Source organism: Salvelinus namaycush, chromosome 14, assembly GCF_016432855.1.
Source record: "Salvelinus namaycush isolate Seneca chromosome 14, SaNama_1.0, whole genome shotgun sequence".
In the NCBI taxonomy this organism is placed as follows: domain Eukaryota; kingdom Metazoa; phylum Chordata; class Actinopteri; order Salmoniformes; family Salmonidae; genus Salvelinus; species Salvelinus namaycush.
Window position 1 is genome coordinate 34,208,640 of NC_052320.1, and position 144,179 is coordinate 34,352,818.

Here is a 144,179-nt window from a genome sequence, read left to right on the forward strand (position 1 = left end):
TCTGGGGGGAATGGCCCTAGCCCTCACCCTCCGATCCAACAGGTCCCAGACGTGCTCAATGGGATTGAGATCCGAGCTCTTCGCTGGCCATGACAGAACACTGACATTCCTGTCTTGCAGAAAATCACGCACAGAATGAGCAGTATGGCTGGTGGCATTGTCATGCTGGAGGGTCATGTCAGGATGAGCCTGCAGGAAGGGTACCACATGAGGGAGGAGGATGTCTTCCCTGTAACGCACAGCGTTGAGATTGCCTGCAATGACAACAAGCTCAGTCCGATGATGCTGTGACACACCGCCCCAGACCATGACGGACCCTCCCCTTCCAAATCGATCCCGCTCCAGAGTACAGACCTCGGTGTAACGCTCATTCCTTCAACGATAACCGCGAATGCGACCATCACCCCTGGTGAGACAAAACCGCGACTCGTCAGTGAAGAGCACCTTTTGCCACTCCTGTCTGGTCCAGCGACGGTGGGTTTGTGCCCATAGGTGACATTGTTGCCGGTGATGTCTAGTGACAGCAGGCTTGTAGGCCTGCCTTACAACAGGCCTACAAGCCCTCAGTCCAGCCTATTGTGGACAGTCTGAGCACTGATGGAGGGATTGTGCATTCCTGGTGAAACTCGGGCAGTTGTTGCCATCCTGTACCTGTCCTGCATGTGTGATGTTCAGATGTACCGAACCTATGCAGGTGTTACACGTGGTCTGCCACTGCGAAGATGGTCTGCCACTGCGAAGACGATCAGCTGTCCGTCCTGTCTCCCTGTAGTGCTGTCTTAGGCGTCTCACAGTACGGACATTGCAATTTATTGCCTTGGCCACATCTGCAGTCCTCATGCCTATGGCACTTTTACGCAGATGAGCAGGGACCCTGGGCATATTTATTTTGGTGTTTTTGAGTCTGTAGAAAGGCCTCTAGTGTCCTAAGTTTTCATAACTGTCACCTTAATTGCCTACCGTCTGTAAGCTGATAGTGTCTTAATGACCGTTCCACAGGTGCATGTTCATTAATTGTTTATGGGTCATTGAACAAGCATGGGAAACGGTGTTTAAACCCTTTACAATGAAGATCGGTGAAGTTATTTGGATTTTTACGAATAATCTTTGAAAGACAGGGTCCTGAAAAAGGGGCGTTTCTTTTTGCTGAGTTTATATGCTTAATAGTCACAAGTTGCGGAGCTTTCTGTCAGTCAGTTTTTTTTAAATTGTGAGGTAGTTGCATCTGGATTACTTCGCCATTGATAATATACACTGAGTTTACAAAACATAACACCTGCTCTTTCCATGACATAGACTGGTGAATCCAGGTGAAAGTTATGCCCTGACAAATTGAGGCTGTTCTGAGGGCAAAAGGAGGGGGGTGGAACTCAATATTAGGAAAGTGTTCTTATTGTTTTGTACACTCGGTGTATATTTGATTCTTGACTGGAAGTTGGTGTTTGGGGTTTTTTGGTCTAGGTTAACCTGCCTAGGACTATTTTGATTTGTAAGGTTATTAACACCATCCAGTGCACAGGACAGTACCCAATGTTACAGTTCACGCCTTGAATAGGTGGGTTGTGATACTTACTGAAGTATTTTTGTATATAAATTCAACAAAATAGCCTAAAATCATTGCATCCTTTTTATTTCTTGACGTTTTTACAAAACGGGTGTTTTAAGGATTCTAAATTTGAATAATTTTGTTTGCTTTCTTAATTTATTGTCCTGTGTCAATGTTCTTTTTACTTCTGTGAATGCCATTTTCAAAGGGACAAGCCTTAACCATATGTAGTTGTCTGTCAAACTAGCCACCAGGTAGGGTCCCTGGCCTCCAGAAGTCTGGGGTAATGGCAATCGATTACTCTTACAAACTCTAGTGCGGAACTAAGAAAAATCAACTGTCATTCCAAGTTTGTATTATTTTTGTGTGATATACTACTAGGGTTTTAATTGGACAGGAACATGGAGGGACGTTCAGGTTCCCCCACCTATTTTGGGTGAAAAACTTGTGACATTTTAAATCATCTAAATCAATAAATTTTTGGGAACAGCACCATTCCCAATTCCATTTTGTACTCCGTATCATATTGAAGGGATAGTTTACACAATGAAATGCAGATTTTAATAGATAATCACTCAATGGTTTTTTTGGTCATCACTGCAACATGTCCTGCAGGCTTTTTATAGACTTTGAAACCTGCTGTAACCCTCAAACCAAAGTGTCCCCGGCATCATGTTTGTATCTGATGTTTAGGATTAGAAACTCACTTTTCATTCTTCAAGTATTAACCTTGTTGAGTATTTGTATTTATGGAACTAGTTCTCGTATACCACATTTTGTACTCAAAAATAAAACCTTAAAATGGTATGTGTACACTTTTCTGCAGTGATTAAAGACCATACCATTTATTATGAATATACAGTATCTACATCACAACAAAGTGCAGTTGGAAAATATTTTACTTGGTGAATACATTTAATTGAAATATATTTTGAGTGGAGTCTCCTATACAAATAATCAGTCAATGACAGGGGAAGTGAGAGATTAATTAATTAGAACTATTCAACTGGCTGATACAGAAATGTCTTTCACATATGCTTCTCTAGTGCATAGACTGAGATGCCATGACCCCTAACAGTATGTGTATAAAGCTTATTATAATCTGACATGGTGAGAAACCAGCAACTACAGCAATTGACAAATACGAATCTTAGTCCAAACATATTTTGCTTGAAACTGACAAAGAAAATGAAATGGGATGTCGTTTTTTAGAATGGTTGGCAGGTGTCCATTTTAACAGCCAGTACATTTAGCAAATGTGCAGCTCTCACCGGCATGAGGATGGGCAGCCACACCTGCTGTTCACAACCACTACAATTACCACATAATCTTCCCTTAAGTATTTATACAAATGCATACCGACACATGCAAATACTGTACATTTAGAAGCGTGTGCATGCACACACGGTATTTATAGTTTTTCACAATATTACAGAAAGAGTCCACTAATTAGCCAATTGACATAACACTTTATCCATATTTGAAAATAAATGGGAAAATATCAATGTTTTTCAGCCAATCAATCATCGGGTCACTCCTTCCTTTTCAAAATTACAGTTTGGAAGCTCAGTTGCTAATTAGTTCGGTTTCCCAACCCGGTCCTCACCTAGACTCCGGATGCAGTTTTACTCATGAGTGCCCCCTACTGGAAAATGTTATGAAGTGCAGCTTTAACTCACCTAACCTTGCGAAGGATACCCCGGCATCCTTGCTTTGGCACAAAGGCATGAATTCTTCGGGGAGAGAATGGTGTGCACACAAAGCCACTGTGCTGGTCTTGCTTAAACGTCCCTTCACTGTCCAACGTTTCCTCACTGATTCCAGAGAGAATATGACATCTCCTTCCTAGGGAGAGAATAGAAAACAAAAATGGATCATTGCAGCAGCTAGGCACAATGGGTATAATAGTGTCCAGCTCACTCTCTAAGAGGGATATTAGAAAAAATACAACAAAAAACATACGTACTGATTTACAAAGTTAGATAAAACCTATGGGGTGGATGCACCAGGAATCAAATCTCATTCAAGTACATATTCATAAAAGCTCAGTTTTTCCCAAAGTGCTGATTGATACTTACCTTGACAAGAACAGCATTAGACATCTGGCAAAAAGCCACGAGGAGCAGGACAATAGAGAGCAGTCTTCATCTTTTCTGTTTCTCTGTGATACAGTATGTTCTGTTTCTGGGTTTCTCTCTTAACGCTGAAATTACACAATACGGATTGAATAGAGCCTTAACTTTCTATTCCTGTTTAGAGTCACTATAATAGTTGAGACTTAGGTGGACACTATTCCACAATTTCTTACAAACAATAAATTGTGTTTTAAACTTTGACTTTATTATGGAATTTTTAATCGGTTCCCTTAGTAAACCACCAACTCAATAGGGTTTTGTTCTTTTTACAGTGATTCAGTCATAAACTTAACAAAAAAAGAAATGTCCCTTTTTCAGGACCCTGTCTTTCAAAGATTATTTGTAAAAATCCAAATAACTTCACAGATCTTCATTGTAAAGGGTTTAAACACTGTTTCCCATGCTTGTTCAATGAACCATAAACAATTCATGGACATGCACCTGTGGAACGGTCGTTAAGACAATCACAGCTTACAGACGGTAGGCAATTAAGGTCACAGTTATGAAAACTTAGGACACTAAAGAGGCTTTTCTACTGACTCTGAAAAACACCAAAGGAAAGATGCCCAGGGTCCCTGCACATCTGCATGAAAGTGCCTTAGGCATGCTGTAAGGAGGAATGAGGACTGCAGATGTGGCCAGGGCAATAAATTGCAATGCCCGTACTGTGAGACGCCTAAGACAGCGCTACAGGGAGACAGGATGGACAGCTGATCGTCTTCGCAGTGGCAGACCACGTGTAACAACACCTGCACAGGATCGGTACATCCGAACATCACACCTGCGGGACAGGTACAGGATGGGAACAACAACTGCCCGAGTTACACCAGGAACGTACAATCCCTCCATCAATGCTCAGACTATCCGCAATAGGCTGAGAGAGGTTGGACTGAGGGCTTGTAGGCCTGTTGTAAGGCAGGTCCTCACCAGACATCACCGGCAACAACATCGCCTGTGGGCACAAACCCACCGTCGCTGGACCAGACAGGACTGGCAAAAAGTGCTCTTCACTGACTTGTTATGGTTTTGTCTCACCAGGGGTGATGGTCGGATTCGCGTTTATCGTCAAAGGAATGAGCGTTACCCCGAGGCCTGTACTCTGGAGCGGGATCGATTTGGAGGTGGAGGGTCCGTGATGGTCTGGGGCGGTGTGTCACAGGATCATCGGACTGAGCTTGTTTTCATTGCAGGCGATCTCAATGCTGTGCATTACAAGGAAGACCTCCTCCTCCCTCATGTGATACCCTTCCTGCAGGCTCATCCTGACATGACCCTCCAGCATGACAATGCCACCAGCCATACTGCTCGTTCTGTGCGTGATTTCCTGCAAGACAGGAATGTCAGTGTTCTGTCATGGCCAGCAAAGAGCCCGATCTCAATCCCATTGAGCATGTCTGGGACCTGTTGGATCGAAGGGTGAGGGCTAGGGCCATTCCCCCCAGAAATGTCCGGGAACTTGCAGGTGCCTTGCTGGAAGAGTGGGGTAACATCTCACAGCAAGAACTGGCAAATCTGGTGCAGTCCATGAGGAGGAGACGCACTGCAGTGCTTACTGACTGTTACTTTTGATTTTAACCCCCCCCCCCTTTATTCAGGGACACATTATTCCATTTCTGTTAGTCACATGTCTGTGGAACTTGTTCAGTTTTTGTCTCAGTTGTTGAATCTTATGTTCATACAAATATTTACACATGTTAAGTTTGCTGAAAATAAACGCTGTTGACAGTGAGAGGACGTTTCTTTTTTTGCTGAGTTTATTTGTGTTGACAGCATATGGACTCTACTCAATTTTGTATAATTGCATTGTATGAATGCAGTATTATTGTATTTTGAAAGTTACATATCTTGAAACTTGATTTACTGACATGCAAAACATTTTGGGACTATATCAACAATGGACTAATGAAACAAATCCCCAAATATCGTTTTTGGGTGGCGTTTTCCTTTAGGCCAGGTAGCTCTGCACTTGCCTTCTAACCTGTGGAGACAAAACATTTAGACAACAGGATTTTCTTTCCCAAGGTCATTTGAGGCACCTAAATGAATTAAAAGTGAGAAAAGTGGACATTAGGTTACAGAATTGTCACCACAGTCATATTTTGTTGTGAGACAAATAACTATCATAGTGACGACAGTATAACAACAAACAATATAACGCACCCATTTCATTTAACCTTAATGAAACCTTAATGATGGATCATTCAATAAGAATAACTTCATGCAAGAGACCGCATGATATTTGCATGGAAGACAATTGACATTGAAGATAAGATAATTATAAAACGACTTACAATTGCACTACTTTACAGAACACAATAACAAGGCCCTCTGACATTCACTGTAGGAAAACAACAATTTACTCATTCATGTGACGTCATACACATAAAAAATAAGCATTTGAAAGGGTAGAAAAATTTAAATTCCAAAGTCTCTGCACACTGTTCAGGCTCTGAAATGATCCACTTAAAATACAGAATTCCATCTGTGATTCCATACAATAAAAACAGTTCAGGGTTTAACTGTTGAAGATTGGCCGTCGAGCTATCCGGAGCACTTTGTAAGTGTTGAGCCCAGGAGAGTCGAATCCAGGCGACACGCCCTTCTTGTTGAAATAATAGAAGTTAAAGAGTTGCCTGTCCTGGGTCTCCAGAGACACTGACATGCTGTTGACCTTCAGTTTGCAGGGGTACTCCCCCTCGAACACCACCCTGAACACCCTCTCCTGCAGGAAGTCCAGCCTGATAGTCCTGTACTTGGCCAGTATCATGGTGTCCACCTGGGGCCCAAACTGCTGCATGACCAGCACCCCGCCCAAACTCGCCTTTATCTCATAGAAGGTCATGTTCTGGTAGGTGAAGAGGCCCACATAGGGCGTGGGGTCGGGCGGCGGCGAGAGCTTGCGCTGTGCATTCCTGAAAGCGCTCTCCATGGCTGGGATGAGGTGGCTGTAGGCCTGGGTGACCAGATCCCCGTCCATTGTTGGCGGCCTCACCCCGGCCATCAGCACCACCAGGCCCAGCTTCAGTCGGGGAACCAGGGAGAAGGTGGTGGCGTAGCCGTCCAGGTCTCCGTCCTTACGAACCACCTCGTAGCCCAGCTGCTCGTTGACCTCCCAGGGCGTGCCGGTGTAGTTGGCGAAGTAGCCCTGGTGGCAGCGAAACAGAGGGGTCAGCAGGGTCTTCAGGGTGTCATGTTGGAGGAGGGGCCGGCTGTAGGCCCCCAGAAGCACCATGGCCAGTTTGGCCATGTCGGCCGCCGTGGAGTACATCTGGCCAGCGGGCCGATACCAGCCCAGGTCGTAGAGGGGTGCCGATTGGCCGCTGCTGTACACACCCACCGCCATCTGGCTCTGAATGGCTGGGGTTATATCAAAGCCTGTGTCCTCCATCCCCAGCTGCTCCAGGATGTTGTCGGACACCCAGCTCTCGTAGTCGGATTTTGCAAAGTTCTCGGCCAAGACATTAGCCAATAAAGAGAAGGCCACATTGCTGTAGTGACATCTAGAAGAGCAAGAGGAAGTATTGGTGATTTTTACATTTAAGTCATTTTAGCAGACACGCTTATCCAGAGTGACTTACAGGAGCAATTAGGGTTAAGTGCCTTGCTCAAGGACACATCAACAGATTTTCCCCCTAGTCGGCTTCGGGATTCATACCAGCAACTTTTCGGTTATTGGCCCAACGCTCTTAACCACTAGGGTACCTGCAACCCCATGTCACAGTCACATTAAATCACCACCACCCTTTACCAAAATTGACTGGATAAGCTCTTAACAGGAAGGGGAATGAGGTGCATCTTACTTGGTGCCTGGGTCTGCCACTAGGACATCATCCTGTAATAGATCTATAGCAGCCTCTGTGTCACCACCCCAGAGTAGATTTGTTGCCCGAAGCCGCCTGGGTAACCCTGAAGACGAAACAAATTCTGGAGTCAAAAGAATGTCAAACGTTCTGGAGTAAAAGGAATGTACAAGGGAACTTCCTTTATCACGTAGTGCTTTCCTCAGGTTTAATCCAGTGAGAGTACAGTACAGTACATTACATTACAGCACAGTCAGAGGCATCTGGTCAGGAGAAAAGGCTAATAGGCCAGGAGCTTATTACCTCCATCTTTAGGGACAAGTCTCGATCTAAGTATAGCCTCTCTCTCCATTCACGTAATGGCCAGGGTAGGCTAAGGTTAATGTACAGTCATGAAGATGAAGAGTGCCTTCACCAGAGAGCTGACCGGCCATCCTGCGCAGGGTGACAGAGGGAGAGCGTGGCTGGGTATCTCTGTCAGAACCAGCCTTGACATCCACAACTTCCCGCCGCTTCCCCAGCGGGTTCTTGATGGTGAAGTTTGCTGCATACTTCTCAAAAGGGTCATCCAAGGAGGCCACCTTCCCCTCCTCCCATAGCTTGTACAGCATCAGTGTCGGGAAGATCTTTGAGAGACTAGCAATTCTGTTGGGAAAACAATTGTCGAGTGTTATTACTCCTGCAACCATTCACATTTGTGGCAAATCCCCCAAATATTCTCATTGTCAACCTGACCCAGTCTCTGGAAATAGATACAAATCTGTCACAGAAATCATGTAAATCTCATCTAACATGCTTCTAACAAATGTTTTAACAACAGAGGAGAGCAGAGCTCACCTGTACACTGTGTATTCATTGGGTGGAGGCGAGGAGGGATCACTCCCGTTCCTTCTGCCAAAGTTTCCGTTCCACAACACAGAATCGTTGAAGACAACGATGGCAGACAGAGCTGGTAGTGTAGTGTCATGAATACTTAACCTTAGGACAACATCTATCTGTATGGGGAAAAAATGGCATCTTGTGAAGAAAAATGTGCATGTCGTGCATTCTGCCTCAAAAACAACACAGGGCAAATCTGTCATGTTTGAGAAAGTAAAGTAAAGTCAATGCCAAATAGGCAGCTATACATGTCTGTATATCTAGTCTAGTGCTTTTCTAATTCACGTTTGGTTATCAATCGAATTCCATTCATGATCTCACGATTGAAATGTTATTGTTGACCTTTTCTAATGCTTCCTTAAGTGCAGGGATGGGATGTTCCAGGAGTACTGGCTCAGGGAAACGAGGGCACATCTTTTCCTCCTTCACCTCAATGTTCACAACATTGTCTGTGAACAGAAAGAAAGGGGATGTAACAAGTGCAGGTGGTGAATCACACTTCACGTGGTACCAAATTGGGCCATTAAGCCAGTTCACGTCTACCAACGCCAATCATTTTCAGTTGCAACAGAAAAAGACTGTATAAAAATACTTTTTGAGTGATGGAAGTTCACCAATTATCTTTGGCACCATGGTCTCTGTTTGAGTGATGGAAGTTCACCAATTCTCTTTGGCACCATGGTCTCTGTTTGAGTGATGGAAGTTCACCAATTCTCTTTGGCAACATGGTCTCATTATGTTAAAATTGTGGCATTTAAACATTGTGGTTGTTTTATGTCACCTTATCTCACATATTAGTTATGTCATTTACTATCTGATGTGAGGATTTGTATGTGTTACAAATGGTAGACAATGCTCATTCTGTTGCCAGTTTATGTTTCTGTCATTCTGTACCAGGCTATGTACAGCAGGGCCGTGCTCAGACCTTTCACGGGGCAGGTGCTCAAAATGAAAAAAGGGCACCCTCCTGAGCCTACGGCAACAGACGAAGAACCCCTTAAGGTTCTAGATAGCAACTTTTTTTCTAAGAGTTTAGTGAATTTTAAGCACAGATTCAACCACAAAGACTAGGGAGGTTTTTCAATGCCTCACAAAGAAGGGCACCAATTGGTAGATGTGTAAAAAAATTTAAAAGCAGACGCTGAATATACTTTTGAGCATGGTGAAGTTGTTAATTAGGCTTTGGATGGTATATCAATACATCGAGTCACTACAAAGACACATGTGTCCTTCCTATCCCAGTTGCCGGAGAGGAAGGAAACTGCTCAGGGATTTCACCATGAGGCCAATGGGGATTTTAAAACAGTTACAGAGTTTACTGGCTGTGATAGGAAAAAACAGAGGATGGATCAACAACATTGTAGTTACTCCAAGATACTAACCTAAATGACAGAGTGAAAAGAAGGAAGCCTGTACAGAATACAAATATTCCAAAACATGCATCCTGTTTGCAACAAGACACAAATACTGCAGAAAATGTGGCAAATGTTTTACTTTTTGTCCTAAAGACAAAGCGTTATGTTAGGGGCAAATCCAACACAACACATTACTGAGTACCACTCTTCATATTTTAGAGACTTACCCAAAAATACTATGTAACAGCTGTAAACACCACCAAAGGTGCTTCTACAAAGTATTGACTCAGGGGTGTGAATACTTATGTGAATTAGATTCATTTCTAAAAACAAGATTTCACTTTGTCATTATGGGGTATTGTGTGTAACACCACAAAATGTGGAATAAGTCAAGGGGTATGAATACTTTCTGAAGGCACTGTACGGTGGTTAGCTAGAGTGTAGACTACCTGTGTTGCTGCTGCTCTGCTGCCCTGACAGTGCATCCCCTGACTGAAGAAGGGTCGGAGGTCAGAGGCTCGCAGATGCAGCTGCTCCTCTCTAAGTCTTTCTGCTTCGCTCTGCTGCGCATAGGCTGTCAGCCAACCAGACCAAATATTGATAATGATGTAAATCAAGTGTTATCAAGTGTTCCTCAAATCTTATGCTGCAGGGGGTGCTGGGGGTGATGGTATAATTATAATATAAATAATAACTATACCACCAACCAAAAGTACACTTGGTGAGTGAGAGGACAAAGGGGCAGGTACTCATGGCACAGGTAGACCCCTATCTGTGCACATGCCTGATCTACAGTATGTGTCCTGTACAGGAACACCCACTTTTGTACCACTTCATACTCTTCCTCCCTCCCGCCCCCGGTGTTAAAGCCTGCATTAAAGGGCCCGGTAATCCAGCAGCTTTGTGTAATCCCCAGCAGCCCCTGCAAACGAGCAATTAAGCCAAAGAGGATAAGGAAGCCACATGAACAAAAGTGTTTCCATGTTAAAACCCACATCTAAGTATTTTTGTCTGCTTGGGCGAAATGGCTACACTTCAACGGTCCCCCATTAGAACACACTCACAATTCAAGAATGGCTCTTGAATCAGTGGATGTATGGAACCACACATGGGATGGGAAATTCTCCTTTGACTCTTACCTATTTTTAATTTTGGCATCCTGTACTGCCAAATAAAGCATCCCGTCATGACCAAGGATATTAGCAAAAAGACCACCATGCCTAACTTGGTCCATTTCACCTTCATCTTGCTGGTCTGGTGGTCTTGCCCAAGGTTGGACAGGCTGGAAATGACATGAAAGTTAGTTGCACCTCTTACAGTCTTTATCAATGGGATCCTAATTGTCCTCACTCAAATACATTTCCCAATTAAGTATTCTTTGGCATGGATAAATTGGTTAGTGGATAAAAAAACGTCGGATTAACACAACAGTAGTTAATGTCTTTCCAAAAGAAAACATGACATTGAAACAGAAGCTTGTTGCATCAAGCCTATAGTAGCCTATAGCAATACAAGCCTATAGCAATACAAGCCTATAGTAGCCTATAGCAATACAAGCCAGAAAACTGTCAATCCCAAATGCTAATGCAATATGTACTTTCATAGATAGAATCCTGTTGACTGTATAGATACAGCGCAGCGGACTTACCACTCAATATGCTCACTTTTCCAGCTGAGAGCAGTTCCACAAGACCCAAACTTCTCACATCACTGATGTTTCATCTTCAGTAGGATGCTAGCAAAACCCCACCATCCAACCTCTCCAGTTACTTCAGTACTCTTTCGCCGAGACATACAGTACATGTACAGTAACCAATGGCTCCCAATCATTCACTTGCTACCTGCTACTACCTACCCACACTTAATCCTAGTCGGTGATCCCTGAATGGGTGATTCAATTCCCTGTCCGCAAACTAGGGACCGTGACGTCATAATCTCCAGAGATTCTGCTGTAAAGCCATGCTGGAGAAGGCCTAGGAGAGGAGGGAACCCTTAAGCTCTCATCCTCAGCAATATAATCAGTTCAAGCCGAACGGGGGGAGGGCGAATTGATTCACTTCACAAATCACACTCTATACCAGGGTTCCCCTAGCAAATAAAACCCGCTGGTGATTTTATTTGCACCCTCAAGTTTTCTTTTAGAAATAAATATTTTTTATTATAATATAATTTTCCTTGTTTCAGCTCAGCATCATAAACAAATTGGCCAGCTGGTGGTTTTATTTGCAACCTCAAGTTTTCTTTTAAATATATATATATATTTAATTATTATATCATTTTCCTTGTTTCAGGTCAACATCATAAACAAATTGTACATATAGTACCAGTCAAAAGTTTGGACACACCTACTCAATCAAGGGTTTTTCTTTATTTTTACTATTTTCTACATTGTAGAATAATAGTGAAGACATCAAAACTATGAAATACCACATATAGAATCATGTAGTAACCAAAAAAAGTGTTAAACATATATTTATATTTTAGATTCTTCAAAGTACCCACCCTTTGCCTTGATGACAGCTTTGCACACTCTTGGCATTCTCTCAACCAGCTTCATGAGGAATGCTTTCCCGACAGTCTCGAAGGAGTTCCGACATATGCTGAGCAAATGTTGGCTGCTTTTCCTTCACTCTGAGATCCAACTCATCTCAAACCATCTCAATTGGGTTGAGGACGGATGATTGAGGAGGCCAGGTTATCTGATGCAGCACTCCATCACGCTCCTTGGTCAAGTAGCCCTTACACAGCCTGGAGGTGTGTTTTGGGTCATTGTCCTGTTGAAAAACAAATGATAGTCCCACTAAGAGCTGGCATATCGCTGCAGAACGCTGTGGTAGCTATGCTGGTTAAGTGTGCCTTGAATTCTAAATAAATCCCAGTGTCACCAGAAAAGCACCCCCACACCATCACACCTCCTCCTCCATGCTTCACGGTGGGAACCACACATGCGGAGATCATCTGTTCACGTACTCTGTGTCTCAGAAAGACATGGTGGTTGGAACCAAAAATCTAAAATGTGGGCTAATCAGACCAAAGGACAGTTTTCCATCGGTCTAATGTCCATTGCTCGTGTTTCTTGGCCCAAGCAAGTCTCTTCTTATTATTGGTGTCCTTTAGTAGTGGTTTCTTTGCAGCAATCCGACCATGAAGGCCTAATTCACACAGTCTCCTCTGAACAGTTGATGTTGAGATGTGCCTGTAACTTGAACTCTATGAAGTTTTTATTTGGGCTGCAATTTCTGAGGCTGGAAACTCTAATGAACTTATCCTCTGCAGCAGAGTTAACTCTGGGTCTTCCTTTCCTGTGGCGGTCCTCATGAGAGACCGTTTCATCATAGCGCTTGATGGTTTTTGCGACTGCACTTGAAGAAACTTTTAAGGTTTTTAAATTTTCCGCATTGACTGACCTTCATGTCTTAAAGAAGTGATGGACTGTCGTTTCTCTTTGCTTATTTGAGCTGTTCTTGCCATAATATGGACTTGTCTTTTACCAAATAGGGCTATCTTCTGTATACCAACCCTACCTTGTTACACACAACTGATTGGCTCAAATGCATTAAGAAGGAACGAAATTCCACAAATAACTTTTAACAAGGCACACCTGTTAATTGAAATGCATTCCAGGTGACTACCTCATGAAGCTGGTTGAGAGAATGCCAAGCTTGTGCACATCTGTCATCAAGGCAAAGGGTGGCTACTTTGAAGAATCTCAAATATAAAAAATATTTTGATTTGTTTAACACTTTTCTGGTTACTACATGAATCCATTTGTGTTATTTCATGGTTTTGATGTCTTCACTATTATTCTACAATGTAGAAAATAGTACAAATCAAGAAAAACCCTCCAAACTTTTGAATGGTTCTGTATGTACATATATTTGAATTACAAAATAAAACAAGGTGAAATAAACATAACATAACCAACAAATACCAAAACAAAAAAAACATTCAAAAACAATAGGAATTATACATCCCCTTTCAGTTCTCTGCTCTTAATTTTTCATGACTTAAATGTTCATTAATTTATTTTCCTTACATTCCTTACATACCATTAATTTTCCTTACATACCATTAATAATTGGCTGTAGTGTGTAAAATACCTCTAACAGAGTATAGAGTCCTATACAGCAAGATATTTAAAATCAAATCAAATTGTATTTATTTTCTACAACAAAGCGACCAGGGTCCACTTGACCTATAAGTTCATTTAATTTTTATATTGACACTTCTTAGGGTATCTGCAAGTTTAGGGGGAAGAGATAGCAAAAAGTGGTCCCATATTGTATAGATATCTCCTTCCTTGTTCCTAAATATAGCACTCATGTTCTCCAGTGCCAATACTTTAAAGATCTCACAATACCACTGATTTATTGTTAGTGGCTGGTCTTTTATCCAGTTAAGGAGAATGCATTTGCGGGCCACAAAGAGTAATGTTTTAAGAAGATTGAGCTGTGCTAAGGTACGTGAGGGCCTGTTCCCAACTACAACCAGTACAAATAGCCATGTGAACATGCCCCCAGCTCCGTTTTGACATTTTCCCAGAAGTCCAAAACAGATTGCCACGAGGGCCTTTTTCCTTCTTACACTTCAACACGTATCTGAGAATTCTGCTTTCATTTTATTACATACACTACAGGTCAAAAGTTTGGACACACCTGTCACGCCTGCTCCCGCTCCCCCTCCCCCTCCCTGGAGTTCGAGGGCGCCAGGCTGCCCATCATTACGCACAACTGTCACCATCGTTACGCGCATCAAGTCTTTGGACTCACCTGAACTCCATTACTTTGTTGATTGCCCCTCCTATATCTGTCTGTTCCTCCGTTTGATCCCCGTGTCAGCATGAATGTTATTTTGTTTCCCCTGTCCAGACGCTGTTCGTGTTCTGTTTCATGTCCGTCGATTATTAAATATTCACTCCCTGTACTTGTGTCACGCCCTGATCTGTTTCACCTGTCCCTGTGATTGTCTCCACCCCCTCCAGGTGTCCCTTATTTCCCCCAGTGTATTTATCCCTGTGTTTCCTGTCTCTCTGTGCCAGTTCGTCTTGTATTTTTGGTCAAGTCAACCAGTGTGGTTTTCCCCATACTCCTTTTCTATTCTCTTTTGCTAGTCTTCCCAGTTTTGACCACTGCCTGACTCTGGACTACTTTCCCGCCTGCCTGATCATCCTGCCTGCCCTGACCTTGAATCTGCCTGCCCTTCGGTGCCTATTGAACTCTGAACTGGTTTTGACCTTTTGCCTGTACACGACCGTTCTCTTGCCTACCCCTTTGGATGAATAAACATTGTAAGACACCAACCATCTGCCTCCTGTGTCTACATCTGGGTCTCGCCTTGTGCCTTGATAACTTGCTTCTTATCTCCCAGTGTCTGTCCTCACAACACCTACTCAGTCAAGGGTTTTTCTTTATTTTTTTACAATTTTCTCCATTGTAGAATAATAGTGAAGACATCAAAACTCTGAAATAACATATGGAATCATGTAGTAACCAAAAATAGTTTTTTTTTTGGTTACTACAATGTAGAAAATAGTAAAAATAAAGAAAAATCCTGGAATGAGTAGGTGTGTCCAAACTTTTGACTGGTACTGTATAATAGGAATCCTATGAAGCCTTTGCATAATCTTCTTTTGCATTTATTGCACCTTGTTACAGGTGAACAGTTGTCTTGCTTCGAGCATAGCCTTTGTCCAATTTTGAATTTCTGGGCCCAAGTTTTCTGAACACAAAACACACATACTGTAACGATCGTCTACTTCTTCCTCCTCCTCAGACGAGGAGAGGCGAGAAGGATCAGAGGACCAATGCGCAGCGTGATAGTTTTACATAATGAATTTATTAAATTAAAGACGAAACACGAAGAACACTTGAATAACTTACAAAATAACAAAACGAACGTAGACAGACCTGAACTAGAGAACTTACATATACACGAAGAACGCACGAACAGGTACAGACTACACAAACGAAACAGTCCCGTGTGGTGCACATACACAGACACGGAAGACAACCACCCACAAACAAACAGTGTGAACAGCCTACCTTTATATGGTTCTCAATCAGAGGAAACGTCAAACACCTGTCCCTGATTGAGAACCATATAAGGCTAATTACAAATGACCTAAACATAGAAACACAAAACATAGAATGCCCACCCCAACTCACGCCCTGACCAACTAAACACATACAAAAATAACAGAAAACAGGTCAGGAACGTGACACATACACATATATATATGTATTCATTGTTGGACATAAAAGACTGTAAAAACACCTCCAAGTGATTTTAATTTTGGAAAACTGTTATCAAGTATTCCCACGGATAATATACAAACACATGTGATCGTATAATGTAAGCAATGTTTGAAATTATTACGTTTAAGTCAAATATTATATCTGGTTGGGATTCTTGCCGTCAGTTTGCAGTCTACAAATTATTTGTAATTATGTTGCGGCCACCTGACCATCTGCTTAAGAAAAAAAACATCCCTCGGTTGAATCTAGTTGATAATCCTAGCTTTATACCATTCTGTTAATTACACTTTTGATTTAAGAATAGAGACATGGTTGGCATGACCATTAGAGATCTATGATAAAATACTTTTTGATGATTGTAGATGTGGTCTAAACAGAAACTGGCCATGTACATTTGACATGTAATACTGGCTCCGTAACACTAATCTATAACACTTTCTACCTCCACCAAGTCATTAGGTTTGCTGCTAGTTGGAGTGGATCTTCTTGACCCTAATCAGTCCGGCTTCAAGACCGGCCACTCAACCGAGACTGCTCTTCTCTGTGCCACAGAGGCTCGCTGCTCTTCCAAAGCTGACTCTCTCTCCTCTGTTCTCATCCTCCTAGATCTATCCGCTGCCTCGACGCTGTGAACCATCAGATCCTCATCTCCACCCTCTCAGGGCTGGGTGTCTCAGGCTTTGCACACTCTTTGGATGCATCCTACTTGGCAGGTCTCTCCTGCCAGGTGACAGAGAGGATCTGTGTCTGCACCATATACTCTCACTACTGGTGTCCCCCAGGGCTACGTTCTAGGCCTTCTCCTCTTCTCTCTAAACATCAAGTCCCTCGGCTCTATCATATCCTCACATGGTCTCTCCTATCAGTGCTATGCGGATGACACTCAACTACTTTTCTCCTTCCCCCTTCTGACACCCAGGTGGCGACACGCATCTTTGCGTGTCTGGCAGATAACTCATCTTGGATGTCGGCCCACCACCTCAAGCTCAACCTCAACAAGACGGAGCTGCTCTTCCTCACTCCAAGACCTCTCCATCACTGTTGACAACTCCATGGTGTCCCCCTCCCAATGTGCAAAGAACCTTGGCATGACACTGGACAACACCCTGTCGTTCTCTGTAAACATCAAAGCAGTTACTCACTTCTGCAGGTTCATGCTCTACAACATCCGTAGAGTACGACCCTACCTCACACAGGAAGCGGCGCAAGTCCTAATCAAGTCACTTGTCATCTCCCATATGGACTACTGCAACTCGCTGTTGGCTGGAGTCTCCGCTTGTGCCACCAAACCCCTGAAACTTATCCAGAGCGCTGCAGCCCGCCTGGTGTTCAACCTTCCCAATGTCACCCAACTCCTCTGCACACTCCACTGACTTCCAGTTGAAGCTTGCATACACTTCAAGACCATAGTGCTTGCCTACAGAGCAGCAAGAGTAACTGCCCCTTCCTACCTTCAGGCTATGGTCAAACCCTACACCCCAACCCGAGTACTCCGTCTGCCACCTCTGGTCTCTTTGCCCCGTACGGGAGGGCAGCTCCCCCTCAGCCCAGTCCAAGCTCTCCTCTGTCCTGGCTGCCCAATGCTGGAACCAGCTTCCCCCTGAAGCTAGGAAAGCAAAATCCCTGCCCATCTACCGAAAACATCTGAAACCCTACCTCTTCAAAGAGTATCTTAAAGAGTATCTTAAACCCCCCCCCCCCCCAACTTGACTCTTTTCACCCTTACTAGTTCTGACTTTGCTGATGTACTTACTATGACTGTGATATGTGGTTGTCTTAAATAGCTATTTTAAGATGAATGCACTAACTGTAAATTGCTCTGGGTAAGAGTGTCTGCTAAATGACTCAAATGTAAATGTAAAAAAATGTGCTTACGGCATTGAAGATGAGCAATATTACACGAGCCAGGGCCAAATTATAGTTCACCACTGCCTTAGTCTCTTGTGACAGCCCGAGTAGCTGAGAGTTGGTTCTAGGTGCCGAGATTACCACAACCTGTATGTTGCTTCGGATTCTGCTTCTGCCAAATAGACAAGGATTACATGGGTATGACATATGTTTTATGCACTCAGTTACATATATGTCAGCTTTCTTTACCTTCTCACAGTCAAGTGGAAAATGTGTGTGTGTCTGCAAATACTAGTTTCACTCTAACTCAAGTGTAACTTTCATTAGGAACTGATTATGATTTATCCTCAAGACGAAGGTATAAAGCCTAGTAATGGACCACTATAATTTTCAGTAATCTTCCACCATCAAACACTACAGATTCAAACACACTATACACACTGTAGACCAAACACATCACACGTCAAACTTAAATTGGTTCAAGTCACTGCAGTAGAAATGAATGATATTTACTGATGAGATTTATTGATGATGACATTTACACAATTTACAATTTCCATGGCACTTCATATGCTGTCTGCGGAAGGTTTATGAAAGCAATAGATATCATAAGATGAGTACATATGTATGAGGAAAAGTTTGAGTTTTATAAGAACAGGTACTACAGATATCAAATTTGATCACCATGTTTTTGCAGGAAATTTCCTACACAGCAGGAAATCGAGAACTTGGGACTATAAGGATCTATCTGAATTTTTGTCAAAATTAAGTTATTAACATAGTCCTGTTCTGTTCAATGTTCTCTACCTATATAGTACTCTAAATACCCCAATTCATGTTCAAAAGAATACAAGATAAAAATTGCTGACTCAATGAGGGTTCGGGACTTTAAAGGCAATTATCTCAGAATCATATTTTTGCAGATAGACCTTGTAGTCCCAAGCTCTCGAAATGCAAACTTGTAGTGTATTCAAGGTTTAAAAAGGCTTCTTAAGTTTTTTTATTTTGGGCTAACAAAAAATGTATCAACCCCTACAAAAATGTTAATTCATTATATGTGCTGCAGGATCATTTTCCTGCTGTGAGAAACTGGTCAAATTAAGATCCTACATCTGTAGCAAGCAGATGGGCAGGAAGCTGCCCACTGAAGAAGGCGAAAGCTGCATCGTCTGTGTATGTTAGCAACCTGATGTAGTAGAAAAATGAAGAAGGAGCTTGACGTCTTTTTTAGTGCGGACCAATCTCAAATATTTTACTTATCTGAATTCCGGGGTTTTACGCACTACATTTTCTTGGGGAGAGCGCGATGGTCTTCTTTTGATGGGTAGGAAACTCAAATACCTAAGAGAGACAGATACAGTAGCGGCACCCTTAATTAAGTTATGATGCATGATATAACAGTACTGACATACAGTATGAGCTGTGACTGTGATATGGACGTGGGAAGTCAGATCCACCATATGCCCTCATACACTTTATCAGAAATGATAAATGTCTGCCCATATCATAATTATCCTCTGTTGTATGAAGTCTCAATTTATTTATATGCATGAAGCACTTTAGTCTTTACGACCCTTTGATATTTAATCTCTATTTAGTGATGACTTTTACATGCCTTCCATACCAGTACCCAGTTCAGGTATTTGTTGACCCCGTCCTATCCTAGAACCGCTTTACAGGCTGGGATTTAATCAACCCGGCATAGCAATGTTTACCCAGTGTCTTTGTTTAAAAACGTCACCTTGCGCGGGAAGTGCTGCTCACCGGAGCAAAGGTCCTCCAACTTCCTGACTTGACTTCATTAGTATCCGTTTGTATCCCAGGCAGTCGGCTATACAGTACAGACAAAACATAAAGTGAAAGCGGAAACCATCCTCAGAATGGACTACTGCATGTGGGTGGAGGAGGAAATCCTTGCTGCTCCTAAGTTTCAGAGCCTGTCTTATATTCAAAATGTGTGTTAGATGTGCTTTATGTGTCTGATTATGGACTGTACCAAAATGCAAGAGTGAGGGAGAGTGCAAACGAAAGCTTTTCAAGACACCTTTCCACCTTTGCTCATACAAGTGAAAAGAGGAAGCTTCTATTTGCTGTCCATATCTGACCCCTCCCATCTGTGACCTCATCACTGCAGCCAGGCAGGAGAGAGTGGGAGGTCACTGAGCAGTGGACTCACAGACAGACAGACAGACATTAACCCCATCCAGCATGAATAGTCTTCTCTTCACACTGGCATCATACATGAGTCAAAGTGAGATGCTAATTACAATCCAGAGAGACAGCGACAATCCCAAGTATTTATGAATTGTCTAAAATAAAGAGCTGGTGAATTTGCGGAAGAACAATATCTGGCACATGCTCCAGATATTAAATTACTCATTAACTATTTGCTTTTACCTGCAGATGCGTGGCAGTCTTTGTTGTTCACTCAGTGTGTCTCCAGAAATGTCTTCCAGAGCAGGCTTGTGTCACCTCCGCCAGCCATGTCAAAAAATGTTTTGTGCACCCGCACTTCAGTACGCATCATTATCAAAGACAAGTTCACTGGGTGTGTGGGACTGGGAATAGTAATTTCAGGAAATAGTTATGATTTATGGTGGTGAAATATTTTAGTAGTACGACATACATATTAGGACATCTTCAGACATCCACCTTGGACCTCATCACCTCTCCACCTCACGCCACACCCTGTGTAATCTCCCTCAGCCCTGCACTATTCAGGAGACACCCCCGCCTAGGTTCATCTCACCAAGCCACACTGACCATTTTTACCCTATTCTTTGCAATTAATAAGATTTCTATGGCTGCAATAACGCTTCTCCAGTAAAGTCTTATATCCCAAGCACTGGTATTTGCCTGGAGGTCACATTTTCACCATCATTTTCAAAATAATCCCTGATGGCTTTGTTGTGTCTTTACAGACAGGAAACGGTCAAGGGTGCTGTTTGATCATAGTCTGAGTCTGCAGAATTGACCAAATCAGGGAAGCGAGTAGGTGGGCGTCTTTTCCTAATGCATGATGTAAGCCCATAGACTATGGAATTCTATAAAGAATACCTTTATCCAAGACCACATTAGTTGTATAGCTCTTTTGTACACTGTAAAAATGTTTTATATTGTTACCATGGCTGTGCTTATCTGTGTGTGTGTGTATATGTGTGTGCTTTATCCCTTTGTATTTTAGGGTATGAGCTGATATATATATATATATATATATATACAGTGCATTCGGGAAAGAATTCAGACCCCTTTACTTTTTCAACATTTTGTTACGTTACAGCTCTTATTCTAAAATAGATAATTTTTTTATTCATCAGTCTACACACAATACCCCATAATGACAAAGCGAAAACAGTTTTTTCATTCAAATTCATAAAAAATTAAAAAATTAAATACCTTATTTGCATAAGTATTCAGACACTTTGCTATGAGACTCGAAATTGAGCTCAGGTGCATCCTGTTTCCATTGATCATCCTTGAGAAGTTTCTACAACTTGATTGGAGTCCACCTGTGGTAAATTCAATTGATTGGGCATGATTTGGAAAGGCACACACCTGTCTATATAAGGTCCCACAGTTGACAGTGCAGGTCAGAGCAAAAACCAAGCCATAAGGTCAAAGGAATTGTCTGTAGAGCTCAGCGAAAGGATTGTGTCGAGGCACAGATCTGGGGAAGGGTACCAAAAAATGGGTGCCGCATTGAAGGTCCCCAAGAACACAGTGGCCTCCATCCTTAAATGGAAGAAGTTTGGAACCACCAAGACTCATCCTAGCGCTGGCCGCCCGGCCAAACTGAGCAATCCGGGAGAAGGGCCTTGGTCAGGAAGGTGACCAAGAACCCGATGGTCAGAGCTCCAGAGTTCCTCTGTAGAGATGTGAGAACCTTCCAGAAGGACAACCATCTCTGCAGCACTCCACCAATCAGGCCTTTATGGTAGAGTGGCCAGACGGACGGCACTTTGACACACCTACTCATTCGAGGGTTTTTCTTAATTTTAACTATTTTGATTTGTTTAACACTTTTTAGGTTACTACATAATTCCACGTGTGTTATTTCATAGTTTTGATGTCTTCACTATTATTCTACAATGTAGAAAATAGTCAAAATAAAGAAACCCTTGAATGAGTATGTGTCCAAACTTTTGACTGGTACTGTGTGTGTATATACAGAATATACATAACATTCATAAAAAAATGTGTGGCCGACTTAGTTACTTCCCTATCTAGCCTGGTTGCGTAGCTAAATTTGCCTGTGTGACTGAATCTACATTAATAAAGAGATGAGTGTAGTCAGTGAAACAAACCAGCTTTCCTGTTCAATTTATGACCCACAAGTCAAGACAGATTAGACTTGATCAGGTCGTTGGTGCCATGTGTGACCTACAATGTGCTCAGCTCGTATTTGCAGACTAGAGGGTCGCTGATCTCCCTGGGCAAAGGTTTCCATGGGAACGACCCCTGGATCCTCTAATCTGCTATTTTGCAGCCCTCGCTCATCTTGAGGCTGAGTTATGTTGGATTCCTTCATGTCAGTCCCATATCCTTCTGCTCTATTTCCTCACCCTAGACCCACTCCCTATTTGCCTCCCCGCGCCCCCACCTCCCTCTCTCCCTCTCCTGTCGTCAAGCACTCTGCTCTATTTTTTTCCTCCTTACATGTTTGTCTACTATAAGCATTTGCAGTGAATCGGCCTGGTTTTCCCACTGAAATCCAAGTGGCATGTTTCACATTCATTTGCAATGGGATCAGAAAATAAATAAATTGAAACAAACAATTGATGGCATAATCTTTGATATACATTTTTCCACAACATACATGGTATGATTAATTTATATAAATATTCTAGATGTAAATATTGAATACACGTCAACTTGACTGGGATGCTTTGTCCTCATTTTGTCATTCCTTTAAGGGGTCTTGACAGGCAGCACAGGCACACAGATACAGGGCCAGCCTGCTACATACTCTCTGATTCAGGAGCGCAACTTTGGTTTTAGAAGTCGGTGGGACATAATATATATTTATTTCTTTGTTTATCCAGTCGGATACACTCCAAACAGCATACCCGACCGCTCGGGGGCGTCCACATAGTCCTAAAGCACACTGTTGCCTCATTTTGTATCACATTCCAATGATAAAATTGTGAAAGCTGTGCCCCTGCTCTGAGTGCAATGTGACTCCAGAAATGCATATGGTTTTGAACACACCAATGTGTTTGATGTGCATCAAACGTGTCATTCCAACAAATGTGATGTGCTAGATACACCTAGTCACTCAATTACGCTAATACAACTTTACTCAGTGTTTTCCAATGCCAGTGTTCAAGGACCAAATATATATTCACATGTAGGATAATGAACATAGCAACACAGTGGCCAGTGGGTGGATTATTTGTTTTAACTTTTAATATGTTTTTCTTTGATTGTGTGTTATTCTGTCTTAATGCAATGCAGAAACAGATATAGTAACATTTCTTTTCTGGTCATTTTTTGATGCTCAGATCTTAATTAAGGGGTTGTTGGGATATTAACCTACCGTCCTAAGAGTAGGGGGGGTAGCATTGCTTTAAATGCTGTTGATTGGAGTAATGGAGGGTGTTAATCCATGACTAAATGGGGGTTAATTCCAGGACAAATTACTTTGTTGATGTTCTCAGGTTAGGGTCAAAGATCAAGTGTACATTTGACAATGGGCCACTTGTTTCTTACTGATCACACAACATCCTAGCATTACAATTGGATGATCCATCACATTAGGCAGATTTTGTCTGATAGTCTACCCTCTCTATGATTTTAAAGCTCCAATCTGTAATTTCTGTTTCCAGCAGACAACCTATCTGACTCTCATCCTCTCCAGACCCTTATGGCTAAAACACTACTCATATCATGTAGTTTCTGTTTCCTACTCAGGGTGGCGCCATTGTTCTTGAATGACATAGTGAACGTCCAGGAGAAGCACCAAACATGCCTAATCTTTTCATTTGAAAGTAGTTGACATGCCTGAGATTGTTTTGTTTATTTATTCGCCTGCAGAGTTTCATTAGTATAGCTAAATATATACACTGAATTACATTTGCAGTTTATGCATTTGAAAACCCATAATATCTGAGCAGAGAAGTGAAATAATACATGTTCACGCAGCTGCTTCAAAGAACCAGTGACTTGATTGGCCATAAAGTGAAATAAGCTCCATGCAAATTCTATCTCCTCCCAACAGCATGTGTTTCACTTGTTGATGATGCACTGATAAATGATCAAAACATGTCCACGAAGACAGCCTTAGTCAATCAATAAAACAAACCATTTTATCATGCAGCTGCAACTGGTGGTAGGCTATAGTGGTGGTGGCGGAAGTATGGTGCTAGTTAGCGATGCATGAACACAACAATAATGACATCTACAGTATAATAGTGTGCTTTGATGTTATTTAATTACAACATATATTAAATACAACAATTATTACATTCTCAATTCAGAGATATCTTGTAAATGTACATTGCAGCCATCTCCAAACTACAGATACATTGCCTTACCCCTTTGCATGATTCCCTTTTGGTTTCGCCCAAATTTGGCTTCAGATGCGTGTTCTCCCTTCAAAAGCGGTTCGTTCTAATCATTGGCTGTAAGGGTTTGCGCTTCTGTAGATTAATTCGCTGTCAATGGCCCGCTGGTGGACCTGTTTTCTATGAATACCTTGGCTTTTTACAGCCAAAATGCCAAGTATTTCCGTTGTTATGGATATCTTATATTGTTTATGGATATTTCCAATGGTAGGGGCTGTCGAAGGTAAGAGAGAATACTGCTTTTTCTTTTTCTCGTCTGAATGCATAATTAAAACGTGCATGGATGATTGTCATTGTGAATAAGCTCTCACCATAAATCAATTAATTATACACCATCAATTATTCCTTTCGTAAGATATTGGGCAAATATCATGTACATCTAGGAGTAGGGTGGATTGTGATTGGAGTGTAAAAGTAAATAAGTCGTTTTTATAGTTTAAAAAAAAATGTGACAACAGTAAATGCTTTCTGGGGGACTGTCACAATTGTAACGCCGGTATTTTGTATGCATCAAAGTCTGACGAAATGCTGTTGAGAGAAAAAACTAACGTTAGATAAAATATTCCAAGGAAATACAGTCTATCTATAGGTAAGACAGTGCTTCAGTCATTTGAATGGTTCAAACCACAAGTTTTGACTCCTAAACTACCTGTAGTCAGTATACAGTATGTTATAGAAATGTATCTGCTGCATGGCATATAATATTGTAACAAATGTGGTATAGACAACTGCCCGTGTGTATGTGTGTGGGGGGGGGGGGGGTACTTGCAGTGAACATACCATGTAACCCTGTAACCCCATCTCAGTCATATGTGCTATTTCTTTGATAGTAGAATGTAGGTAGGCTATGTTAAATAGTCTGCCAATATGTTAAATGCAATGTTGAATCATCTGTATGAATGGTTTTGCTTGCAATTCAATCATGCACGCACGCACGCACGCACGCACGCACGCACGCACACACACACACACATACACACATACATACATACATACATACATACATACATACATACATACATACATTAAACCAATTGTTTTTATTTATTTAACCTTTATTTAACTATGCAAGTCAGTTAAGAACAAATTCTTATTTACAATGACGGCCTACATACATACATACATACATATATCAATAACATGGTAATATATCTTTATGATATAGGTATATCCTAATATTTGTACTAGTGTCATTTTCATTTTTTGCCTATTATTTGTACTAGTGTCACTTCTGTATTTAATGAAAGATGAATCGGATGTGGGGATGCATAACTGACCCATGATGGCTAAATCCAGCGCAAAAAGGCTTTTTGGATTGAAAAGCTGATCCGGCCTTGTGGTGTGTTTGGCCTGTCTTTTGGATTGAAAAGCTGATCCGGCCCTGTGGTGTGTTTGGCCTGTCTTTTGGATTGAAAAGCTGATCCGGCCCTGTGGTGTGTTTGGCCTGTCTTTTGGATTGAAAAGCTGATCCGGCCCTGTGGTGTGTTTGGCCTGTCTTTTGGATTGAAAAACTGATCTGGCCCTGTGGTGTGTTTGGCCTGTCTTTTGGATTGAAAAGCTGATCCGGCCCTGTGGTGTGTTTGGCCTGTCTTTTGGATTTTGAGGAGTTGAGAGTTAAAGCTACTTATTCTGAGTTTTGAACATTTTATGGCAGAATAACTTAGAGATTCAGGATTTCCTTATTTACTTGCCTGGCTACATAGAGTCCTTGCTCCTGGCCAAACGCTACGTCACACCCACGGATGTTATTTTCTTCTCCGCAATGAGTCTGGATCTGAGTACCTCCCCGACCCTTCACCGAATGCGAACACATTTGGGGCCGCCTGTTTGGTCCAGAAACAGATGGGTTGGGCCAGAGCAAGAACACAAGTGAGTAAAGCGGCGGTTTGAAAATGTGTCATTGGCTTTGTAATCTGATTTGTTAGAGACCATCCAATCTCTGATGACTTTGTTTTGTACAACACCCCTCGTGCCCCTCGTGCCCCCACTACGAACGACTTCAATGATGGCAGTCTCAGATTAAAGTATGTTGCGAACAAAGAATTTAGCGTGAGTGGTCAGGCTACTGCTTTGGTAACAACAGTGTAACAAATTGTAATGACATATTAACTAAACCTGTAATTAACATTGAAAGGACATTTTAAGTTATTAAGAATAATTGTTACTTATCTCTCTCTGCAGTCACTGAAGTAGTTACAGTATAGAGTAACTACTAGGCCTTCATGTGAAATTTTACCTTAGTTACATGGTTCATGCATAGCAAGATATGTGATAAAAATCACAGAAAATTACTTAACAAATGTGTTACTGGTTAACAGTACGGCTGCCTAACTGTGACTGTTGTGCTTATGTCCATAACATCATGCATGTCCAAGGCCTATTACGATGTCACCAACCTTCTGAATAAAACGAAAGAAAAAAATCTATAGGGTTAGATGCCTTTTAATAATTCCCCTCAATTGCTTCAGTCAGTCAAAAATATCTGAGTTGTGTGGGATCATGTGATGTCTGTCTGTCAGCTCTGGGCCCATGTGACGTCTGCTTGCTCTGCTCTGCTCTCCCAGCCTGCTGTCCCCTCCTGTCCCTCTGTTTCAGCTGTGAGACCTCCCTCCCTCCCCCTTGTTGGGCTGCACAGCGTCCATGTTCCCAAGCCTTTATGTAAGCTGGGCAGACCTGACTGATTTCAGCCACGTCAAGAGCTATTGGCTCAGCATTGGCTTGCATAGTCTGGCTGAGAAATCATATAGGATCTCTCTCTCACTCTATCTCTCTCTCCCCATTATGTTCTGTCACACCACAGACATTTTTTTTTTTTTTTTACCTGACTGGGTTCTTTGTAGTGGTTGGTTAGTTACACATGCCAATTGGATGCAGATGGTACCCATGCATGTGAATGTAGGTATTTTTTATCCAGAGAAGAGGAGTGCAACTGGAAATGTTTGACACGTAATGGCTGAATGGCTGTACTTAGGTGGCTCTGCAGTTCCAACCTTGAACACTACTCTTCTTTTTTTTCACGAATGGTTTTTGCTTTTATGAAACATACAGAAGGCTCTCTTCCTATCCATGCCTACTGGCGAGGACTGTGTGATACAGAATGTCTTGTTCACAGCAGCGGTAGGCTACTGTTTGATGGTTCTCCTTTCCATCCACCTCTTTGGTCTATCTATACACTTTTTACTATGGTAAAATATCACAACAACTCTGCCGCAAATAGTCATGCCATGCATTAGTTAGCTGTTTTTTTTTGGGGGGGGGGGGGTGGATGATTATACATTATGGTCGTTAACTATTTGTTATGATGATCTATTTCTATTTCCTCTTTACTGACGTTTTTTAGCAATGTCTTGCGACTTGCGACTGACTGAGTCCATTTTGGTCCACCTTAAGCCCTTACCTGTCCATTTGTTCCAGACAAAACAAACCACTTATTTTAAACATAAGTTCAATAAAAGTCACTGAATCATATTTTCTTCACTTATATTTTCAGTATGAACCAAAGTGTTGACATTACACCTTTGCCTTTTGCTTCCAAAAGACGCAGAGCCTTTCTGCTCTTTGGAAGTCAATCAATATTCAGCGTAACGCTGCTCTTCGGTGCAGTGCTCTTTCCCCTCTGGGAGCAGTGACAGAAAATATTTAGCATCAAAACAGCCAATGACCTACTTCTCCTTCTTCCCTATGGTGGGGTTGCAAAACGTGGTTACACTTACATGACTGGGACACTTAACAGTGTAACATGTAAATGTTACAATCTATATATACCGTAGTTATGGTCATAGATTTATTATGAGTCTATCCTTGTTTCCAGGTTGGATTATGGCCAGACAACCGTTCGCCAGACAAGATGGACATTGGGTACAGTGAATGAACCCATTCTGGAACTGCAAGCACATGTGCCAAAGAAACAAATCTAAAACAGATTTGTTAAGGTTTTGCACCTGTGGAACATTGACACCTTTGAATGTAAAATGCTTCCTTTTATAAATTTTGCTCCCTCTGACAACAGGTGCAACTTTTCACTGTGGCAAAGGCTTAGTAAATCATTGTCATTATACAAGGCTTGGCACTCATTTTTTAATTGGAACAGAATCAGGATGTGGTCCATTTGGGACTTGATATGATCACCAGTGGGTGAAAAGCTTTCGTCCTTGAAAAGTCATTGAAAAGTAATTGACATTGGAGAGTGGGAAACCCTGATGAATGACGCTGTTCTGAGGTTTACTGAGGTGAGCACTCCAGTGACAGAGGCAGGATCCACCCTGGTCGCCGTCACACCCGTGCCCCAAATAACCATGGGGAGGGAAATCAAATCAAATTTGATTTGTCACATGTGCCGAATACAACAGGTGTAGTAGACTTTACAGTGAAATGCTTACTTACAAGCCCTTAACCAACAATGCAGTTTTAAGAAAATACAAAAAAAGTAAGAGATAAGAATAACAAATGATTAAAAATCAGCAGTAAATAACAATAGCGGCGCTATATACAGGGTGTACCTGTACAGAGTCAATGTGCGGGGGCACCGGTGTCAAGGTAATTGAGGTAATATGTACGTGTAGGTAGAGTTATTAAAGTGACTATACATAGATAATAACAGAGAGTAGCAGCAGCATTCCAGAGGGGGGGGGGGGGGGGGGGCAATGCAAATAGTCTGGGTAGCCATTTGATTAGCTGTTCAGAAGCCTTATGGCTTGGGGGTGGAAGCTATTTAGGAGCCTCTTGGACCTAGACCTGGTGCTCCGGTACCGCTTGCCGTGCAGTAGCAGAGAGAACAGTCTATGACTAGGGTGGCTGGAGTCTTTGACAATTTTTAGGGCCTTCCTCTGACAGGAAGCTTGGCCCCGGTGATGTACTGGGCCGTACGCACTACCCTCTGTAGTGCCTTGCAGGCAGAGGCCGAGCAGTTGCCATACAAGGCAGTGAAGCAACCCGTCAGGATGCTCTCGATGGTGCAGCTGTAAAACCTTTTGAGGATCTGAGGACCCATGCTGAATCTTTTCAGTCTCCTGAGGGGGAATAGGTTTTGTTGTGCCCTCTTCACAACTGTCTTGGTGTGCTTGTACCATGTTAGTTTGTTGGTAATGTGGACGCCAAGGAACTTGAAGCTCTCAACCTGCTCCATTATAGCCCCGTTTATGAGAATGGAGGCGTGCTCGTTCCTCCTTTTCCTGTAGTCCACAATCATCTCCACAATCATCTCGACGTGAGTGCTATGGGTCAGTAGTCTTTTAGGCAGGTTACATTAGTGTTCTTGGGCACAGGGACTATGGTGGTCTGTTTGAAACATGTTAGTATTACAGATTCAGACAGGGAGAGGTTTAAAATGTCAGTGAAGACACTTGCCAGTTGGTCAGCGCATGCTCGGAGTACACGTCCTGGTAATCCGTCTGGCCCTGCGGCCTTGTGAATGTTGACCTGTTTAAAGGTCTTACTCACTTCGGCTGCGAAGAGCGTGATCACACAGTTGTCCAGAACAGCTGATGCTCTCATGCATGTTTCAGTGTTACTTGCCTCGAAGCGAGCAAAGAAGTTATTCAGCTTGTCTGGTAGGTCGTGTCACTGGGCAGCTCTCGGCTCGCGGCTGGGCTTCCCTTTGTAGTCTGTAATAGGCCCTGCCACATTGGAGCCGGTGTATTACGATTCAATCTTAGTCCTGTATTGACTCTTTGCCTGTTTGAGGGTTCGTCGGAGGGCATAGCGGGATTTCTTATATGCTTCCGGTTAGAGTCCCGCTCCTTGAAAGCGGCAGCTCTACCCTTTAGCTCAGTGCGAATGTTGCCTGTAATCCATGGCTTCTGGGTGGGGTATGTACTAGAGGTCAACCGATTAATCGGAATGGCCGATTAATTAGGGCAGATTTCAAGTTTTCATAACAATCGGAAATCGGTATTTTTGGACACCGATTTGGCCAATTTAAAAAAAAAAATGTACACCTTTATTTAACTAGGCAAGTCAGTTAAGAACACATTCTTATTTTCAATGACGGCCTAGGAACGGTGGGTTAACTGCCTCGTTCAGGGGCAGAACAACAGATTTTTACCTTTTCAGCTCGGGGATTCAATCTTGCAACCTTACGGTTAACTAGTCCAACGCTCTAACCACCTGATTACATTGCACTCCACGAGGAGCCTGCCTGTTACGCGAATGCAGTAAGAAGCCAAGGTAAGTTGCTAGCTAGCATTACACTTATCTTATAAAAAACAATCAATCAATCAATCATAATCACTAGTTAACTACACATGGTTGATGATATTATGGCATTTGCGAAAAAGGATTGTCGTTGCTCCAACGTGTACCTAACCATAAACATCAATGCCTTTCTTAAAATCAATACACAGAAGTATATATTTTTAAACCTGCATATTTAGCTAAAAGAAATCCAGGTTAGGAGGCAATATTAACCAGGTGAAATTGTGTCACTTATTTTGCGTTCATTGCACGCAGAGTTTGGGTATATGCAACAGTTTGGGCCGCCTGGCTCGTTGCGAACTAATTTGCCAGAATTTTACGTAAATATGACATAACATTGAAGGTTGTGCAATGTAACAGGAATATTTAGGCTTATGGATGCCACCCGTTAGATAAAATACGGAACGGTTCCGTATTTCACTGAAAGAATAAACGTTTTGTTTTCGAGATGATAGTTTCCGGATTCGACCATATTAATGACCTAAGGCTCGTATTTCTGTGTGTTATTATATTATAATTAAGTCTATGATTTGATAGAGCAGTCTGACTGAGCAATGGTAGGCACCAGCATGCTCATAAGCATTCATTCAAACAGAACTTTCGTGCGTTTTGCCAGCAGCTCGTCGCTGTGCTTCAAGCATTGCGCTGTTTATGACTTCAAGCCTATCAACCCGAGATTAGGCTGGTGTAACCGATGTAAAATGGCTAGCTAGTTAGCGGGGTGCGCACTAATAGCGTTTCAAACGTCACTCGCTCTGAGACTTGGAGTAGTTGTTCCCCTTGCTCTGCATGGGTAACGCTGCTTCGAGGGTGGCTGTTGTCGATGTGTTCCTGGTTCGAGCCCAGTATCAGGCCACCATAGACATACAAATCACCTAGACCTACAAAAACCCTAGACATACAAAAACCCTAGACAATACAAAAACGAATGTACCCACCCTAGTCACACCCTGACCTAACCAAAATATAAAGAAAACAGAGATATCTCAGGTCAGGGCGTGACAGAGCAAGGAACTTAAACGTTAGCTTTCTTACATGGCACATTTTGCACTTTTACTTTCTTCTCCAACACTTTGTTTTTGCATTATTTAAACCAAATTGAACATGTTTCATTATTTATTTGAGGCTAAATTGATTTTATTGATGTATTATATTAAGTTAGTGTTCATTCAGTATTGTTGTAATTGTCATTATTACAAATAAAATAAAAAAATCGTCCGATTAATCGGTATCGACTTTTTTGGTCCTCCAATAATCGGTATCGGCGTTGAAAAATCATAATCGGTCGACTTCTAGTATGTACGTACAGTCACTGTGGGGACGATGTCTTTGATGCACTTATTGATAAATCCAGTGACTGATGTGGTGTAGTCCTCAATGCCATCGAAAGAATCCCAGAACATATTCCAGTCTGTGCTAGCAAAACAGTCCTGTAGTTTAGCATCTGCTTCATCTGACCACTTTTTTATAGACCGAGTCACTGGTGCTTCCTACTTAAATTTTAGCTTGTAAGCAGGAATCAGGAGGATAGAATTAGATTTGACAAATGGAGGGCGGGCTTTGTACGGGTCTCTGTGTATGGAGTAAAGGTGGTCTAGAATTTTTTTCCCTCTGGTTGCACATTTAACATGCTGATAGAAATGAGGTAAAACTGATTTAAGTTTCCCTGCATTAAAGTCCCCGGCCACTAGGAGTGCCGCCTCTGGATGAGCATTTTCCTGTCACGATTTCCGCCGAAGTCGGTCCCTCTCCTTGTTCGGGCGGCGTTCGGTGGTCGACGTCACCGGTCTTCTAGCCATCGCCGCTCCACCTTTTATTTTCCATTTGTTTTGTCTTGTTTTCCCGCACACCTGGTTCACATTCCCTCATCAGACAAAATGTATAGTACCCTCTTTTTCCCCCATGTCTGTGTGTGGAATTGTTCTTTGTGGAGGGTGTTACGCTACAGGCTGGCCTGCGCTAGGTTTGTTTCAAACCTAGGTTTGTTTGTTTTCTTTAATCCGGTTCATGTTACCGTGGTTGTGCTTTGTGCTGCCTCGCCTCTGTCTTTGTGCCAGGGTGTATATTAAAGATCTCCTGTTATCACTCATCTCTGCTCTCCTGCGCCTGACTTCCCGGCAACCAGTCACTCACCCCGTTATATTTCCTGTTTTCTTATGGCCGTATACAGGTCATTGAGTGAGGTCCTGTAGCACAAACTCAAAAAAGTTCTGGGACACTGTAAAGTCCATGGAGAATAAGAGCACCTCCTCCCAGCTGCCCACTGCACTGAGGCTAGGAAACACTGTCACCACCGATAAATCCACTATAATTGAGAATTTCAATAAGCATATTTCTGAGGCTGGCCATGCTTTCCACCTGGCTACCCCTACCCCGGTCAACAGCCCTGCACTCCCCACAGCAATTCGCCCAAGCCTCCCCCATTTCTCATTCACCCAAATCCAGATAGCTGATGTTCTTAAAGAACTGCAAAACCTGGACCCCTACAAATCAGCCGGGCTAGACAATCTGGACCCTCTCTTTTTTTTTCAATTTAAAGTTTTATTAAGTTTTCTTGTTTTTCAATCAACCAGCAAAACACATTCCACATTCACAGATGTGACAGACTTAAAAAATTAATAATAATAATAATATATAAAAAAAATAAAAATAAAATAATAATAATAAAATTAAATAATAATATATATATATATATACACATATCATACATACATACACATACACATATACACATATATACATATATATACATACACACATACATACATACACACAAAGAATAATTATTTTAAAAAATATATATATATATATATATAAAACTTGCAGCAGCACTATCAAGGTTCTTATTAGCTATTTCCAGCCTTATGTCACGTTCCTGACCTGTTTTCCTTGTTTTTGTATGTGTTTAGTTGGTCAGGGCGTGAGTTGGGGTGGGCATTCTATGTTATGTGTTTCTATGTTGGGTTAAATGTGTTGCCTGATATGGTTCTCAATTAGAGGCAGGTGTTTGACGTTTCCTCTGATTGAGAACCATATTAAGGTATGCTGTTCTCACTGTTTGTTGGTGGGTGATTGTTCCTGTGTCTGTGTCTGTCGCACCACACGGGACTGTTTCGTGTTCGTTCGTTTGGTTAGTCTGTTCCTGTTCTTCGTGTTAATTTGTAATTTCTCAAGTTCAGGTCTGTCTATGTCGTTTTGTTGTTTTGTAATTTTCCAAGTGTTTTTCGTGTTCGTCTTGTCTTTAAATAAATTCATTCATGTATTCATCTACCGCTGCGTTTTGGTCCGATCCCTACTCCTTCTCCTCATCCGAGGAGGAGGAATTAGACAGCCGTTACACCTTAGCTGAGACGACGAGCAAAATAATTCGTTTTTAGATTACCTACAGCACCTTACACTCTGTCCAATTTGAAATATAGTTGAGTAGTGGAGACCAGAGTCTATCAAACTTGGGCTGTCTCTTGCGGAGGTCATAAGTGAGCTTTTCAAGAGGGAGAAAGTCAACAATCTGGTCAATCCACATTTTAAATGTAGTAGAGGTATTAAAGGCCCACAATAGAATAATACATTTCTTAGCAAAGTATGTAATAGTCATAAGCAAATTTTCTCTGTCAGGATTAAGAACAAAGTCCTGCTGTGCATTAAGAAGATAGATACACGGGGTCATATCAAACTGTACATCTAGTATTTTCTGTGCAGCAGTGTGTATAGATTGCCAAAATCTGGCAATCTCTCTACAGCTACAAAATACATGCATATAGGTTCCACTTTCAGAGGTACATCTTTTACAGTTAGGAGAAATGTCTGTTTTCATTCTATGGAGTCTCAAAGGAGTGTAATAAAATTTGTACAACAATTTGTAATTAGATTCTTTCATTTTTACATTAGTAGAGGAGCAGTATACCCTGTCGCAAACCTCCGCCCATAACTCATCACTGATAGTCAGACCAAGGTCCTTTTCCCAGATTATTTTCAAAGGAGGAGCCTCCTTTCTCAGAAAGGAGTCTATAGATATAAGATATTTTGCCTTTAATGGATTGTGCTGTGACAAGAAGGGTTTCAACTTCATTTAACTGAGTTCTAAACCTCCTCTTGGAAGTAAATGAGGAAATGACATGTCTAATTTGGAGATATTTTTTAAAAATGGGATCTTGGCACATTGAATTCACTGCAGAGCTCTTGAAAGGATTTCAGTGTCGTGGTTTTCTGATGAAATAGGTCTGAAAAGGTCCTGATTCCTAGAGTATGCCAAAGATTAAAGTTGGCATCCCTCAGGGCTTTTGGCAAGTCTGGGTTGCCTACTATAGGCGAGTGAGAACATATTTGGGAGGAAATGCCCAGGTATTTCTTACAGTCCCTCCACGCTAGTAGGGTGCTGTAAATCACAAAGGTTTTGGCTATGTTGCCCACTTCACTAAAGTTATTAATGAATATAATTGAGCTTAGTGGCAATGAACCACAGGATTGGGCTTCTATCTGAATCCACGTTGACTCTTGTCTGTTTGTGATCCATGTTAGCATGTTGCGGATTTGGGCAGACCAGTAGTACAATTGAAGGGAGGGAAGGGCAAGACCACCCTTAGATTCAGGTTTCGATAGAGTGGAGAACTTGAACCTAGGTTTTTTATTGCCCCATATAAATTTGGTGATGCTTTGGTTAGTTGTTTTGAAAAAGGAAACTGGGAGATAGCATGGGAGCATCTGAAATAAATAGTTCAGTCTAGGGAGGATGTTCATACGGATGACATTAATTCTTCCTACTAAGCTAATTGGGAGGGAGATCCAGGTTTGGAGATCGTTCTTGATTCGATCCAGGAGTGGAAGATAATTTTCCTTGAAAAGGCTATTCAGATCTGGTGTTATGAAGATCCCAAGGTATTGAGACCCCTGTGTCTTCCATTGGAATGGACATAGTGTCTTCATAGAGCTGGTGAGTGTAAGATTGAGAGGGCAGACAGTGGATTTGTTAAAATTTATCTTATAGCCTGAAAACTTCCCATACTGAGCAATTGTGTCTAAAATGGGAGGGAGGGATTTCTCAGGGTTGGATATGTAGAGCAAGACATCATCCGCGTAAAGCAAAATCTTATGCTGCAGGCCGCCTGCAGAAACACCCATAATACTTGGATTGCTCCTTATCAACTCTGCCAGAGGCTTCGCCCCCAACAAGTAGAGCAGGGGTGACAGCGAGCACCCTTGTCTTGTGCCCCGTCCCAAAGGGAATCTGTCAGAGTTCAGTCCGTTAGTAGTCACCATGGCATTTGGATGAGAGTATAGTGATTTGGTCCATTTAATAAAGTTTGGGCCCATATTGAACTTTTCTAAGACTGAGAACAGAAAGCTCCACTCCATCCTGTCGAACGCCTTCTCAGCATCCAGTGAAGCCAGCAGGACATGGGTCTTCTGTGCGTTTACTTGATCAATAATATCAAAAAGACACCGAATGTTATCAGAAGAGTATCTGTCTCTCATAAATCCAGTTTGGTCCGCTTTTATTATTTTGGGAAGAAGAGTGTTTAGTCTATTGGCGAGCAATTTGGTAATTATTTTGTTGTCGAAATCCAACAAGCTTATGGGCCGGAAGGACGAGCAGGATAGAGGGTCCTTGTCTTTTTTGAGCAACACTGTAATGCCGAGCTGTGTGCATTGAGTCTGGGAGAACTCCGTTTTTGAAAAAAATCATCCAACATTGGCATGAAAATAGGGCTAAGCTGGGGCCAAAAAGCTTTGTAGAACTCTCTGGGGAATCCATCTGGGCCTGGGGACTTATTAGGTGGCATGGAGGTAATTGGCTCCAGGATCTCCTCAGGAGTGAAGAGGGAGTTGAGATCTTCTTGGTCGGTATCTGATAGTTTAGGTAGCGAGATTCCCTCTAGGAAGGAGTGGAGTTCTGCCTCCGTGTGTTTTCTCTCAGAGGTATATAGTTTGCAGTAAAAATCATGAAAAATTTTACTTATCTTTTTGGGGTCATGTGACCTCGTCCTCTGCTGTTCGGATAGCCATGATTGTACGCTCTGACTGCTCTTTTTTAAATTGATAAGCAAGCAATCTAATTGGCCTATTGCTATACGCATGTTATTTATGTTTAGTAAAGAAAACTTTTTTTCTATCTGTTGAGTATAGTCCAGATTCAGTTTGGTTTTGGTTGCTTTAAGTTGACTCCAGGAGGCGCTGTCTGGGGATTGTTTATGTACTTTTTCGCAGCGTTCCAGCTCCCTCTCGAGATCTAACCTGTGTGCTTCTATTGCTTTTTTCTTAGAGGAAGCATATGCAATTAGATGACCTCTTGGTGTGGCTTTAGCAGCGTCCCACATTGTGGCCGGAGAAACAGGATAATCTTTGTTGTCTTGTGTGTAGTTGTCTATCCATGTAGTTACCAATGTATGGAACGCTTCGTTTGATAACATGGAGGTGTTGAATTTCCAGCTCTTTACCTCGGGATGTTTTTGCAGAGGTCAAAGCGGAGGTGGACAAAGGCGTGATCAGAAAGTGCTATGGGTCCGATTGTACACGTGGCTGAATTTATGAAACTCTTTGGGATAAAAATGTAATCTATACGGGAGTAGGTGTTATGGACATTAGAGTAGTATGTATAGTCCATAGATGAGCTCTTAGTCTCTCTCCAGATATCTATCAGTCCCATCTCTTTAGTAAGAGAGTTCAACATCTTTGCAGATCTAGGGTTTATGGTGGGGACTTGAGATGATTTGTCTAGGGTTGGGTTAAGGGTACAATTAAAATCTCCGGCCACCACGCCAAAGGAAACACAATGCTCATTGAACAGGGTTATAATTTTTGACATGAAAGCAGGAGTATCTGTGTTAGGGGCGTATATGTTTAAGATAGTAATTGGTTGTCCATACAGTGACCCAGTTATCAAAATAAATCTCCCCTCCGGATCAGATATGTTTTTGTCAATTATGAATGGAACATTCTTATGGATAAGTATGGCTGTACCTCTACTGTTTTATTTGAAAGATGAGAAATACACCTGTCCCACCCAAGCTCTGCGGAGTTTGGCATGTTCTGCATCACAGAGGTGTGTCTCTTGTAATAGCGCGATGTCTGCTTTTTCCTTTTTTAGAGCACATAGTATCTTTTTCCGTTTTATTGTATAACCTAGACCATGGCAGTTCCATGTCAATAGATTTAAGGTACTAGTCATCGTCATCGAACAGTAATCCAACTTTAGTGCAAGTCATCTCTGGGTAAAGGTGGATAATAGTTATAGCTGCGTTCACATAAAAGGAAAATAAATGGTGTACATAAAATAACAATCTCTGAACTCCCCAGCCGAGTTCCCAAACAACTCGATATATCCCGTTGGATCTATTACCCCCCCGCTCAGTCTCAATTCTGTGTTCCAAAAGAAACCACACAAAAAACGGGAACAGTTAGCAACGCACAACGTCTCCCCCTTCCCACCAAAGAAATGCCTCATCCTCTCCTCTCCGCCCCGCATTGAGTAAATGACAACGTAGCCCCCGTCCAGACCACATTAAAAGAGGGAGAAAATAAAATCAATAGCCCAGCCTACATATACCTCCCCCAAGGGACATAGGGAACCACAAGTAATAATAGCAACAAAAAAAGGGAAATAAAAGTAGGCTGAAACGTTAGTAGGTCTAGGTTATGCTATAGAGCCTATCCCTCTCAGCTAAAGGAACATAAATATAGATTAGACGGCTATAATGACATTTAGCGGGGTGGGTGGGTCTTTGGATATCGGCTATATGTTGTTTTACCTCCTTTAGTAATAACAGTAATCGCATTTAGTCATTGGTCCATTTCTCATTGACCAGGATTGTCTTTCAAAAAACGTTTTGCCTCTTCGGGAGTTTTGAAATGTCACAGGGCTCCTTGGTGAAGAATCCTGAGCTTGTTTGGGTATTTGAATCCCCTAAAGATGCCTCGGTCAATGGAGTATTTCTTCACCTCGTCAAACTCTCGGCGCTTTCGGCGTATTCCAGCTGACAGGTCCTGGTGTAAAGTGAGTTTGACGTTTCCCACTGTAATGGTGTTGATTTTCGCCGCCTGTAGGACTCGTTCCTTGTCGGTGAATCTCAGGAAACGTATGGTGATTGGGCGTGGTGGTTGTCTGGCTGCTGGTGGGGCCTCAGTGCTCGGTGAGCTCTCTCGAGTTCTATGGGCCTGTCGGTGGACAGGTGGAGCCACTCGGGAAGTTTGTCTTGCAGGTAGCGGATCAGTGGCATGTTTCCCTCTTCTTTTTCACCCAGAGTTAATAGAACACAATTATTCCTTCGCCCCCTGTTTTCCAGGTCCTCTGTTTTCTCTTCCAGATGCCAGATGCTCTATTTTCTTTTTAGCATATGCTATTGTTTCCATGGTGTCTGTCAATAAGTTTTCCATGGATAGGATTCGCCCTTCTGCCTCGTCCAGGCGCCCCGCGTTTATGGTTATCTTGTTGTTGATGTCAGGCAAAGCATTTTCCAGGATTGTCACCTTGCCCCCTATCGCACTGAGCTGAGAGTTAATGGCATCTAATTTAATTTTGAGTTCTGTACGTTGGGATCTCGACTCAGAAAGGATGTCTTCGACAGAGTGCGAGGTTGGCATTCGTTGGGCCTCAGGGGGGAACGGGTCCTCTTGCTCCTGGCTAATGGCGCTAGCTTTTTCTGAAGCTAGCTGCTTCTTGGAGGATTTTTCCATCGCTAATGCTCGAGTCCGGGTAAAAATGTCACCTGTAATGTTGCCTTTTGTAGCCGCCATGACTTTTTGACTAAAGCTAAAGGAGTTTAAACTTGAAGTGGAGGTAAGATTAGGAATTGGAAACTACTTGTGCGGAGCTCTTAGTTCATGCGGCCATCTCGTTCAAGGGTCACGTGATCCCCTCGGACCCTCTCTTTTTAAAATTATCTGCTGAAATTGTTGCAACCCCTATTACTAGCCTGTTCAACCTCTCTTTCGTATTGTCTGAGATTCCCAAAGATTGGAAAGCTGCCACGGTCATCCCCCTCTTCAAAGGGGGAGACACTCTAGACCCAAATTGTTACAGACCTATATCTATCCTACCCTGCCTTTCTAAGGTCTTCGAAAGCCAAGTCAACAAACAGATTACCGACCACTTCGAATCCCACCGTACCTTCTCCGCTATGCAATCTGGTTTCAGAGCTGGTCATGGGTGCACCTCAGCCACGCTCAAGGTCCTAAACGATATCATAACCGCCATCGATAAGAGACATTACTGTGCAGCCGTATTCATCAACCTGGCCAAGGCTTTCGACTCTGTCAATCACCACATTCTTATTGGCAGACTCAACAGCCTTGGTTTCTCAAATGATTGCCTCGCCTGTTTCACCAACTACTTCTTTGATAGAGTTCAGTGTGTCAAATCGGAGGGCCTGTTGTCCGGACCTCTTGCAGTCTCTATGTGGGTGCCACAGGATTCAATTCTCGGGCCGACTCTCTTTTCTGTACACATGATGTCGCTCTCGCTGCTGGTGATTCTCTGATCCACCTCTACGCAGACGACACCATTCTGTATACTTCTGACCCTTCTTTGTACACTGTGTTAACTAACCTCCAGATGAGCTTCAATGCCATACAACTCTCCTTCCGTGGCCTCCAACTGCTCTTAAATGCAAGTAAAACTAAGTGCACGCTCTTCAACCGATTGTTGCCCGCATCTGCCCGCCTGTCCAGCATCACTACTCTGGACGGTTTTGACTTAGAATATGTGGACAACTACAAATACCTAGGTGTCTGGCTAGACTAAACTCTCCTTCCAGACTCACATTAAGCATCTCCAATCCAAAATTAAATCTAGAATCGGCTTCCTATTTCGCAACAAAGCATCCTTCACTCATGCAGCCAAACATACCCTCGTAAAACTGACCATCCTACCGATCCTCGACTTCGGCGATGTCATCTATAAAATAGCCTCCAACACTCTACTCAACAAATTGGATGCAGTTTATCACAGTGCCATCTGTTTTGTCACCAAAGCCCCATATATTACCCACCACTGCGACCTGTATGCTCTCGTTGGCTGGCCATCGCTTCATACTTGTCGCCAAACCCACTGGCTCCAGGTCATCTACCAGTCTCTGCTAGGTAAAGCCCCGCCTTATCTCAGCTCACTGGTCACCATAGCAGCACCCACCCGTAGCATGCGCTCCAGCAGGTATATCTCACTGGTCACCCCCAAAGCCAATTCCTCCTTTGGCCGCCTCTCCTTCCAGTTCTCTGCTGCCAATAACTGGAACGAACTGCAAAAATCTCTGAATCTGGAGACTCTTACCTCCCTCACTAGCTTTAAGCACCAGCTGTCAGAGCAGCTCACAGATCACTGCACCTGTACATAGCTCATCTGTAATTAGCCCATCCTCATACTGTATGTATTTATTTATCTTCCTCCTTTGCACCCCAGTATCTCTACTTGCACATTCATCTTCTGTACATCCTACCATTCCAGTGTTTAATTGCTATATTGTAATTACTTTGCCACCATGGCCTATTTATTGTCTTACCTCTCTTATCCTACCTCATTTGCACATGCTGTATATACATTTTTCTACTGTATTTTTGATTGTGTGTTTGTTTATTCCATGTGTAACTCTGTGTTGTTGTATGTGTCGAACTGCTTTGCTTTATCTTGGCCAGTCGCAGTTGCAAATGAGAACTTGTTCTCAACTAGCCTACCTGGTTAAATAAAGGTGAAATAAAATAAATAAAATAAAAAGGTTTTAGTGCCAGCATCGGTCTGTGCTGGTATGTAGACAGCTATGAAAAATACAGATGAAAACTCTAGGTAGATAGTGTGGTCTACAGCTTATCATGAGATACTCTACCTCTTGCTTGCAAAACCTCGAGACTGCCTTAGATATCGTATACCAACTGTTGTTTACATAAATGCATAGGCCCCCGCCCTTGTCTTACCAGAGGCTACTGTTCTATCCTGCCGATAGAGTGTATAACCCGCCAGCTGTATGTTCTTAATGTTGTCGTTCAGCCACGACTCGGTGAAACATAAGATATTACAGTTTTGAATGTCCCGTTGGTAGGATAAACGTGCTTTTAGTTCGTCCCATTTATTTTCCAGCAATTGAACATTAGCTAGCAGGAAGGAAGGCAAGGGCAGATTAGCCACTCGTCTTCTGATCCTCACAAGGCACCCTGATCTCTTTCCGCGAAATCTCAGTTTCCTTCTCCAGCGAATAACGGGGATCTGGGCTTGGTCGGATGTCTCTTCGTCCAGTTTGAGGTGAGCAATCGCAGTTCTGATGTCCAGAAGCTCTTTTCAGTCATAAGAGACGGTAGCAGCAACATTATGTACAAAACAAGAAAAAAAAAATAGCTTTGTTGGTTAAGAGCCGTTAGGACGGCAGCCTTCCCCTCCGGTGCCATCATCATATCTTGGTCAAAACAGTGAGGGCTAACTGTAAAGATCAGCAGAAGAGCTGTAAACCTCCTTATTACTTTACTCTTATCAACTTTAGTGAACTCCCATTTTTCCAGAGTGGGCCTACCAGTTTACTTGCCATTTCTTTTATATATTTTTTAACATTATTCTATCAATTCATTCCAAGGACAAGTAGTGTTTATGTGACCTTTCAAGGATAAATCCTAACTTAAAATACTTGTGTGTAAACATTCAGAATAAGAGTAATCTAAGTCAGTTGTGTGAAAAACAGGAGAACATAAGAAATACTATTTAAAGTTTGCACATCTAAACCCTTTATGTTATGCAGTCACTATGTTTTTCTTGACTTGATGAATGTTACTGATTGGAAGGAGAGTGCACACCCACTTGGTTTCTCGGGCAGAAAACTATTTCAGCTTTTGATGGAATTGAGCCCTACATTTTTTTGTTGCAAGTGTAACACAGGTTAGCAGCTTTAACTGCAAGTTCATTTGAGTTCAATGTACTTGATCCAGTGTATTGTGTCAGTGATGTAAGCATCACCAGTCAAGTGTCTTCCCACCCAATATATCATAAACCCTCTAACAGTACAGAGAGAGTGACAGAACTGGAGCTATAGAAAATCAATGGGTCCCAATTCCCCAATTCTCAAAAATGCTCTATGCTGCTCCCATTAGCAGTAGCATACGAAATAAGGTAATTTACTGATACAATCCTAATACATCAGTGTGTGTCAAGGCTCAGGAGAAGACCCAGATGCAGACAGTTTCGAAGTAACAAAAGTGTATTACAACAACAGGGGGGCAGGCAAACAACAGGTCAAGAGCAGGCAGAGGTCAGTAGTTCAGAGCAGAGTCCGAAAGGCACAGAACGGCAGGCAGACTCAGGCAGAGGTCAGTAATCCTGGGTGGTGTGACAAGGTATAGAATGACAGGCAGGGTCAGGGCAGGCAGAATGGTAAAAAAAACAGGAAAGCTAGAAACAGGAACTAGAGACAGAAAGGAGCACGGGAAAAAATGCTGTTACGAAAACAAAATGAACTGGTAGCAGAAAAACAGAGAACACAGGTATAAATACACTGGGGGTAATGAGGAAGATGGGCGACACCTGGAGGGGGGGAGACAAGCACAAAGACAGGTGAAACAGATCAGGGTATGACAGTATGCAGCATTTGTCTGTCCATGGAATGGAAATGGATATACAGTACTTTAGCCTCATTTGAAAAATAATCATAATTTCTCTATTTCTTTTGTATTGTTACAGTATATTGCCTACACATAACAAAAACTTAAAGGACTTGAAAAATACGCAGATAAGCTATGTGCTTGTCACGTGTGCTCCCTCTCCGGCCTCTAGGTCACCAGGCTGCTTGTTATGGCGCACACCTGTCACCATCGTTACACGAATCAGTGCATTATGACACTCACCTGGACTCCACCTCCTTGATTACCTTCCCTATATATGTCAGTCCCTTTGGTTCCTTCCCCAGGCGTCAATGTTTCTGTTTGAGTTTCCTGTCTGTGCGTTGTTCGTGTTTCTTGTTTTGTATTATGTTTCATTTGTTAAAACACTCACTCCCTGAACTTGCTTCCCGACTCTCAGCGCATATCGTTACAGTGCTGTATCCAATTCTAGTTAAGTCTATTTTTGCTGCCTAGATACTTACATCACTTTTACTTACATCACTATGCTTGTTTTGTTTGCAAACTTTGGGATGGCTTGGGTTCATTCATTATGTAGGAGTTATTTCATCAACATTTAACTTGTTCAGCAAAAGTGGGACAAGGAAAATAAATGTTTTGTTGGATGTCCTGTGAGGTTCATCAGGTACATTTAGGGCTGGAGTACGTGTAACAGGGTTGGTTATGGTTCCACTTGACTCTGCAGAAATATGTATTTGATGTTTATGTATTCCTATTGGTTTGTTGAATTTACATATCAATAAGGAGTTATGCTATTGGTCATGCTTGCAGATAGGGGGAGGTCGCGAATGTCAATTCTTCCCAGTATGATATTGACATGCAAGCGGTATGTCACGTTCTGAAATACTGTATTCTATTTTCATATTTACAATGTGTACGAGTTCACTAGATACATGTCCTGGTGTATATATGTGTACGGTGCCTGTTAGATATTGGGGGCATCCTGGAATTTGCTTTTGTATGTTATTGCTGTAAGAGTGAGTTAGCTAGCATGCTCTAATTGTATTGGTCGCATTAGCCCCTGCTAATTCAGTCATTTCCATGCTAACAGACAAATAACAAATCTATTGACAGAATAAACTACAAATCAACTGGGCTCGCTGAACCGTACACGGATCCTCGCTGGCCTTTCTTTAAAAACACAACGCAAGAGAGTTATGATGTACAGTCACAGCTGTTACAATGGTGCAGAGTCCAGTCTTCGCTGGACAAACTGTTATGTACACAAAGACAAAAAAAAAATTGTGAGTAGTGCCTCGTTGATACCTGTTGAGGGCACCTGGTTCTTATTTGACAGGTCAACCAAACCAATTTTCTTTTCCAAAGGAATTGGAGTCCAACATGGGTCCAGAATTACCACATTGATCAAATGCTAATTATTTGGGAAGAAATGACTTTCATCTTCCTATATTCACTGCAATGTAAGCATTCCCACATCTCCTACATATGCTCACAACTCTTTTCCTGACATGGCTTGATATGGGGCAATGGACGTGTCCAATGTGCTTTTTCCCTCAAATGCCAAAACCAGAGACGATTGAAGAAATGTGTCTAGGGCTTGACACAGTGGAACGGTAGCCTACTGTATTCCTTTTAGAGTATGGCCACTTGGGCAGGCAGGCAGGCAGGTGGTGAAGGCTTTTCAACTGGAGCATGTCATGTTGGCTCAAAGCTATGCTGTGAATTAATTAACCCGCCATGAATTATTCAGCAAGTTTTAAGAGCTATCCATGACATTTCCCATTGTTCCTCTTGGGAAAACAGACAATGATTTTAAAGATGTCAAATTGCATAAGACTGTTTTGATTCTTAGCTGACTACCTGCCCGTATAAATTCATAGGCTCTGGTCTTGAGAATGTCTACTCCGAATAATGAAATAACATCTGCTTAGAGATCATTTATTTAGATTATTAGGGGCCCCATTCCTGGGACGGTAAAAATCTCGCAAACTTGTCAAGTGCACAGTTTCACCATTTCTTACCATCATAATCTTTCAGGATGCACCAATATATTGAATGAGCATCATCAGTATTAATAATGTGCTGCTGTTATCAACCTGAGCAAATAGATATTGCACTTTGATTCGATTTGTAGCCTTGGAAGAACATGCATGAGCCAAGATGATTTGAACAATTTAGTCCAAATGTGCCATCTCTCTCTGCATTCTCTAATGCAGGCTGGTCTCTGTGTGTGCTTTAGTGGAACATGCCACAACCCTGGGATGTTCCCCTGCAATGCTAATATAGTGCAATGCTAATACAATACTAATATTGGGCTCCCTAGTGGCGCAGTGATCTAAGGCACTGCATCTCAGTGCAAGAGGCGCCACTACAGTCCCTGGTTTGAATCTAGGCTGTATCACATCCGGCCGTGATTGGGAGCCCCATAGGGCGGCACACAATTGGCCCAGCGTTGTCTGGGTTTGGCTGGGTTAGGCCGTCATTGTAAATAAGAATTTGTTCTTAACTGACTTGCCTAGTTAAATAAAGGTTAAATAAAATAAATAAATAAATATAAAAGCAGCAGAAGAAGCAGGGCCATAAAATGGATAAATAAGAAATGTGGGACTGAGAGTTGCAGTGCGGCGGGAGGCACATTGACATAAAACCCAGCGACGTGTCCCCTGGGTTTAATCCAGTGTGGCGTACAGAGCGTGGCGCAGCCTGCAAGGATTATGTGTGCTGGACTTAGTTACTCTCTCCTCCTCGGTGCCCTACTTTTCATTGAAATATGGAGAGAAAGAGAGTGAGAGAAGGAAAGAGAGAGCTCTATATTGCAGGAATGCAGGGACAGATGGAGTCAGGCAGTGGGGAGGGGGACGTGGAGCCAGAGAGCGGGAGAGAGACCGCTATAACTTTATTCCCCTCTCCCTCTCGCATGTTTAATTCTGGTTTAAGAATACTTATGGGGCAGTAGATAATTGGGGATTTGTCTATCCCTTTGACCATATTCTCAGCCGGCCGGTAGAGCATGTTTTGACAATGGAATTAGAAGTGGCTATGAAAACAATCTTCACTTGAACTTGATTGGTCAACTCCCCACTCCCTCCTGTATCAATTCATATCATTTGGATACTTTTCGGTTGCTGCAGTTGAGCGTTGTGGCACTCTAATTTTAAGAAAACTCTAAATCAGTCACCGAAGATATGGGATAAAAGGCAGGAATTCAGTTGGTGAGGGATTAATATTGCACCATTCCCGTTAGTAGAGATGAGTAGGAATATGAAAATAAATAGTTCAAATGTAAAAAGGCTAAAGCTAGAATTTTGTAACAATGTGCTCAACCAGGCAGTTAATATTCCATTAAAAAGTATGGTGGACTAAGAATATATATATATATATTTTTAAGTATTATTTTGGTGAAAAATATTATTTAATTGTTGACAACACACTATATTAGACAACATAAATTGGATAAACCACACTTCATGACCCATGCGGTCAATTAATCAATATTCAGACTTAAGGTCACCGATAAATATGACTTTAATAGTAATAAAAAACTGCACTCTGTCATATATTATCTCAAAATATACAGTGCCTTCGGGAAGTATTCAGACCCCTTGACTTTTTCCACATTTTGTAACATTACAGCCTTATTCTAAAATGGATTCAATAGTTGTTTCCCCTCATTAATCTACACACAATACCCCATAATGACAAAGCAAAAACAGGTTAGAAATGTTTGAATGTATTAAACATAAAAAACTGAAATATGACATTTACATAAGTATTCTGACCCTCTACTCTACTTTGTTGAAGCACCTTTGTCAGCGATTACAGCCTCGAGTCTTCTTGGGTATGACGCTACAAGCTTGGCACACCTGTATTTGGGGAGTTTATCCCATTCTTCTCTGCAGATCCTCTCAAGCTCTGTCAGGTTGGATGGGGAGTGTTGCTGCACAACTATTTTCAGGTCTCTCCAGAGACGTTCGATCAGGTTGGAAGGTGAACCTTCACCCCAGTCTGAGGTCCTGAGTGCACTGGAGCAGGTTTTCATCAAGGATCTCTCTGTACTTTGCTTCGTTCATCTTTGCATCGATCCTGGCTAGTCCCCCAATCTCTGCCGCTGAAAAACATCCCCACAGCATGATGCTGCCACCACCACCATGCTTCACCGTAAGGATGGTGACAGGTTTCCTCCAGAGGAAGACACTTGGCATTAAGGCCATTGAGTTCAGTCTTGGTTTTATCAGACCAGAGAATCTTGTTTCTCATGGTTTGAGAGCCTTTAGGTGCCTTTTGGCAAACTCCAAGCGGGTTGTCATGTGCCTTTTACTGAGGAGTGGCTTCCGTCTGGTCACTCTTCCACAGTGGTTCCCAATCTTTTTATAGTCCCGTACCCCTTCAAACGTTCAGCTGCGTACCCCCTCTAGCACCAGGGTCAGCGCACTCTCAAATGTTATTTTTTGCCATCATTGTAAGCCTGCCACACACACACACACTATACGATACATTTATTAAACAATAGAATTAGTGTGAATTTTTGTCATAACCCAGCTCGTGAGAAGTGACAAAGAACACAGTGTAATGAGTACGATGGGAGACAGAGTGCTGGATTCAAGCGCGGGGCGCCGCAGGTGTTTCTTAGTAAAAGATAACAAGAGGAGGCAGGTAGCTGGGTCCAGGGGCAGGCAGAAGGTCATACACAGGGACTCCAAAAAGGTACAGGCAGGGAAAAGGCTAATAACGTAGTCCGGGAGATCAGGCAAGAGGTTGATGACAGGAAATCTGATAGGCAAAAGTACAGGCAGGGAAAAGGCAAATATGCGTCGTTAGTGAGGATGGCCAAAACCTATGATACACGGGAGGACTACTACGGAAATAAACAGTGCTCCGACTAGACCGTGTAACAAAACAAACAATACCTCACAATGATGGGGTGCAAAGAACTGAACTAAATAGTGTGTGTAAATGACATACAGTTGTGTGAACAGGTGATCAGAATTCAGGTGATTGGGATCTGGAGAGTGAGCTGCGTTCTGGAGATCTATGTGTTTGAGAGTGTGAGTTGGAAGCAGACGTTACAACCAGGACACAAATAATAATATAATAATCAATCATTTTGCTCTTTATTTAGCCATCTTACATATACATCTTTATCTGTGTAACGGTCGTCTTGTGGTGAATGAGCGGACCAAGGCGCAGCGGGTGATGAAGACATAATGAATATTTATTAACAGAACGACGAAACACGAAAACTCTTAAACAAACTACAAAACAAATAAACGACGTAGACTGACCTAAAACATGAGAACTTACAAATACACGAAGAACGCACGAACAGGTACAGACTACAAACAAACGCTACAGTCCCGTGTGGTACGAACATACATACAGACACGGAAGACAATCACCCACAAACAAACAGTGAGAACAGCCTACCTAAATATGGTTCTCAATCAGAGGAAACGTCAAACACCTGCCTCTAATTGAGAACCATATCAGGCAACACATTAAACCCAACATAGAAACACAATACATAGAATGCCCACCCCAGCTCACGCCCTGACCAACTAAACACATACAAAAACAAGAGAAAACAGGTCAGGAACGTGACAATCTGTTCATTTTAAAATTGTGAATAACTCACCACAGGTTAATGAGAAGGGTGTGCTTGAATGGATGCACGTAACTCTGCAATGTTGGGTTGTATTGGAGAGAGTCTCTGTCTTAAATCATTTTCCACACACAGTCTCTGCCTGTATTTAGTTTTCATGCTAGTGAGGGCCGAGAATCCACTCTCACATAGGTACTTGGTTGCAAAGGGCATCAGTGTCTTAACAGTGCGATTTGCCAATGCAGGATACTCTGAGCGCAGCCCAATCCAGAACTCTGTCAGTAGCTTCTGATTAAATTACATTTTCACAGAACTGCTTGTTGCAATTTCGATGAGGCTCTCTTGTTCAGATATCGGTAAGTGGACTGGAGGCAGGGCATGAAAGGGATAACGAATCCAGTTGTTTGTGTCATCTGTTTCGGGAAATTACCTGCGTAATTGCGCACCCAACTCACTCAGGTGCTTCGCTATATCACATTTGACATTGTCCGTAAGCTTGAGTTCATTTGCACACAAAAAATCATACAATGATGGAAAGACTTGTGTGTTGTCCTTGTTAATGCAGACAGAGAAGCACTCCAACTTCTTAATCATAGCATCAATTTTGTCCCGCACATTGAATATAGTTGCGGAGAGTCCCTGTACTCCTAGATTCAGATCATTCAGGCGAGAAAAAACATCACCCAGATAGGCCAGTCGTGTGAGAAACTCGTCATCATGGTCAGACAAGTGAAAATTATGGTCAGTAAAGAAAACTTTAAGCACGTCTCTCAATTTAAAAAAAAGTGTTAATACTTTGCCCCTTGATAACCAGCGCCCTTCTGTATGTTGTAACAGCGGTACATGGTCGCTGCACATATCTTTGCATAGTGCAGAAAATACACGAGAGTTAAGGGGCCTTGCTTTAACAAAGTTAACAATTTTCACTGTAGTGTCCAAAACGTCTTTCAACAGGTCAGGCATTCCTTTGGCAGCAAGAGCCTCTCAGTGGATAACTGCTTGCACGGGTGTTACCACTCCACTAATTTTATTTTTGGCAGTGAAACGAGGCTACTCAGGCGAGAGAATAACCTCACCCAAATGTATAGCCCCTTTGGAAAATATAAATTAACTGTTTGAAAATGTGAAGAAATTGTTATTTAAAAAAATATATATATATATATGTTTATTTAAAAAAAAATGTGAATCACAAAAATCACAAAAATCATTTTAAAAAAAAATAAACATATATATATATATATTTATTTAATAAAAAAATGTAAATCACATTTTTATTTGGTGTAGCTCCGATGGTACCCCAGTTTGGGTTGTCCTTCTAGAAAGTTCTCCCATCTCCATAGAAGAACTTTAGAGCTCTGTCAGAGTGACTATCGGGTTCTTGGTCACCTCCCTTCACCCCCGATTGCTCAGTTTGGCCGGGCGGCCAGCTCTTGGAAGAGTCTTGGTGGTTCCAAACTTCTTCCATTTAAGAATGATGGAGGCCACTGTGTTCTTGGGGACCTTCAATGCTGCACACATTTTTTCGTACCCTTCCTCAGATCTGTGCCGCGACACAATCATGTCTCTGAGCTCTACGGACAATTCCTTCGACCTCATGACTTGGTTTTTGCTCTGACATGCACTGTCAACTCTGGGACCTTACATAGACAGGTGTGTGCCTTTCCAAAGCATTCAATTGAATGTACCACAGGTGGACTCCAATCATGTTGTAGAAACATCTGAAGGATGACCAATGGAAACAGGATGCACCTGAGCTCAATTTCGAGTCTCATAGCACAGGGTTTTAAGACCTATGTAAATAAGGTCTTTCTGTTTTTTATAAATTTGCAAAACTTCCTAAAACCTTGTTTTTGCTTTGTCATTATGGGGTATTGTGTGTAGATTACTGAGGATTTCTTTTAATTTGATCCATTTTAGAGTAAGGCTGTAACGTAACAAAATGTGGAAATAGTTAAGAGGTCTGTCACGATCGTCATATAAATAATTGGACCAAGGCGCAGCGTGAGTAGAGTTCCACATTTTAATAATAGTGAAACTTCTTAAAACAACAAAGATATAACGATGTGAAATACGTAGCGCACATAAGCACACATACAAAACAAAACAATATCCCACCACGTAGGTTGGAAAAGGAACACACTAAGTATGATCCCCAATTAGAGGCAACGATTATCAGCTGCCTCCAATTGGGAACCATACACATACACCAACATAGTATATTTCTATCTAGAAACGCCCCTAGTCACGCTCTGACCTATTACACCATAGAGAACCCCGAGGGCTCTCTATGGTCAGTGCGTGACAAGGTCTGAGTACTTTTCGAAGGCACTGTAGTCTGAACATGTGGGAAACATGGTGGAAGAGCCTGGAATCATATGAAATGTAAGAAAACCATTTTGAGGGACATTGCAATGTACATGTACACCACCAACATGCATGATAGTCTTTCATGGTTGAGGGTTGATGAGAAATTGACTACTCCTCTTCTAGTCTTTTTAAGAAACGTTTTTGTGTTGGAAATACCTAACCACTTGTATAATCTATTTGCATACACTTCGAACAGACATACATACCCCGGCAGACACTCCACCATGGGTTTCTTCACGGTACTCAAACCAAAAACAGATTCAATGCATCACTCCGTTATGTATAGAGCCATGTCATCGTGGAATGCTCTGCCACCAGAGGTTACTCTGGCAAAAAGCCAGTTTAGCTTTAAAAAACAGATTAAAAAAACATATTGTATCACAGCACCTCTCCTCTTTCTAATGATCTAATTTAACTGTACTGTATCTAAGAATATGAATATGTATATATGAATAGTGTATAAATTAGAGGTCGACCGATTATGATTTTTCAACGCCAATACCGATACCGATTATTGGAGGACCAAAAAAAGCCAATACCGATTAATCGGACGATTTTTATATATATATATTTGTAATAATGACAATTACAACAATACTGAATAGATGCTTTTATTTTAACTTAATACATAAATAAAATCTATTTAGTCTCAAGTAAATAATGTAACATGTTCAATTTGGTTTAAATAATGCAAAAACAAAGTGTTGGAGAAGAAAGTAAAAGTGCAATATTTGCCATGTAAAAAAGCTAATGTTTAAGTTCCTTGCTCAAAACATGAGAACATATGAAAGCTGGTGGTTCCTTTTAACATGAGTCTTCAATATTCCCAGGTAAGAAGTATTAGGTTATAGTTATTATAGGAATTATAGGACTATCTCTCTATACAATTTGTATTTCATATACCTTTGCCTATTGGATGTTCTTATAGGCACTATAGTATTGCCAGCCTAATCTCGGGAGTTGATAGGCATGAAGTCATAAACAGCGCAATGCTTGAAGCACAGCGAAGAGCTGCTGGCAAATGCAGGAACGTGCCGTTTGAATGAATGCTTACGAGCCTGCTGCTACCTGCCACCGCTCAGTCAGACTGCTCTATCAAATATCAAATCATAGACTTAATTATAATGTAACACACAGAAATACATTAATATGGTAAAATCCGGAAACTATAATTTCGAAAACAAAACGTGAAACCGTTCCGTATTGTATCTAACGGGTGGCATCCCTAAGTCTAAATATTGCTGTTACATTGCACAACCTTCAACGTTATGTCATAATTATGTACAATTCCGGCAAATGAATTACGGTCTTTGTTAGGAAGAAATGGTCTTCACACAGTTCGTTACGAGCCAGGCGGCCCAAACTGCTGCATATACCCTGACTCTGCTTGCACAGAATGCAAGAGAAGTGACACAATTTCCATAGTTAAAATAAATTCATGTTAGCAGGCAATATTAACTAAATATGCAGGTTTAAAAATATATACATGTGTATTGATTTTTTGAAAGGCATTGATGTTTATGGTTAGGTACACATTGGTGCAACGACAGTGCTTTTTTCGCAAATGCGCTTGTTAAATCATCACCCGTTTGGCGAAGTAGGCTGTAATTCGATGATAAATTAACAGGTACCGCATCGATTATATGCAACGTAGGACAAGCTAGATAAACTAGTAATATCGTCAACCATGTGTAGTTAACTAGTGATTATGTTAAGATTGATTGTTTTTTATAAGATACGTTTAATGCTAGCTAGAAACTTACCTTGGCTCTTGCTGCACTCGTGGGAAAGGTAGTCAGCCTGCCACGCAGTCTCCTCGTGGAGTGCAATGTAATCGGCCATAATTGGTGTCCAAAAATGCCGATTACCGATTGTTAGGAAACTTTGAAATCGGCCCTAATTAATCGGCCATTCCGATTAATCGGTCGAACTCTAGTATAAATAGTATTTTTGTGGTCTCTTGGTGTCTTTCCTATATATAACTTTTATCTTATTTCTTATTCATTTAAAATCAAATCCAATTTCATTGATCACATACACATATTTAGCAGATGTTATTGCGGGTGTAGTGAAATGCTTCTGTTCCTAACTCCAACAGTGCACCAACAGTGCAGTAGTATCTAACAATTCACAACAATACACACAAATCTAAAAGTAAAATAATGGAATTAAGAAATATATAAATATTAGAAAGAGCAATGTCGGAGTGGCACATATGAGATGAGTAAAGCGGTATGTAAACATGATTTAAACATTATTAAAGTGACTAACTAGTGTTCCATTATTAAAGTGACCAGTGATTCTAAGTCTATGTATATAGGGCAGCAGCCTCTAAGGGGCAGGGTTGCGTAATTTAACATAATATCTTACGTTGTTCTTGTCTATAACTGTTCTGTACTTTGTCATGTATTTGTATGTTTTATGTGGATCCCAGGAAGAGTATCTGCCACATGTGCAGTAGCTAATGAGGAAACTAAACTAAACCTGAAAACACATTCATTTCAATTTAATTGAATATTCATGTGCAAAATGTATATAATTTGTAAAAATGTGACATTAGTCCTCATTTAACAATGCTTACCTACCAATGAACGCCACTGAAGCAGACCTAAAGTCATTTTTGTAATATTGTTGAGATGAGTAAAAATGCTATGCAAAATGCCATTCTAATATGGCATTGCAGTTATGACGCTCTCAACCGCCTGGTAGAGCTCTGTTACATTTTCTAGACAACCTCTTTATCTCTTACAGTATTTATCATACTCAGCTTTAATATAGCCTTCCATGTGTCGTGTGTGACAAGATCTCTGCGACATACTGTGCACACTCGGTTGGGCTCAAGCAGAAACTGAAGTGCTTTGATGACATGTCTAGGCACGAAAGGAGGGCGTCATGCAGTAACTAATGTCACCCCCCTTCCCTTTGTCCCCTGTTGCAGCTACAGTACGTCAGATTGTGCATGCCTTGCACTTTGAGCCTTGTTGTGTGTTAGTTTGAGCCTACTGTATGACTTGGAGAGCTGGAGCTAGTATCCACATAGACCCATTCTTTCCCTTCTCCATGCTTTCCACTCAGACTCGCTCCCCTCCTAATCCCTCTAGGCTCAGTCCATGGGAATTCTTAGCGGGTCACTGCTCCCGGCCTCTTTATTCCCGTTCAGCGGCGGCACCAACACCTGGCTCGCCCTCCCTCACAGCTACTCATTAATCCACACTGATACTAACAGGAACTGATCACCCGAAAAATGGCCCAATTTGGAGACCAATCATTTTGTCTGAACTTGACTATAAAATGCCTACTGTTGTAATGCCGTATACATTATGTCATTCAGCCTTTCTGGTCAGTTGATAATGGCGATGAATCATGTGGTTATTCCACTGTGGTTATTGCCTCTCTACGACAGGTGGCTTACATGAAACTGGAATCATCGGCCATTATGGTTCTGTAATTGGCTCATTATAGCATACTTCCCTAGAGATTGTATATGGCTCAGACTCCCCTAAGTATTTAAGGATTCTTTCAGAGGTGACATGCAATTGACTTGAATTAAATTGAATATTTGTGGTAATGTAATTGACACAGACACATAGTAATGGACACTAGATCCTGGTTCATATTTGTCTAGTTTAATAGAGATTCTTGGTTATTTTCCCAGATGTTTGCTGACATGTTGCTGTCATTTTAATTTCGAGCAGGGAATGGTTTGTGCCAATGCTGGTTATAAAGACTTTCTGGCTATTTCTGGTTATTAGAAGTAGATCTAATAATTTAACATCAATATGTTAGCTCTCGGGGCCTCCTGGGTGGCGCAGTGGTCTAGGGCACTGCATCGCAGTGCTAACTGCGCCACCAGAGTCTCTGGGTTCGCGCCCAGGCTCTGTCGCAGCCGGCCGCGACCGGGAGGTCCGTGGGGCGACGCACAATTGGCATAGCGTCGTCCGGGTTAGGGAGGGTTTGGCCGGTAGGGATATCCTTGTCTCATCGCGCTCCAGCGACTCCTGTGGCGGGCCGGGCGCAGTGCGCGCTAACCAAGGGGGCCAGGTACACGGTGTTTCCTCCGACACATTGGTGCGGCTGGCTTCCGGGTTGGAGGCGCGCTGTGTTAAGAAGCAGTGCGGCTTGGTTGGGTTGTGCTTCGGAGGACGCATGGCTTTCGACCTTCGTCTCTCCCGAGCCCGTACGGGAGTTGTAGCGATGAGACAAGATAGTAATTACTAGCGATTGGATACCACGAAAATTGGGGAGAAAATGGGATAAATTTATAAAAAAATAAATAAAAATAAATAAAAAAATATGTTGAGAGATACGTTCTTTTGGAGAACAATATTGGTCCCAGAGTATTTACATGGTAGTTACATATTGAATGGAATAGTTCATTATGCATACTGTAGTTCAACAAGTGCTCAGGACCTGCTGGCATCACACTTTTGTTATTGTGGGCATTACGATGCAGTTAGCTAGCTGGCTTGTTGTTAAATGTCATGACCGAGCACTCTGAGCTGGCTTTGCTTGGCAGCCAGAAGGTTTGCACCTCACTCTGCCTCTGTGTTTTCACTGTAATCAAATAGGCTAGTACAGTAGGTGGTTAGCTGGGTACATATTGATACACACGTAATGTCTACAGTGAGGGAAAAAAGTATTTGATCCCCTGATGATTTTGTACGTTTGCCCACTGACAAAGAAATGATCAGTCTATAATTTTAATGGTAGGTTTATTTGAACAGTGAGAGACAGAATAACAACAACAAAAAAATCCAGAAAAATGCATGTCAAAAAAGTTATAAATTGATTTGCATTTTAATTACTACACTGGCTCTGACGCTCGTCGGCTCTGGCAGGGCTTGCAAACTATTACGGACTACAAAGGGAAACCCAGCCACGAGCTGACCAGTGATGCGAGCCTACCAAACGTGCTAAATGCCTTTTATGCTTGCTTCGAGGCAAGCAACACTGAAGCATGCATGAGAGCACCAGCTGTTCCGGACGACTGTGTGATCACGCTCTCCGTAGCCGATGTGAGCAAGACCTTTAAACAGGGCAACATTCACAAGGCCGCTGGGCCAGACTGATTACCAGAACGTGTACTCAGAGCATGTGCGGACCAGCAAAGTGTCTTCGCTGACATTTTCAACCTCTCTCTGACCGAGTCTGTAATACCTCTCAAACAGACCACCATAGTCCCTGTGCCCAAGAAAGTGAAGGTAACCTGCCTAAATGACTACCGCCCCGTAGCACTCATGTCGGTAGCCATGAAGTGCTTTGAAAGGCTGGTCATGGCTCACATCAACACCATCATCCCGAAAACACTAGACCCACTCCAATTCGCATACTGCCCCAACAGATCCAAAGATGACACAATCTCAATCGCAATCCACACTGCCCTTTCCCACCTGGACAAAAGGAACACCTATGTGAGAATGCTGTTCATTGACTACAGCTCAGCGTTCAACACTATAGTGCCCACAAAGCTCATCACTAAGGTAAAGACCCTGGGATTAAACACCTCCCTCTGCAACTGGATCCTGGACTTCCTGATAGGCCGCCACGAGGTGGTAAGGGTAGGCAACAAAACATCTGCCACACTGATCCTCAACACGGGGGACCCTCAGGGGCCGTCACTGGGGCCAAGCTTCCTGCCATCCAGGAGCTATATACTAGGCGGAGTCAGAGGAAGGATATCATACTTGAGTAAAAGTAAAGATACCTAAATAGAAAATGACTCAAGTAAAAGTGAAAGTCACCCAGTAAAATACTACTTGAATGAAAGTCTAAAAGCATTCCGAGCTTGCTGCTACGTCACCATGTCTGTGTCAATGACTGATTTCAACTGTATTCCTACACTTTGCACTTCAAAATAACTACACTGAATAACTACACTGCTCAAAAAATAAAGGGAACACTAAAATAACATATCCTAGATCTGAATGAATGAAATATTCTTATTAAATACTTTTTTCTTTACATAGTTGAATGTGCTGACAACAAAATCACACAAAAATGATCAATGGAAATCAAATTTATCAACCCATGGAGGTCTGGATTTGGAGTCACACTCAAAATTAAAGTGGAAAACCACACTACAGGCTGATCCAACTTTGATGTAATCTCCTTAAAACAAGTCAAAATGAGGCTCAGTAGTGTGTGTGGCCTCCACGTGCCTGTATGACCTCCCTACAACGCCTGGGCATGCTCCTGATGAGGTGGCGGATGGTCTCCTGAGGGATCTCCTCCCAGACCTGGACTAAAGCATCCGCCAACTCCTGGACAGTCTGTGGTGCAACGTGGCGTTGGTGGCGAGACATGATGTTCCAGATGTGCTCAATTGGATTCAGGTCTGGGGAACGGGCGGGCCAGTCCATAGCATCAATGCCTTCCTCTTGCAGGAACTGCTGACACACTCCAGCCACATGAGGTCTAGCATTGTCTTGCATTAGGAGGAACCCAGGGCCAACCGCACCAGCATATGGTCTCACAAGGGGTCTGAGGATCTCATCTCGGTACCTAATGGCAGTCAGGCTACCTCTGGCGAGCACATGGAGGGCTGTGCGGCCCCCCAAAGAAATGCCACCCCACACCATGACTGACCCACCGCCAAACCGGTCATGCTGGAGGATGTTGCAGGCAGCAGAACGTTCTCCACGGCGTCTCCAGACTCTGTCACGTCTGTCACATGTGCTCAGTGTGAACCTGCTTTCATCTGTGAAGAGCACAGGGCGCCAGTGGCGAATTTGCCAATCTTGGTGTTCTCTGGCAAATGCCAAACGTCCTGCACGGTGTTGGGCTGTAAGCACAACCCCCACCTGTGGACGTCGGGCCCTCATACCACCCTCATGCAGTCTGTTTCTGACCGTTTGAGCAGACACATGCACATTTGTGGCCTGCTGGAGGTCATTTTGCAGGGCTCTGGCAGTGCTCCTCCTGCTCCTCCTTGCACAAAGGCGGAGGTAGCGGTCCTGCTGCTGGGCTGTTGCCCTCCTACGGCCTCCTCCACGTCTCCTGATGTACTGGTCTGTCTCCTGGTAGCGCCTCCATGCTCTGGACACTACGCTGACAGACACAGCAAACCTTCTTGCCACAGCTCGCATTGATGTGCCATCCTGGATGAGCTGCACTACCTGAGCCACTTGTGTGGGTTGTAGACTCCGTCTCATGCTACCACTAGACTAGAGTGAGAGCACCGCCAGCATTCAAAAGTGACCAAAACATCAGCCAGGAAGCATAGGAACTGAGAAGTGGTCTGTGGTCACCACCTGCAGAACCACTCCTTTATTGGGGGTGTCTTGCTAATTGCCTATAATTTCCACCTGTTGTCTATTCCATTTGCACAACAGCATGTGAAATTTATTGTCAATCAGTGTTGCTTCCTAAGTGGACAGTTTGATTTCACAGAAGTGTGATTGACTTGGAGTTACATTGTGTTGTTTAAGTGTTCCCTTTATTTTTTTGAGCAGTGTATTTTATTTATCATAGTGATTCAGGAGTAACATTAAAACAGAATAATATTCCCCAAAAACATTAGACAACTATACAGAAAACCCTCAAAATACCGAAACAAGTACATGAAGTCAATGATGAGAGAATTTGATATTTGATATTAATATTATGAGATTGAGATGAACTAAAATAGTAGTGCAGATGGTACTCTTTTGCTAAGTGTAGAGATGTATTATAGGTCATGATTATGTAGGGGACTTCTGAGAATGCTACAGACGTATTCAGTACTAAGTAATCATGTCAAATGTAATCATATTGTCATTGATTAAATAGTTTTTACATTATTTTAACTGAACAGCGTCCCACTTACCTTAAAACCCCCATACCAATTAATAACTTTACAAACTTTGGTTTGGGACACCTGGGAACATCACGTGACGTCCTGATGACTGGTGAAACAAATGTCTTGAGATCATCTTACAAATGTCCTAACATGGTCCTCAATGACATGGTCCTGACTACACAAAGGTCCCCCAGAGAAAGTTCCGTTGGGATCATCACGCGACATCCTAATGACTAGTAAAATTGAAGTCCTGAGAACTTCCTATAAAAGTGTTGACATGGTCCTCAGTGACGTCCTGGTAACTTGCAGGGAACTACACAAAGGTCCCCCAGAGAACGTTACATTAGCTCCATCACACGGCGTCCCGATGACAGATTTCTTTATTTTATTGGAAACGTACTGAAAACGTGTTTAGGGTCGTCGCCAGAACAAACTGGAAACAATACAAAAACCTCCAGGGGACCATGAAAGTACATTATAAGAGCATCCTAAAATCGTCCTTGGGGACGTCCCCAGAACAAACCGGTAGCTAGACAAAATCTCCACAGGACCATGTCCATGACACAACTTCCTGAGAGTGTCCTATAAACGTCCCTGGGGACATCCCCGAAACAAACTGGGAACTAACACAACAGGGAAGGGAAAAAGGACGGGGAAAAGGGAAGAAAAATGTCCCTACCATTTAAACCCACACCCATTAAAACCTCACCACTATTCCACTACTTGGCCCTATCTCATCCTACACCAGGCCGACAGCCTGGGAGGACGGGACACTATCGTTCAACACCTTGTAACTCCTCTGCAGCAAAATCTCGTACACTCAGGTACTTCTCTGCACCTGCCACCACAATATTTTTTTTCTGTGATTTACATGCCATTTCTGCTGTACTGAACGTCCTTTTATGTCCCGAGGATAACGTCATGTTTAATGTTCCTAGAACGTTCTCAGAACTGGGAGGGTCAGCCACGTTCTCTTCCCTTTCAGCAACCTATGGTGTGACAAATCAATCCAATAATCAAATTCTATTTATATATAATTCTTACATCGACAATAACACCGCCTAGATCCGAAAGACCAATCAGCAGCAGTGGCAAGGAAAAGCTCCCTAGATGGAAAAAATCTGTAGAGAAAAATCTGATAGTGGATATAGTGGATATCATGATGTACTGAACAGTTGAAGACAGATGTTTGCTAGAGAGAGCATTGGGGGCTGTTTTTTTCCTGACCATGTGACCTGACTGGGGACAAATTGTTAGGGAAATGTAAAAGCAGGAGATTTTCCTGCTCGGGTTGTGTGGTTGCCGGTGGGAAATCATGGCCCTTGCAATGGCGAGTGTTAATTCTCTAGGGTGGAAGACAGTGTTGCAGTGTCCCTGTGGACCAGACATTGATGCTATAGGCTTTCCATAAGTCTTTGTCCTCAACTGCAGATGTGAGGGTACCAGGCAGTGTGTTATCATGAGGAATACACTCGATAAACAACTAACCCTTACTCTAATCCTTTCCCCCAAGTACGGTTTCCATCCAGGTCCATTTTTATATAGACAGAATTGTGCTCAGTCTACATAATCAGGGTTCAACCTATGTTTTACCACTGTATGAGTAGGTTGTGGCCTGTCCCCCTTCCTGTATTCCCTACCAGCATATAAAGCTTAAATATACTTGTTCGTACCATCTCTCCACTCAGCAGCACTTCATTGATAGGACCCTGTGAATAATTTAAAATGTGTCAGTCTACACAGGCAGTGGGGAGACTTACAGCCTACTTGCCCTTCCCCTTCTGGTGGGGGTGGTGAGAGGAGAGATTATGGGCTTCACTGTCTGCGTGCGAATGTGTCCGGATACTGAAGTTTGGTTATTATGGATTGGTTATGGACTGGGGATGCTGTTTGTGTGTTTTGGTGATGACGTGTGTGTATGTGTGTGAGGAAGAGCGAGAGAGACAGAGTGTTTGTGTGTTTTGGTGATGCTGTGTTAGGACTGGGCGGTATACCGTATTTTACTATATACCGGCATTTATGCACCGGACCGGTTTGGGTTTTTACTTTACCTTCTATAACGGTATTTGAATGTTTGGTTTGTTAAATGTGATACGCCGTGTGCAACGTCCATTTTTATAATTTACTCCGCTACTTGAGTCATCCCTCTCCGCTCTCTCTCTCCACGCCGCTTTCCACACAGACCTAGTCCCACCCCATGTCACTCAAGGAGCGCATTTGTTGTTGCTTGACCACTAGACACTTTCGTTCAGTCTGCATGGTCAATGCAGCACATGCAACAATGTTGATGACAACGATGTTGTTTCCACTTTGATCTTAATATAAATCCACAAGCGTTCTATAATTACAATATTAGTTTGTGTTTCTTACATCTGCAAACAGCTAGTTTGTATTTTCTTAGCAAGTTAAGCTAAATCGTGTTAGCTGGCTAGCAATTAGCATTAGTGTGCAACAGTATCTTCTAAATCAAAGAGGCATGAATATGTTGGCTATATGAATAAAGATTTAATGTAGCCTAAGATTATACGGTCCCCTAGGAAACACTGAACATCACTTTGGTTCCTACCCTGTCACAATAACTCCTCCATGGCATTTTCATTCCGTTGTCATGTCAAATAGCACTGTATTAAAAGTGCCCACAATTATTTATATTTTAACTATAGAAGATTTATAATAAACATTCTATTTCCATGATTCCAAAAGTTCACCCAAGTGTTTTGATATAAATCGCAATTGCAACAGTTGGTTAAAAATAAGGCCTAGTATTTTTGCCCATATCATGGCAGTGTGGAAATGAGTGCAGGAAATGCAGAAATTGATGGAAATGCAGGAAATTAGTTTAGGTTGAAGTTGAATTGAACAATATAAAACAATCAGAATGGAGAAATAATTTAGAATATATGTGTTGCCACCCTAGGGTCATGCACTACTCATGAATCAAATGTAGAACTTTTATTAATCAAAAACATAAAATACCGTAAAATACTGGCCATATCGCCCAGCCCTATGTTGTGTGTGTGTGTGTATGTGTGTGAGGAAGAGTGAGAGAGAAGAGGGACGAGTGAAAGAGAGAGAGAGGGAGAGAGAGAGAGAGAGGCAGCAGATGTCACCAGGCAGAGTCATCCAGTACCGTTCCTCCTGTATTAAGTGTGGTTGAGGTGCAGCAGAGTGTCACTGTGCCCCCTTAGCGTGACTGCACACAGACCATCACTGAAACAACACAAAGCAGGGGCACGGGTCATAACACAATACTTCTACGATATCACTCTACGTCAAGTCGCAAAAGTGTGTTATGATCATAATTGTGCCATTCTGTCAGACCATATTAGGAGTATCATGATTAACCAATAGAGCTGTCACGACTGCATCATGGCAACATTTTAAGTGACGGAGTGTACTGATGTGTATAGTGTATGTAGTTTACAGATTAATCATTGATCGCTCATGAACATGTATTTATTGTCTGCATATGCCCATCTCTATGTTTGATTATGTATGCACAGAGCTAACATTTCCCCATGGGGATAATAAAGTCATTATCTTATCTATTTAGAGAGATGTACAGGTACAGACTCCATATATAACGGGGAGAGAAGGCAACATTGGTGCAACCCTCTAGCGATAACGATGAACGTACAAATGTGGCTAGAGAAACACATTTTTCTTTTTTCCCTCGTTTGGACGTTGGCCAGTCATACACAGTTAACACTATTTTCTCACCACAATATTTCACAATGACAGTAACATGCGTCTTGCTGTATTAGTTGCCCTGTTTTGCAGTTGTGATTTTTAATACCACATTAACTTGTTCATCTTGATTTCCCTGTAGAAATACTCATGGACTCTACGACGGCAACAGCAGAGCTGGGGTGGACTATCTATCCAGCATTGGGGGTGAGTAGAACAAAGCATTTCATTATATGACACACCATTTTGTAAACTTTTTAAACTTTTTGTCATTTTGCAGAACCGTCTCTAGCTGCAGCACCATGAGAAGCCCAATTTAGAGCAACAACAACAGCATATATCAGGAATAAATACCCCTATTTGTTTACCATGTTCATACAGCATTGTTGTTAGGAATACAATTAGGGGCAGCAATATATCCGGTCATAGGTTGCAAAAGGCCCCAAAACAGCATGTGTGAAACCCCGCCCCCCCTGATGTAGTTCGTTAGAGTTAATCATGTATTTCATAAAATAAACTTCTAAGCAAAGTGAATTGGGTGAAATTTGCCTACGTATGCCTTTCATGTAAAATGTAAAAGTGGGAACTGTCTGAGGAATTGCGATGTTGTTTTATTAACTCTGCTGAAGGAAGATTGTCCTGTCATACTGAAATCAATAATTCATAAAGTGTGTGATGCCAGGAAGATAAACAGTGTGAAAGCTGTGAGCCAAGTCATACATCAACTGAATCTTATTGCTGAATAGTCTGACTGTCAGCTCGTTGTGGAGCCCAGGAAGACAATTGTCTGACATGGAAATGTACTCTTTTATAACTGTTGTCTATGGACTGTGTTTGTAATCCCTCATGTGTGGTCTCATGCCGACATAGGTCTAAAATACAAAGCAGAAGTATAACAATGTTATTTTGATAACAATGTTATCGGTCAGTGTATTCAATTGGATTTGGTCACTTTGAAGCTTGTTCAATAGTGTCCAATTGGATAACTGATGTGCGCATTTCAATTCTATTTTTTAGTCATATCATATTGTTACCACATTTATTTTGACATTAATCATGATATGGGTTCTTGGGTTTTTTAAGACCAGTAATCAAAGTAATTAAAATAATATGTTGACTTTTCACTGGTCATGGATGTTAAACTGACCTCTTGCTCTCTGTCCCTGGCAGTGGGAGGAGGTGAGTGGCTACGATGAGAATATGAATACCATCCGCACCTACCAGGTGTGCAATGTCTTCGACAACAACCAGAACAACTGGGTCCGCACCAAGTACATCCGCCGGCACGGCGCCCAGCGCATCCACGTGGAGATTAAGTTCTCGGTGCGCGACTGCAGCTCCATCCCCAGCGTCCCCGGCTCCTGTAAAGAGACTTTTAACCTGTACTACTATGAGACAGACTCAGACACGGCCAATAAGGTGTCCCCGGCCTGGATGGAGAACCCCTGGATTAAAGTGGACACCATTGCTGCAGATGAGAGCTTCTCCCAGGTGGACCTGGGCAGCCGGGTGATGAAAATCAACAGGGAGGTACGGAGCTTCGGCCCCGTGTCACGCCAGGGTTTCTACCTGGCATTCCAGGACTACGGCAGCTGCATGTCGCTCATCGCCGTGCGCGTCTTCTACAGGAAGTGCCCCCGCGTGGTCGAGAATGGAGCTGTGTTCCCTGAGACCCTGTCGGGGGCGGAGAGTACCTCCCTGGTGGCGGCGCGGGGTGTGTGTGTGCCCAATGGGGAGGAGGTGGATGTGCCCATCAAGCTCTACTGTAACGGGGACGGGGAGTGGATGGTGCCCATTGGGCGCTGTATGTGCAAGGCTGGGCACGAGGCGGTGGAGAACGGCACGGTGTGTCGAGGTGAGAGCTGCTGATATAATGTTTTTACTACTACTGTGGACGTTTTGCCTTGGGGTCATTTACTTATTGAGACTAGTGATAAGCCAGAGGATAGAGACTTGAACAGATGTAGGCTCTTAATTTGGATTATAATTAATAGACATTTATGTAGCGGCTGATACATTTTTCGGAAGGGAAAATCAAGTCTGAAATTTGGAAATTACAAACTTCAGAAGCTTTTTTAAATGTCAAATGCACTACAAGTTTCAAAGTAAGATCCTACATCTTTAATGCATATACCTTTGGTTTACTAACTACAGTAGAATCACTAAGGGAACGCAATTAGTGCCAGGAAAGATGGGTCAAGAATGTGCTGTAGGGGGAGAGTGTTGAGGGTAATTAGAGGTGTCTTTAAACCGTAGACCTGTGTCCCAGCCTTACATTCAGAGAGATATCACTTTATGCCAAGAAAGCACTATCCTAGTGTCTTTCCTTACCTAATGTATTTCTGTGATGAGTGAAGAAAGGAAGAGACAAGGAACATGTCTGACACACACACACACACACACACACACACACACACACACACACACACACACACACACACACACACACACACTCAAATCCCTGGCTATTTGATTAGAAATATCAAGCACTGCTAATGAAGCCCTCAACGACCTGTTCTGCCGTGTTTCACGGTGTGAAGGTTTCTTTGGGGAGGAGGAACACTTAAATAGCCAGAGGTAGTCAATGATATCACTGAGCTTTATATACTGTCACACAGACCTAACAGTGACTCCTCTATATTGTTAAATTTGGTTTAGTCATCCAGGAAATCATTATTCAAGAGTCCATTTCGATGGTAATTTGACTATCATTCGATGGTAATTTCATATCATCAGGCACCTTCATACTCACCCAGCTTTTATACAGTATATAGCCCATAGCCGACTGATCTATTAATGACCTATGCTTCCTGGTTTATGTAAGCCATGTTAGGACAAGAAATGCCCTATGTTCTGGGGAATAATGACCTGATTAGAGAGTGCATTAGTCCAAAAGACAATAGCACAGCAAAAACTGGGTAACACTTCTACTGATTACTCAACATGCTCTAGGGTCAAGCTCTCTAACCTCGCCCAGTCTCCCTCTCTCCCATGGAGAGCAGTGAATCATGGGAGTGTAGCCCTTTGGATTAATTTCAAGGACTGATAGCCTGCAGGGGAAAGAGGGACCTTATTGCTGTAACAATACAATCAATAGGTACATGCATTTGTCTAGTTGGATGAATGGACATGCAAGGTGGAGAAATTAGCAACGCTCATGCCCAGCCCACCTCAGACCTTCCCCTCTTTCCAGTCATAATTGTTCTATTTGTGAGGAGTAAATTCACTTGCCACATATTGTTGCTGTGTTGGTTTCTTTCATAAGATCGAAGCGAACACTCAAACTCTTGCTTGTACAAGCACCTTTTCCAAACTTCCAAAGTTATGACCCTATCAAACAAATGCAGGTCCCTTAAAAAAAAAAATACCAACATGCTTCAGATGGGTTTGGATTGTGCACATTGTTAACTGATTTTCTTCATAGACAATCTTTTATTGGGTGAACATACACTGCAGGCATTTACTCTGTCCGGTGGGGAAGCCAGAGTTATGTCCTGCAACAGTGGATGTTGTCTTCTGGGTTTCGGCTTCTACTGAGAATTCAATGGTCATTGAACATAATCAGAGAGAGAGAGAGAGAACTCACCTGCTGCCCCCAGTGTATTCAACACCAGATTTACAACTCTTACATTGTAAATTATGATGACAATTCTGTATAAAAAAACAATAACATTTGTAGTGTTATTTGCAAAGAGAGTACACTTAGTTTTGTGTGAGAGATTAGATGTGCATGACTCTGTACATGTAACACAAGCAACCCCCTGTAGTATTTACCCCTCTCTCTCTCTCCACCTCCAACAGACATGGTCCTATGTAATGCTGGGCCACACTCAGATTATTGGGACATCATGGTTGTTGCATGTTAAAGAGTAATTTGAATCAAGCCACTGCAAATGAAGTCTTCTGAGAATAGAATTCTGGGCTATGTTAGGGCAGACCCCCAAGCTCAAGCAATTACTAACGGGTCAGGAGGTCTGGAAACGCATGAGGGGAAAAGACTGTCCTCTCAATTTACCGCCAATCCTACAAACATGGCGCATTAAACTCCCTCATAAACTGAGTCATACACATCCACATCTCTCTCTCTCTCTCCCTTTCCCTCTTCCTCTCTCTCTTTCTCTCTCTCTCTGTCCTCCCCCTCTCTCTCACACACAGTTGATATGTTATTTTTACTTAACCACAGTGTTAAAAGATTCACAGGGCTGTGTAGAGGAGACAGAGTGGTAATGTGGTGGGCAACTTCATATTGGATAATATTGCTTTCAGTCCGACTGCTACTCCTGAACTCAGCCTCTCTTACACAAGTGTCTCTACTTCGTTTCTGACAGAGACTCTTCATGCAGACTATGTGTGCATGCATGTGTGCATGCGTCTATGCGTGTGCGGGGTCCTATTTATAGCCTATATGGTCGGGAAACACAAACAGCTTCTGGCTCTAATTAGGAGAATGGCTCCGCAGAATGTTGGCGATGTTGTCAGTGTCAATACATGGCAGTGGGTTGTCTCTGCCTGCTACTGGATCAAAGGCAGGCACTGTTTACAAATTGACCTTTGCTACGTGTGTACATTTTTGTTAAGCCTTTGATAAGGCCAAAGTTAAATTCTACTGCTCCACATCAGGCTGACTCATTAATTATTTCGTTTTGTCAAGAAGAATTGTCTCAAAGAACATGATTATTTAAGTGTTTTCAGTTTCATACTATTGTAGTACTACTACTGTAGTATCACATAATGTGAGCCAACTCTTGAGAGTGTAAAAGTGCAAACACTTTTAAATCTATAGATAGATATAGATATTTAAAACACTTTTTTAAATTTATAGATATTTTATAGTGCCATGCTTGAATCTAGGGTTGGGCCGTATCCAGATGTTCATATCCTCATACCTTCCTTCTCTCACATCGGGATTTACGGTATTACCGGCTTAGTACAGAAGGGGCTCTATTACCAGAATGGTAACAATATTAGCACTTTGTAATAGACAATTTCCATGGAGGCTGCTAGCTAAATATGCTAACGAGCGGAAACGAAAATACACAAATTGCAAAGACAGGTAATCCAGCTCATAAAGTTATACATGTATAGGTAGGAGCTAGCGAATGTCATTCATGGTGAGTTTGGACTTTTTCAAGCAAATGTGAACGAAAGACATTGTGCAAATTAAATTACCAAGTTTGGACGCATGCATGTCTTAAGGAAGGACAGTACTGTGTACAGACTGTGTCTATGTGGAGTCTGGGAGTCGCTAAGGCAAGGAGCCTGCCTGCTCTGCTCGGAGAAGAAGATAGCGAGAAGCAGACTGCCCAGAACAGAGAGGAGAACAAACGCAAGGAAATCATGTTGCAGTGGCAGCTGTACAGATAACTCATTCAAAGGGCTTTGACCTCTCAAACATGGCAGAAAGCTAACACATTATGATGCCCCGTGACCTTATTAATTTAGCCACTTACTTAGATAACTAGCAAGTTAATCTTAAGGGTCGCCTTAACTCAGAATTCTTCGTTTTTCACACAGATCCTTTTTTTAAACGCAGATCTAAAATACAGATCTTATTGTAATTTTTGCTCAGCATCAAACAAATGTTGTGCTTCATTTGCACTTCTGCACTCGTTTGAGAATTCACAAATTGGCATTCTATCAAAAGACATCGCTTTGACTGATGTGTAGTCACCTTTCTCCAGTACTTTTCTCGGTGTAGCCAGCCTACTTTTCTCTGGTAAAATGCAAGATTAACTTTAAGCGAAACATTAGGAAATGTAGCTGGTTACATTCGTTCTATAATAAACATTAGAAATATAATGGCCTTGCATCTCCCCTCTCGTATCAGTTTCTCGGGCGCCAGTGAATGGCAAACACAGATGAATAGATATTCACAAAAAATTACAGTTTGGATCAACCCAAAAAACTGGTCACAAGTAAATTAGTTAGGTTTTCTCAATTGAAAAATGCTACATTTGTTGAAACTAAATATATGATTAATTGCCAACTGTTTTATTTGATTATTACCAAACCGATATTTCAAGTTGCAACCTATTTCTTTCAACACTCGTTTCCGTTTGGTTAAACCTAATAAATAACAAATACAATACAATATATAATGTAAATTACAACCCTTTTTTTCATCTTGTTCCAAGTTCACTTTTTAATTTGGAGTTAACTATTCACATTTCTTCAATTGCGTTACAAGCTATTCAATAAATTAAGTTGGTTCAATAACTTGAAATAATGTTTCCAAACAAATTCTTTACACAAGTCTTCCACATTTCGTAGCCACAATATCGTAACCAAGCATTGGCTACCTTAATATAGAAACCTTATCTGGCTCTTTAGTATCACATGCCAGTTGTTTTGGTTGCTTTTGTTTTTTACCAGTATTTCCAGCATTATCCACTACTGTAGGTCTGCTACAGGTAGAAAATCCCAGGAAATATTATTTAATTGACACAAGCTGTCTCCAATCAGTCAATCAATGTCTGGTTGTGTGTGAATTTGTGGTGGGGGGGATCGCCGAACAAGTCAGCTACACTACCTGTGTTGCCATCAGCATTGTGTCAATGTGACGTTCTACCTGCTAGACAAGACCCTCATTTCCATTCACAAGATAGAAGATAGAATGTGTCAGCCGTCGAGAATTGAATCTACGATTCTTGAGCTTGGACGCTGTCATTGGACGTGACACAACGCGGGCAGTATAGCAGCTTTCATTGATTTCAAAGGAAGTGTTCCCTCAATGGCTGATGGCATTGCTGGATGCCCGATGGCTGTAGTGTAGCAGTGCCGTAAGCCAGGGGAGGCATAGCTCTATGAATCTTAATTGCGCTATGCTTATTATTTGGCAGGGAATACTTTTTGTAGATCAGTGATTCTACATCTCACTTTGCTCAAGTGAGGTTGTAGCTAAACATTTGTAAATTAGGGGCAGTTTAAAGGGAGTGCACCCTCATTGGGGAAACCCATTCTTATGAATATATTCTATTTTGGTAGGATCCAGGGGCTGGGACGACTACACTGTGGCCTGAAATATTGATATCTGAGGATCACAGATTGTGTAACTATTTATTTATTGAATGACCCCTTATTATAGAATTGTCAAATCCTCTCTCCCCCTTCAATCCTCCTTCCTCTCTGTCTGGGTCCAGCCATGGGTGTTCCCTGGGTCCCTCTGTCAACAGACTTTCTTTTGTCTCGTCACACTGGCTGTCCTTTGACTGCCTGGGATTCCTATAGCTTCTCGTTGTGGCAAGTAGATGATCGGACAGTTAGTCAAAGAAGGATTCGGATCTCTTGGTAAATGAGACAAAAACTAAATGAATTCAATAACAACAAGAGACTAACACTGTTTCAATACAAGAGAACAATGTAAAGTTATCCTCCGAAAAGGGTAAAAAATATACTACTGTATATCAAATCAAATCAAATTTATTTATATAGCCCTTCGTACATCAGCTGATATCTCAAAGTGCTGTACAGAAACCCAGCCTAAAACCCCAAAACAGCAAGCAATGCAGGTGCAGAAGTATATATTTGTTCCCACTGTCATGACACAGACTGGCTAAATGCACTCCAGAGTGGTCGGGGATGGACTGCTACGTGTCTGCCAGTGTCAGACAGTCAGAGCCCACGTCCCAAATAGCACCCCATTCCCTTTGCACCACTTTTGACCAAAGCCTTATGGGCCCTGCCGCCCTGGTCAAAAGTAGGGCACTATATAGGGAATAGGTTACCATTTGGGACGCATCCAGAGAGTTGAGGAAGTGGCAGATAGGCATTTAATTACTTTCACACCATCTTGATTGGATTAGCTTGCAAAGCTGGAGGCTGCAGGAATCTTCACACACATCATTTACCCCTTTAGAAGACACCGTACATGGTTTTGGTAGGATATTGGTTAGCAGCATTTGTTGATTGGAACAAAGGTTTCTACACATAGACATTCTCAATGTCGGCAATCATGGAGGAGAATGAATGATGGAGCATATTAGCCTTTGGTAGTGATATGAGGATTTGGTATAGATGCTCCTCTTTCTCTTTAGCCCTATTTCAACACATACTCCACAGTTGTAGAATATGTGTAACCCCATATATTGTCCCCTACACTCTACCACCTCTCTCTCCCTATCACACACCCTTTGCCTTTTATGGTATAGCCATTCAATTCCAGACCTCCAGATTTCAAAGTCTCTTTGACTATGTCTCACTCTGTTCTCCCAGAGTTTCAAATGCCATGAGACAAAAACCTGAATAGCAAGCCTCAGATTCCTGGAAGTTTTATTTTATTAACCATATGTGGAAGGACATGCCAAAGGTAATGTGTCTGTGTATTTCAAGACCAATATTTTACGATATGTCTGGGAATTTGTCTTTCAATCGACTCTGTATCCTTTTTTCTCTCATGTCGTCATATTGTATAATGTCTGGTATTGAATTTGTCACTCTTAAGTATAATAACTTAATTCATAACCTCTCTCTCCCACTCCCTCTGTCTCTTCATGTCTCTATTGCCATGCTGTGGTGTCATGTGTTGCCTTCTTGCTCTGTTGTTGTCTTAGGTCTCTCTTTATGTAGTGTTGTGTTGTCTCTCTTGTCGTGATGTGTGTTTTGTCCTATATTTTTAATATATATTTTTTTAATCCCAATGCCTTTTGGTAGGCCGTCATTCTAAATCAGAATGTATTCTTAACTGACTTGCCTAGTTAAATAAAGGTTAAATAAAAATACATCTGTCTTTCTCCTCTGCAGCGTGTGGCTCAGGGTTCTTTAAGCCTTCCCAGGGCGACCACCAGTGTCTCCAGTGTCCCATCAACAGTCGCATCACCAACGAGGGGGCCACCAACTGTGTGTGCCGCAACGGTTACTACCGCACCGACTCAGATCCCCCACTGATGCCCTGCACCAGTAGGTTCCTGGTTCTTACAGTACCATTCACTCTCCATAGGGGGTAGCACAGTGTTAAGGAAAGACAGTGGAGATTATCATACTACAGCTTATTTAGTAGGCTTTTTGTGTATTTAAGAATATAACGTTTTGCAGCATGCACATTTACATTTTGACTAATGAATTGACAAATGCTCTCAGGAAATAATGGGCCATTATCAATTTGTGAACTGAGTTTTCATTTGTGATTTTGAATTTACTAACAGAATCGATCACCTCACCTCTAATAATTTAGGCCTAATGTGCCATTAACTATAGATAAAAGCACCTGTCTAGCAAAGACAGAATGAATCTGATATATTTTGTGCATATTGCAATGAGCACAAACAAAACTGCTAACCTATTCAACATCTGCTCTTTTAACAACACTCCAGTTCCACTTGTATATTTTCACATAAGAAATACCAAAGTGATGCATACTTCTAGGTGCCCCGTACCCGAGGGAAAAACACGGGTTATGCTTCATCCTGGTATGTGGTAGCCCTCTTTTGTATATGCACTGAACTGGTGGAATGTCCCTTCCATTCTCTTCCATCGGTGCAACAGTCCGAAAAGGACCTCAGAGAAAATAGAGAGATTTGCATAAGCCTGTCCCTTATGAGGGGGGCAGCTGTTTTAGAATGTGAAAACATGTCCTGCATCCCAAATGGTACCCTATTACCTTTATAGTGGACTACTTTTGACTCTAAGCCCTATGGGTACCCTATTATGGGCCCTGGTAAGAAGTAGTGTACTATCAAGGCAATATGGTTCTATATGGGACGCAACCAGGGCCACAATGGCGAGGTGGCCCTCAGCAGTCTCTTTCTGATTGAAGAGGCAGAAATGAGCGTGCATGGGCATTCTTTGTGTCTCTCAGATTCCGACAGGACGCTAACTAGCTAGCTCACTGCTCTTTTCACTGCTCTCTCTCCCTACTATTGAATATGTTTATCTGAAGCCTGATGGGGTTGAATAGAGCTCATGAAAATACTTTGGAGTCTTTGAATTTAGTGTCCGAATGATCAGCTAAGGTGAATACTTTCTGTTCAGTTGAAGTGTAGAGACTGTAGTTTTGTAACGTACTGTTCACTACTCCAACCACATAGAGGTAATTTATTACAGAGTTAACCAGTAGTCAACAACTCTGATCCTGGAGAGCTATAGTACAGGGTGTGGGTTGGGTTGAAATCAAACACTGCACCCCCTGTTGCTCCTCAGGACCAAGGTTGATGATGACCAGTGTCTGGAGTATAGACCTTATTTATCAGTGACCCTCCCTAAACTCTTCCTCATATCCCCTCTCTTCCCTGACAGCCATCCCATCTGCGCCCCAGAGTGTAATCTCCATCGTGAACGAGACATCCCTGAGGTTGGAGTGGGGCGCGCCGCGCGATGGCGGGGGCCGCGAGGACGTGGTCTACAACATCATCTGTAAGAGCTGTGGAGGAGGCCGGGTAGGCTGTACCCGCTGCGGGGACAACGTCCAGTTCGTCCCCCGCCAACTGGGCCTGACAGAGACCAGGGTCCACATCAGTGACCTGCTGGCCCACACGCAGTACACCTTTGAGATCCAGGCAGTCAACGGGGTCTCCGACCAGAGCCCCTACTCGCCACAGTACTCCTCGGTCAAAATCACCACCAACCAGGCCGGTAAGCAACCAATAGACACAGTTCACTACAGCAATTGATTCACTCTTCTCCAACAGTACCGTGTTCAAGTGTGAAGTTCAGTGGAGAGAAATAGTCTGCAATGTGTCCAGTCTGACAAGGAGTGCCAAAGGAAATATTACACCGAATAGGTTTAGATATTTTGATGGACGAAACAATCAGTCATCCAGGTGTTTTCCAAGGGCAAGATCTGCATAAGTACATATATACTTCATCTGGTACAAACCATGTCTGTGTAAGGATGCTTAAGTAATATTTATGATGTCTGCATGAGATAGAGGATATTCCAGAATAATTCAGTGACAGAATGATTTGGGTCCTTTATTAGTATTGAGTAAGTTGTACTGCATTTAGGGCGCTTGGTATACAGTATTCAGACATGACATTCAATGGACTGGGTGTTAGGCAGTGTTGTTATTGGGGTCAGGCTATCAGTTGAAACTCTCTGCCCTTGACACTGTAGTCTTTTCTCCAGTGCAGTAGCTGTCAGTCCTAATTACTGTCTGGGCTGGGACTGTAAAAATACCAAACTCAGGTTCCCATGAACCCCAGTGTCTCTGGGGCTGCTGGGACCTGCAATTACAGACTGTAAGGAGAAGCACTAATATTACATAAAAAGGCCCTCATTAAGCCCTCATTAACGAAATGCCTGTGTGTGTGCATGTGTGTGGGTGTGTGTGTGTGTGTGTGCACGCACATGCCTGTGTGTCTTTGCCTACTGAGTGAATATTTCACCCCTTTGAAAACAAATACAATATTACTATTAGTATTTTCAGCGCATGGATGACTGTAATAGTACTTAATAAACCGCCTCCGATGTTCCTGGCTCTCAGTTCCTTCAGCACAGTACAGATGTCAGCCTTAGAGACAGGGTGCAGGACCAGGTACAGGTTGCTGCATCATTAGTCTAGTTCTTGATTGGCAGTTGGGATTTTAAAGCTGTCTGCTCCCGAGTGTTGTGGTGTTGTCACTAACCTTAACCCTTCTATCCCTGTCTATCTGAACCTGTATCTCCCTCTCCCCTCCTCTCTTTTCTCTCTCTCTCTCTCTCTCTCTCTCTCTCTCTCTCTCTCTCTCTCTCTCTGTCTCTGTCTCTGTCTCTGTCTCTGTCTCTGTGTGTGTGTGTCAGCGCCATCGGCCGTGTCGATTATGCACCAGGTGAGCCGGACCCCTGACAGCATCACTCTCTCCTGGTCCCAACCTGACCAGCCCAACGGCCTCATACTGGACTATGAGCTGCAGTACTATGAAAAGGTAAAGTCAGTTGACAGGTGTTACTACTGTATTACTGCTGTAATTACTATTACTGTAAGCTTGGGGAGCATTCAGACAGTGAGCAGATCCAGTCTTACACTGTGTGTTCCAGAGCATGGCAGAATGGAACTCATCAGTGGTGCGCAGCCAGACCAACACAGCAGTCATCCGGGGCCTGAAGCCTGGAGCTATATACGTCTTCCAGGTGCGGGCTCGGACCGTGGCTGGATTCGGACGCTTCAGCGGAAAGATGTTCTTTCAGACCATGACCGAAGGTATGCCGTTTGAACCAAACCTCGAACAAGCGAATAGTATTTTTTGTTTTTTTCCCAAACACTTTTGGTGCTCGCCCGCTAAATGGTACGGTCCCAAAAGTGCAACATTACAGAGTAGGCCAACCTAGTAGAAGTTAATATGCCGAATGGGGTTTATTTTGTTGTGTACTTGCAGAAGAGTACCAGTCCAGCTTTCAGGAGAAGCTCCCTCTCATCATTGGCTCCGCCGCTGCAGGCATGGTCTTCATCATCGCTGTCGTCGTATTCGTATTCGTCTGCAATCGAAGAAGCTCTGAGAGACCAGAATCTGAATTCACAGATAAGCTCCAGCACTACACAAGTGGCCACAGTGAGTAACATGTTTTTACAATTTGAATTATCTTTTTTTGAACTAGGATTAATTTAAATTTATATAGATCCACCTTCCAACAGATAAACATCTATCCGTGGCAAATGTGTTGAATGGTGGAGTGAAACATTTGTTTTGGAATAATACTGTCATCCTGGAGACAGTGGGGATATTACGGTTAGATGTGGAATACTGGGAGTTCAGAGTTACTACTGTACCTAACTACCTGTATCAGGTCTTAGCCCAGGCAAGGTTTTAGCTACTGTTGTATGTAGTCCCAATGCGTATCCCCAGGATGTACAGTACCAGTCAAAAGTTTCCACACACCTACTCATTCAAGGGTTTTTATTCATTTTTACTATTTTCTACATTGTAGAATAAATGTGAAGACATCAAAACTATGAAATAACACATATGGAATCATGTAGTAACCAGAAAAGTGTTAAACAAATGAAAATATATTTTATATTTGAGATTCTTCAAAGTAGCCACCCTTTGCCTTGATGACAGCTTTGCACACTCTTGGCATTCTAGTAAAATAGTAAAAATAAAGAAAAACCCTTGAATGAGTAGGTGTGTCCAAACTTTTGACTGGTACTGGATATTATGCATAGCCTCTGTTTTCTTTGTTTCTCCTTCCAAGTGTCTCCAGGAATGAAGATCTATATCGACCCATTCACTTATGAGGACCCCAACGAGGCAGTGAGGGAGTTTGCCAAAGAGATTGACACCTCCTGTGTCAAGATTGAGCAAGTCATTGGCGCAGGTAAAAAATCAACCGGTGAAGGTGAAAACCCTATATACATTACAATATATACATTATAACACATTTAAAGCTAAGTCCTGGACTAAAAAGCATTTCCAATGGAGATTCTTGATTTTAATCACTTTTTAGTCCAGGACTTGACTTAATCTGTGTCTAGGAAACTGGCCCATAAAGTGTGATATTGATATACACGTGTGTATTAAACCCAATAATACATTTTGTAAGATTGTCTTACATTTAATATATCCAAGTTACAGACCCATATCATAGCACTTGGAAGTCTTATACAGATGTAGGATCTTAATTTGATCCAGTTTGCTACAGCAGGAAAATAATCCTGCAGCAACAAGAAATGTGAATTATTATGTGGATTATAATGGATTATAAAAGAATGTTAGGGCAAATTAAGTCTAAAATGTTAAAGTGGAAATGACAAACTATTGAAGCCTTGTTAAACCTTGAATACACTACAAATTTCTGCAACAGGATGGTCAAATTAAGATACGGCATCTGTAGTGATGTATCAGAGCCCTTTGCTGATGTACAGTAAACCTGAACATGTTATTGTTCAGGAGAGTTTGGGGAGGTGTGCAGTGGGAACCTGCGTCTCCCCGGAAAGAGAGAGATCCTGGTGGCCATCAAGACCCTGAAGGTGGGCTACACAGAGCGCCAGCGGCGGGACTTCCTATCTGAGGCGTCCATCATGGGCCAGTTTGACCACCCCAACATCATCCACTTGGAGGGCGTGGTCACCAAGAGTGCCCCCGTCATGATCATCACTGAGTTCATGGAGAATGGATCACTGGACTCCTTCCTCAGGGTCAGTAGGTCAATGGGCCTCAACGTAGGGCATCTCAATACTCTGGAGAGATCTTTTCTCCTTTCCTTCCTTCTTCCAGACACTTCAGGTTCAAACACAGTAGGTTGCTTTCCCCTGTTTGTCTTTTTCAAATAAAAGGAAAGGTGACGAAGTTAGGAGTGGAGAACCTAAGGGCTGGATCTCTGCCTATTCTCCTGAGTGAATTTCGGAGATAATAAATATGACAGCATTTAAATTATACAGTGAACTTCAGAAAGTATTCATACCCCTTGACTTATTCCACATTTTGTTGTTATAGCCTGAATTCAAAATGTATTGTTTTTGTTTTACTCATCTACAAAGAATACTCCATAATGACAAAGTGAAAACTTAATTTTAAGCAAATTTATTGAAAATGAAATGTATGTCATTCACATAAGTCTTCATACCTCTGAGTCAATACTTTGTAGATCCACCTTTGGTGGCGATTACAGCTTTGAGTCATCTTGGGTATGTCTGTATCAGCTTTGCACATATGGATTTGGGGATTTTCTTCCATTCTTCCCTGCAGATTTTCTCAAGCTCTGTTAGGTTGGATGGGAAGCGGCGGTGAACAGCATTCTTCAAGTTTTTTCAAAGAATTTCAATGTGTTTCAAATCTGGGCTTTGGCTGGGCCACTCATTGACTTTCACATCCTTGTTCTGAAGCCTTTCCAGCATTGCTTTGGATGTATGCTTGGGGTCCTTGTCCTGTTGGAACATAAATCTTCGCCCCAGTCTAAGGTCATTTACACTCTGAAGCAGGTTCTCATCAAGGATTTGCCTGTATTTGACTCCATTCATTGTTCCCTCTATCCTTACCAGTCTCCTAGACCCTGCCGCTAAAAAGCATCCCCGTTGCTTCAGGGAAGGGATGGTGTTAGACGGGTGATGAGCTGTGTCTGGTTTTCTCCAGACATAGTGCTTTGCATTCAGGCCAAAGAGTAAAATGTTTGTTTCAACAGACCACAAAATCTTTTGCCTTATGCTCTCACGTGCATTTTTGCAAACTCCAGGTGTGGTGTAATATGCCTTTTACTCAGGAGTGGCTTCCATCTGGCTCCACTCCCATAAAGCCTAAATTGGTTCAGTGCTATAGAGACTGTTGTCCTTCTGGCAGGTTCTCTCGTCTCAGCCAAGGAACTCTGTAGTTATGTCAGAGTGGTCATTGGGTTCTTGGTCACCTCCCTGACCAAGGTCCTTCTTGCCCATTTGCTCAGTTTGGTCGCACGGCCAGCTCTAGGCGGAGTCTGGGTTGTTCCATATTTCTTCCATTTCCCAACAATGGAGACTAACCACTGTGCTCTTGGAAACTTTCAACACTCTATAAATAGTTTTATACCCTTCCCCAGATATATGCCTCATCACAATTCTATCTCGGAGATCTACGGACAGTTTCTTGGATTTCATGCTATAGTTTCTGCTCTGACCTGTGTTGTCAACTGTGGGACCTTATATAGACAGATGTGTTTCTTTCTAAATCATGTCCAAACAATTGAATTGGTCACAGGTGGACTCCAATCAAGTTGTAGTGACATCTCAAGGATGATTAAAGGGGTGTGAATACTTATGTAAATGAGATATTTCTGTATTTAATTTTCTATACATTTGCAAACATTTCTAAAAACACGTTTTCACTTTGTCATTATGGGGCATTGTGTGTAGATGGGGGAGATATTTGTTTTTAATATATTTTGAATTCAGGCTGTAACACACCAAATTGTGGAATAAGTCAAGGGGTACGACTACTTTCTGAAGGCACTGTAACACAGTAACCAGACAGTGGATAAGTATCTCTTATCGACTACAGATTTTTCAACTACAACTATGTTTCTACATCAAGAACACAGTGGCTGTCTCCTCTGCATCAACACTTTATAGCTTTCTTGTTTTTGATTCGCTGTAGTGGGTCCCTACGGGCTGGGCCCAGGTGTGAGGTGTGTAGAGTTGGCTTAGTTAGATCAGGTGAGCTCACAGATCCAGATGAGGATTAACCAGACGCTAAATTTGGTGCGGCTAACAACGCCTGGAAACTAATATGAGAACCAGCATTATTTTTTGAGAATGTGTACCGTACGCCTGAGCACATTTCAGAGAGCATAAAACATAACAAACATAGCATAACATAGCACAGTATAGCATAACATATAGCAATATACCATTTCTGTATTTTTTTAGCAAAATGACGGGCAGTTCACAGTGATCCAACTGGTGGGCATGCTGCGTGGCATAGCAGCGGGCATGAAGTACCTGAATGACATGAACTACGTGCACCGGGACCTGGCCGCCCGCAACATCCTGGTCAATAGCAACCTGGTGTGTAAGGTGTCTGACTTCGGGCTCTCGCGCTTTCTGGAGGATGACACATCAGATCCCACCTACACCAGCGCCCTGGTGAGTGTGGCTCTGTCCCAATATCCATACTTCCATACTGTGTAGTATGAAGCAATGTATTTTGGGCATGTTAGACCCCACAAACACCAGTGTCCTGGTGAGTATGGCTCTGTACCAATCATAGGAATAGATTATATTTCTATGTTTCCAATATACAGACTAGAATACCACTTATTATGAAGCAATGTATTGGGCGTGCTTTGTAAGTGGTATGCTAGTATGGAACTGTATCAGGTTTAAGATTATGCATACAGGATGCATCCTAAGTCTAAAGTGGGTTCTTCTTCTCGTCTCCGTCCTTTCATCGCCACTGATTTTCAAGTATAGGACACAGGAAAGCAATATCACAGTTGCTTGAAGGGGATACTTTGAGATTCTGGCAATGAAGGCCTTTATCTACTTCTCCAGAGTCAAATTAACTTGTGGATACCATTTTTTATGTATCTGCATCCAGTATGAAGGAAGTTAGAGGTAGTTTCACGAGCCAATGCTAACTAGCGTTGCGCTAATGCTAGTTAGCAACTTCCTTCAAACTGCAGAGACATCAAGATGGTATCGACGAGTTCATCTGACTGGGGAAGTAGATAACGGTCAACATTGCCAAAATCCTGAAGTATCCCTTTAACAAAGAATTTGCTTTCACCTGTTCAGTGCAATCAGATCAGTGCAGATGAAGTCAAGGGAGATGAGGAAACAACTATCACTTCTTGAGACTATTAAGATCCACCCACAACCTAGGTTTTATTTGCAGCCTGCAGTCCATTTTTTACCCTACTCCTGAAGTGTGCACTCAAAAAAAAAAAAGCAAGGAGGACCAAGGGAATTAAAAAGCCTTTATTTGTATGCATGTTCAATGAAACAATATTTTTTTAAAGACGCGTTTCGGCAGCATGGCCTTCATCAGGGAGTTCTCCGAAATGTGTCAGAGTTTTAAAATATTTGTTATTTAACCCCTTTTAACCAAAGAGCACCTTTTATTTACAAATACCTACTGTACTAGTGTGTTATCTAGCAGCACTTCCTTCCTCTTTTTTGTACTCCTTCTTATAGTTTTAAAAGAAATGGACAAGTTTAAGAAACATGGTGGAAACTGAAATGAAGTCACTCTGGAATTAGAGTGTCTGCTAAATTACTTGCACCAATCCAATACTTCTAAATGCATGAGGAGAGTGATTGAGTGCACAGTCCTGACAGAAGGGTAGAGAATTGGTACGCAACACTTGTCTGTCTTTCCAGGGAGGGAAGATCCCTATCCGATGGACTGCCCCGGAAGCCATCCAGTACAGGAAGTTCACCTCCTCCAGTGATGGGTGGAGCTACGGCATCGTCATGTGGGAGGTGATGTCATACGGAGAGAGGCCCTACTGGGACATGAGTAATCAAGATGTGAGTATCCAGGAGTCATCATCTCTCTCTCTCTCTCTCTCTCTCTCATGACTTGACATGTTATCTTTCATTCACACTATTTGAGGGGGGAAAAATTCTAGACCACCTTTACTCCACACACATAGTACAAAGCTCTCCCTCGCCCTCCATTTAGCAAATCTGACCATAACTCTATCCTCCTGATTCCTGAGTACAAGCAAGCATTTAAACAGGAAGCACCAGTGACTCGGTCTATAAAAAAGTGGTCAGATGAAGCAGATGCTAAACTAGAGGACTGTTTTGCTAGCACAGACTGGAATATGTTCCTGGATTCTTCCGATGGCATTGAGGAGTACACCACATCAGTCACTAGCTTCAGTAATAAGTGCATCGAGTTCGTCATCCCCACGGTGACGTACATACTTACCCCAACCAGAAGCCATGGATTACAGACAACATTCGCACTAGCTAAATGGTAGAGCTGCCACTTTCAAGGAGCGGGACTCTAACCCGGAAGCTTATAAGAAATCACGCTATGCCCTCCATCAAACAGGCTAAGCGTCAATACAGGACTAAGTTTGAATCGTACTACACCGGCTCTGACACTCGTCGGGGATGTGGCAGGGTTTGCTTCCAACCAGTAGCGCTCACGTCTGTAGCCATGAAATGCTTTGAAAGACTGGTCATGGCTCACATCAACACCATTATCCTAGAAACCCTAGACCCACTCCAATTTGCATACCGCACCAACAGATCCACAGATGATGCAATCTCTATTGCACTCCACACTGCCCTTTCCCACCTGGACAAAATGAACACCTATGTGACAATGCTATTAATTGACTACAGCTCAGTGTTCAAAACCATAGTGCCCTCAAAGCTCATCACTAAGCTAAGGACCCTGGGACTAAACACCTCCCTCTGCAACTGGATCCTGGACTTCCTGATGGGCCACCCCCAGGTGGCAAGGGTAGGTAACAACACATCCGCCACGCTGATCCTCAACACGGGGGCCCCTTAGTGGTGTGTGCTCAGTCCCCTCCTGTACTCCCTGTTCACTCATAACTGCACTGCCAGGCACGACTCCAACACCATCATTAAGTTTGCTGATGACACAACAGTGGTAGGCCTGATCACCGACAACGATGAGACAGCCTATAGGGAGGAGGTCAGAGACCTGACCGTGTGGTGCCAGAATAACAACCTCTCCCTTAACATGATCAAGACAAAGGAGATGATTGTTAACAACAGGAAAAGGAGTACCAAGCATGCCCCCATTCTCATTGACGGGGCTGTAGTGGAGCAGGTTGAGTGTTCCTTGGTGTCCACATCACCAACAAACTAACATGGTCCAAGCACACCAAGACAGTCGTGACAAGGGCACAACAAAACCTATTCTCCCTCAGGAGCTCCCTGTCATCAAGGACCTCTATACCAGGCGGTGTCAGAGGAAGCCCCTAAAAATTGTCAAAGACTCCAGCCACCCTAGTCATAGACTGTTCTCTCTGCTACTGCACGGCAAGCGGTACAGGAGCACCAAGTCTAGGTCCAAGAGGCTTCTAAACAGCTTCTACCCCCAAGCCATAAGACTCCTGAACAGCTAATCAAATGTCTACCCAGACTATTTGCACCCCCCCCCCCCCCACACTGCTGCTACTCTCTGTTATTATCTATGCATAGCCACTTTAATATCTCTATCTACATGTACATTATTACCTCAATTACCTATAGCTCCGCTATTGTTATTTACTGCTGCTCTTTAATTATTTGTTATTCTTATCTCTTACTTTTTTAGGGATTTTCTTAAAACTGCATTGTTGGTTAAGGGCTTGTAAGTAAGCATTTCACTGTAAGGTCTACTACACCTGTTGTATTCGGCGCATGTGACAAAATAAAATTTGATTTGATTTGCAATGTGTGTATGGTAGACTAGCAGCAGAACAAAAACATAAAGTGACCTCCAAAAGTATTGGGACAGTAAAACATTTTTGTTGTTGTTTTGGCTCTGTACTCAAGCACTTTATATTTGAAATGATACAAAGACTATGAAGTTAAACTGCAGATGGTCAGCTTTAATTTGAGGGTATTTTCATCCATTATTCAGTGAACCGTTTAGAAATTACAATACTTTTTGTACATGGTCTCGCCATTTTAGGGGACCAAAAGTATTGGGATAAATTCACTGATATGTGTATTAAAGGAATAAAAGTTTTGTATTTGGTCCCATATTCATAGCACCCAGTGACTACATCACGTTTGTGACTCTACAGCTTTGTTGGATGCATTTTCTGTTTGTTTCGGTTGTGTTTTAGATTATTTTCAGCACAATAGAAATGAGTGGTATCATTTTGGAGTCACTTTTATTGTCAATAAGAATAGAAAATGTTTATGAACACATCTATATTAATGTGGTTGCTACCATGATTACGGATAGTCCTGAATAAATTGTGAATAATGATGACTGAGAAAGTTATAGACGCACAAATATCACACCCCCAAAAAATGCAAACCTCCCCTGTTCTTGTAATGTCTTAGGCCTGTATTTCCATCGTATTTATTTATTTAACTAGGCAACAAGTTCTTATTTACAATGACGGCCTACCCCGGCCAAACCCTCCCTTAACCCAAAAGACGCTGAGCCAATTGTGCCCTATGGGACTCGCGATCACTGCCGGTTGTGATACAGCCCAGGATCGAAACAGGGTCTGTAGTGACACCTCTAGCACTGAGATGCACTGCAAACAAGCACAACAAACAATTGGGGATGAAAACTATAGACATTTTGTTATTTTGAACAAATCGGGAGTTATACATACTATATACATTGTATGGACACAGTTTATTTTACAATAGTTCTATTTTGTTTGTTTTTACTCCTGTCCTTCCTCTACCCTCAACTGCTCCCATCTATCTCTTAACACCATCCATATTGGATTTCTATTTGCCATATATGTTTCAACTGTTTTGTGATGTTTCACCAAAATTCTGAACCTTTCTATTCTCATTGTTTCTACAGATTGTAAATTTAAAATATATTTGCCATGTATTTTTCAACTGTTAGCATGTCTTGGAGGTGTGATATTTGTACGTCTGTTACTTTCTCACGCATCATTATTCACGATTAATTCAGGACTATCCGTAATCTATTCTTATTTACAATAAATGTGTCTCCAAAATGACAAAGTACATTATTTACCATTCATTTCTACTGGGTACAAAATCATCTGAAACACAACCAAAACAAACAGCAAATGCATCCAACCAATTTGTAGAGTCACAAGCTTGATATAGTCATTGAATATGGGACCAAATATTTAACTATTTACGATGTTAATACACATATAAATGAATTTGTCCCAATACTTTTGGTTCCCTAAAAAGAGGGGACTATGTACAAAAAGTACTGTTATTTCTAAACGGTTCACCTGATATAGATGAACATACCCTCATGTTAAAGCTGACAGTCTGCACTTCAACCTCATAGTTATTGTATCACTTCAAATATGTCGCAGTCCCAATACTTTTAGGGGGAGCGATCGAGACACATACAGATAGAGACAGTCTCACTATACTTACTATACATTTGATTCAGGCACTATAAACCACACGGGGAGACCAAAAACTTAGGTCAAGGCCTCTTAGATTTCTAAATCATAATTTTTATTAATTTCCATATCAATCTGTGACAATGCCCTGTAGGTGATCAATGCCATAGAACAGGACTACCGGTTGCCCCCGCCCATGGACTGCCCTAGTGCCCTGCACCAGCTCATGCTGGACTGCTGGCAGAAGGACCGCAACAATCGGCCCAAGTTCAGCCAGATTGTCAATAACCTGGACAAGATGATCCGCAACCCCAACAGTCTGAAGGCCACGACGCCGCTGTCATCAAGGTAAGGCATGTCAGTCATCTTAATTGGAGTCCACCCTTTCCTCATCTCCTTTCCTCAATGACGACCATTCATCTCAGAGGCCTATCCATCACTGTTTATTTATTTTCTCCTTGTCTTTTGAGGTTTGTTTGGGTTCTCACTGGGTTATCATTGGGTTTGTTTGGGTTCTCACTGGGTTATCATTGGGTTTGTTTGAGTTCTCACTGGGTTATCATTGGGTTTGTTTGAGTTCTCACTGGGTTATCATTGGGTTTGTTTGAGTTCTCACTGGGTTGTCATTGGGTTTGTTTGGGTTCTCACTGGGTTGTCATTGAGTTTGTTTGGGTTCTCACTGGGTTGTCATTGGGTTTGTTTGAGTTCTCACTGGGTTGTCATTGGGTTTGTTTGGGTTCTCACTGGGTTGTCATTGGGTTTGTTTGAGTTCTCACTGGGTTGTCATTGAGTTTGTTTGGGTTCTCACTGGGTTGTCATTGGGTTTGTTTGAGTTCTCACTGGGTTGTCATTGGGTTTGTTTGGGTTCTCACTGGGTTGTCATTGGGTTTGTTTGAGTTCTCACTGGGTTGTCATTGGGTTTGTTTGAGTTCTCACTGGGTTGTCATTGGGTTTGTTTGGGTTCTCACTGGGTTGTCATTGGGTTTGTTTGTATTCTCACTGGGTTGTCATTGGGTTTGTTTGGGTTCTCACTGGGTTGTTATTTGGTTTGTGTTCTCACTGGGTTCCTCTCCTGTTCCTAGTGTTCACCTACCTCTGCTGGACCGCAGCACGCCTGACTTCTCCAGCTTCAGCACCGTGGACGAGTGGCTGGATGCCATCAAGATGGGCCAGTACAAGGAGAACTTTGCCAACGAGGAATTCACCAGCTTCGACGTGGTCTCCCAAATGACCATGGAGTAAGTGAACCTCCCCAGACTGCTAAATGTGTCCTAGACTGTTCTATAAATGTGTCCTGGACTGTGCTAAATGTGTCCCAGAATGTGCTAAATGTGTCCCGGAATGTGCTAAATGTGTCCCGGAATGTGCTAAATGTGTCCCGGAATGTGCTAAATGTGTCCTGGACTGTGCTAAATGTGTCCTGGATTCTACTAAATGTGTCCTGGACTGTGCTAAATGTGTCCTGGACTGTACTAAATGTGTCCTGGACTGTGCTAGATGTGTCCTGGACTCTACTAAATGTGTCCTGGACTCTACTAAATGTGTCCTGGACTGTGCTAAATGTGTCCTAGACTGTGCTAAATGTGTCCTGGTGGACTGTGCTAAATGTGTCCTGGAGTGTACTAAATATGTCCTGGACTGTGCTAAATGTGTCATAGACACAGTGTTGTGTCACTGACTGCTCTTTCTCTCCACAGGGACATCCTCCGAGTAGGGGTGACCCTAGTGGGCCACCAGAAGAAGATCCTTAACAGTGTCCAGTCTATGCGGGCCCAGATGAATCAGATCACCTCCGTTGAGGTCTGACCGCTGATGTCTAGACAGGGAGGACACTGGACTGGACCGGACCTCCAGCCTGGTCTCCCTGTCAGACTGTGACCCCCATCCCCATCAGCCTCCCTTCTCTAGACCGCACTCCCATGAGTTCAGTCAACAGTCGGCAGCCTGTACTTTATGGTCAGTCTGCAGCCGTGCTCAGCGTGTCCACAACCACTGCCCCTCCTATGTTCAGTTTGTCTCTAGCTGTGCTGAGTCTACGACTGTCCAGACTCTGTTCAGATTTTGTCCAGTCTCCAACTGCAGTTGGATTGCACGGCTGCAGCCCCTCCTTGTTTTTGTAGTATGACATTGTTTACAGTCTTTTGGTTGGATATGATTTCTACTGGTCCCCAGACTAAAACTCATCAACAGACGGCCCTTTAAAAGGGCTATTAAGAGAAGGTTGGGACAAGACATATAACTTTACTCACATCTTTCACATTGAGATTCTGAGGGTATCAGTGACTTTAACAGTAGGACCAGTACTCTGAATGGAGTGTATGATGTACTGGATAGTGAATAGGACAAGTGTCAAACTCCCATACAGTTCCATGGACTTAATGGATGTGAAATGAAATGACTCATCTTCGGGAAGAGTCTGTCCCGTGAGAACAAACTTACCATCCTTGTGCATAATGCTCTCATTTGACAGTTTGAAAATTGTTGTGATTATATTACTGTTTGCTACCTACCTTCACTTCCGTTCTCTTGAACTTTGAACACACATTACTTCCAATAGCCCAAATGAAACATAATATAAAAGTACTGTACTGTGCATGTCATTGTCTCTTTCTCTTCTGGGAATCACAGGCTGCCATAGCCACTGAACCATGTCGGCCATTTTCACTGTTTTGGAGTTCCGCTCCGTGCAGTCTTTGTTTCGGTGACTCAGTTGGTATTTGTTTTTAAAATATTTGTATGTGCACCTTAATAAAGAAGTAGGATGGGCACTTCCATAAATTCTTCCATTACAAAAGTGTTGTGTGCAAAGTTTAGATTTCACTTTCCTTTTGTCCTCCTCTATGTTTAAAGGATCTCGTGTGAATATATATTTTGGCTCTGTCATGAAAAAGCACTTGTCCTTCCATTTATGGTACATACAAAATGGCTGCAATAGGTTATGCAGCCAGGTGTACTATACTGTACTTGCACAAAATGACAGCCTCTGAAGCTCCAACCAGTTGGGAAAGGATTCCAAAGGGAGCCTGCTGGTATTTAAAAGACTTCACGGAACACTGTTGTTGTTTGGTTTGTTTTTAAATGTGTTTTATAATGATATTTTGTGATTTGTTTTTATATTGCTACCTATGATCACCTTTGATGGAGCTGTGAATTGTCACGTGATCTGGGGTCATACACGGCGTTCATATTGACATATGTATATACCGTTGCCATTCATTTTTCAAAAGTTAGGACACGTGTTTATGATTCGTCACAGAGAAAAGTGGGGACTTTTTAAAGAAATGGATGAAAGGTAATTTCGTTTTTTTTTTTTGTACTGAGAAATAGGGTACAGCTCTTTTTCATATTGTGCCAGCACAAATCACAAGTTTACACATTTATACTCCATCCATAACATACTGTACTTGAGGTTCAGGGATTAGAAACAAAAATGTTAATTCAAATAAATAGACACTAGTCAAACCAGGATGATGCAACCCTCTGTTCTTTGAGTGCGATAGTGTTTGCATGCTTCCATTGTCTCCGCACTTCATGGATAAATCACCATCAGTCATTCCATAGGTCATCTCACATACTGTAGCATTTAATAGGTATGAATATGGTACTAATTAGGATACACCTCAATGAGAAACATTTGACCATTTACCGCTGGTAATGGTGTTATCAACGGTGTTATTAAAGTGTTACACTGTTACTACCCAACCAACAAACTCTACTGCCTCTGGGGGGGAAAAAGTCATTTCCAATTTCGATAAAAAGGAGTATGTTCTTCTGCAGTTCTTCCCAGATACATTGTCCTCATCGTATTATTCTCTATCAATAGCTTCTCAGCTGGGTATAGTGTGCATTATGTGGAATTATGTCCATGTGTGGAAAGCTATGTTAATTGATCATGCAGGATAGCCCCAGACACTATTATTTAACTTTGTTTTATAGGCCTGCCGCAACAAGAGGGGAGGCAATGTACTATACAAGATCTGAATTTCTAAATGAAGGAAGACAATCATACAAATATGATTTGTAACAACAACAAAAAATCATACAAAAACTGTTTTGCTGCTGTCAACAAATACACTCAGAGCCTGCCATCTCTGAGTGCGTGCCATTTGCAAACAAAAGAAACCAAAATGGACGCTTCTACTGTAACTCAATATAGCTGTGACCTCTATATGAGCACATTTACTTTTTTGTCATTTTAGGTGTTTAAAAATAACTCAAACACTGTACACTGTGCTAAGCTCATTCCCTCTGCTGGTCCCATGTTAAACCTGTGCTATTACCATACCTCTATACCTTTATAGTACCTTTATCGTACCTTTTTCACACTCTTTCACTTTTGTCCTCCGTCCTTTTGTCCCCCCCTCCAGTCCTAACCACTGTGATTGCATTGGGACGTTTCATTTTCTGTACAAATGTACATTGACTGTAACCCTGTGAATGATGTAACAATTTTAATTATTTGTAATATTGTTATTTGTCTATTTTATAAAATAAAAAAAAGAACAAACAAAATAAAACAACAATTACGACAACAAACTGGAAGCCGCTAGCAACTGTCTTCTATAAATAAAAAAAGGTTACATTCAAAGAACTTGTATTTTCTTAAAGCACCTTTTCCCTTTATCTTGCATTAAATATACATTTCCTCAACTGTAAACTAACTGTAAAATAACAGCTACAATTTTGTGCCAACACTTTGGAAATCTGGTCCTTAGTCTGTAAAGAACACATTGAACAGAAGGGGGGAGTAGAGACCACTCTAGGGTTTTGTCGAACAATGTTACTTATTTGTTTGTTTTTGCAAAGCTATTTTTCTGAGGGAATTGGTGAGCATTTTCCTGAAGTCTGTTTAGTCTTTTATCAGAACACAATATTATTGTAATTACATTTCCAAATACAAGGCTAAGAACGCTTGATTTCAAGTTGTCCATGAACAGTTTTCTTTCACCCACTAGAACATTCTGGGGTCATGTGTGCTTTCTGAGAGAGGACTTTCATTCTTTACTATCGAATGTAAACAAACTGCTTGGAAATCCGGATATATACGTACATCTGGCAATGTAACAGATGTAGCTGAAATTTATCTCTACTAGATTAGGGATTTCCTCATCTGAGGACACTCAAATACTCCTTTATTTCTGCCACATAATCTGGGTAAGTGTGTCCCATTTCTCAGAAGGCACATTATACTACATCCTCGAAAGCGCAAATGCACTGGTTAGGGTCCTACTGTGTATCATTTTTTATCACACCACCAATCCTCAATATACCCAGTGTCTGCCTGCCTGTCTAACTTTCCACAGTGGCACTCCCCCTATGGGCCCAAGCTTTCTGTCCTTGACAGTGACCCACTCCTGGCCAACAGCCAGCGGGCACAGTCACACCTGCCAACATGCAACTACAGATGTCACAGCTGCTCCCTATGGTGTTGGATGCTTTGGACACTTGGAGAACAGACTGTCGGAAAGTGGGATGACATTTGCAGTGTGTGTCCTGTGTGCCTGCCAGGCTGTCTGCTTTTCCATGGCACCACCCTCCCTCACAGCCCTGTATGTGCCAAACACCATGCTCTGACCCAGGGTGCCAAACACCACGCTACACTGACATTTATCATTTATTTACATGCTCAACCTACACTGTATGGGGGAAACACATTAGCCGATTTTCACTTGATAGGGCTCCAGTGATCCCTGCAGGGAAGTCACCTTGAAAGAACACTGACTTATCAACTTGTCAATAACAATAATAAAATCTATGTTGGTGCTAATGAAATTAGCAATTTATGGTAATGTATGTAGCGGTTGAGAGTTGTTTTGATTGCTAAATATCCTGAGCTACGCTTCTTTGAATTGAAATGAGATGAGATCATACTTCATTGTCTGGTTGCATAGAAATTTGCTCTGCATCTAAAGGATTTTGCTTCATATCTTAAAATAAATGATTGTATTTCATTTTCTAAGATACAACCAACGATCTATCATATTTTCTTGACCAAGGGGACAGGCAAGCAAGACATTAACCAGACAGAAGATACTATGTTAGGGTATTGTGTCGATGTTAAGGCTGGTTGTCAAATATTGTAAAAGCTCTAATGAGCCAGTGTTCACAGAATGGATGATTATGTTGATAAAACATAATCTTATAAAATTATTCTAGACAAAAGCCTATAAAAATAATAGACTCAAAAAATATTTGGGACAATTCTTCCTTTCCTTAAAGGGGCAATCTGTAGTTGCTATAGATGTTGGATCTTAGTTTGAGCCAGTTTGCTACAGCAGGAAAATAAGCCTGCAGCAATTTCTGAGTGGCACAGTGGTCTAAGGCACAGTATCTCAGTGCAAGAGGTGTCACTACAGTCCCTGGTTCGAATCCAGGCTGAATCACATCCAGCCGTGATTGGGAGTCTCATAGGGTGTCGTCCGGGTTTGGCTGGGGTAGGCTGTCATTGTAAATAAGAATTTGTTCTTAACTGACTTGCCTACTTAAAAAATGTGAAAATCAAGTCTGAAATTTAGAAGTGGAAATTAAAAACTTCAGAAGCCTTTTTAAACCTCAAATACACTACAAGTTTTACATTTCCTGCATTTCAGGAAAGTTCTCATGCAACAGGTTGATAAAATTAGTATCCTACATCTGTACATCTATTTTTTTTACTTATAAATTAATGATATGTACCCATTGATTCCTGAAGAATATAGTTTATAGGTGGTGAGGGTAGGTAACAACATCTCCACCCCGCTGATCCTCAACACTGGTGCCCCACAAGGGTGCGTTCTGAGCCCTCTCCTGTACTCCCTGTTCACCCACGACTGCGTGGCCATGCACGCCTCCAACTCAATCATCAAGTTTGCAGACGATACTACAGTGGTAGGCTTGATTACCAACAACGACGAGACGGCCTACAGGGAGGAGGGGAGAGCCCTCGGAGTGTGGTGTCAGGAAAATAACCTCACACTCAACGTCAACAAAACAAAGGAGATGATCGTGGACTTCAGGAAACAGCAGAGGGAGCACCCCCCTATCCACATCGACGGGACAGTAGTGGAGAGGGTAGAAAGTTTTAAGTTCCTCGGCGTACACATCACGGACAAACTGAATTGGTCCACCCACACAGACAGCGTGGTGAAGAAGGCGCAGCAGCGCCTCTTCAACCTCAGGAGGCTGAAGAAACGTGGCTTGTCACCAAAAGCACTCACAAACTTTTACAGATGCACAATCGAGAGCATCCTGTCGGGCTGTATCACCGCCTGGTACGGCAACTGCTCCGCCCACAACCGTAAGACTCTCCAGAGGGTAGTGAGGTCTGCACAACGCATCACCGGGGGAAAACTACCTGCCCTCCAGGACACCTACACCACCCGATGTCACAGGAAGGCCATAAAGATCATCAAGGACAACAACCACCCGAGCCACTGCCTGTTCACCCCGCTATCATCCAGAAGGCGAGGTCAGTACAGGTGCATCAAAGCAGGGACCGAGAGACTGAAAAACAGCTTCTATCTCAAGGCCATCAGACTGTTAAACAGCCACCACTAACATTGAGTGGCTGCTGCCATACATGTAAAAAATGTAGCCAATTTAAACAATGCCACTTAATATAATGTTTACATACCCTACATTACGCATCTCATATGTATATACTGTACTCTATACCACCTATTGCATCTTGCCATCTTTATGTAATACATGTATCACTAGCCACTTTAAATAATGCCACTTAATATAATGTTTACATACCCTACATTACTCATCCCATATGTATATACTGTACTCGATACCATCTACTGCATCTTGCCTATGCCGTTCTGTACCATCACTCATTCATATATCTTTATGTACATATTCTTCATCCCTTTACACTTGTGTATATAAGGTAGCTGTTGTGAAATTGTTAGTTTAGATAACTCGTTGGTTATTACTGCATTGTCGGAACTAGAAGCACAAGCATTTCGCTACACTCGCATTAACATCTGCTAACTATGTGTATGTGACAAATAACATTTGATTTGATTTGATTTATACAAGCCTCATGAGCTTAGTTCAACATTTGTACCCCATCAGAACCCAAAATATAAGCTTGTTTTAATCCAATGTTTGTAATCAAATTAAATGTAAACAAACACTGTATAGCCTCAAAACATGGTTAAAACTATAATTTTGATATAATGGATGCTGCGTCCTTGCATCCATAACTGTGTCTATGGATTTCAGAGTGGTTACATTTCTCCAGTCCCCGGGGTTAGAGAGCAACTGGTTACCCTACTAGCAAAAATATTGTAATCAGATTACAGATACTTATGAAAAACTACATGATTAATTATTGGATTACTTTTAAATTCAGAAAGAATGTTTGTGAAAAAATACATTATGACGTCTTTTTGTTTTCTCAATGACATTCAATTCGGCATTGAAAGAAAGCACACGTTTAAGTTTGTTCCACATGAGTGAGTCTGACCACAAATCAGAGACCACTATGATGACACACCAAATGTGTTTGATGAATCCCTTTTGTCCAATTCTAATGCCTCATAAGGGGAAAGTATTCCAAAATTAACTGAAAGCAATCAGATTACGTTACTGCGTCGGGGTAATCCAAAAATTATGTTACTGATTACAATTTTGGACAGGTAAACTAGTACATATAACAGATTACATTTAGAAAGTAACATACCCAACCCTGCCAGCCCCATCTCTCATCTTTTTATGGAAACAAGGGCGGGGAAGGTACTTTATTATTGTTTCAACTGCAAAGTGGCTCTTTAACGGTACGTACCATGGCAATGAAGTATCATTGTATCATCACTTATTAGAAGAAAAAAAATATCTCCCTATGGACTTGGTTTTTATTATTCATTTTTTGTTTGTTTGTTGTTGGCTATTGTTTTTGTATTTTATTGGTTGTATTGTCTATAGTTTGGTGTATTCTGTGGTTGTTTTGTGTTAAATAGGAAACAATGAAATAACCTGTAAAAAAAGGAACAAGACATTAGGACTAGGCACATACAAAATCCTACTGAATCTGTGCAAGTCCATTCCTGGGATTCATTGGAATTTACCCTTCTTAGTATCCATTTTGATGTGTGAGGCTTTTCAGAGTATTTGCCAACATCTCTGTCATGTTTAGCTCTTTTCCATAGGTCAAAGCTGCCGTGTAAACTGATGGTAATTTCATTGGTCTGCGTTTCATGTACCAGGAAATGCTTTCGGAGGACATACTAGCACACATTCCGTTTCTGTAACTGTGGTCTGGGGACATCATGTCTGACTACTGTAGCATGCAGGTAAATAGCATGGCAACAAAAACAGCTGCCAAATCAGCTGCTGTTGGTAACTGCAATTGGGAACATACTGCTTAGTGTAAGGTCAAGTATTTCTGAGGACCACTGGGCTTTTGCAGTGGATGTGTTAAACTGTAGTGGATGTATAGTGTATTTCTATTTATAGGATATAGTGCATTAAAGGTACTGTGGTGGATGTGTATGGTATGAGACAGCCATTCAGCTTGTTCAGTGAAGGCACGAGACAAATGCATCATGCCGCTGTGGCAAGCTGTCAAGTGATGGCATTCCTCAACATGACACTTTCAGTACATTCGTCTGTGCCGAACAGGCGGCTTCACGCCACGGTGGATGTTTAGAGCATGTTGTTATGGCAACGGAGCTGGGATGGCTGGATCGTGCAGCACAGGGAGGCAGAGGACAGATGAGGAGGAGACGTATATGATGATGATTCCCGAGGTTCACGGTCAGGAGTCGTCAGGATGATTTTCCTCCAGGGATTCTGGGAGCCATTTGACATAATCAAATCAAATCAAATGTATTGGTCACATACACATGGTTAGTAGATGTTATTGCGAGTATAGCGAAATGCGAAATGCAACATGTGAGTTGTGAATGTGATGTCAATTGGACAGCGAGCCACTGACGGTAGCTTCTGAGCACAAGAAGAAGAGGCAAACGGTTGGATACAAACACCCATGTTTTAAGTGAGTCTAGCCTTCCAATGCTAAGATACTCACATGATATTCTTCTTTTGACTCACAGACGGCGTCACTCGTTAACTGTTCTGAGGGGCGACCCTACTGCAAGTTCACACCCCCTCCTGGCTTACCCTACCGCCCTCCGTCCCTCGACCCCCACACACCCCCTCCCCAGCGTGTCTCTGGTTCGCTAGTTGCTATTTACCTCTGTGTTAATCCACACCCCCTCCCTCCCTCTTTCTCACTCAATCCCGCTCTCTCACTCCTCCCCTTATTCCCTCAAAGCCAGCAGGCTGCTATTCGATACAGACCGCTTGCTACATGATCTCCTGGAAAACACTGTTCCGCATCTCTCTTGCCACTCGATGGCCGGGCCTTTGTAGATTATACACCAAGCGGAAGAAAGATGCCAGCGCCAGGACATTGACTCCTTTCCTCCTTCTGCTTCCCCCTCCCCTTCCTTAATCTCCCACCTCTTGATCTCTACCCACCCCCCGTGCCCTCTCCTGTCCTGTGCCCCCTTCCTCCCAACCTCCCCCTCCCCTACCCTACCTAAAGTCCTACTCTCCCTCTTACCCCCTTGACAATGTTACCATGCATTAACTGGCTTCAGCCTTTCCTTGCCTTGCTCTCTTCCACCTTGCTGACTCGGGGCCACAACTGTCCGTCCAGCTGCCTGTGTCCAGACCACCACACCGTGGACTGCCAGGGCCAAGGTCTCACCCGCCTCCCAAGCCCCATCCCCCTGGACGTCCGGCGCCTCCTGCTCTCTGACAACTGGATTCCCTTGATCCCCTCGGATTTCCTGGTTCTGTACAGCGACCTGGTCTACCTGGACCTGAGGAATAACTCTCTGTCTGGGCTGGAGCCTGGCACCCTCAGCACATCGTCCCGCCTGGTCTTCCTGGACCTGGGCAGCAACAACCTGACAGAGATCCAGTCAGAGACCTTTGGAGAGTCCAGGAGCCTGATTAAGTTGCGGCTGGGGAACAACCCCTATCTTAGTCTGGTGGAGGAGGACGCTTTCCTGGGCCTAACCTCGCTGCGTGTGCTAGAGCTGGAGAGAAACGGCCTGCAGGGGCTGGACGTGGGGGTGCTGGAGCCCCTAACCTCACTCCGGGTGCTGCGCCTGGAGGGCAACCCCTGGGTGTGCAACTGTCACTTTGCTAAACTCTTTGTGTGGCTGATGGAGAACCGCCACAAGCTTCCAACGGGTATGTAAGCTGCTTAACAGCACGTATTTGCTTTAACATGCTAGGACATATAAAACCACTATTTTGTCAGCCCACTCGTTTCTGATTCAAACAACTCACTATCATACCATAAGCCAATCGGTTATAGAATTAGAATCCAAAACAGCACAGTACACTGAAAGACAGATAACGTAACGTGCATAACAGTGGTTAGTATGAAATATCTCTACACTGTATGTATACAAATATGGTTCCTCCTCTTTATTTTCAAGTGTCTAATATAGAGTAAACAGCTATTGGCTAACAACCTCATCATCATTTATTTCATGTGCAGTTTGTTGCTCATACTGCTGATAGTTCTGTATGGATATGGACACTTCAATGCTGTCATAAGATCACTCTGAAACATCTTGATAAGCATTAGAAAGAGAGAAGATAATTCTGGAAGGCCAGTGGAGGGTCCCAGATTACAGATACCAGATTGTGTCTGAATAATGAATGAACCATATGCCTCATTAGAGTGTGTTCTCAGATTGTGTGCGTGTGCGTGTGCGTATAGTTTTTGAGTATGAAACCTGGATAGGGTCAATAAACAGTCTCCTTTTTGGGATTTTAGAACATGGGGAGAGAGTGTGTGTGTGTGTGTTTTGTACTTTACTTATTTGTAGTAATATTTTCTTATTTTCTTACACACACACAAGCAGGGTTCTTCAAAGGGTTCTCCTATGGGGACAGCCAATTAAACCTTCTAGAGGTTCTAGATAGCACCTTTTTTTTTTCGAAGAGTGTGTCCACCAAAATATCGAGTGGGTAGATCACATGTAAGATCTTCAAGATGAAAAAGATGTGAGGCCAGGGAATCAAATTCAATAGGATCTGAATCACTTGATAGATCATAATATAGCTGCATTGTTTATGTAATTACAGACAATAAGCATTACATATAGCTTCTGATCCACACTGATCCAACTGCTTCCCAAGAGAGCTAGGCTAGTGCTACTTCACCCTCCTACATGTGTATTAAGGGCCAAACAAATGAGGTACAGCAATGTCAGCTGGAATTAGGGCCTCTATTGAAGTAAGCTATGTGGGTACATTCCAAAATGGTACCCTTTCCCCTTTATAGTGCACTACTTTTGACCAGGGTTCATAAGGAATAGGGTGCCATTTGGGGCACACCCTATGTTATTACAGTACGCTAATCAAAGCAACACGGTGTTCTATGGATCATATCAATTGATCGAATTGGCACATTGGCAATCTTCACAGTGGATTTCATTTCAATAGCTGTGCCCTGGACTCCAGGTTATAGTAACAACATGATTTGGGGGCACATTAACACCTAGTTTTCAGTGAGCACCGACACATATACACACCAAAACTATGGTGCTTCCTACATGCTCTTCTATAGGCCTTAGCAACTGTAGGCTCTGGCCTTATGCCTGGTTTAGCACCTTTAATAGGGCTAACCATAGAAAACCTCTACTGTATGTTGACCTAAAGGACATGTGGGTTGTACAGTATATTTGACACACAGGCAGACTTACTCCTTCCCATTGCCTTTGGGAGAAACTCGTTGAATGCCATGATAATCTTTTCATCATTCTGACAAGGAGGCAGACTAGAAACATGGATCGGAATGTATACACTAGGAAGAAATGGAGCTTTGATGGATTAGGCTAAACGAGACCTTTACTCACTGATTACTCAATTCCTGACTCTCTGAGGCAAATCACAATCAATGTTCTTGTGTGAACTACAGCTCTGAACAAACTGGAGAATGAAGGGCACGGAATAATGGACCACTTGCTGAACTGGACACTTCCACAGAGCCATTCATTCAAGCCCAGTCACTGGGTTTGTGGGATAAGTCAAAAACGTAATTTTCTCTTGGACACTGTAATTTCATTGGACACCGTAATTTCACTGACCCAAACAGTAACATCTTTCTTTTCCCAACTTTGCTGTCAGGGACATTGCTCTGTCAGATCCTGATTGAGATCGTCTTGATCTGTTAAGTATTTGAGAACATGAATAGACACATTGAAGCCTAGTGTACTCTCAGGTACTGTATCAACAAGATGCAACAAAGCTCAGATAAAGAGGCAACTGCAATTGGCACATATGTTTTTTTTAACTTGTAAATGAATATACCCATTGATTCTTGAAGAATATAACTACACTGTTTATGTTTGAACTGCAGAGTGCCCGTTTAAGACACATTCACTGAGGATATTTCACGATGGTGCCTGTAGGTGAATGTGTGTAATCACACTACAGCATAGGTCAAGGATGAACAATCAGCATCTATTATTCACAACTACACTTAATTTGATACTGATGACAGCATGCCATTGACACTGACATTATCTAGATTAATGTTCCATCACTGTAAAAGATACTCCATCGCTCTGCGAGTGACACACAGTGCGTGGGTAAAATCACCAGGGAGGCCAAGCCCCCCCCCCCCCTCACCCTCCAAAATAGCCATATTACAATCTACAGTGCCTCCGGGAAAGTATTCAGACCTCTTGACTTTTTCCACATTTTGTTATGTTACAGCCTTATTCTAAAATCGATTAAATCGTTTTTTTCCCTCATCAATCTACACACAATACCCCACATTGACAAATATTTTACATAAGTATTCAGACCCTTTATTCAGTACTTTGTTGAAGCACCTTTGGCAGCGATTACAGCATCGAGTCTTCTTGGGTATGACGCTACAAGCGTGCCACACCTGTCACGATCGTCGTAATGATGAGACCAAGGCGCAGCATGGTATGCGTACATTCTCTTTACTGAATGAAACACTTAACAAAAACAACAAAACCAACGAACGAAACGTGAAGCTATACGACTAGTGCAGACAGGCAACTAGACATAGACAAGATCCCACAACTGACAATGGGGAAAATGGCTACCTAAATATGATACCCAATCAGAGACAACGATAAACAGCTGTCTCTGATTGGGAACCATATCAGGCCAACATAAACATACAAAAACCCTAGATGACATACAAAAACCCTAGACATACAAAAACGAGAGTACCCACCCTAGTCACACCCTGACCTAACCAAAATATATAGAAAAACAGAGATATCTAAGGTCAGGGCGTGACAGTACCCCCCCAAAGGTGCGGACGGGTGGGCATCTACCCTCGGTGGCGGCTCCGCTTCTGGACGCAGCCCCCCCTCCTTATGCTGATCCCTCCGCTTTTGTGGAACCGGACCGTGGATCATCGCCGGAGGCTCTGGACTGCAGCTCGTCGCTGAAGACTCTAGACTGCAGCTCGTCACTAGAGGCCCCGGACTGGGGATCGTCGCTGAAGACCCCGGACCGGGGACCGTCGCTGGAGACCCCGGACCGGGGACCGTCGATGGAGGCTCCGGACCGTAGCCCGTCTCAGGAGGTTCCGGACCGTAGCCCGTCTCAGGAGGTTCCGGACCGTAGACCGTCTCAGGAGGTTCTGGACCGTAGACTGTCTCAGGAGGTTCCGGACTCTGTCAGAGTGACCATCGGGTTCTTGCTTACCTCCCTGACCAAGGCCCTTCCCCCCCGATTGCCCAGTTTGGCCGGGCGGCCAGCTCTAGAAGAGTCTTTATGGTTACAAACTTCTTCCATTTAAGAATGATGGAGGCCACTGTGTTCTTCGGGAACTTCAAAGCCACAGACATGTTTTGGTACCCTTCCTCAGATCTGTTTTTATTTTTTATAAATTTGCAAAACTCTCTAAAAACTTGTTTTTGCTTTGTCATTGTGGGTTATTGTGTGTAGATCGCTGAGGATTTTTTAAATTTAATCAATTTTAGAATAAGGCTGTAACGTAACAAAATGTTGAAAAAATCAAGTGGTCTGACTACTTTCCAAAGGCACTGTATGTGTTGTGATAATTGCGTTGTTTGCTCTATAACCTGTCAGTTATTTGGCACCGTGGTATACAGTATAGGCTAAGGTCGAGACAACAAGAAGACACAGTAGCAGAATAAATTCAACCACACATTTGTTCCATTACAAAACCAGAGAGCAACATCTGTTCAGGGAAGTCCACAAAACATATTGTATTAAACAAACAATTACATGACCTACAGCATGGTCAAGCAAGGTAATGTTTACAACATTTTCGGACTAATTAACAACTATTGATTTAGAACCACAGAGAGTTACCAGAAGTCCCTAAGAAAACAGAAGCTGCCTCCACTATTCCAGCACCATATCAACTTCAATATTTCAACATCATCAAATCACCTATGCTTAGTCTGAAACAATGACTAAAAAGATACCAAAAACGATTTAGTCCAATCAACGTAAGCTAAACATGATTTGGCTGTCCATGGCACTGATTTCTCTGTGTGTGTGTGTGTGTGTGTGTGTGTGTGTGTGTGTGTGTGTGTGTGTGTGTGTGTGTGTGTGTGTGTGTGTGTGTGTGTGCGCGTGTGTGTGTGTGTGTGCGTGAGTAAACGCGTGCATGCAAATAGAAAAAACATGTTGACTCACCCTACTTGTAGAGAAACGCCAATGCCATCCTTCTCTTTCATGTTGCCTAAACGGTCTATGAGTCTGTCATACCATACACGCTTTTAGTTTTTGTTGTCCTAGGCTACCTGGCTAAAATGTTGCTCGTTAGCCTAACTTCCTTTCATGGGCAATAATGCAGTAGGCCAGCTAGTTAACATTAGCATACATACTTCCATCCTCTCAGGCCAGGGGCACAATGTATGAATTTATGGTTGGATCAGAATCGCTGTTATAATCATTGGCCAGTACGGAGAATTAAGTAAAACCACAAGTCCAAATCCCTATCTCCATTCATGATTAATTTAGGAAAGGAACGATTTTAGCTAGCTAGCTAGCCACTGGAGGACAACAACACAACGAGATGTAACAATAACAAAAGTTTTCTCCTGTCAATGACGTTTGGTTTTGATGTGATTGGTCTGAAGCCAAATCCAAACCGGCTTCTCTTGACACTTTTTTTTTGGTGCGCCAACACTGATTGGATATTATCATTTATTTATTTTTATCAAGGGAGGACAAATGCTCGCTGGCTTCTCTTGCATTCAATGCTACGGGTGGCAACAATGTCGTACTCTTTTTGACCAGACAGCATGAGATAGATTTGCTACACATACTAGGATAGAGGGACGCTGTTTTGTTCGCTTGTATGCTTTCTCCGGTGATATACGGTACATTCAGCCTCTGCAAATTGAAGGAAATTTATGAAACACGGAGAGACGAAAGCAAAATGATTCTTGTATGTTTTGTTTCCTTGTCAATTTTTGGGGGATGTCTGGCTTTCCTTGGCTTCCATGAATACACGCCACTGGACACACACAAACGTATACACAAACAAACATATAATGCCAACTCTATAGCAGCATGGCAACTGTAATCACACTGATATAAGATACTATGCATACTCATGTCAGATATGATGCAGTGTTTTGTTGACATTTTTAGGTTTATATGAGAATGGAGCCGAAGGAGATGGCTGCCGTTTTATGATCCCGTAACCAATTGTGCTAATATGTATGTTTTTTCGCGTTATTTGTAACTTATTTTGTACATAATGTTTCTGCCACTGTGTCTTATGACCGAAAAGAGCTTCTAGATATCAGGACAGCGATTACTCACCCCGTTCTGGTTAGAGACAGTTTGCGCTGTTTTGTAAAGGGATTGGCAATTTCTCGCATGGAATAGCCTTCATTCCTCAGAACAAGAATAGACTGACGAGTTTCAGAAGAAATGTCTTTGTTTCTGGCCATTTTGAGCCTGTAATCGAACCCACTAATGCTGATGCTCCAGATACTCAACTAGTCTAAAGAAGGTCAGTTTTATTGCTTCTTTAATCAGGACAACAGTTTCAGCTGTGCTAACATAATTGCAAAAGGGTTTTCTAATGATTAATTAGCCTTCTAAAATTATAAACCTCGGATTAGCTAACACAACGTGCCATTGGAACACAGGAGTGATGATTGCTGATAATGGGCCTATGTAGATATTCCAGAAAAAATCTGCTGTTTCCAGTTACAATAGTAATTTACAACATTAACAATGTCTACACTGTATTCCTATGTAATAGGTCCTATGTGTAGCTGGTGTAGCGAGTCAGGCGCAGGACAGCAGATATGAGTAATCAACGTACTTTTACTCAAAATGTAAAATATACAAAGTAACAAATACACGCACACCATGACAGACCGAAAATACAATAAATAATCACTCACAAAAAAACATGGGGAAACAGAGGGTTAAATAATGAAACAGTAATTGTGGGATTGAAATCAGGTGTGTAAAACAAAGACAAAACAAATGGAAAATGAAAAGTGGATCGGCGGTGGCTAGAAGGCCGGTGACGTCGACCGCCGAACACTGCCTGAACAAGGAGAGGGACCGACTTCAGCGGAAGTCGTGACATCCTGATCAATTTGATGGACAAAAAATTGACATTTTTTTAAATTTTCTTTCAAAAACAAGGACATTTCTAAGTGACCCCAAACTTTTGAAAGGTAGTGTATATCCTACCAACAGGACATTAAAAACTGTAATATCTTATGTTTCACTGAGTCGTGGCTGAACGATGACATGAATAACATACAGCTGGCAGGTTTTAAGCTTTTTTGGCAGGATAGAACAGCGACCTCTGTTAAGACAAGGGGTGGTGGTCTATGTATACTGTATTTGTAAACAGATGGTGCACAAAGTATCAAGGTTTTGTTCGCCTGAGGTAAAGTATCTTATGATAAGCTGTAGACCACACTATTTACCAAGAGAGTTTTCATCTGTATTTTTCATAGCTGTCTATATACCACCACAAACCGATTCTGTCACTTAAAGCGCACTCAATGAGCTGTATACGGCCGTAAGCAAACAGGAAAACGCTCATTCAGAGGCGGCGCTCCTAGTGGCCGGGGACTTTAATGCAAGCAAACTCAAATCTATTTTACTTAATTTCTACCAGCATGTTACATGTGCAACCAAAGGAGAAAACACTCTAGACCACCTATACTCCACACACAGAGACGTGTACAAAGCTCTCCCTCGCCCTCCATTTGGCAAATCTGACCATAATTCTGTCCTCCTGATTCCTGCTTACAAGCAAAAACTAAAGCAGGAAGCACCAATGACTCGGTCAATAAGAAAGTGGTCATATGAAGCAGATGCTAAGCTACAGGACTGTTTTGCTAGCACAGACTGGAATATGTTCTGGGATTCTTCCGATGGCATTGAGAACTTGTTCTCAACTAGCCTACCTGGTTAAATAAAGGTTAAATAAAAAATTTAAAAATTGAGGAGTACACCACATCAGTCACTGGCTTCATCAACAAGTGCATCGATGACGTTGTCCCCACATTAACCGTACGTACATACCCCAACCAGAAGCCATGGATTACAGGCAACATCCGTGCTGAGCTAAAGGGTAGAGCTGCCGCTTTCAAGGAGCGGGACTCTAACCCGGAAGCTTATAAGAAATCCCGCATACGCTCTGACGAACCATCAAACAGGCAAAGCATCAATACAGGACTAAGATCGTGTCGTACTACACCGGATTCGACGCTCATCAGATATAGCAGGGCTTGCAAACTATTACAGACTACAAATGGAAGCACAGCCGAGAGCTGCTCAGTGACACAAGCCGACCAGACAAACTAAATTACTTCTTTGCTCGCTTCGAGGCAAGTAACACTGAAGCATGCATGAGAGCATCAGCTGTTCTGGACGACTGTGTGATCATGCTCTCCGCAGCCGATGTGAGTAAGACCTTTAAACAGTTCAACATTCACAAGGCCGCAGGGCCAGACGAATTACCAGGACGTGTAATCCGAGCATGCGCAGACCAACTGGCAAGTGTCTTCACATAGTCACTTTAACTCTACCTACATGTATATTACCTCAATTACCTCAACTAACCGGTGCCCCAGCACATTGACTCTGTACCGGTACCCCCTGTATATAGCCTCATTATTGTTATTTTACTGCTGCTGTTTAATTATTTTCTACTTGTCTATTTTTTTCTTAAAACTTCTTAAAGCATTGTTGGTTAAGGGCTTGTAAGTAAGCATTTCGCTGTAAGGTCTACACCTGTTGTATTCGGTGTATGTGACACATACAATTTGATTTTATAGGCAGCGTCAGACAATGTAGGCATTATGTTACTCAACCCTTCCCCACCCCCAAACCCATCACCACCAACACCGAGACCATACAGACTCTCTCCATCTATTTGCAATTTAGCATTCTGGTCCTCTCCACAGATAGAGCCAGAGACAGAGACAGAGAAAGAGAAAGAGAGAGCAGGACAGCCAGTGTCTGGGCTGAGCTTGTTGTGCTGCATGGTGAGATGAGAGGAGAGCCACGTGACTGGAATATCACAGAGCGATGAGGTCACTGAATCTTTCCGCATGTGGAAAACCCCTTCTGGTCTGACTGTGACTCACCACACACACGCACACACACACACACACACACACACACACACACACACACACACACACACACACACACACACACACACACACACACACACACACACACACACACACACACACACACACACACACACACACACACACACACACACACACACACACACACACACACACACACACACAAACACACACACACACACACTTGATAATGATGTATTCTGACTGCTGACCACAGCAGCTACAAACACAGGCATGCCAAAATGGAAGCATCCGAAACTGCCTTTATTATCATCACTGAGGTACACCATATGTGATTTAGATGATTGTTTTATATTGAATTCTTCTTACAAAAACAGCTAATACAGATTGATAAAAAAATATATATAATTCTGATTAGTGCATTAGTGGAATAGATTGAGTTATTTTACTAGGAAACCAGAGCCCCATTGATGCCCCTTATCATTATAAGCTAAATAATCCACAGTATAATCTATTTATCCTCATAATTTCAATTTGATCAGATAATTTGGTTCTGTTCCATTATTATCTGTTTATTATTTGATTTTATTCTGGTATGATATGTAATCCCCAGAGTGCAAATATTAATCACCAGAGTGCAAACATAAGTCTATTTCTTGTTCTGCACACTTCTGTTTTTCTCATGCAATAATTTAAAGTTTAAAGTTTTTATTAGTCGTATATACAGGATACACATGGCATACACCATCCAACGAAATGCTTACTTTCTGGTTCCTTCTTGACAATACAACAACAATAAGAAATAGTAAAAGATAAGAACACGAACATAGTAAATGGCTCAGTAGAATATATATATATATTTTTTGCATAAGTATAATATAGGAAGGCACAATTTATAGTCCAATATTTACACATGTTTTGCGGAAGGGGGGATTGGGTGGAAGGTGTTTAATTGTGCATTATTTAGCAATAATAATAGGAGTCTGGTAGAAGCAGTTGTGATGTGTGTGTAGCATGAATGTATGTGTGTATGTGTGTGTGTGTGTGTGTGTGTGTGTGTGTGTGTGTGTGTGTGTGTGTGTGTGTGTGTGTGTGTGTGTGTGTGTGTGTGTGTGTGCGTGTGCGTGGGTGTGTGAGTGAGTGCATGAGTGCTAAAGTGCGGAGAGTCAGTGCAGGTGGTCAGTCCAGTTCAAGTGTTCAGCAGTCTGATGTATTGTAGATAGAAACTGTCTCTGAGCCTGTTGGTATCAGACCCGATGCTCTGATACCGTCTTCCCGACAGTAAGGGAGTGAACAGCATGTGGCTGGGCTGTTTGGGGTGCTTGATGATGCTGCGGCCCTTCCTCAGGCACAGTTTCGAGTAGATATCCTGGATGGGTGGGAGCACGGTCTTCATCACCCGCTAGAGGGCCTTGCGGTTGTGGATGGAGCAATTCCCTTACCAGGATGTGATACAACCAGTCGAGACACTATCGTTGGTGCGCCGGTAGTATTTGGAGAAGAGATTTCTTCAGCTGCCTTATGAAGTGGAGACGCTGTTACACCCTCTTGTCAAGAGTGGTGTTGTAGTTGGTCCATGTCAAGTCCTCGGTGCTGTGGACGCCGAGGAACTTAAAACTGCTGACTCTTTCTACTGCAGTCCTGTTGATATGGATCGGGCATGTTTCCTCCTCTGCTTCCTGAAGTCAACAATCAACTCTTTTGATTTGCTGACGTTGAGTGAGAGTTGGTGTCCTGACACCACAATGCCATTTCGCTTACCTCCTCCCTAGAGAAGGACTCGTCGTTGTTGGTTATTATGCCTACAATCGTGGTGTCATCAGCAAACTTGATGATGGAGTTGGTGTCGTGCAAAGCCACACAGTCGTGGGGGAACAGGTAGTACAGCAGAGGGCTGAGGACACACCCCTGGGGGGCCCCTGTGTTAGGAGTTAGTGTCGAGGAAGGGTTGCTGCCCATCCTCACAGCTTGTGGTCTGCCAGTCAAAAAGTCCAGGATCCAGATGCAGAGGGTGGTGTCCAGACCCAGGGCTCTGAACCTGGTGTCGAGCTTCGAGGGAACAATAGTGTTGAAGGCTGAACTGTAGTCAATGAACAGCATTCTCACATTCAGTGCCTTCAGAAAGTATTCACATCCCCTGACTTGTTACACATTTTCTTTGGGTTACAGCCGGCATTTAAAATTGATTAAGTGGAGATTTTGTGTCACTGGCAAACAAACAATAATCCATAATGTCAAAGTATAATTATGTTTTTAGAAAGTTTTACAAATGAATAAAACATGAAAACCTTAAATGTCTTGAGTCTATAAGTATTCAACCCCTTTGTTATGCCAAGCCTAAATAAGTTGCATGGACTCACTCTACAGTATTTGCAATAATAGTGTTTTTGAATGACAACCTCATCTCTGTACCCCACACATATAATTATCAGTAAGGTCCCTCGGTCGAGCAGTGAATTTCAAACACAGATTCAATCACAAAGTCCAGGCAGGTTTACCAATGCCTCACAAAGAAGGGCACCTATAGGTAGATGAGTTCAAATAAAAAAAGCAGACATTGAATATCCCTTTGAGCATGGTGAACTTACAGTTGATGTCAGAAGTTACATACACCTTAGCCAAATACATTTAAACTCAGTTTTTCACAATTCCTGACATTTAATCCTAGTAAAAATTCCCTGTTTTAGGTCAGTTAGGATTACCACTTTATTTCAAGAATGTGAAATGTCAGAATAATAGTAGAGAGACTGATTTATTTCAGCTTTTATTTATTTCACCACATTCCCAGTGTGTCAGACGTTTACATACACTCAATTAGTATTTGGTAGAATTGCCTTTAAATTGTTTAACTTGGGTCAAATGTTTCGAGTAGCCTTCCACAAGCTTCCCACAATAAGTTGGGTGAATTTTGGCCCATTCCTCCTGACAGAGCTGGTGTAACTGAATCAGGTTTGTAGGCCTCCTTGCTCGCACACACTTTTCAGTTCTGCCCACAAATGTTCTATAGGATTGAGGTCAGGGCTTTGTAATGGCCACTCCAATACCTTGACTTTGTTGTCCTTAAGCCATTTTGCCACAGCTTTGGAAGTGTGCTTGGGGTCATTGTCCATTTGGAAGACCCATTTGCGACCAAGCTTTAACTTCCTGACTGATGTCTTGAGATGTTGCTTCAATATATCCACATCATTTTCTTGTCTCATGATGCCATATATTTTGTTAAGTGCACCAGTCCCTCTTGCAGCAAAGCACCCCCACAACATGATGCTGCCACCCCTGTGCTTCACGGTTGGGATGGTGTTCTTCAGCTTGCAAGCCTCCCCCTTTTTCCACCAAACATAACGATGGTCATTATGGCCAAACAGTTAGATTTTTGTTTCATCAGACCAGAGGACATTTCTCCAAAAAAGTACAATCTTTGTCCCCATGTGCAATTGCAAACCCGTAGTCTGGCTTTTTTATGGCGGTTTTGGAGCAGTGGCTTCTTCCTTGCTGAGCGGCCTTTCAGGTTATGTCCATATAGGACTCATTTTACTGTGGATATAGATACTTTTGTACCTGTTTCCTCCAGTATCTTCACAAGGTCCTTTGCTGTTGTTCTGGGATTGAGTTGCACTTTTCGCACCAAAGTACGTTCATCTCTAGGAGACAGAACGCATCTCCGCCCTGAGCGGTTTGACGGCTGCGTGGTCCCATAGTGTTTATACTTGCGTACTATTGTTTGTACAGATGAACGTGGTACCTTCAGGCGTTTGGAAATTGCTCCCAAGGATGAACCAGACTTGTGGAGGTCTACAATTTTTTTCTGAGGGCTTGGCTGATTTCTTTAGATTTTCCCATGATGTCAAGCAAAGAGGCACTGAGTTTGAAGGTAGGCCTTGAAATACATCCACAGGTACACCTCCAATTGACTCAAATTATGTCAATTCGCCTATCAGAAGCTTCTAAAGCCATGACATCATTTTCTGGAATTTCCCAAGCTGTTTAAAGGCACAGTCAACTTAGTGTATGTAAACTTCTGACCCACTGGAATTGTGATACAGTGAATTATAAGTGAAATAATCTGTCTGTAAACAATTGTTGGAAAAATTACTTGTGTCATGCACAAAGTAGATGTCCTAACCGACTTGCCAAAACTATAGTTTGAAATTTGTGGAGTGGTTGAAAAACGAGTTTTAATGACTCCAACCTAAGTGTATGTAAACTTCCGACTTCAACTGTATATTAATTACACGTTGGATGGTGTATCAAAACACCCAGTCACTACAAAGATATAGTTATCCTTTCTAACTCAGTAGCTGGACAGGAAGGAAACCGCTTAGGGATTTCACCGAGGCCAATTATGACTTTAAAACAGTTACAGAGTTTAATGGCGGTGATTGGAGAAAACTGAGGATGGATCAACAACATTGTAGTTACTCCACAATACTAATCTAAATGACAGAGTGAAAATAAGAAAATCTGTACAGAACACAAATATTCCAAAACATGCATCTTGTTTGTAATAAGGCACTAAAATAAAACAGCAAAAAATGTGGCAAAGAAATTAACATTATGTCCTGAATACAAAGTGTTATGTTTGGGCCAAATCCAACACATCACTGAGTACCACTCTTCATATTTTCAAGCATGGTAGTGGCTTCATCATGTTATGGGTATGCTTGTCATCGGCAAGGACTAGGGATTTTTTTTTAGGACAAAAATACACAGATAATATAGCTAAGCATAGGACAATTCCTATAGGAAAACCTGGTTCAGTCTGCTTTCCAACAGACACTGGGAGACAAATTCACCTTTCAGCAGGATAATAACCTAAAACACAAGGCCAAATATACACTGGAGTTGCTTACCAAGATGACATTGAATGTTCCTGAGTGGCCTAGTTACAGTTTTGACTTAATAAATCAGCTTGAAAACCTAGGGCAAGACTTGAAAATGGTTGTCTAGCAATGATCAACAGCCAACTTGACAGAGCATGAAGAATTTAAAAAAGAATAATGTGCAAATATTGTACAGTGCAAAGCTCTTAGAAATTTACCCAGAAAGACTCACAGCTGTAATCTCTGCCAAAGATGATTTTAACATATATTGACTCAGGGGTGTGAATACTTATGTAAATGAGATATTTATGTATTTCAGTTTCAATAAATCTGTCTCTGTTCTATTATTACCCAGCGGTTGATCTGGTGTCTGCTAGTAACACACTGGTTGGAGTAAATTACTAGGAATTATGTAATATGAGTTACGTGTGTCTGTGACAGGTGCTTAGTGAAGCTCTTTAAATCACACCAAACGACGACACAGGGAACGCAGCCTGGCACTAAGCACATGTATTTATATGGCTATTAAAAGAAAATCATAAATTCCTGTGGAGTGTTAGGTGTTGATTTATGGCAATGTGGTTCTCTGTTGCAGTGAGTAAATTCAACACTTGATACTTTACACTATTATAAGAGGGAAAACTAAACACAAACATCAAATTAATGGGGTTTTGGGACTTGATGTGATTCGATGGGTGTGGAAAATGATGAGACACGAACACACACAATATAGTAGCTACTACTGTATGCGTACTGGGCTATAGCTCCTGTAAGGCAAAACAATGGCACCCATCTGGTCTCGCAGTGTCCTCACTTACACTGTTACAGTAGGATGATATCACAGACTAGACATTCTTGGTGGATTTCAACCACGGTCAATGCATGCCATTCCAAATTGTATGGTCAGCATGCTATTCAACAGTACTGTGAACAGACAAGACAGCTAATCACCTGTGTGGGCTTTTTATTCAGTCATCAGAGAGAGGTCAGCTCCAACATGCATTTAGATCTGAAAGGAATTAATAGATGCAATATGATGAAAATGCCACTAAACATACAGGGCAGAGTGTAGCTGTTACCTTCACTGTTAAGCTATTACCATACTTACAGTGCATTCAGAGAGTATTCAGACCCTTTGACTTCTCCACATTTTGTTACATTACAGCCTTATTCTAAAATGGATTCAATAGTTGTTTCCCCTCATTAATCTACACACAATACCCCATAATGACAAGGCAAAAACAGGTTAGAAATGTTTGTGAATGTATTAAACATAAAAAACTGAAATATGACATTTACATAAGTATTCTGACCCTGTACTCAGTACTTTGTTGAAGCAGCTTTGTCAGCGATTACAGCCTCGAGTCTTCTTGGGTATGACGCTACAAGCTTGGCACACCTGTATTTGGGGAGTTTCTCCCATTCTTCTCTGCAGATCCTCTCAAGCTCTGTCAGGTTGGATGGGGAGCGTCGCTGCACAGCTATTTTCAGGTCTCTCCAGAGATGTTCAATCAGGTTCAAGTCCGGGCTCTGGCTGGGCCACTCAAGGACATTCAGAGACTTGTCCCGAAGCCACTCCTGCGTTGTCTTGGCTGTGTGCTTAGGGTCGTTGTCCTGTTGAAAGGTGAACCTTCGCCCCAGTCTGAGGTCCTGAGCGCTCTTGAGCAGGTTTTCATCAAGGATCTCTCTGTACATTGCTCTGTTCATCTTTCTCTCGATCCTGACTAGTCTCCTCATGGTCTGAGAGTCCTTTAGGTGCCTTTGGGCAAACTTTGAGTGTGCTGTCATGTGCCTTTTACTGAGGAGTGGCTTCTGTCTGGCCACTCTACCATAAAGTCCTGATTGGTGGAGTGCTGCAGAGATGGTTGTCCTTCTGGAAGGTTCTCCCATCTCCACAGAGGAACTCTGGAGCTCTGTCAGAGTGACCATTGGGTTCTTGGTCACATCCCTGACCAAGGCCCTTCTCCCCCGATTGCCCAGTTTGGCCGGGTGGCCAGCTCTAGGAAGTCTTGGTGGTTCCATTTCAGAATGATGGAGGCCACTGTGTTCTTGGGGACCTTCAATGCTGCAGATTTTTTTTGGGTAGCCCCAGATCTGTGCCTCGACAGAATCCTGTCTCTGAGCTCTACAGACAATTCCTTCGACCTCATGGCTTGGTTTTTGCTCTGACATGCACTGTCAACTGTGGGACCTTATATGGACAGGTGTGTGCCTTTCCAAATCATGTCCAATCAATTGAATTTACCACAGGTAGACTCCAATCAAGTTGTAGAAACATCTCAAGGATGATCAATTTAAACAGGATTCACCTGAGCTCAATTTCGAGTCTCATAGCAAATGGTCTGAATGCTTATGTAAACAAGGTATTTCATTTTCAAAAAATTATAAAACCTGTTTTCACTTTGTCATTATGGGGTATTGTGTGCAGATTATTTTATCAATTTTAGAATAAAGCTGTAACGTAATAAAATGTGGAAGAAGGGAAGGGGTCTGAATACATTCCGAATACACTGTATATATTTAAATTCATTTCAGATCTACAATGTGTATAGGCTGGGGTTTATTTGGGATTGGACCATAGAGTGACTGTGATCCAGACTGTTTTCTGTCTCTCTCTCGCTCCTCTCAGGTATGGAAGGGTTGGAGTGCTCCCTCCCCATGGACGGGAGTCTTATGTCCCTGAGTCTGCTCTCTGAGGCCAGTTTCCGGGAGTGCCGGGGCTACCTCTCCCTCACGGATATCCTCATAGTCATCTTCTCGGGCATCTCCGTCTCTGTGGTAGCCATCATAGCCAGTTTCTTTCTGGCCTCTATGGTCCACTGCTTCCAGCGCCTGGGCAAAGCTGGTCAGGCAGACGAGGAGGAGGGCAACGACTGAGGGAGAGAAAGAGCGTGATCTGGGACCAGATTCAGTGTCACTGCAGACACTGCAGACACCCTGACTACATACCTTGTAAGAGGGCCGTGAAGAAGGGCAGGAAAATGGAAGAGTAAGTCAAGGACAACAAGGGAGTATTTGGCCCAGGAACTGGGCCAAAAGGATCTTACCATGTGAATTCCTGCTCGCCGCATTGGTGGCAGTCAGAGGCACACCAGGAGGGGTGCTAGGGCAGTGGGTTAAACCATACGCTTGAATAATACAAATGTTTTCTTAGCACTGCCTTAGCACTGCCTTAGTGTACACAGCCTTACTACCTTACTTTGGAGAGATCCTCCAGCATTCCCTTGAAATCGTAGTACTATATTTGGGCTGTACTTTGAGTCTAACATGAGGTAAAATTACTTGCACCACCCTTTCAAAGGGGCAAACAGGTTCTTTGAGATCTGGGTTGAGCTGAGAGGTAAAAGAACAGAGAGAAGGACAAGGGACAGGCACACTGCAGTCTAATGCATAACTATGTCCATTGCAGTGATTTGAGTAGCAACCTACTTAACCTTTGTTTACCAAAGAGCAGGCTGAATGAGAAGATTCTATTGTTACAATATAGAACACAGAAATGGGATAGCATGAGCTATCGACAAGGATGTTACACTAAACTGTGACACAAACTCTCAGAAGTAAAATCAAGTAAATATGGAGGATATTGTTACAATATCTGTTTTTGGAGCACAAATGTAGCCTGACTATGTTTGGCGAGACAACGCCCTAAGGAGTTGGCAAGAGAGCACAAACAGTCTGGCACTTAGGCTAGCACAAATGTAATATTGGTTAAAAAACAATCACACATTAGGTACAGTATACAGTATAGAACAATATGCTAAAATAACCTGCCATTTATGACCCACAAATGTAACTATGGAAATAATTATATTATACAGCTTGTACTGTAAGTGGACTGTAAGTATTTTCCTGTTTCAGGCATAATTATTTTATTTATTTTTTACATTTGAACAAAAGGTTTATATTGATACTGAAGCTTTTGTTGATGTTTTGGTTATTTTATTTATTTTTTTGTACAAATTAAGTCTTCTCTTGTTTGTATGGGGATTTCACATAGTAACAGTATTGTCACAAAGACTCTAATTCCAAGCTAGGAGGGCTAAGGTAAAAGTGAATTCAGTGTTTCGTCGTCTTCATCATCCTTGATGTTTGGGCCTTCCAGCCTTTTCCTGTGTCGGCCTTTATATCCTCAATAGACCAGCAGCTAGTAGCAGCCAGGTGAAATTGATGAATGAATGCTATAGGTCAATGATGTCATGTGTATTGTTTGGCTAAGAGAAGAGTGAAACAACTGGTAGATCATAAATTAAAACCAGCATAGTCACAGATGCTTCAAGACCTGAGTTTTGAGCGGGTGTCCATCTGTCTCACTTATGTTTCTTCAGTCAAACTGTATCCGTCTCTGGAACTTGTAACCCACCAATGAGATTTGCTGGCGCTTGTAACCCACCAATGAGATTTGAGATCCCAAAAACAGATGAAAGGGCTATTTTTCTGTCATGATGCACCATAACAAACACCTGGAAAAGATAATCATGGGGTTGCAAAGTGCAATATAAAAAAATGTAAAGAGATAAAATAAAGCGGTAAAATACACACACTAACTTTGCTATTATAACTTTGATTTCACATACCTGTCTTGTTTCTTTGAATGAAGACATATGTAAAATATTTTTATTTTTATTGATTTAACTCTTATATAACAAGGTGTCTTATTCGAGAACCAATTCTAATTCGCAATAATAACCTTTTGGAACAAGAAACATCCTGCTATGCATGTGTAATATAATGTTATTTATCTCTGAAAACAAAACTTTACATGTCAACATGGAGCACTTCTTTCACATGCAACATAACCTATCTATGGAGAAAAATCCCACTTCCATTATATTGTTTGAAATTGTGGCCTATAGAAATGTCCTATTTCTCTAGTCCAGTCTCATGGATGTATACCCACATACCCACATAGTAGCATCTTACAGTGAAGAGCGGATGTCACTGTCCAACCAAAGGATCCCATATGTGGCCAATAGGGTTGACCTTTACCCTCAATGAAATCTGTTTGTTTCGGTCCAATAATCACAGCTCCCATAACGCTACAGCTGGCATCCCACGCCATAGAACAGAGAGGTGAGGATTGAAGGAGACCCTCATTTTTCAAGATTTATTGTTATGTGGCATGTGGTCATCAGATTTGTTGACCCTACGAATATAGAGTATATTCTTATATGTGTTATAATACAGTATAATATGCAGACTATCTGAGATAATACGCAAAAGAGATAATCACTGTCATACCAGCTACATCACTGTCTCGGTTCTGTTTGATAGGATAACACAACACTGTCCTGTTATTGTTCTGATGGTAATATTTTTCTTAAAACGTTTATTTATATAATGTATTTGTATGTCCTTGTGGACCTTAATTATGTAATACACGCTGAAATAGTGCCTCATGCACTGGGAGTCAGCATGCTGTTAGAAAGTGTCGGCGAAGGGAGGTGAACAATACTGTCTCGTGTGCTGTAAAACAACTGGATGGCATACAGTTCAAGCCTGTGGGCACGGACACACAAACAAAGGGAACGGATAAACAGCGGGGTGTTGAGTCAGAACAGAACTCCGACTCCAACACGCCACTGATGAAGATCAGAGTGGAGGGATGGTGAGGCATTCTGCCAGTGCCTCCCTCCTCATCCTTTATGCCGTGCAGTCAGCTGAGCCGCCATACAGAATGGACAGAAGTAGGATGAGAGCGGAGGAGGGGAAGGAGGATTTTCGGGAATGAGGATTTTCCCTCATCCACTGAATTCCTGTTGTCGCCATGGTTACATGGCTGGAGGCCAGTTCGGTTGGAAGTCGAAACTGCCACAGAGGAAGAGATTTCAAAATTGCTACGTCACTGCTCTCTCTTTCTCTCTCCCCTGTCTACTACATTGAGACAGAAATAACAAACAGCTGAATTATACAATAGTATTATAATTCTGATGCCATACACTTATGCAAGTGAGACACAACTTCACTAAATCGAATGCCTCATGTTACACCCTCTGAGGATGGATGAAAACAAATACCATCCCTGTTACGTGTCCAATGTCCCCCATCTACTTAATGTAGCTTCCCTGCAGAGTTAACTGCGGTGGCCTGCAGGGCAAAAATATGTAGAGAACATAGGAAGTAACGCTACACCTTGAGTGAGTTGAACACTATGAATAATTGAACAGCAGTTGAACAGTATGAATAATTTCTCTGTGGTCCACAAAAGGGATTAGAGTGACAGAGGTCCATGACCATGTTGACTGCCACAGCACCAATAAGGGACAAACGACTTGGAACCAGTTCAAATCTAAAATCCAGCGATAAAGATAGTGGCATTATGGTGCCAATGACTGAAATCAGTGGTTAGAACTAGAAGAAACCAAAACACCGGAGTACCACACAACCTACATGAGGTTGCATACAGTAATTGTATGTATGGGGTACAGAGATGAGGTAGTAATTCGAAAATCATGTTTAAAACTATTATTGCACACAGAGTCCATACAACTTATTATGTGGGTTAACAAAGGGGTTGACTACTTATTGACTCAAGACATTTGAGCTTTACATTTTTTATGAATATGTAAAAATTCTGAAAAACGTACAGTACCAGTAAAAGTTTGGACACACCTACTCATTCAAGGGTTTTTCTTTCTTTTTTCTTTTTTTTACTATTTTCTACATTGTAGAATAATAGTGAAGACATTAGAACAAAGAAATAACACATATGGAATCATGTAGTAACCAAAAAAGTGTTAAACAAATCCAAATATATTTTATATTTGAGATTCTTGAAAGTAGCCACCCTTTGCCTTGATAACAGCTTTGCATACTCTTGGCATTCTCTCAACCAGCTTCATGAGGTAGTCACCTGGAATGCATTTCAATTAAGAGGTGTACCTTGTTAAAAGTTAATTTTTGGAATTTCCTTCCTTCTTAGTGAGTTTGAGCCAATCAGTTGTGTTGTGACAACGTAGGGTTGGTATACAGAAGATAGCCCTATTTAGTAAAAGACCAAGTCCATATTATGGCAAGAACAGCTCAAAAAGCAAAGAGAAACGACAGTCCATTACTTTAAGACATGAAGGTCAGTCAATGCGGAAAAGTTCCTTAACTTTGAAAGTTTCTTCAAGTGCAGTCGCAAAAAACATCAAGTGCTGTGATGAAACTGGCTCTCATGAGAACCGCCACAGGAAAGGAAGACCCAGAGTTACCTCTGCTGCAGATAATAAGTTCATTTGAGTTCCCAGCCTCAGAATTCTGCAATTAACTGCACCTCAGATTGCAGCCCAAATAAATGCTTCACAGAGTTCAAGTAACAGACACATATCAACATGAACTATTCAGAGAAGACTGCGTGAATCAGGCCTTCATGGTCGAATTGCTGCAAAGAAACAACTACTAAAGGACACCAACAAGAAGAAGAAACTTGCTTGGGCCAAGAATCACGAGCAATGGACATTAGACCGGTGGAAATCTGTCCTTTGGTCTGATTAGTTCAAATTTGAGATTTTTGGTAGGTGAACTGATGATCTTCGCAAGTGTATTTCCCACCGTGAAGCATGGAAGAGGAGGTGTGATGTTTGGGGGTGCTTTGCTGCTGAAACTGTCTGTGATTTATTTAGAATGAAAGGCATATTTAACCAGCATGGCTATCATGTCACGCTCGTCATCCTCCTCATCTGAGGAGGAGAAGTTTGAAGGATCGGAGGACCAATATGCAGCGTGGTATGTGTTCATCATGAATTTAATAAACAGAGAACACTGAACGAACTATACAAAACAATACAACGAACAACGAACGTGAAGCTATAGTAAGAATAGTGCTGACACAAGCAACTAACATAGACAATCACCCACAACCCACAATGACAAAACAGGCTACCTAAATATGGTTCCCAATCAGAGACAACGACTAACACCTGCCTCTGATTGAGAACCATATCAGGCCAAACACAGAAACAGACAAACTAGACATACAACATAGAATGCCCACTCAGATCACACCCACAGCATGACATACCACAGCATTCTTCAGAGTTACGCCATCCCACCTGGTGTGCGCTTAGCGGAACTATCATTTGTTTCTCAACAGGACAATGACCCAAAACACACCTCTAGGCTGTGTAAAGGCTATTTGACCAAGAAGGAGAGTGGTGGAGTGCCTCATCAGATGACCTGGCCTCCACAATCACCTGACCTCAACCCAAATGGTTTGGGATGAGTTGGACCGCAGAGTGAAGGAAAAGCCGCCGACAACTGCTCAGCATATGTGGAACTCAAGACTTTTGGGAAAGCATTCCAGGTGACTACCTCATGAAGCTGGTTGAGAGAATGCCAAGAGTGAGCTGTCATCAAGGCAAAGGGTGGCTACTTTCAAGAATATATTTTGATTTGTTTAACACTTTTTTGGTTACTACATGATTCCATATGTGTTATTTCATAGTTTTGACGTCTTCATTATTATTATACAATGTAGAAAATAGTACAAATAAAGAAAAACCCTGGAATGAGTAGATGTGTCCAAACTTTTGACTGGTACTGTAAGTCCAATTTAACATTATGGAGTATTGTGTGTATGCCAGTGACACAAAATCTCAATTTAATACATTTTAAATGCAGGCTGTAACACAACAAAATGTGGAAAAAGTCAAGGGGTGTGAATACTTTCTGAAGGTACTGTACATTCAAGCCTGCTGTGTGCTGAAAGGGAGCTGCTGCCTGCTATAAGGGATCTCAAATTCAAATGCTTTAGGCTTTTGTTGCACAGAACTATAATTTAACCATATAATCATCTCAAATATCACATTAAGAAATCAGAGAGCTGCTGTGACAGGACTGGTGTGTGTGTGTGTGTGTGTGTGTGTGTGTGTGTGTGTGTGTGTGTGTGTGTGTGTGTGTGTGTGTGTGTGTGTGTGTGTGTGTGTGTGTGTGAGAGAGAGAGAGAGAGAGAGAGAGAGAGAGAGAGAGAGAGAGAGAGAGAGAGAGAGAGAGAGAGAGAGAGAGAGAGAGAGAGAGAGAGAGAGAGAGAGAGAGAGAGAGAGAGAGAGAGAGAGAGAGAGAGAGAGAGATCAATCCTTTCCCATTAGGGCCCGTGAGGGTGAGGGGCTTCCCATCTCCCCCTTGCCTCGCCCGTGCAGTGTCCAGATGTGGGTTTTACAGATCTGTGAGCTGGAACAGATGGCGATCTTTGCCACTGTGGGCCTGCCTTGGATTATGTGGACCAGTCTGTGGAGCGGATGGGGGTGGAGTTTATGGGGGCAGTGTAGTTGGAAGACTAACATCTGCCAGGACTTAATGCTGCTGGACGTGCTGGGTATTGGAGGTGGGGAAGTATGGAGGCGTTATGCTTACAGCACAGGGGAGACCGAGTGTGGTTATTACCATAAAGATGTAATAATGAATGTGTTTTATGTAATTGTGTGGTTATTACACTGTTTAGTCTTATGTGTACTTTCTCAGCCCCTTTATAACTAATTTAACTCTGTTACACATTATTTGAAACAATACACCAATCCATTTTCAACCTACATCATACAATCAAAATTATAAAGTGGATTATAGTGCGATAAAGTGACTTTTCATATATGTAAAGGAGACAGGCTACAGCAGGCTATAGAAAAGGCATACGGAGGTAATAGGAATGGATTTGGCCTGTTTGTTAAGTGTTTAGATATACTTGCTGACTCAACAAAATAGAACTGAGAAGTACTTAAGTAAAGGAACTATCCTGTCCTGGTGAATTGACTACACCCAAGATAAGTTGAAAATCATTTAGATTTAGGTTTTGAGGTGTGTGTGTGTGTGTGTGTTTGTTTGTTTGTTTGTTTGTTTGTTTGTTTGTGCATGTGAGTGTGTGTGTGTTTGTGCATGTGGCCGTACATGTCTCCGTGTGTGTGCGTGTGTATGTCCGTGTGTGTAGCCTCCTGGTCTGGTGACCATAGCGATTAGGTTTGTGGGGTCTGGCTGGATTAGTGTTCTCAGTATGTTTAGCAGATCTGATGAAGTCTTGGGATCAGGCCAGCCCAGTAATTACAAAAGGGGGTTTAAACCACAGTGGGGCCAGGAACGAGAGTCATTAGTAGATGTTGACAGTAGAGATGGATGGATGGAGGAGGGGTAGTAAATCATGAGAATCTAATGGATGTGGTGTTAGTCCAGATTTAACTACTGCCCTGGGATTAGATTTGGCACCTGGTCGCACGAGATTGCATTTCTGTAAACCAGTATAATTTCATAAATGTTTCCACTGACAGCATTGCACAGGCCATTTTATGGCAGTATGTACTAGTGGAATCAAATCAAACTTTTTTTCCAAGTGCATTTTCACTTCTAGATACAATGTACATTAAAATGGGGAATACATTTTATTTGTACATTTCAATCATAACAATATAGTAAAAAGCTAAACTAAAACAATGAAATTATACCAGTTACATAGGCCATATAGTACAAGTGTGTCTTTAAAACCTCAATGGACGGCACTGAGCTATCTGCTCCTCTTGCTTGTGAGCAGCAGTGTTAAGGATATCTCATTTAAAAGTGTATCAAGCAAATTTGAACAAAACTGTAATCTTGTCCTATAAATACTCCATCACACGTCCATCATGGTCTGCTTTGCTGACTCACTAAGTTATAGCTCCTGGCAAACACACCACCCGCTAAAAATTTCACCCCTCAGCCAAAGATGGGTTTTGTCAACATAGTTTCCTCATTATTTTAACTTGCTTCATCAACATGACTTTGTATCACTGTGGCAATTTGGTTGACTAAACAATTTGTAATTACTTTGACCCATGGAATATGCCACAACTAGGTCACAATGTATTGGCCTAATGTCTGGAGACAAAAGCTTCCTGGTTTCTGACATGTTGAATGCTAGATGGTTGTTTGGTATACCAGCTGAATGGTAGATCAATGAGTGTGCACAGCACCAAGTTATACTGATGGCCAAATTGCACCCCCTTGTGATGAAAGCTAGATAGCAGGATCACAGAAATTAATACATGTATATAGGCAAGCCATAGTATACATTTTGGTCAACTGTTGAGCATGACTGCATTGTTATTTCTGAGGACATTGAAATGGTCTCGAATAAAAAATTCTTCATGAATTTAGTATCCCTTAAGCCCGCCAAAAAGTCACAAAATAACAGATCGATTTCACATCCAGGCATTGGGGCCCTCCTCGGTGCAATGTTTTATTTTAGTGGTTTCAGAGTCCCACAATAATAACTAAGACGCTAATACTTGTGTAAACTCTAACAGTTTTGTTCTGCGAGTGTCACTGAGTAGGCTGATACCCCATTTAATCGGTGTACAATCCATAGGTTAGGCTGAACAGTGAAATATGAATGTCCAATACACACAATAGACTGATTGGAAATGTGGTTTCTCACAATGAAAGTCTTCCAATAATAGCCAATATGCAAATATTTGTGTAAACTCTACATAGTTGTGTTCTGTGGATGTATCTGAGTAGGCTGATACCCCATTTCATGGGTGCACAATCCATAGGTTAGGCTGTACAGCACATACAAGAATGCCCTCAATGCAGTTCTTTAGTTGAATTCATATGACAACATCCAACCTTGTTCAGCATTATTGAGTCAGTCCAATTGTGGCATGATTCGACCATTTTTATCCGTTTGCATCCGTTTCAAATTGGGACTTTTATTTTGAAGGTGAACCGCCGAATCCACTTTTGTTACTCACTCTAACAGTTATTTAAATGTATTTATGTTTATTGCAGAAACACCAGTATACATACAAGAAGTATACAAACAAACAACGATAACATATGCTAGGGGGTACGACAAATTACAGATTACACAAAGACCTTAAAAGATTAACACGTATTGATTGTTTTAACAACTTTCTTATTGAAAAAATGTAGAATAATCTTAATGTACTGCTCGAATTCCTTATAGAAAACATGTTAGTGTTTTTTTATTGGTGAATTTACATTTATGAATATGACATTTTGCCATTACTCACGCGAACTGTTAATGTTGTTTACAACACACTGGTAGACCAACGGGAGTTGGCTAGTTAATAACTAGCTTAAGGTAAATTGTATTTTCAAAACCATTAATGGCAACTGAGCTGTCAATTTATAGTAGCCAAAACTAGCGTGCTAGCTATCTGATTTAGCCAACTTAGACAATAGACTAACGTAGATAGCTAAGTTAGTGACGGTATCGTTGTCAAAACAGAAACGACCTGTCTGTCTCATGATGTCTGTCTGTTCTCATGTGATAACAAGCTAGCTCAAAACTAATGCCAAACTTGAGTTACTGTTTTGCCAAGTTGGCATTGATAAAGACGTTACTTAGACTAGTTAGAGGTACTGTAGCTACTGTTATTTAGTGTTATGATTAGTTGTCAGAGAAACTGCCATCATGACTTTTGTGAAGAGCACCATCAGGTGTTAGTTGCAAAGCAATCTGAACAAGTTAACTTTGTTCTTATACTGTACGTGTAGTCACTTACCAGTTCACTTTAGAATGAGGCCTCCAGCCACTCTGTTTTAATGTTTGGTTGTTTTTATATTTTTATCAAGTTATTCTGGAGAATCCCCGCCACACCTTCCCCTCTAAGCCCCTCCTCACTCCTCCTCCCTGACCCCTCATAATGTTGGAGGGACTTGTTGCCTGGGTATTCACATACCTTAGGAAAATATGGCAGCAGCTTAAATACAGACTAGCTCTCAATCGCCCTCCTCAAAGGTACCCTGTCTGTTTGGTGACTCAGGGTGTCCACTGTCTGTTTCTACGATGACATCATCATCGCTCTTACCCTCATTGAATTTGACAGCTCTTCAACTTGCCAAACATGATATGCTACCAGAATCCCTGCAGTAAACAATATAGCACGATAATTATAATAATGTATCATACATTTGCTGTAGCACTGTAGCTGAAGTCTAGACCCACCCTTGATCCTTGTCTTCCCAGGAGCGGTGGAACTAGAGAACCTCTCCCCTCTTAAGGATCGGACCCTTTTTTTCAATTTTCACCTAAAATGACATACCCAAATCTAACTGCCTGTAGCTCAGGCCCTGAAGCAAGGATATGCATATTCTTGGTACCATTTGAAAGGAAACACGTTTAAGTTTGTGGAAATGTAAAAGGAATGTAGGAGAATATAACACATTAGATCTGGTAAAAGATAATACAAAGAAAAAAACAACCGCTGTTTGTACCATCATCTTTGAAACGCAAGAGAAAGGGCACAATGTATTATTCCAGCCCAGGTTCAATTTAGATTTTGGCCACTAGATGGCAGCAGAGTATGTGCAAAGTTTTAGACTGATCCAATGAACCATTGCGTTTCTGTTCAAAATATTGTATCAAGACTGCCCACATGTGCCTAATTTGTTTATTAATAACTGTTCATGTTCAAAGCTGTGCACTCTCCTCAAACAATAGCATGGTATTCTTTCACTGTAATAGCTAAATTGGACAGTGCAATTAGATTAACAAGAATTTAAGCTTTCTGCCAATATCAGATATGTCTATGTCCTGGGAAATGTTCTTGTTACTTACAACCTCATGCTAATCGCATTAGCCTACATCCCGCAGGGGACCCACCGATTCTGAAGAAGTTTTTAAACAAAGATGCCCTCCGAGAGTTTGATCTGCCCTTTTAGGTCAAAGCAGGTAAGTGATCCATCAAGGTTACCATTGAAAATATTCACAAGAACTATACAAATAATAATATTCAAACTCAATATGCAAAATGAGTTGTTAGAAATTGAGCAGAAGATTGGCAGGAAATCTATAAAATAAAAAATAACTCAGCTGTTGTTGTTCATTTCTGGGCACTCACTACACTTATCTTGAGTTCTTGCTGATCAGTCCCGCTTGCGTGACCTTTTGTTTGCTAAAAGAATGTAAACAAACTATCAGGATTTTTTTGTCTGGCAAAGGAAATCAATTATTCAACATGCCGTTCTTTCAACCAAACCAGTGTTTGGTTTACTCATTAACTTCTTTGGGACTCGGGGGCAGTATTGAGTAGCTTGGATGAATAAGGTGCCCAGAGTAAACTGCCTGCTACGCAGGCCCAAAAGCTAGAATATGCATATAATTAGTAGTTTTAGATAGAAAACACTCCGACGTTTCTAAAACTGTTTGAATGATGTCTGTGAGTATAGTAGGACTCATGTGGCAGGCAAAAACCTGACAAAAAATCCAACCAGGAAGTGGGAAATCTGAGGTTTGTAGTTTTTCAAGTGATTGCCTATCCAATATACAGTGTAAAATGTTGTCCGATTGCACTTCCTACGGCTTCCACTAGATGTCAACAGTCTTTAGAACTTTGTTTCAGGCTTCTACTGTGAAGGGGGAGCGAATAAGAGCTGTTTGAACCAGGGGTCTGGCATAAAGCCATTAGTTTAGTTACGCGTGTGGCCGTGAGCACGAGCTCTGTTCCTTTTCATTTCTAAAGACAAATGAATTGTCCAGTTGAAACATTATTGAAGATGTATGATAAAAACATCCTAAAGATTGATTATATACATCGTTTGACATGTTTCTACGAACTGTAATATAATTTTTATATTTTTTGACTTTTCGTCTGGACCTAGTGCCTGCGCCTTGTGCATTTGGATTACTGGACTAAACGCGTGAACAAAAAGAAGGTTTTGGACATAAATGATGGACTTTATCGAACAAAACTAACATTTATTGTGGAACTGGGATTCCTGGGAGTGCATTCTGATGAAGATCATCAAAGGTAAGTGAATATTTATAATGCTATTCTGACATCTGTTGACTCCACAACATGGCGGATATCTTCATGGCTTGTTTGGGCTCTGAGCGCTGTACTCAGATTATAGCATGGTTTGCTTTTTCCGTAAAGTTTTTTTTAAATCTGACACCGGTTGCATTAAGGAGAGGCTTATCTAAAGTTCCATGTATAATACTTGTATCTTTTATCAATGTTTATTATGAGTATTTCTGTAAATTGATGTGGCTCTCTGCAAAATCACCGGATGTTTTGGAGGCAAAACATTACTGAACATAATGCGCCAATGTAAGCTGAGATTTTTGGATATAAATATGAACTTTATCGAACAAAACATACATGTATTGTGTAACATGAAGTCCTATGAGTGTCATCTGATGATCATCAAAGGTTAGTGATTCATTTTTAGCTCTATTTCTGCTTTTTGTGACTCCTCTCTTTGGCTGGAAAAACAGCTGTGTTTTTCTGTGAATAGGTGCTGACCTAACATAATGATATGTGAAATCGGACACTGTGGTGGGATTAACAACAAGTTTATCTTTAAAATGGTGTAAAATACTTGTATGTCTGAGGAATTTTAATTATGAGATTTCTGTTGTTTTGAATTTGGCGCCCTGCACTTTCACTGGCTGTTGTCATACCGATCCCGTTAACGGGATCCCAGCTATAAGAAGTTTAAAAAAACATAGCTGATATGGCTGACTTGCTTTAACAAATGTGGTTTCTACTGACAGCAGATAAGAGGCAATCCGTAATTTCAATTAAGACATTGATGAGCGAGCTAGGATGGACGTAGTCAATATAACTATTTGTTCAGCACCTTTGAAATGTACAGTGGCAGAATTCAGAACAGTATTGTCCCTGTACACCAAGTCAGGAAAGTACGATAAATAAAGGGGTCATATAAGCAGACAATGAAAGCTCTTACAATATTTGATGATTACATTTCTCTAAAAAGGCTATAGGCTACATGTGCACCACCAAGTCAGAACAGTAGGTGAAATTAAGAGCTGAAAAGGGACCCAATTATTAGGGTGAGGTACATGAGCTACCAACAGCTTACTACACACCATGCACTTAGTATTACTTTCTTAGGTACAGTATACTGTAGATATCTCACTGGCATATTACATCATTTATGCAGCAGCATACAATACATTTTTGGACTCATCTTGTTGTGCTGTGCTCACTTGAACAGGAAGGTGGTGTGGCGGTCCTTCATGGGCAAATTTTGTCATCAAAGTCTAGCATTTTCTGGAGTTATGGTGCTTTCAAGACAACTGGGAACTCTGGGGAAAAAACAAGGTTGAATCATGACGTCAGTGATCTTCAGGTCAGAGCTCTAGAAAGAGGACAGAGTTCCCGACATGCGACTCCAAGTTGGATGACTGTTCAAAGCATATTTTCCCAGATGGGAGCTATTTTTTCCCCCGAGTTCCCAGTTGTCTTGAACTCATTGAAATCAGATTTCCCAGTTCTGAGTTTCAAGTTGTTTTAAGCGTGGCAGAAGTCCTGCTGGATTGACAGCATGGGCAAAGTTGAATATTTAATATTCAAAGCTTGGAAAAGAGACCTTTAAACACAGACTTGGGACCACACACCCACTCCACTGAATAGTAATGTAAAATGCTTAATAAATGCGACCATATTAGTCCAGTAGCAGGGATATGGACGACCGGTTGGCACGCTATCAGGACTCACCAGAGAGGGGAAGAAGGTACACTACCGTTCAAAAGTTTGGGGTCACTTAGAAATGTCCTTGTTTTTGAAAGAAAAGCACACTTTTTGTCCATTAAAATAATATAAAATTGATCAGAAATACAGTGTAGACATTGTTAATGTTGAAAAGACTATTATAGCTGGAAACAGCAGATTTTTAATGGAATATCTACATAGGCGTACAGAGGCCCATTATCAGCAATCATCACTCCTGTGTTCCAATGGCATGTTGTGTGAACTGTCTGCACTCTGCAGATGGTTGTTTTATGGACTTTCATGGTTTACAGTCTTTTGTGTGTTTTCTATCCTGAACCTCTTGAATCAATTGCTTGGTTGTTTATTTATATGTTTGTATGTTTATTCTGTGTTTCCCTGGCCATCTACTTAATCTTAAAGTGATAGTTCAAATCCACTGTTTAGGTTGGGCATAGCAATTGCACCAGTTCCTTCCCACAGTATAATAGGGAAACACTAGCTAAGTTGCTGTGCTTCTTATTGTTTTGTCAGATGTGAAATAATAAGAGAAAGGTCATGTCAATGGGTTTTCCAGATGTTCGTGTATGTTCATTAAGCAGTTAATTTTTCATCACTTTGCTAACGTTTCATCTTGTTCCCAAAGGATTGCGTAAGGGAGAGCCAGTCACGTACTGGACCAGCGACGATTAGTGAGGGGGAGGAGAAAAAGGAGCAGTCGGCTGAGAAGCCCAAAACTTCTTCCACCACCTCCTCCTCTGGTTTCTCCCTGGGCAGGCCCCAGGCCCAGCCCACTGCTGGGAGAATCTCTGGTGTGGAATCTCTGGTGTTAATAATAGTTCTCCCTGTGTTCTGATGACTTGGGAATCCCAAGTGAAAGAAAAATATGATATTTATTGATTGACTAGTGCGCTGAGCCATACGGTGCACTGCTCACTGGACCTGGAGCGCTACTAGCTGATCCGAGGCCTGCTGGACAACAACCTGGGAGAGCCTATCGAGGAGTTAATTTGCCCGTACAACCTACAGGACCCCAGTAACTATGTGAGTAAACACACACTCTACACTGTGGCCGACTGTCAATTATAGACTATTAATTGACTAACAATGTTGAGAGGGATTCTTCTGAGTGACTCCATGTGTCCCCAGACAGTGTTGAGTGGTGACATGTACACCAGCCTTTCCATCCTGGTGGATATGATGAACGTCAGTCTGGAGTTGCTGGGCAGCCCCAAGGCCACTGGACAGAAACCATACTCACTAGCCAGGTTGGTATTAACACTTCATTTTGACCACGGAGATATCAAGTGTTTGCTCTGTAGTTACTTTAGCAAATTACCAGGGTTGGGGACAAATTCTATTTATATTCAGTCAATTCAGGAAGTAAATGGACAGTCCCAATTGCAACGTTCCTCACTGAAGCGCTCTTCTCCTTCTCTGCAGGTTTGATTTCATAAAGTCCAAGCTGCTGTTTGAGAGTTTCTCTAACGGTTCCAAGTCTGTGAATCTGGTGTCTCACTCCATCTTGGCATATGACACCCATTACACCTGGCCTGGCATGGATGCGGGCAGCAGTGCCAGGGGCAAGCACAGTGTTTTCGACTGCATCCTACAGCCAAGACAGGTGTCAATCGGGCCACCCTCCAGCTAGAGCTGCATTACAGGTAAGTGACATGTCTGCAGATAAGATTTCTCTGTGGTAACGTGTATAAAGAAAATAACAGAGGTCCAAGCACAGAGCCTCGTGGAACGCCAAATTCAAAATCTGTACCTGTATGGGCAAATGGGTCTTTCTATAAATTAGGGTACCAGTGAGGATTTCCTATACTGGACAACTTGTTACGATTATTGATAAGTCATTGATAATAATCTGCCACTTTTTTCATTTCATTATATTAAGATATAAGGGGGAACATAGCGATATTCAATAAAATTCAAGAGTCGATTTAAAACTATGTTTAACCGTTTCTCATGGTTGGTGTTTTGACGGATTTGTCCACAATCGTGTGACATAAAACATTACTTTTCTGTACTTGCATGTATGGCAGTGTAAGTTGTCATTATGTCATATACAGATGAAGTCAGAAGTTTACATACACATTAGCCAAATACATTTAAACTCAGTTTTTCACAATTGCTAACATTTAATCCTAGTAAAAATTCACTGTTTGAGGTCAGTTAGGAACACCAATTTATTTTAAGAATGTGAAATGTCAGAATAATAGTAGAGAGAATGATTTACTTCAGCTTTTATTTATTTCATCACATTCCTAGTGGGTCAGAAGTTTACATACACTCAATTAGTATTTGGTAGCATTGCCTTTAAATTATTTAACTTGGGTCAAACATTTCGGGTAGACTTCCACAAGCTTCCCACAATAAGTTGGGTGAATTTTGGCCCATTCCTCCTGACAGAGCTGGTGTAACTGAATCAGGTTTGTAGGCCTCCTTGCTTGCACACACTTTTTCAGTTCTGCCCACACATTTTCTATGGGATTGAGGTCAGGGCTTTGTGATGGCCACTCCAATACCTTGACTTTGTTGTTCTTAAGCCATTTTGCCACAACTTTCGAAGTATGCTTGGGGTCATTGTCCATTTGGAAGACCCATTTGCGACCAAGCTTTAACTTCCTGACTGATGTCTTGAGATGTTGCTTCAATATATCCACATAATTTTCTTTCCTCATGAAGCCATCTATTTTGTGAAGTGAACCAGTCCCTCCTGCAGCAAAGCACCCCCACAACATGATGCTGCCACCCCTGTGCTTCACGGTTGGGATGGTGTTCTTCGGCTTGCAAGCCTCCCGCTTTTTCCTCCAAACATAACGATGGTCATTATCGCCAAACAGTTCTATTTTTGTTTCATCAGACCAGGGGACATTTCTCAAAAAAGTACGGTCTTGTGCAGTTGCAAACCGTAGTCAGCCTTTTTTATGGCGGTTTTGGAGCAGTGGCTTCTTCCTTGCTGAGCGGCCTTTCAGGTTATGTCCATATAGGACTCATTTTACTGTGGATATAGATACTTTTGTACCTGTTTCCTCCAGCATCTTCACAAGGTCCTTTGCTGTTGTTCTGGGATTGATTTGCACTTTTCGCACCAAAGTACGTTCATCTCTAGGAGACAGAACGTGTCTCCTTCCTGAGCGGTTTGATGGCTGCATGGTCCCATGGTGTTTATGCTCGCGTACTATTGCGTACTATTGTTTGTACAGGTGAACGTGGTACCTTTTGGCGTTTGGAAATTGCTCCCAAGGATGAACCAGACTTGTGCAGGTCTACAATTTTTTTTCTCTGAGGTCTTGGCTGATTTCTTTTGATTTTCCCATGATTTCAAGCAAAGAGGCACTGAGTTTGAAGGTAAGCCATCCACAGGTACACCTCCAATTGACTCAAATTATGTCAATTAGCCTATCAGAATTTTCTAAAGCCATGACATCATTTTCTGGAATTTTCCAAGCTGTTCAAAAAACCAAAGCCTTGTTCCGTTCGACAAATTCCAAAAAGTATCCATAATGGTCGTAGAAACATGTCAAATGTTTTTTATAATCAATCCTCAGGTTGTTTTTAACAAACATAATCGATAATATTTCAACCGGACCATAACCTATTCAATAAGAGAGAAAAGCAAAATGGAGAGCTCCCCTCTGGCGCGCAGGCACTATTTAGAGGACACCTGACTACTTTTGAAAAATCTCGTTCATTTTTCTAAATAAAAGCCTGAAACTATGTCTAAAGCCTGGTCACAGCCTGAGGAAGCCATTGGAAAAGGAATCTGGTTGATACCCCTTTAAATGGAAGAAAGACTGGCCAGGAAACACAGAATAAAACAAAAATATATCACTTCCGGGTTATATTTTCTCAGGTTTTCGCCTGCAAAATCAGTTTTGTTATACTCACAGACAATATTTTGACAATTTTGGAAACTTTGGAGTGTTTTCTATCATAATCTGTAAATTATATGCATATTCTACGATCTTGACCTGAGAAATAGTCAGTTTACCTTGGGAACGTTCTTAAAAATAAAATAAAATATGACCCCTAGCGTCAAGAGGTTATTAAGGTAGTCTTCTTATCAACTTTTATAACTCTAATAGTCAATCTGAATGGAGGTTGAGGTGGAATAATAACTGTTGGGTATCCTAACGCTGACTCAATTCCTTTAGGAATTACACATCACTTTGCAAGCCAGCATAATGTGAATTGCAGACCTGATGTGGCCTGTAAACCAGGAGTTTCCTAACAGCAATGTGTTAGGGTGTAAACCTAGGCCATCAAAGTAAGGCCTTATGATATATGTATTGTCATAGTTTAATTTTAATGATAGCATTCACCTAGGTCAGTGGCTCCCAAACTTTTATAGTCCCGTACCCCTTCAAACATTCAACCTCCAGCTGCGTACCCCTTCTAGCACCAGGGTCAGTGCACTCTCAAATGTATTTTTTTGCCTTCATTGTAAGCCTGCCACACACACTATACGATACATTTATTAAACATAAGAATGAGTGTGAGTTTTTGTCACAACCCGGCTCGTGGGAAGTGACAAAGAGCTCTTATAGGACCAGGGCACAAATAATAATATAATAATAATCAATAATTTTACATATACAACTTTATCTGTTCATTTTTAAATTGTGAATAACTCACCACAGGTTAATGAGAAGGGTGTTTGAAAGGATGCACATACCTCTGCAATGTTGGGTTGTATTGGAGAGAGTCTCAGTCTTAAATCATTTTCCACACACAGTCTCTGCCTGTATTTAGTTTTCATGCTAGTGAGGGCCGAGAATCCACTCTAACATAGGTACGTGGTTGCAAAGGGCATCAGTGTCTTAACAGTGCGATTTGCCAAGGCAGGATACTCTGAGCATAGCCCAATCCAGAAATCTGGCTGTGGCTTCTGATGAAATAACATTTCCACAACCGCTTGTTGCAATTTCGATGAGTCTCTCTTGTTCAGATATCGGTAAGTGGACTGGAGGTAGGACATGAAAGGGATAACAAATCCAGTTGTATGTGTCATCTGTTTTGGAAAAGTACCTGCGTAATTGCGCACCCAACTCGCTCAGGTGCTTCGCTATATCACATTTGACATTGTCCTTAAGCTTGAGTTCATTTGCACACAAAATTCATACAATGATGGAAATACCTGTGTATTGACCTTGTTAATGCAGACAGAGAAGAGCTCCAACTGCTTAATCATAGCCTCAATTTGACTGAAAGTAGTGTACATTTAACACTTTCAGAGTTAAATATACACCATTGATTTTGCTGTGTGCTTAGAGGATGTATAGTCCTAGGCCTATTTTGTTGTATACTGTAGGTGAAGTTGTGGGCCAATTTGCATATATTCTTAAGTACACATGTGGAACTGCATAAAAATCTTTTTTATTTTTGTTTCAAACCATTTAGAAATGTTGATCCCAATGTCACATATTGGCCCCATTATTTATAGAGTACCAGTCAAAAGTTTGGCTACACCTACTCATTCAAGGGTTTTTCTTTATTTTTATTATTTTCTACATTGTAAAATAATAGTGAAGACATCAAAACTATGAAATAACACATATGGTATCATGTAGTAACCAAAAAAGTGTTAGACAAATCAAAATATATTTTTTACTTGAGATTCTTGAAAGTAGCCACCCTTTGCCTTGATGACAGCTTTGCACTCTAAAATGGCACCCTTTTCCCTTTTAGCCAGGGCTTTGGGCTGTAATGATGGGCTCTGGCCAAAAGTAGTGAACTACATAAGGAATAAGGTGCCATTTTAGACATTACTCTTTAGGCTTCATGTTTTGCCTTTGAGCTCTTCCTAGTGGAAGGTAGCAGTATTTCTACAGAATGCCTGCCTGCACAGCGCACACCACATCCATGGCCTGACAATAGAAAATAATCATCATAATAATAATTGTATTTATTGATAATTTTGTATTTGCTTTATGATCTGCTGAACTTCCCATACTTACTAATCATTCGCTTCTCCTCCCTCCTTCTTTCTCTCCTGTCAGGTCCACTAGGGACTCTTCCTGTTTCACGGTTGTCCTCAACAACCTGTGTGTGTTTCTCACCTTTGATTGGCTCCAGTTGGTTCGGGACTTCCTACGCATGCCCTTGAGAAGGGGTGGGTGGTCCACCTCGCCAGCGCTGGCCCAGCGGCAGCAGTAACCCAGGCACCACCGGTGCTGTCATGCACTAGACAGTCAAGGGCGGCGTGTTCACCAAGAGGTCCACTGTGCCTGTCATGCAGGATCGGTACCCGGAGGTCAAGATCAACGTGACGGGTGATAAGGAGCTACAACACACACACCGTTATATGTCTTTGTTTATTTTTCTTAATTTAAAAAAAATTAAAATTGAAAAGGACTGTGATTGGTCAAACTCTTAAACTCTCATTTTAATACATGTACAAAATTACCCTTTTTCCCTAAAAACATGATGGTCATGACTTTTTGTACATGAAAGGGGAGGTTAACTTGGCCCCACAGACAAACAATCTGAGATCGACTTACGTTTTTTGCTTTAACCCCTGTGTTGTACAACAGAGATGTAGATATTGTCAGGCACACATCAAGATACAGTATCATTTGAATTGTCTCTCATAATCATGATTTTTCTAGCTGTATTTTATGCTACAATGTCACCACTAGTTAATAGCATTAATCGTAATAATAGCCATAATGATTATATAATGTATAATAAACGTTTTGCTGTTCCCCAGGCACTGAGTTTGTGGTGGTGAAGGATTCGGCTTGTCTGGACACCAATGCCATCATTCTGAAGGGCACCACTGTACTCACCTACAAACCCCGTCTGCTTGACAGACCGTTCTCTGGCAGCCTGGCCGGCATCGAGGTAACTGACCAATACTTTTCAGAACTGTCCTGAAATCACTGGACTTCTAACTCAATACAGAGTCCTTTGTCAATTTGAGTCTGTGTGTGTCAATATGGGTGTAAGTAACATACAGTTGGATAGTGGGCACAGAAGCGATCACAGAAGTGATAATGGAAAAGATAGGGTTGGGCCCTCTTTCCAACTCTATGGTATACACAAGGCTGTTTGAAGCTGTGTTGTCATGTTTGTGTCCTCCTTTCCATATCAAAGTGTTTTCCTGTCGGCTCGGCAGCGAGCAGCAGACAGCCTTGTCCATCATCGACCCAGTCAACATGCAGGTGGAGCTGTGTGGCAGTCCCACCTACCAGAGCAGCTTTGGCCTTCTAGATGTCTTCAACATGGCGGACTTCCCATCACTACTGGAGGTCAGGGTTCCGTCAATGGTGGGGATTGCAGAAAGGCCATATAAAGCACCTGTTCATTTTCTGTTTCGACACATTTTGTCCCATTTCATGCCTACTGAACTGAACATCACAGGAAGGCCAAAAAGATCATCAAAGACAACAACCACCCGAGCCACTGCCTGTTCACCCTGCTATCATCGAGAAGGAGAGGTCAGTACAGGTGCATCAAAGCTGGGACCGAGAGACTGAAAAACAGCTTCTATCTCAAGGCCATCAGACTGTTAAACAGCAATCACTAACACAGAGAGGCGGCTGCCAACATACAGACTCAAATCTCTGGCCACTTAAATAAATGGACTTAATAAAGGTATCACTAGTCACTTTAAATAACGGCACTTTAATAATGTTTACATATCCTACATTACTCATCTCATATATACTGTATTCTATACCATCTACTGCATCTTGCCTATGCCGCACGGCCATCGCTCATCCATATATTTATATGTACATATTCTTATTCATCCTTTTACATTTGTGTGTGTGTATAAGGTAGTTGTTGTGAATTTGTTAGACTACTTGTTAGATATTACTGCATTGTCGGAACTAGAAGCACAAGCATTTTGCTACACTCGCATTAACATCTGCTAACCATGTGTAAGTGACCAATAAATTTGATTTGATTTTGATTTGAAAACTATTTTGCGATTAGAACACTATTTGTAACCACTTCATTTATGTAAAACATCAATGGGTCTCTGTTGCCCTCACAGATCCAGTTCCCTGCTTTGGACATCTGGCTTTCTTACAACGACGTTCAGCTCTTCCTGTCTATCGCCAAATCCATCCCCACCACCGGTTCTCCCGGGCCCAGCAACACTGCCGATGACACCCTGGTAGCACCATCCACGGCCAGCCCCAACCCCTCCACCTCTGAGAAAGACACCTTCAGGCACAAGACAGAGGCCCTGCTAGGTATATCACCTCAGAGGCCTACAGGGTTGTCGTAAAGTTATATGGTGAATAGTGTTCCATGATGCCCCCCCCCCACACACACACACTTTTAAAAAAGTACAACAAATTGGCTTTTCCTACTAGCACTGACTTTGCTGATAACTACACTGAGCAAATATAAACACAACATGTGTTGGTCCCATGTTTCATGAGCTGAAATAAAAGTTTCTAGAAATTGTCCATACACACAAAAAACTTATTTCTATCAAATTGTGTACACAAATTTGTTTACATCCCTGTTAGTGAGCATGTATCCTTTGCCAAGATAATCCATCCACCTGAGAAGTGTAGCATATTAAAAAGCTGATTAAAGAGCATGATCATTACACAGGTGCACCTTGTGTTGGGGACAATAAAAGGCCACTCTAAAATGTGCAGTTTTGTCATATAACATAATGTCACAGGTGTTTCAAGTTTTGAGGGAGCGTGAAATTGGCATGCTGACTGCAGGAATCTCCACCAGAGCTGTTGCCAGGGAATTGAATGTTCATTTCTCTACCATAATCCGTCTCCAATGTTGTTTTAGAGAACTTGGCAGTACGTCCAATCGACCTCACAACCGCAGACCCTGTGTATAATGATGTCGTGTGGGCAAGCGGTTTGCTGATATCAACATTGTGAACAGAGTGCCCCATGGTGGCAGTGGGGTTATGGTATGGCATTTTATCGACGGCAATTTGAATGCACAGAGATACCGTGACAAGATCCTGAGACCCATTGTCGTGCCATTCATCCGCCGCCATCACCTCATGTTTCAGCATGATAATGTCACAGGCCACAATCAACAGCCTGATCAACTCTATGCGAAGGAGATATGTCATACTGCATGTGGCAAATGGTGGTCACACCAGATACTGACTGGTTTTCTGATCCACGCCCCTACAGGTATGTGACCAACAGATGCATATCTGTATTCCCAGTCATGTGCAATCCATAGATTAGGACCTAATGAATTTATTTCAATTGACTGGTTTCCTTGTATGAACTGTAACTCAGTCAAATCTAAAAATTATATTTTTGTTCAATATACTTTATTGAGGGAAAATGTACTTTCTACGACTCTATTAGTTGTCTCACCTAGCTATCCTAAGATGAATGCAGTAATTGTAAGTCGCTCTAGATAAGAGCATCTGCTATAGCTATTATGCATAAATATTCATGTTAGCATTTCTATTTTCTTACCACTACCTCCCTAGAAGCCTCTTTCTGTTTTTGTTCCTCGCCACATCCTGACCCATGAGTGTTCAAATAACACCGTTATAACTCACAAGCAGATATACATTACAGCTTGTTACCATAACCCTGGTATGATGTGATATGTTTTGTCCTCAGAGGGTCAGCTGACTCGGTTACAGGATCTAGGCTTCAGGAAGCAGGATTGCAAATGAGCCCTGATCCACTGCAAAGGTGATGAGGCTCTAGCTACCATCCTCTAACAATCTCCTCTCAGTAGGAATCAACGTGTGTATCTGCTTCTGTTACATCCCACTGGCCGAGTTCACCTTTTCGTGTCAGTTTGAGTCCCTTGCCCTTTATATATGCGGAAGGAACTCACCTTTTCATGTCATTTTCAGTGTGTATTTTTGGAGTTTGGATGAAAGCAACAGAAAATCTGAAAACGCTGTCTGTTTTATAGCTACATTCAAATACCATGTAGTCGTGGCCAAAAGTTTTGAGAATGACACAAATATTAATTTTCACAAAGTCTGCTGCCTCAGTTTGTATGATGGCAATTTGCATATACTCCAGAATGTTATGAAGAGTGATCAGATGAATTGCAATGAATTGCAAAGTCCCTCTCTGCCATGCAAATGAACTGAATCCCCCAAAAACATTTCCACTGCATTTCAGCCCTGCCACAAAAGGACCAGCTGACATGTCAGTGATTCTCTCGTTAACACAGGTGTGAGTGTTGACGAGGACAAGGCTGGAGATCACTCTGTCATGCTGATTGAGTTCGAATAACAGACTAGAAGCTTCAAAAGGAGGGTGGTGCTTGGAATCATTGTTCTTCCTCTGTCATCCATGGTTACCTGCAAGGAAACACGTGCCGTCATCATTGCTTTGCACAAAAAGGGCTTCACAGGCAAGGATATTGCTGCAGTAAGATTGCACCTAAATCAACCATTTATCGGCTCATCAAGAACTTCAAGGAGAGTGGTTCAATTGTGAAGAAGGCTTCAGGGCGCCCAAGAAAGTCCAGCAAGTGCCAGGACCGTCTCCTAAAGTTGATTCAGCTGCGGGATTGGGGCACCACCAGTACAGAGCTTGCTCAGGAATGGCAGCAGGCAGGTGTGAGTGCATCTGCACGCACAGTGAAGCGAAGACTTTTGGAGGATGGCCTGGTGTCAAGAAGGGCAGCAAAGAAGCCACTTCTCTCCAGGAAAAACATCAGGGACAGACTGATACTCTGCAAAAGGTACAGGGATTGGACTGCTGAGGACTGGGGTAAAGTCATTTTCTCTGATGAATCCCCTTTCCGATTGTTTGGGGCATCTGGAAAAAAGCTTGTCCAGAGAAGACAAGGTGAGCGCTACCATCAGTGCTGTGTCATGCCAACAGTAAAGCATCCTGAGACCATTCATGTGTGGGGTTGCATCTCAGCCAAGGGAGTGGGCTCACTCACAATTTTGCCAAAGAACACAGCCATGAATAAAGAATGGTACCAACACATCCTCCGAGAGCAACTTCTCCCAACCATCCAGGAACAGTTTGGTGACGAACAATGCCTTTTCCAGCATGATGGAGCACCTTGCCATAAGGCAAAAGTGATAATTAAGTGGCTCGGGGAACAAAACATCGATATTTTGGGTCCATGGCAGGAAACTCCCCAGACCTTAATCCCATTGAGAACTTGTGATCAAGCCTCAAGAGGCGGGTGGACAAACAAAAACCCACAAATTCTGACAAACTCCAAGCATTGATTATGCGATAATGGGCTGCCATCAGTCAGGATGTGGCCCAGAAGTTAATTGACAGCATGCCAGGGCAAATTGCAGAGGTCTTGAAAAAGAAGGGTCAACACTGCAAATATTGACTCTTTGCATCAACTTCATGTAATTGTCAATAAAAGCCTTTGACACTTGTGAAATGCTCGTAATTATACTTTAGATATTTTTGTCAGATGTTACTATGGAATACTGAAGACACTGAGGCAGCAGACTTTGTGAAAATTAATATTTGTGTCATTCTCAAAACTTTTGGCCACGACTGTATACTGATATTGTGTAATATAATGTTAGTGGTATATACTGTGGTATTAGTACTATAACAACAACTATGTAATGTCTTCTGAGAGCTCATTCTCCATTGAACTCCAATGGCAGGACTCTATGTGCTGCAGCGAATCGGCTCGACCCAGGAGGGCAACAACAGCTTCACTTTGTCAGGGGACTACTACAACAGAGAACTGTCAGGTGAGCATGCTGGTGATGAACACCAGGGGGCAGTCAGTCACAACATTTAGCTTTAACCCACGAGAGATCATGTAACGATCTTAACCACTGTGTGTGTCAGGTTGGGAGCCCTTCATCGAGCCCTGTATCAGTCTGCAGGGTGCCTCCAGGCATTGCGCCTCACGATGGGCATCCACGCCAAGCAGACTGGATGTCAACATCACCTCTGTCCTTTTGGGTATGACCTGCACTGCCCACTATTTGGACACAGTGGATGCTTCTGACACGGCAGCCTATTCCCTATGTCGTCGTGCACTACTCTTGACCCGGGTCAAAAGTAGTGCACTATGTCGTGAATTGGCACACCTTGTTTAACTACAGTGGGTTAGCCCCGGATATATGTAAGCCATGTATGTGTGATCTGTAGTGGTGAACTTTGAATGGATTTGAGCACAGATGAACCATTATATTGACCAGATATTCTAGTGGCCGCTCTAATAATGAAAATAAATGTCTTACAAAATGGAAGGCAGTCGGGATGAGGCAAGATCAGGTGGGATCATTCTAGCCAATGAGAGGGCAGATATGCGTGTGAACAGCTGGCACAACGGTTTCGTCTAGTTACCACAGCCACAAAGTCAAAATTGGTTATATCCCAAAAATTCATGAAAACTAAAATGAGCTTTTTGGTTGTAATTTAAGGTTAGTCATAAGATTAGCAGTGTGCTTCCGCTCTGATTTTGAGTTTCCTCCTCACCTTGCTACTGCCCTCTTCTGGCTACACAGAGCAGTACAGCCTCACCAAGAGCATATTGGCTGGCTGACTACTGCAAGAAAGAGGAGCAGACTCCCCAACCCTCGGCAGCCCTATCCTGGATGGGCTCCTCGGTGGACCCCCCCCCCCCCCCCCCAAGTGGGTACTGTTTCCCCCAAGTTTACACACACACGCATCACTTGTTATGAGCTGAAAATAGCCTTAGTAGAAAAAAGTAGAGCCCTCATACTCAATTGCTCCAGCACATTACTGTATTAGTTAGCGGGTAGTTACAAAAATCTGATTTAATATACGTTTGTTCTGGAGTATATGATTGCGTGGTTCCCACTTGATTTTATGCTAACGTTTCGATAGTGCCAGCATTTCTTTGTATTTCTATTTGTATCACATCATTTTGTGTTGATTTTGGTGATTTTTTTGCAGTGCAACAAAGCTTTATACAGATGCATTGGAAAACTGCCTGAATTATCGCCGCCTTCGCATGGTTATTGCACATTTGGATTGTTTGACGAAAATGAAAATGTTGATTCAAGTGTTGGGAATGACTGTCTATTTACACAGCTCCTTTGCCTTGTCAAAATGGTGTATTAAGAGTTAAGACCGGCTCTCATGTTTTTGTTCAATCATTTTGGTAACTCCTTACTTTACGGTCCTAGGCCTATATAGGTCTATCGTGTCTAAATTATGCTATCAGCTAACAGCTACGACATTTGTTATGGCCTTATTATGGCAGTGTAGGCCTTATGGCGGAGGGCTTCAAGTCAAAGTAAGATTGCTGTTAAGATGTTATTTAGCTTAGATCCAGGTCTTTTGATTGGTAGTATGACCACATAATATAAAATAAAACACACTTGTCATGGTTGGTATTAAAACATGTTTTTTAGTACACCCTGACCTTTGCCCTCTCTTCTGACCCCTAGCACGTCTCTCCTCTCTGTGGTAACTGTCTCTCTCTGCTGTCAGGTGTCCCTCTTGCCTACCAGTCAGTTTGACTTGCCTTGAGCAGCACATTGACTCCAGAGGTACAGTCCATAGATCACAGAGAGTGCAGCGGTTGGCCTCCACCATAGAAATAGAATTACTAGAATGGTAATCTCTAAGTAGAATGGGTGGACCGGTGGCCAGGAAGTAGTCGTGTTATATTTCTATGGCATCCACATCATGGGTTTTCCCATCTCAATGCTTTTCCTTTATCATGTGTATCATCGCTATCCTTACTTAAGTACAGCGTTAATGCAACGTTATTACAGAGTGTTTTGTGTAACACTAGTGTTTCACGATCTTGTGACAATATTGGCAAATTTGAACCATTGTTAAACTGAAGTCAGTATAATCAGCATCCACAGAGACAGTATTTTATTGACCCCCCCCCCCCCCCCCCCCTTAGTTAGAACAGAGCCATTGTGTCAGGTGGTGCCGGAGTCGTGTTAGAAAGTTAGATTATCTGTTTATTCTCAGACTTCCCTTTCTCCCTTTTTTTACTCTGTTTGTGTCATGTTGTTTCACCTCCCCCATTCAATGTCAATCTATATAAATCCAATCCATTGTGATTATCATTGTTCACTATCATTATTTACCTGGTTTATTTTTGGAGCAAAGGTGAGCCTTCATCTCTGATCTAGACACTGCTCTATGCTACCTGGAGACCACAACTGAACATGCAAGTTGAGATTGAGAGAAAAAGATATGTAGGGAGTTGGAGAGGTTTATCTTCTTGATTGCAAAAATACCATGGACCAAGAGTAGGATTTAAGTGTGAATAAATATTTCTGCTTTATCAATGTGAACCGTCGGTGTGCATCTTCCTCCCGTCCTATTTGAATGAGCAGCTTGGTGGCAGGTATGGTCATGTTGGTTGGCTAAACAGCATACCACCAGCTGTACAACACATCATGGAAAACTAACATTCGGAAATCCATACTGACATTTGGCCTTGATTAATTATGGATTGGTTTAATAAGGATTGTTGTGCATTCCATAAATGGCATGTTGATGTGGATATCTGCATAAAAAAACAAACATAATGCAATTGTTTTATATCATTTGAAATGCAATAGAAGGAATTCAAATTAACACTACATTCATAGTCCAATCTATTCTTTAACATATAGGAAAGTGGATGAATGACAGTTTGAAGTTATAGGCCCAGTACTAAAGAATAGCTCTCTTTCCTCGTCTGCTTCATAGTCGAGGCAGCCATTTGTACCCTACGCCCTGCGCAATCACACAGGGTTCGCCACCCTCACCACCACCCCTACAGGATCAGTGGAGCAGTCTTCCCACTGATAATGTAATATTGCAATGTCATATTGCTGAGTCTACCATTAAAAATGTGCAGCCTACATTTGATCGTTGCGCCTTCCTGAATCATTGCATGTTGGTAACCAGAGTCCTCAGTTTCCCCACAGGGTGGCGCTGTCTCACAGTGGCAGTGCAGACTCCATATCCCACGTGCACAGCTCTGTCAGATGACAAGCACATCGTCAGCCAGTGGCAAGAGGTGCTGCCTGGAAAGGAGATTCCCTTTGAGTTTGAAGCTCGAGAAACTCAGGCATAGGTATGGTTTGTGACGTATCCCTGTTATTTTCATACAGGGAATAAAACCTAAAACAAAAAAGTAAAAGGACAAGAGAGCAAATAAGACGTTAAACTGGTGATCGCACACAATTCACAATCCATAGCTATGGATGTCAATGCGAGAAATGAACTGCCTTATAATGTACTGACTAAGTCACTCTGGATGTAAATGTAAAAATGAATGCGAACCTAGACTGGATATCTGTCTATATTTGGATTCTAAACTGTTGTTGGTTGTGTTTCTCTGCAAACATACTCACGAGCTGAAGCTGCACCAGCTCCTGGTGCGTGTGTGGGGCTGGGAGAAAGTCAAGCTCGTGTCCGTGGACAAAGTGGTTGTGTTCTTTCGCTACGTCACCCCCGACCGCAATAACCATTCTAACACAGTGAGTCCTCAGGTCAAAGGTCAAGAGCTGTGGTCTTACTCAGTTATTTAAAAAACTATAGTTTATTCCATCAACATTGCTCTCACGTTTCCTATACCTGTATGGCAGTATCAGAATGCTGCTTTGTGCTTATTGTTTGTGATGTTTATTTTTTTCTAAGTGGGCAGCCCTATCAGCAGGCCCAGCATCATACACCCACATGCCTATGTAAGTGTGCAAGCCAATTATTTTCCCCATGTATTCCCTGCTCGGATATACAGTTGAAGTCGAAAGTTTACATACACCTTAGCCAAATACATTTAAAATCAGTTTTTATCCTAGTAAAAATTCCCTGTCTAAGGTCGGTTAGGATCACCACTTTATTTGAAGAATGTGAAATGTCAGAATAATAGTAGAGAGAATTATTTATTTTAGCTTTCATTTCTTTCATCACATTCCCAGTGGGCCAGAAGTGTACTTACACTCAATTAGTATTTGGTAGCATTGCCTTTAAATTGTTTAATTTGGGTCAAAGGTTTCGGGTAGCCTTCCTCAATTTCCCCACAATAAGTTGGGTGAATTTTGCCCATTCCTCCTGACAGAGCTGGTGTAACTGAGTCAGGTTTGTAGGCCTCCTTGCTCCACACACTTTTTCAGTTCTGCCCACAAATGTTCTACAAGATTGAGGTCAGGGCTTTGTGATGGCCACTCCAATACCTTGACTTTGTTGTCCTTAAGCCATTTTGCTACAACTTTGGAAGTGTGCTTGGGGTCATTGTCCAGTTGGAAGACCCATTTGCAACCAAGCTTTAACTTCCTGACTGATGTCTTGAGATGTTGCTTCAATATATCCACATAATTTTCTTGTCTCATGATGCCATCTATTTTGTGAAGTGCACCAGGCCCTCCTGCAGCAAAGCACCCGCACAACATGATGCTGCCACCCCCGTGCTTCACGTTTGGGATGGTGTTCTTCGGCTTGCAAGCCTCCCCCTTTTTCTTCCAAACATAACGATGGTCATTATTGCCAAACAGTTCTATTTTTGTTTCATCAGACTAGAGGATATTTCTCCAAAAAGTACGATCTTTGTTCCCATGTGCAGTTGCAAACTGTCGTCTAGCATTTTTATGGAGGTTTTGGAGCAGTGGCTTTTTCCTTTCTGAGCGGCCTTTCAGGTTATGTCGATATAGGACTCGTTTTACTGTGGATATAGATACTTTTGTATCTTCCTGTGGCAGCCCCACGCACCAGGCTGTCTCTCCGTCTCCTCCCTCCAGGTTCTCTCTCCAGGCCAGAGCCGCCCGTCTGTCCTGAGCTGCCAGAGCCGCCCGTCTGTCCTGAGCTGCCAGGGCCGCCCGTCTGTCCTGAGCTGCCAGGGCCGCCCGTCTGTCCTGAGCTGCCAGGGCCGCCCGTCTGTCCTGAGCTGCCAGGGCCGCCCGTCTGTCCTGAGCTGCCAGGGCCGCCCGTCTGTCCTGAGCTGCCAGGGCCGCCCGTCTGTCCAGGGCCGCCCGTCTGTCCTGAGCTGCCAGGGCCGCCCTCCTGTCCGGAGCTGCCAGGGCCGCCCTCCTGTCCGGAGCTGCCAGGGCCGCCCTCCTGTCCGGAGCTGCCAGGGCCGCCCTCCTGTCCGGAGCTGCCAGGGTTGCCCTCCTGTCCGGAGCTGCCAGTCAGTCCAGAGGCGCCCCTCAGTCCAGTGGTGCCCTCTACTAGGGTCTCCAATCCGGGGTCAGTTGCGAGGGTCGCCACTTCTAAGGTGCCACATAAGTGGGCCGAGACTATGGTGGGGTCCACGTCCCGCTCCAGAGCCGCCACTGCGGTAAATGCCCACCCAGACCCTCCCCTATAGGTTCAGGTTTTGCGGCCGGAGTCCGCACCTTTGGGGGGGGGAGGGGTACTGTCACGTTCTGACCTTAGTTCCTTTTTTATGTCTTTATTTTAGTTTGGTCAGGGCGGGCATTCTATGTTGTTTTTCTATGTTTTGTTCTATACGTTATATTTCTATGTGTTTGGCCTAGTATGGTTCTCAATCAGAGGCAGGTGTCGATCGTTGTCTCTGATTGAGAATCATACTTAGGTAGCCTGTTTTCCCACTATGGGTTGTGGGTAGTTGTTTTCTGTTTTAATGTTTTCACCATTCGGGACTGTTTCGGTTTTCATTTTGTTTCTCATGTTCTTTTTGTATTTTGTATTCATTCTCATTAAAAGTTATTATGGATATGTACCACGCTGCATTTTGGTCCTCCTCTCCTTCCACCAACGAAAGCCGTTACATCTAGGAGACAGAACGCGTCTCCTTCCTGAGCGGTATGACGGCTGCGTGGTCCCATGGTGTTTATACTTGCGTACTATTGTTTGTACAGATGAACGTGGTACCTTCAGGTGTTTGGAAATTGCTCCCAAGGATGAACCAGACTTGTGGAGGTCTACAATTTTTTCTGAGGTCTTGGCTAATTTTCTTTTGATATTCCCATGATGTCAAGCAAAGAGGCAGTGAGTTTGAAGGTAGGCCTTGAAATACATCCACAGGTACACCTCCAATTTACTCAAATGATGTCAATTAGCCTATCAGAAGCTTCTAAAGCCATGACATAATTTTCTGGAATTTTCCAAGCTGTTTAAAGGCACAGTCAACTTAGTGTATGTAAACTTCTGACCCACTGGAATTGTGATACAGTGAATTATAAGTGAAGTAATTTGTCTGTAAACAATTGTTGGAAAAATTACGTGTCATGCACTATAGTTTGTTAACAAAAAAATTGTGGAGTGTTTGAAAAACAAGTTTTAATGACTCCAACCTAAGTGTTTGTAAACTTCCGACTTCAACTGTATGTGTGGTTCTAGGCTCTAATATGTATGTGATTCTAGGACAGCATTTCCCAAACTAGGGGTCCTGGTTTGAAAATGGGGTCGCAAGAGAAACTGAAATACAATTTGCTTCATAGATCCGGGGTTATGTCGGTAACCTCCGGTAGCCGCTAGATGTGGTTGTAATAAACAGAGCGGTTTCTGTTTTCTTCCTACAAATATGCCTCTATCTTTTGAACGGTGTAAGATACAAAATATTATGACCCCATCACTGAAAGATAAGACTCTCGGAAACACATATGTGTCTGTTTCCCTCCACCATGCCCACAAGCCTCATTAGAGGGTGAGAGAGAGTGGACAAGACCAGTCACTAAATCGGACGATGGGGAAAAGATCATCAATAATGATGTTATTTTCTACTGAGAAGATCATACAGAATTATTGCCTGATGATCTTCTGAATTTCCCAATACCTTTCTGATGCATTTCTGTCAATTCAAGCCATACTTCCTTCAGCTTGAAATACTTTCAAAAATACTGTCAGACTGATTTGTAATACACTGCCATAGCCCTAATTTAAAAATAAATAAAATAATGGCTGTTGATTACATCACTTCTTTTAGATGGTGGGGGCTCTGGTATGTGTGTGGTTCTAGGCTCTGATATGTGTGTGGTTGTAGTTCTCAGCACTGCCACCGGTGTGCGTGGTCTTCTCCATCACCATGGAGTACTGGGGATACGCCAAATCAAAATGTGATTCACATGGTTTTTTTATTTAAAAAATCTTCACATTTTCAAACAGTCCATTTATATTTTCCAACGGGGCTATACATTTGGGTGAGGTTTTTTTCTCGCCTGAGTAGCCTCGTTTCACTGCCCAAAATGTTTTTTACCATCTAGTGTTCAGTGAAATCACAACACAATGTCAAATACTAGTCAAATAATTTACATCCAATCACATTAACTGTTACTATCTCGCGGGAATTCCGCTAACGGTCCGTATGTAGCCAAACGTAGCTGCTGCTCATTCTGTTTGCTTGAAAATTGATAAATGTTTTTAAAAAAGTAAGGCTCGCATCCATAGAGACACATACCAGCTCTACTGGTAGTACTGCTACTACCAGCAGTACTACACCTGCACCTGTCAACGACACAAGTTGCTCTGCTTCCACGAGCACATCCAATGTTAGCATCAGTTATTCTAAATTTGTTGTTAGCCCAGCTAGCATGGACACTGACAGTTGTGAATCTGATGCAGCCTAAGAGCTACTGCC

The 144,179-nt window shown here is 42.2% G+C and overlaps 3 protein-coding genes and 1 long non-coding RNA gene across 5 annotated transcripts; 2 read left to right on the plus strand and 2 right to left on the minus strand.

Moving 5' to 3' along the window:
* Positions 1–5,439: 5,439 nt before the first annotated feature.
* Positions 5,440–10,989, minus strand: LOC120058963 (putative beta-lactamase-like 1). Its single transcript, XM_039007720.1, has 6 exons — positions 10,855–10,989; positions 8,703–8,809; positions 8,319–8,476; positions 7,897–8,126; positions 7,482–7,587; positions 5,440–7,181 (listed from the first exon to the last, which is right to left on the minus strand). The coding sequence occupies exons 1-6, from the start codon at positions 10,958–10,960 to the stop codon at positions 6,197–6,199; spliced, it is 1,692 nt and encodes a 563-aa protein (XP_038863648.1). The 5' UTR covers positions 10,961–10,989; the 3' UTR covers positions 5,440–6,196.
* A 13,455-nt stretch (positions 10,990–24,444) lies between these two features.
* Positions 24,445–87,384, plus strand: LOC120059427 (ephrin type-B receptor 2-like). 2 transcript variants are annotated; one of them, XM_039008469.1, is made up of 15 exons: positions 24,445–24,603; positions 62,691–62,755; positions 63,719–64,403; positions 71,288–71,443; positions 72,779–73,114; positions 74,262–74,386; positions 74,499–74,661; positions 74,837–75,010; positions 75,654–75,776; positions 76,349–76,596; positions 78,793–79,008; positions 80,245–80,394; positions 84,073–84,266; positions 85,001–85,156; positions 85,616–87,384. In XM_039008469.1, the coding sequence occupies exons 1-15, from the start codon at positions 24,531–24,533 to the stop codon at positions 85,722–85,724; spliced, it is 2,973 nt and encodes a 990-aa protein (XP_038864397.1). In that variant the 5' UTR covers positions 24,445–24,530; the 3' UTR covers positions 85,725–87,384. The 2 variants fall into 2 exon arrangements, with proteins under 2 accessions (XP_038864397.1, XP_038864399.1); XM_039008471.1 differs by having other exon boundaries at positions 75,663–75,776.
* A 6,835-nt stretch (positions 87,385–94,219) lies between these two features.
* Positions 94,220–112,849, plus strand: LOC120059428 (leucine-rich repeat-containing protein 38-like). The gene is made up of 2 exons (XM_039008472.1): positions 94,220–95,111; positions 110,948–112,849. The coding sequence occupies exons 1-2, from the start codon at positions 94,484–94,486 to the stop codon at positions 111,193–111,195; spliced, it is 876 nt and encodes a 291-aa protein (XP_038864400.1). The 5' UTR covers positions 94,220–94,483; the 3' UTR covers positions 111,196–112,849.
* A 25,995-nt stretch (positions 112,850–138,844) lies between these two features.
* LOC120058964 lies at positions 138,845–140,063 on the minus strand. The gene is made up of 3 exons (XR_005478073.1): positions 139,999–140,063; positions 139,505–139,765; positions 138,845–139,163 (listed from the first exon to the last, which is right to left on the minus strand). It is a non-coding gene; the product is annotated as an uncharacterized LOC120058964 (long non-coding RNA).
* Positions 140,064–144,179: the final 4,116 nt, after the last annotated feature.

Coding starts and splice junctions, on each gene's coding strand:
- LOC120058963 (XM_039007720.1), bottom strand. CDS start 10,960: ATGAAGGTGAAATGGACCAAGTTAGGCATGGTGGTCTTTTTGCTAATA. Junction 8,810..10,854: donor GATGCCAAAATTAAAAATAG/GTAAGAGTCAAA, acceptor TTCTGTTCACAG/ACAATGTTGTGAACATTGAG. Junction 7,182..7,481: donor GTGGCAGACCCAGGCACCAA/GTAAGATGCACC, acceptor TTGCTCTTCTAG/ATGTCACTACAGCAATGTGG.
- LOC120059427 (XM_039008469.1), top strand. CDS start 24,531: ATGCCAAGTATTTCCGTTGTTATGGATATCTTATATTGTTTATGGATA. Junction 73,115..74,261: donor AATCACCACCAACCAGGCCG/GTAAGCAACCAA, acceptor TGTGTGTGTCAG/CGCCATCGGCCGTGTCGATT. Junction 74,662..74,836: donor CTTTCAGACCATGACCGAAG/GTATGCCGTTTG, acceptor GTGTACTTGCAG/AAGAGTACCAGTCCAGCTTT.
- LOC120059428 (XM_039008472.1), top strand. CDS start 94,484: ATGTTACCATGCATTAACTGGCTTCAGCCTTTCCTTGCCTTGCTCTCT. Junction 95,112..110,947: donor CCGCCACAAGCTTCCAACGG/GTATGTAAGCTG, acceptor CGCTCCTCTCAG/GTATGGAAGGGTTGGAGTGC.